This window comes from Schistocerca gregaria, chromosome 3 (genome assembly GCF_023897955.1).
Source record: "Schistocerca gregaria isolate iqSchGreg1 chromosome 3, iqSchGreg1.2, whole genome shotgun sequence".
Classification (NCBI taxonomy): domain Eukaryota; kingdom Metazoa; phylum Arthropoda; class Insecta; order Orthoptera; family Acrididae; genus Schistocerca; species Schistocerca gregaria.
This window is the reverse complement of record NC_064922.1, coordinates 611,583,614-611,714,795: the sequence shown is the minus strand read 5'-3', so window position 1 is coordinate 611,714,795 and position 131,182 is coordinate 611,583,614. Positions and strand designations below refer to the sequence as shown.

Below are 131,182 nucleotides of genomic sequence, written 5' to 3'. Positions count from 1 at the left end.
TTGAGTAAGACTTTTGACTGTATCCCCTATGACATCTTACTAACCAAACTACAGTAATATGGAATAAAAACATAGCATTAGAAATAATTAAATCTTTTCTAAATAACAGGAGGCTATTTGTGTCAATTCAAAATAGGCTTTCTTCCCTGAAGAAAGTCACATCTGGCACCTCAGGGCTCTATCCTTGGATCGTTCTTCTTCATTGTTGCAGTTAACCATTTGCCAAATTGTCGTGCACTCTTCAATCAGTTACATGCTATGTGGACGACGCTAATTTAATCACCACGTATTGAGATATGTCAAGGTTATGCCAGAAATCACAGGGCACACTCACCTTAACAAAAAACTTGTTCTCATCTAATAAACTACTGTGCAGACCAGAGAAAACACCTGCTGCTGGTGCTAGCTAAAGACATAGAAGTAAAATCTGTAAATCTGCTTGGAATACATATTGATTCCAAACTAAACTGGCAGCCCTATATTAATCACATCTGCTGAAAGATATTAATCTCATACAGAAATTATCTGTCCTAGTGAGAAATGAGTATCTTAGGATAGCTTACTTTATACTGTATCAGTCTCACAAATCTTGTGGGCTGCTGTCATGGGGTCACTCATGTCATGTCAGTGATGTATTACTGATTCAGAAAAAGGTGCTACAGGTATGTGTAACATATGTCCAAGGAAACACTGCTGCCATTATTTCACTAATACCAAAATAATTGCTGTATAAATATTTATATTTATGCATCATTGATATATGTGAAAAACAACATTGCAGAATTTGACACAAGAAAGAACATACACTGTCACCAGAAACAAGAAGAGCATTGACGTTCCTGGTCATAGGGTACAGAAACAGAAACTTCTCACAAAGTGAACTATTTGAAATTTTTTGATAAATTGCCACATTCTACAAGCAATACACCCTTCAATAATTTTAAAAGTAAGTTGTACAAATTTTTAATAAACAATCCATTCTACAGTTTAAGAGAATTCTTGGATACTAGTAGTGTAGTAAATGAGTTTAAGGATTACTATTACAATTCTGTACAACAGGTTTATATAGGATCAACTATTTGTACATTAAATGTGAACAGTAATGAATATAGTGATTGCTATTGTACATCGATGAAAAGCCCATCCACAGCATGTGATCAATGGCTAATAAAGAATCTGAAACTGAATCGCTCCTCAAATATTGCTCCATTTCTGACACGCAAGTGCATACGTGATGCTGATACTACATTTACACATCCTGTTGGAATGTAGGCTATGGAATAAAATGCAGATGTCCAATTAATAAAATTAATTGTAAGTAGAGATGTCTCTATTCAAAAATGTTTTCTTTCTGTAGATATTAAAGAAATCAATTGGTCCCATTCCTTATCCAGTTGAAATCTGCCTTCAATACTAATAATATCTTCCACAAAATGTATTTCCACTGGTTCCTTAATAAATTAATTCCAGAAAGATATCATCAAGTTCAAGATAACTGTGGCATAATAATCCATAGAATGTTCTGAAATATAGTGCTAGGCTATGGCTGCCTGACTGGCTGGGAAAGGTGAGTGTGGCAGTCATGTTTAACGCACCTTTCACATACTGTGCATGGTGTCTGACCAATGTAGGCTTTGCCACAGAGGCAAGGTATGTTTTCTTAGGATTCTGGCTAATTCTGATGAAATGTTGCCAACATATGTGGGGAACACACTGGACTTGAACTGCTCCTTCTCCTATGCCACTTAGGGGTGGTCACATTTTTTTCTCCTTAATGCAGTGCTTATGTGATGTGGAGAATTTTCACAAAGATCTTCCACTACAGCCTATTGTGGGCAATATCTGTACTGCGACATATGACTTAGCTAAATATCTTGCTTCTTTACTGAGACCTTCTACGGGGAAGTGCTCACAGCATATTCACAACTCTCATGATTCGTAATAGATTGAAGTCACTTCGACTCAATGAATCACACTTATTTGTAAGCTTTGATGCCATCTCACTCTTCACTAGGGTTCCTCTCACGAGTTCATTGTCATTCGTAAGTTGTGAGTTAAAAGCTTATATAACAGTGCTGTTTCATCATGCCCTTTCCTCAGCCTACTTCTTATTCAATGGTGAGTATTTTGAGAAAATTGACAGTGTTGCCATGGATAGTCCTCTCTCTCCTCTGGTAGAAAACATTTTTATGGAAAACTTTGAGGAGAGGGCACTTGATTTGGCAGAACTTACATCTAAAGATTTCTTGCAATATGTTGATGATACTTATGTAGTGTGGTCCTACAGTGAACAAGAGTTGTCACACTTTTTGTAGCATCTGATTTCAATCCATGAAAACATCCAATTTGTGATGGAAGTAGAGAAAGGTTGCTGTTTTGCTTTTTTTTGCATGTCTTGGCCATCCAGAAGTGGATGGAACATTGGGGTATTCTGTCTACCACAAACCTACACATACATACCTGTATTTGCAGGCATCTAGCTGCCACCACCTATCACAAACTTTGGTTGTCCTGCAAATGTTGATGCATTGGGCACATGTTGTGTCTGATAGAGACAGTCTTCCAAAGAAGCTGGAACACTTACAATCTGTGTTCAAAGATAATGGATATTGTAATCTTTCAGCCACCTGCAAAGACTTGTGCTCTTCTCAGTTCGATAGTGGACAGTTTGGGATTCGGTAGGGCTGGAATCTAAAGAATACTTGGCCAGTGTGGCAAAACCTACATGGTCAGACAACACACACAATACATAAAGGAAATATTGAACATGTTCGCCTTTCACAGCCCGGTAAGTCAGCCATAGCCAATCTGTGTCTCTCCACAGGACATTCTATGAACTAGTTGTGCCACAGAAATCTTGACCTTGATGAGATCCTTCTGGAATTCAATTATTAAGGAATTGATGGAAATACATTTGGAGGAAGACCTTATTAATCGTAAAGGAGCTTTCAACTGTATAAGGTATGGGATCCAGTGATTTCTTTTATATAATTTTAATTCCATAGCTCCCATTCCAACCGAGAGTATGCATGTATTATCAGCATTACGCAATGTGCCTGTGGACTATAGGTGGAGCAGTATTCAGAGAGAGTGCTAAATTCAACAGAGGTTGCTCATGTTAGTGGCTGCCATTGTGCATGCATCTCCGTGCCAATTTTTTTCTATACAACTAGTGAACTACGATTTCCAGTGCAAAACACTCACCAGAAGGTGGCTGAATCCAGTGCAAAACACTCACCAGAAGATGGCTGAATAAAGTGCAAAACACTCACATGACGATCACCTAAAATATCATGACAATAAGTTGATATCATCCAGCTAAAATCTTGAAACTTCATGGACCCCTGAGAAAATTTCAAGAATCAGTCTCAGTTTTATTGAAAAGCCCACAGTCTATCACTGACAAGGATGACCACCTCTATTTTTCTAAGGTTAATGGAAAGTACGAGATGTCAAGAGAGAACTGCAGTTTTGTTTTAACCAATAAATTTATTATAAATATCATTACAAACATTTAGTATTCTTCAAAGCAGTTTTCTTGGGCATCAGTAGCATTGCGATGCATGGTACACATCCTGGAAGGCATCGACAGAGACCTCTGGAAGGGCCCTCGTCATGGTGCCTTACATGGCTTCAGTCAGCCTAAGGCTGCCTTAATCCTCGGGAAGAGAAAGAAGTCGGCCAGAGCCATGTCCATACAGTGAATGGGTGGGGGGGGGGGGGGGGTTGTGATACCCTTTTCAAGTTGTGTTTCACCAGATACTCGAGGATATGCAGAGCGGTGTGGCTTGTAGAGTTGTCGTGGTTCAGCTCCCATGTTGTGGCCATCTTTTTCTCACTCTGATGACTCTTTCTCACAATTGTTCCATAAGTGTCATTCATGGTTTGGCCGCAAGTTATGAACGCAGCGGACCACTCCTATGGCATTGAAAAAAACAATCAACATCACAACATCGTTTTCACTTTGATCTTGCTCGTGCTTGCTTCTTTCAGTTTTGAGGATTCTGAAGTATGCTACTTGCAGCTTTGATGTTTTGTTTCTGGGTCATACTCGAAACAACGTGTTTCATCGCCGGTAATGACACAGCCCAAAAAAGGATGTTCAGTTTCCACATATTTGAGAAGTTCAGTCGTGACAGTCACCTGATGATTCTTCTGGTCATCTGTCTAAATCTTGAGAACCAGCCGGCACACACCTTCCGCATGTGCAATTTATCAGTCACCAGTTGGTGTGCAATTGTTTCGGGAAGGCTGAGAGATTCTGCAGTCATCTGGACACTCAACTGATAGTTAAAATTTAACAGACTGTTCATACGAACCAAGCTGATGTCGGTTGTGCTGTATATGCTTTCTCTTGCACCCATCAGTGATAGTTATCATACGTGTATATCACCAACCATAACAAACCATACTGCGCCAGTTTACTTTTCAGATCACACTGAGGTGCATACAGTTGCTTCATGCTCCTTCTGTCTCCCTCACTCTTAAGACTTAACCTGTATCTACACTCCTGGAAATGGAAAAAAAACACATTGACACCGGTGTATCACACCCACCATACTTGCTCCGGACACTGCGAGAGGGCTGTACAAGCAATGATCACACGCACGGCACAGCGGACACAACAGGAACCGCGGTGTTGGCCTTCAAATGGCGCTAGCTGCGCAGCATTTGTGCACCGCCGCCGTCAGTGTCAGGCAGTTTGCCATGGCATACGGAGCTCCATCGCAGTCTTTAACACTGGTAGCATGCCGCGACAGTGTGGACGTGAACCGTATGTGCAGTTGTCAGACTTTGAGCGAGGGCGTATAGTGGGCATGCGGGAGGCCGGGTGGACGTACCGCCGAATTGCTCAACACGTGGGGCATGAGGTCTCCACAGTACATCAATGTTGTCGCCAGTGGTCGGCGGAAGGTGCATGTGCCCGTCGACCTGGGACTGGACCGCAGCGACGCACGGATGCACGCCAAGACCGTAGGATCCTACGCAGTGCTGTAGGGGACCGCACCACCACTTCCCAGCAAATTAGGGACACTGTTGCTCCTGGGGTATCGGCGAGGACCATTCGCAACCGTCTCCATGAAGCTGGGCTACGGTCCCGCACACCGTTAGGCCGTCTTCCGCTCACACCCCAACATCGTGCAGCCCGCCTCCAGTGGTGTCGTGACAGGCGTGAATGGAGGGATGAATGGAGTCGTGTCGTCTTCAGCGGTGAGAGTCGCTTCTGCCTTGGTGCCAATGATGGTCGTATGCGTTTTTGGCGCCGTGCAGGTGAGCACCACAATCAGGACTGCATACGACCGAGGCACACAGGGCCAACACCCGGCATAATGGTGTGGGGAGCGATCTCCTACACTGGCCATACACCTCTATTGATTGTCGAGGGGACAGTGAATAGTGCACGGTACATCCAAACCGTCATCGAACCCATCGTTCTACCATTCCTAGACCGGCAAGGGAACTTGCTGTTCCAACAGGACAATGCACGTCCGCATGTATCCTGTGCCACCCAACGTGCTCTAGAAGGTGTAAGTCAACTACCCTGGCCAGCAAGACCTCCGGATCTGTCCCCCATTGAGCATGTTTGGGACTGGATGAAGCGTCGTCTCACGCGGTCTGCACGTCCAGCACGAACGCTGGTCCAACTGAGGCGCCAGGTGGAAATGGCATGGCAAGCCGTTCCACAGGACTACATCCAGCAGCTCTACGATCGTCTCCATGGGAGAATAGCAGCCTGCATTGCTGCGAAAGGTGGATATACACTGTACTAGTGCCGACATTGTGCATGCTCTGTTGCCTGTGTCTATGTGCCTGTGGTTCTGTCAGTGTGATCATGTGATGTATCTGACCCCAGGAATGTGTCAATAAAGTTTCCCCTTCGTGGGACAATGAATTCACGGTGTTCTTATTTCAATTTCCAGGAGTGTATGTTTACAAGAGCTAACACAGTATATTGTCTTATAGACTCTGACTGAATGAATCAATGGATAGTATTGAGTGATTTTGAACAGGGCAAGACAGTAGAGGCCCACAGTGTTGGGTATTGCATCACAAAGGTTTTAAGTTAGTTGCGTATGGTAATAGTGATGCTGTTGGTTGTAAGCATCAGGAAAGCTCTAAATCAAACCTTGGCTGTGTTAGGTCTAAGAAATTAACTTATAAGTGAAGGTCTGTGTGCACTGATACATCCAAGCATATCTATCTGTGTGTCTATCTGCAGATATTGACAATATAACTAGTATGTCATTAAAAGTTAAAGAATAGTGGGGGCATAATAATTTTTATATATTTGCATGACACAGGATCAATAATTATGATTGTTACTCTTGTAGGTCAGTATTATTTACCATCTGGAATGGAGTGAAACTATACATCTACATACTGAAGTGGTCTGGGGGCATGAGAGTCCAGGGGGCACCAGACAAACAGCCAGACATTACCCAAATGTCTTTACTACAACTCTCTGATGTGGTTCTTTACAGGAAGCAGTGGCATTAGCTCAGGCATCCAGCGACCTCTCGTGTGTTCTCATACAGTAAAGCCGACAGAGTGCAGGCTCGGCTGAGCGATTGTACATGGTGCAACTGCCTGTGTCAGCGATGACTCTGTCGTGATGGCCTCCTAGCTACGGCTGCAATTGCTGTGGCACAGCTCGCACCCCCAGTGCTATCCAGCAGGTGGCTGCAGGTGATTTTTTAACTGTGACCCAATGCCCTGCAATGATGGCCGGTAAACTGCATCGCGGGGCCGGAGCTGGTCCAACGTGGCAGCAGCTCCAGCTCCTGTGGATTCAGGGCAGACTTCTCTGTCACATAGTCGAACTGCAGTTATAAATGGCATTCCGGATGGTGCTGAGTGTCATAGTCCCATGGCAGTAGGGCTACAATACTAACACAAGTAACTTTAGTACAAAATGTCTAGATGTTTATACACTTTCAGGCTATGCTTTCTTGGACTTTGCTGTAGCACACAGATTAAACAGCTACCCAGCTGCTGGTGTGGAAAGGCTTCCACCTTTTTCCACTTTGATGCTGCTGTGTCAACTGTTTCCACACCTCACTAGGCAGGCTTGCCTCGCAATAACATTCGTCCTTGCCTGTGGCTGCCACTGCTGCAATCTACTTCCTACTCTGTGCGTTTCTGACCACATATGTTCAGTGTGCTACAATACATCTATGTACATATTCTGCAAAACACTGCGAAGCCCGTGGCAGAGGGTACTCAGCATTGTATTGTTGCAATCTGCAAGGCTCTTCTTCCTGTTTCCATACAATTACCCAAAACATCCTATTTCCATCATATCAACAGCTCTCTCATGTGACTCATTCATTTCCTTTTTACAGTGATGAAGCTACCTGAGAAGTCTTGTAGAATGCTCCATCCACTGGAATCTTCACTTTTTGGTCTGACTCATGTTTGTGTATCAAGTAATGTTTTGAATAAAATCAGTATGTGTCAACATTCCTCTTACATATATTTACAAGTACACATTGCAGTGCTCATATTGAGAAGTGTAGCAGTTAATGATATTTAACATTATGCTGAAGTAACATAATTTGAAAAAATGGAGTATATGACTTACTTTAAACAGTGCCTGTATGCAAAGTATGCAATATGTGGTGTCAGCTTGTAGCGCGAAACTTTACTATCTGATCAAAAGCATCTGGGCACACCCGTGTTATGCAGAATTGAGCACTAGATGTCATGTGAGGTGGACGTGCCCATATGAAAGAAAGTGGGGACTATTCTGTTATCTGTAGAGAAACAATAACAGCAGAATGGGTCATTCAGGAGAGCTCAGTTACTCTGAACACGGGATAGTCAATGGATGTCACCTGAGTAACAGATCAATCAGGAATATTTCAACTCTTTTTAAAAAAGCTGCTCAAGCCACCCATACTGTTGGTGATGTGATTTTGAAGTGGAAACACAGAGAAACAACCACAGCTAACGCTAGACCAGGTGGATCACATGTACTGCCGGACGGGACGTTCGAGCATTGCCGGCGGTGATTGAAAAAAATCACATGAAATCAGCAGAAGGAATCACTTGTGCAGTACTAGAGATGGGCAAACTCGTTCATCCTCGGGAACTCGTGCACTGGTGATCTCTCTATTTTGGGAACCGTTAATATTTATTCGTTAACTGTTCATTTGTGCTTGGTATACGATTCTTATTTAAAACTGAAAATTAGTATCATAGGTGATTTAAACTGGAAAGCGCCAAGAGAGGGGCACTTACCTCCGCCCTAGTGTACAGAGTTTTTATTCATAACAGAATTCTCACAAAGTTGTAATTTTCGTGATTCTGCAAAACCTCTCGTTTAGCCGACTGTAGCGTTATGTGGATGATCGCAGTGAAAGGTGGCGCACGAAAAACCAGCCCCGGGTACAGACAGCTCGCCAATTACCCAAAATTTGTTGACCGCTACGAGCAGAATAGATAAACATGTAATAATTAGACAGTGAAGACATAACAAATAAGCTAATGCAAACAATAACTTCTAAACAATAGATGACGATTGGCTGGCGACAGTGAGTAGTCTAGCACTCGGGACCGATTTTTCGTGCGCCACCCTGTACCACTGAAATACACTACTGGCCATTAAAATTTCTACACCACGAAGGTGACGTGCTACAGACGCGAATTTTAACCGACAGGAAGAAGATGCTGTCATCTGGAAATGATTAGCTTTTCAGAGCTTTCTACATCTACATCTACATCCATACTCCGCAAGCCACCTGACGGTGTGTGGCTGAGGGTACCCTGAGTACCTCTATCGGTTCCCCCTTGTATTCCAGTCTCGTATTGTTCGTGGAAAGAAGGATTGCCGGTATGCTCTAATCTCTCTGATTTTATCCTCATGGTCTCTTCACGAAATATACGTAGGAGGGAGCAATATACTGCTTGACCCTTCGGTGAAGGTATGTTCTCGAAACGTTAACAAAAGCCCGTACCAAGCTACTGAGCGTCTCTCCTGCAGAGTCTTCCACTGGAGTTTATCTATCATCTCCGTAACGCTTTCACGATTACTAAATGATCCTGTAACGAAGCGCGGTGCTCTCCGTTGGATCTTCTCTATCTCTTCTATCAACCCTACACGTCTCGGTCACCTCTTGTTCGCACTGACGGCACTTTGAACAGTGGACGTTACATTTAAGATGGGTTTCGACTCGTGGCTCTACCCTTCATTCGACCCCTGCGAAACCCTACATTTCAGCAGGATAATGCACGACCGCATGTTTCAGGTCCTGTACGGGCCTTTCTGGATACAGAAAATGTTCGACTGCTGCCCTGGCTAGCACATTCTCCAGATCTCTCACCAACTGAAAACGTCTGGTCAATGGCGGCCGAGCAACTGGCTCGTCACAATATGCCAGTCACTACTCTTGATGAACTGTGGTATCGTGTTGAAGCTGCATGGGCAGCTGTACCTGTACACGCCATCCAAGCTCTGTTTGACTCAATGCCCAGGCGTATCAAGGCCGTTATTACGGCCAGAGGTGGTTGTTCTGGGTACTGATTTCTGAGGATCTATGCACCAAAACTGCGCGAAAATGTAATCACATGTCAGTTCTAATATAATATATATGTCCAATGAATACCCGTTTATCATCTGCATTTCTTCTTGGTGTAGCATTTTAATGGGCAGTAGTGTAATATTGTAGAAGTTACCATATTCTCTTTACAAAATGTGACACCAGGCACTCGATTATGTAGCACGGACTTCATTCGGTTGTAAATCGTTCTGCCTTCCATAACAATGAATGTGCTCTTTTACCTTGGATAAAAAAAGACGGAAAATGGCCACTTGTGTGTGTCGTGCAGACTACCTTTGCATGCGTAATAACAAAAAATCTTGCCTTTTTACAAATATTTTTTTCTACTGTTTATCGAAATTGTGAAGTAAATTGATACGCCGTTTTGTTACCTGAAAAGTTATATGTTATACCACGTAATTTTGTGTAATTTACGTAATTTTAAAATACATTTTAATTACTGGTCGTGGACGCTGAATAGAATACCACGAAAAGAACCAGGAGCCCAGAGTTCAAAAAAAGGTTTGAAAGAGATCTAGAATGGGCGTGCGCAGCGAACGAAACGAACAACTCGATACTGAGCTAACTACGAGCAGTCGGCAGTGGAACTGCGACGAGCGGCCACGTGAAGAAGGACGAGTCCGAGACCGAGACCGAGATGGGAACGGGATCGAGGCTAGAGCGAGACCGGCCGACGTGCCGTTGAGGGAACGAGGCCAACTGTTTTCCGTTCCCGGGAACTACAAGTAGAAAGCTGCGGTCGAAGTGAACCATGAAAGAGCGTTCCTTAGAATTCGTTCCTCGCTCGTTCCGTTCATCTTGATGAACCGTTCGGTTGGATCCGTTGGTTCGCAAACGACCCATCTCTATTCAGTACCAAGGTCAAACGAGGAGTTCAGCTAGGACATGTACTGTCTATGGAGTTAAAAAGAATGGGGTACAATGGTTAAGCATCTCCATATAAGTCACACATTTCTGTAGTCAATATTAAATGACACGTGATGTGCCGTAAAGAGACAAACAACTGGAGAGTGGATGATTGTAAACGACTGTTTTGGAGTGATGAATCGTTCTACATCCTGTATCAGTCCAGTGGAAGGGTTTGTCTAGAAAACATTACCTGCCATAATGTGTAGTGTAACAGTGAAGTATGGAGAAGGTGCAATTATGGTACGAAGGTGTTTTTGGCGGTTAGGTTGTGTGCCCCTGTGTCCCCTTAAGAGAACGTTAGACACAGGAAGATGTTAGCATATTTTATGTAATTGCTGACTGTGTAAAGGAGAGAAACATTTCGAAGACGACGATTCTTTCTATCAGTATTACAGTGTACTTTCTCATAAAGCAGAATATGCGAGGCAATGGTTTGTGGTCAGTAACACTGCTGAAGTAAAATCGTCTCCCCAGGGTCCCGACCTGAACCCAATGGACCACTGTAAGTATGAGTTAAAACATTGAATTGCTCCAGGCCCCAGTGTCCCAACATCACTACCTTTTCTGGTTTCGAATCTTGAGGAAGAATTGCCTGCCATTCCTCCCCAGACATTCCTTTACAAGTGTCCCCAGCAGAATTCAAGCCATCATACAGGTGAAGGTTGGACACAAACCGTATTAATATCCACTAATAGATACCTGCATATTTTGGTCAGATAGTGAAGTTGACTTCTGTATATTGCAGAAGTGTTCTGCAGAAAATGTCACAAACTGTGTAATTACGACAGAAAGTTGTAACTTGCAAAACATGTCCATAATGTGAAAAGCTGCTGTGTTGAAGTATTGTCATCGCGAATGAGCTAGAGAACACTGTAAATATCGCACTAAAATTACACCTTTTCTAGTCGACTGCAAACCGGAAATCGTACTAAAATTACATCGTTTCTCTTCGAATGCGAGCAGGAAATCTCTCAAAAATTACTCAATTTCTCTTCGAACGATCGCTTGCTGGTATGCTAATAAAACGGACGTAAACATGTTTCGTAGCCCACTCTCTGCGATTACTAAAACCGAGAGTCGAGTGCTGAAATACTGGTCAGCTGCGCTATGATCAGCTCAGGGAAAGGACACAACGGTCTCTTTTCTACTGCGCATGGTCTGATGTGATGTCACTGCCGGCACTGAGTGTGCTATGTTGCTCACAACACCAGGTCAGTATTTTTATTTGAAAATTTTTGTCAAGCATTGTCAATTAACATGGTGAATTCTGTAGATTATCGGATAAAGAGGCTCTTTTCTCGTAGATCTTTGGAGGAGAAAGTGAGTTTCATGTTCTTAGACTGATTTCACCCGAGTAGGCTTTAGGAAAAGGTAAATGCCGTCTAAAGATAAGACTTTTTTTTAGTAAACTGTTAATTACAAAATTGGAATAAATTTAAACAGTCCAATTTATATGCATAAAATAAATATATTCAATTTATGATAGGTACGATTACTACCCTTATGAGTCAAAATATCATAGGTGATGTAAAAAAGAAAAAAAGGCGAGTATTAGAAGAAATTTAGTATGAAAGTGTACGAAAAGAGTTGGATCTGCTGATATGGGGCTCGTAGTGCACTGTTTTGCATTTTATGTTTGTTGTTAGAGAACTGTGTTGCGAGGGATGCAGGTGGAGTGAAAGATGTAAGAAATATTTATGCATTAATAAAAAAAAATAACGAAACCAACAATATACTTGATAATACTGCGTTAGGTAAAGCTAATATCGCCATAATATCAAGTCACGCATGTCATGACCACACTGTGAAATAGAAACTATTTACTTTTATAATATTGTACCCATCGGCAAAATTTTGCACAAGCCGCCACAGAGTATGATCATGATCGGCTTCGACAGTAATGTCGGCCATGGGCAATCCCGTCATTTGAGCTCCGGCTTTACCGAATGGATTAACTTCGTGGACAGAATTTTAATATAACTGATGCGATTTAAAGACTTACTGACGTGAGCGTGGATCTCATTTCTCTTATCCACGCGGATCTCTGCTTGTAAGAATCTGGACGGTACCGCACATAATAACTGCTGGGTCAGAAATGTTTCGAAAACCGATGACGTGGCGCTGTTCGTGATGTCCCTCTATGGGATTTAGCTCACGTATTGTGATACCGATAGGTGTTTACGCAGATGAGTATTGCCAATAATGAAATTCAACAGTGGATTGATCTGAGACTGTTTTCTCTTGTTGGGCCCGAATTGTCAGTTTTAGACAGTTGCCAAATGAATGCAGGTGTGAATGAGTGTGTGTGTGTGTGTGTGTGTGTGTGTGTAAACATCTGCGGCTAAACGAGAACCATATTCCTAATATCTCAGCTGCAACTGTTTACCAAACTGTGGGAGGATGGTAACGAATTCTACCTTCAGTTAACCAAATTGAATATCTGTGCGTCTTTGACTGAAACATTATTGTGAAACTGAATCAAGGTATCTTCAGCAAGCGACATGAAATTCGTAATTACTATTGGAGGGATAAAGAAGATACATGCGGGTTAATATGTTGATTAACGAAAATACAAGATATTTTCCTGATGATGGCTCTGAAAATAAGGAATACATATATTTAAATAAGTCGAATTTGTATCAGTATATTGTGAAGTACCCCAATTTTGATTGTCCACTGTTCTTTGTTGATGATTCATACCCAGTCACAGGAAACGGGAAGGCAATTCTGTCATGTAACAAGAGCAGCGTAGGAGTTGGAAGTGTTGTTATAGTATCCTTTTGTATTGTTACATCCCTGTTCATAATTAAAATTGTGATCTTAACTCAACAGTGCTGGAATAGCTGCTGATTGAAGTAGCTTTGATAAAAAAAGACAAGTACGCATTAAGAGTTCACTCCACAGTGCCCATATGATACAGATCTGCTCTATATTAGCAATGCAGACAAAAGGTGACAGTAAATATTGTTCATATGTTTTATCTGTACTGTACTGAAAGAATTGTTGACTAAGTTAGATTTAAACTTAATATTATCGAGTAACAGATGTTACTTATCATCTAGTTACTCAGTTCTGAATAGGCCACTGAACATTTTAATGTTAATCCACCAAGTGTAAATCGATACAATATAACGGACAGTTCATGATGGATACCGCTCCATATGTAGGCCTACTAAGAACATACATGCGTTAATATAAAAAGAAGATCAAAATTATAGGTATTTTACCCCATGGCTACAGCTCATTCTGCGAATATAACAAGATACAGATAAATTAAGTGCAGTCGTGTATTGTGTTATCTGTAGACAACCACTGAAGCTAACGGCAACTGTTCAGCATTATTTTTCGTGTTTAAGTGACTTGTTTATTTGTACGGAATTGAAAGATTAATAGTAGCCGAGTGATTTGTTTACGTTACCGGTACGATCTATTTCTTTTTTTGCTGTTACCAAGTAATAGCTGTTTCTTATTTAAGTTCCACCGATAGAAATGGAAGACGAATGGAAAATTGACGACTTTTTAACGGTGTACAGACATGACTTCACGCCCAAGACTGGGAAAAGGTGAGTTACAATTTTTCGGTGGTAAATGTCGTTTATATAAGTAGCAAATGCCTGTCAAAACAATATGTATGAAGAGTAATGCTGAAAGAGATACAAAATTCAAACGAGTTATAGGAACACCATACAAATTAAACACACAAATGAACAGGTACACGATGCAAATGTCTTATGAAATGATTGGAAGATGATGTTTTCGCTGAGAACCGGTTATTTCCATTCACAGTCATTTGCAGACTAGGTTATCAGAACTTTCACCAGGGCTGTTTTAAGGCCCAAGCGGCAGAATCCCCACTTGGGAAGCCAAGCTGACTGAGGCGCGCTGAGACGCCACAACTGTACGATTTCTGTGCACGACATATCACAGTCAATAGCATTACCTTATGGGACAATGCTATTGGGCGTCAAAGTGCAAGATTTGTACACAGTGCGTGTTACAATTAACAGCGAAAAGTGGAAAAATGATCTCGAAAGGGGCACTGTATATCATCAGCATATGCGATGAAGGAGACTGAAGAGAATAATGAACTGAGACGCGTCGTCTCATCTGTAAGATCTTCTGATATTTTCATTTAGATGAACTTTAATTAATATGTTGCTTTGCGTGTTGTTAAGCAATGATTATTTTTCAGAAGTGTTAGGATCATTAATTTCCATCCAAATTATAAGATTCGCATTATTTTCGCGCCCGTTCGTACTAGTTTAATTGCAGTTACGGAGTAGACGGTTTTTGCTTGATGTGTAGATGACAGCGCTATGAGACGACCAGTCGTGATTCAGAAGCGGGTAGTCAATGAGAATGTCGTTTATCATTTATTTTGTTTCGTAAATAGAATTTGCTGATATTTTTTGAATTTGTATTATGTACAATTAGCGATGTGGTATTAGGTTTCGTACTAGCAATTTTTTTTGGGATGGATACATATTTGTGGTTTAATCTGATGTGATACTCTACGGGAGGTAATGATAATCGGTTATCACCTTTTTGCGGAAGATCGTAGTTTATTAAAGTTTTCTTTCGTTTCTTTCGAGATGTAAGATTTGAACATTACGTACGCTCATTTGGTTGCTATGGATTTTAAGGTTGTTTAGTTATTTATGTATTTGTTCATGTGTTTTTATTTGTGGGGATATTTTTGGAATTGTCGTGACTGATTGTACTAATCCATTTAATCTGCCCGCTGAAGTCGCACAACGGCTTTTTAAAGAGGAACACTTTCGTTTGTTATGAGTAGATACTCTACAGATGACATTTTGAAGAAGACATTTCTGTGGATCAGCAAATGTTCAAATACTTTTATCTCATCGGAATTACATTTGGTGAGGAACTGCCGTCGGCTGTGGGAGCTTATGCAGAGAAGTTTTTGTTTTGGATTGCGTTCGCAGTTTATATCTTCACGATGGCATATGAAAAGTAATAGAGACAGTTGAATCGAAAACTGGGAAGTGATAATTTCATAGGGGCAACGGGCAGATGACAGGTGGGTTTTTGATGGAGTGAAAAGAGCTGGTCTTTGAAGTGTAACCCAGAACGACAATGCGTATCCTTCTGGCAAAGTACTGTTATTTCAGACTGCTTCTCTTCGTACGTCTACCTCAGCGAAGGTTTTGTTCAGATCCCTGTTAATCGTAGTCTACATTTCAAACAAGCAGAAACCTGTGCCCTTACCAAAGGCACTTGGTCTGCCATAAAACGGTCATTTCGGAGGCCTAATAAATGAAAAGACACTTTCGGTTCATACTAGTTTGAATATATGTGGAGAAGTCGGTGGAGTTGCGAGAAATATTTGTTTTTGAGTTTCTTCAAAGAGTCAAAAGGATGTGTAAACCACTGTGAATTTATGTGATTTTTTTATTTTTTTATTTTACATATAGTTCACTTAGGAGACAGGCGCGTTCTTCAGTTCCTTTCAAAGAGTAGCAAAGAATTACCAGTATTTAATAAATTTCTGTTCCTTATTCCATTTTCCTTTTCCTCATTTTTTTACTGAATTTAATGAAGTGTTATTGTTTTACATTTTGTAGGATGTTATTAAGCACGGAAATAATAGTATTTTTACGAATATGTCACGATTTGCGAGTATGTGGCTAGGAGCCTAACAGGACAGCTTCAATTGCGGCGACTTAAACGAGCAGCAGTTCCTATTTAAGTCTTAAGTGCGATTAATAGTGTCTCATATTACTATATCGCGGAAAGCAGATGCACAACTCAATTTTTTCAAAGAGAAACAAATGAAGTAGCACAATGACACTGTCTATCTCCATCTGACTGATGATTGGTCGTCTCCATTTCCCGTGATTCTTTAGGCAAAAACCGGCGAGACCGTAACTGCTCTTTTACCGTTTGTATTTTCCATAAGTGATGCACGTTTATGTATCACATTCTGATGCCATATCCACAAACGTAGCAAACGCTTTTCTTTATTCTTGAAAGCACTTTTCATATGATAGGTTAGTATCGCTAACTAACCGCAGCATCTTCTGTTGAATCTGTTCGACTAGAAGGTACTGGAGATGCGTTTCACCTCTAGACGTTTATAGCAAGATACTCAATAGGACGATAGATTACTTGTATGCATCATTATAGTCGGTTTTCACATACTTTACTGTGGCAGCAAATTAAATATTTCTGAGGAGATGCAGGAGTACACCTTTTCTTAAGAGGTTTAAAAAAATTTAACAAAGGCTTTCCAGGTTTTCTGACCAAAATGTCTCAGAATTTTAGGGTAAGCACTAATTTCCTTGATGTTGTTTCTTTGAAGGCGGTGGTATCAACTACAGGGGTACCAAGGAAATCCATTCTTTTTATTCTCAGTGGACTATAATAGCCAGCTACCACACTGACACAAGAGGTCTAAAACAGGAAAAGTGTGAAACTGAATTACCCTCTGATATTTATTTTGTGTATCTAAGAGGTAATGAGGAAAGTAAAGGAATGTTATTGTCATAGTGGTGATTCGGTGCACTGACGGAGGGGTAGCATTAATAGTCGACAGTGAACAGGCCTAGGGGTGTGGCTCAAACCAATGACGCATGATCAGAGGGTACGCGAAAACTGACTGAAAATGATCTGTGTGCGAGGTTCGGGTCTGCGCCGTAGATTTTTCGTGAAAATATTGGGATTAAATCATAACAAACGTTTTATGAACTAATATATAATTTAACTATCACTTTCTCTTGGTTGTGAATAAATACATCAAGATATCGGGATAAACTCATAACAGGTGTTTCGTATTGATATGTAATTCAACTATCAATTCCTCTTGGTTGTGGAATAGATAAATCAGGTTTGATTGTCGCTGGCTGTTGTGTACCCGATGGGCCACCTATGTGATCGCTTTGCGCCGTTTTTTCATTCCTTTTCGACGCTACCTTAGCAGTTGCATTCGCTCGACACTAGAATTTTTAGACGTTTCTAATGCCTTCCGACGCGAGCTATCCTCCTACTTTCGTTTTCTATAATTCCGAGCGTATGTATGTATGAGTCATACGAGACGTCTTTCATTAGTAGTGCTCCGCAAGCTTTTCACAATGACATCTCAATCAGTGTCCTAGTTAAACGCGTTTCCACGCTCTGCCAATTTATAGCTTAACATCAGGTATGTACAGGCGGCGGCCAGTGGGCCGAATGCGGCCAGCCATTGATCTGATGGTGGCTCGCCCCTCACGTCCGTTCTTACAATTTTTTCGCTTTTTACTCATCTTTCATTTCCTCCCGAAATGGAGAGATCGGACCTTGTAGAACTTACAAGGGGAGGCCACGACGCACGCATCACAGATTTATTTCAAACTTCGTACACTTTCAATAATCCATTATGGATGCATAATGAGCAAATAGTAAGGTGTACTACTTTGGATATTTCGAGAAAACCGCAAGAGAAGTTTTCCGCATCTGTGACGTACCGACTCTTTGCGACACTTCAGAGCGAGATTGCGGCGGTCACGTGGTTAGCATTCAAGCTCCCTAATTCGTGGTTCGAGTCCCACTGTTTTTTACATTTTTTTAATTCAACTTTAGTTGTGTTATTTAGTACACATTACATTTCAAAGGTAATATGATGAAAAGACGCCTTTTTTGCATGAACTTTTATAGTTTACAATTTTTTTCGTTAATTACTAATGTTTATTATTACAGCAAATATTATGCGACTTTTATTTCTATAGGCAAGTTAAAAACTTTGTCAGGTGCCTACCAACTTGTTCTTATTTGATTGACAACGAACGAGAAATTGCTCCTCGCGAAGATGCTATTAAAATACTTTCAGTCATACATCGCCAATTTTTGGCTCCGATTTTTACGAACATCCGTTACGCACGGTTTGCATCCAGATTGTCCGAAGAAGAGAAATTTTTCAAAATACCGGCGAGTTTTGTTTTTAACTTAGAAACTCTAAGGATACCTTGTACACTCGAGAAAATTGCATTTAGTTGGTGTAGTAGATGCCGTTTTTATTTATGTTTTTCTCGCCTGTATGAAAAATATGATCCTGCAAATTGTAATTTCGAAAGAACTTTCGACGATTAATCATACGTTACCCTCATATTCTGGCATATTGTAACTCACTGTTTTATTGAAACCTTTATTTATTTATGTTGGGCTTGGGCTTTCCAAGCCAGTCCCTCGTTCTTGAACGTGTGTCTGCAGATCGAAGCATACAGGGGCAAAGCATTTGTTGCCACCTTATCCGATTGCAAGTAAATGCAATTTTGGAAATCATAGAATAACTTTTTGTTTTGTTTTTGTCATCAGACTACCGGTTTCGGTCTATAACGACCATCTTCAGATGTATTTTTATAAGAACATGTATTGGAGACATAGTGGCATCGTCGAATGTTAAACGCAAAATCAGCACCAGCATCGTCAGATATATGTAAATAACAGCATGTGCCAGAGTCATCTTGAAACTTCCTGGCAGATTAAAACTGTGTGCCGGACCGATACTCGAACTCGGGACTTTTGCCTTTCGCGGGCAAGTGCTCTACCAATTTTTTTAAATTTTTTTCGTTATAGTTCGTAGCTTTTGGTCTGGGCGGACATCACAAGACATCCGTTCAAGTTGATTGTTGATTCCTTGACTCAGTTTTTTTCTTTTATTACAGAGAGCACGCTGCCCTCTGACCGAACACGCTGAGCTACCGTGTCGGCTTCAACTGAGCTACCCAAGCACGACTCACGAACCCGTCCTCACAGCTTCAATTCTCCCAGTGCCTCGTCTCCTTCTGGAAGAGTCATCTTGTCAGCAGCACTGATAAAACAGATCTGAAGATAGTCACTATAGATCGAAACGGTAGTCTGAGGACAAAAATTTTGTGACCGTAGACATGAAGTAAAGCGAAGTTATGATATTTATTAATGTAATACAACCAAATAACATAGGAAATTCAATAAAATTTGACCCAAATACACGGGTCTTTCCGTCATGTTCACTTTCACATATAATATGTATGAAATAATATGAGTAGTGTGAGAAATAAACAAAAAAAAAAAAAAAAGAACATGAGCGGGTCCCTAGCGAGCGATCCACCAACTTTCGGAGGTTTAACGCTAACCACATGAGTGCCGCCATCTAGTGCTCACGCCTGCCGGGCACCGGTACATCATTGACGCGTAAAATTTCACTTGCGATATTCTCGAAATCGCCTAAGTATTACGCCTTATTGGTTGCTCGTTGCGGTGCTCTAATGGACTACTAAAGTCTACAAAATTTGAAGGAAATCATTGATCCGAACGTCGCGGCCTCTCCTTTTGAGCCAGTCTACTTGGGAATTGGGATAGGGAAATTCCAGTTCGGAATAGTAACTTGACTTACGGCACGATATTTTTGAACTTGAGGCCGTTACGTAATTATAGTAAGGGCTTGCGGTACTAGCAAGTCTGTACAAATCCTTGCTTTAAATAAAGCTAAGTCGTAGCGTGCCCCTACATTGATGCGATAATGTTCCAGAACAAATACTGCACGATAAACAAGTGCACCCCCTCCCCCCCCCCCCCCCCCCCCGTGACCATGGACCTTGCCGTTGGTGGGGAGGCTTGCGTGCCTCAGCGTTACAGATAGTCGTACCGTAGGTGCAACAACAACGGAGGGGTATCTGTTGAAAGGCCAGACAAACGTGCGGTTCCTGAAGGGGGCAGCAGCCTTTTCAGTAGTTTCAGGGGCAACAGTCTGGATGATTGACTGATCTGGCCTTGTAACATTAACCAAAACGGCCTTGCTGTGCTGGTACTTCGAACGGCTGAAAGCAAGGGGAAACTACGGCCGTAATTTTTCCCGAGGGCATGCAACTTTACTGTATGGATAAATGATGATGGCGTCCTCTTGGGTAAAATATTCCGGAGGTAAAAAAGTCCCCCATTCGGATCTCCGGGCAGGAACTATTCAAGAGGACGTCGTTATCAAGAGAAAGAAAACTGGCGTTCTACGGATCGGAGCGTGGAATGTCAGATCCCTTAATCGGGCTGATAGGTTAGAAAATTTAAAAAGGGAAATGGATAGGTTAAAGTTAGATATATTGGGAATTAGCGAAGTTCGGTGGCAGGAGGAACAAGACTTTTGGTCAGCTGAATACAGGTTATAAATACAAAATCAAATAGGGGTAATGCAGGAGTAGGTTTAATAATGAATAAAAAAAATAGGAGTTCGGGTAAGCTACTACAAACAACATAGTGAACGCATTATTGTGGCCAAGATAGACACGAAGCCCACGCCTGCAACAGTAGTACAAGTTTATAAGCCAACTAGCTCTGCAGATGACGAAGAAATTGAAGAAATGTGTGATGAGTTAAAAGAAATTATTCAGATAGTGAAGGGAGATGAAAATTTAATAGTCATCGGTGACTGGAATTCAATAGTAGGAAAAGGAAGAGAAGGAAACGTAGTATTTGAATATGGATTGGGGCTAAGAAATGAAATAGGAAGCCGCCTGGTAGAATTTTGCAGAGAGCACAACTTAATCATAGCTAACACTTGGTTCAAGAATCATAAAAGAAGGTTGTCTACATGGAAGAACCCTGGAGATACTAACATGTTTCAGATATATTATATAATGGTAAGACAGACACTTAGGAACCAGGTTTTAAACTGTAAGACATTTCCAGGGGCAGATGTGGACTCTGACAACAATCTACTGGTTATGAACTGTAGATTAAAACTGAAGAAACTGCAAAAAGGTGGGAATTTGAGGAGATGGGACCTGGATAAACTGAAAGAACCAGAGGTTGTAGAGAGTTTCAGGAAGAGCATAAAGGAACGATTGACAAGAATGGGGGAAAGAAATACAGCAGAAGAAGAATGGTTAGCTTTGAGGGATGAAGTGGTGAAGGCAGCAGAAGATCTAGTAGGTAAAAAGACGAGGGCTAGTAGAAATCCTTGGGTGACAGAAGAAATACTGAATCTAATTGATGAAAGGAGAAAATATAAAAATGCAGTAAATGAAGCAGGCACAAAGGAATACAAACATCTCAAAAATGAGATCGTCAGGAAGTGCAAAATGGCTAAGCAGGGATGGCTGGAGGACAAATGTAAGGATGTAGAAGCTTATCTCACTGGGGGTAAGATAGATACTGAAAACAGGAAAATTAAAGAGACCTTTGGAGGGACTATACAAGGGCGATGTCCTTGAGGACAATATTATGGAAATGGAAGAGGATGTAGATGAAGATGAAGTGAGAGATACGATACTGCGTGAAGAATTTGATAGAGCACTGAAAGACCTAAGTCGAAACAAGGCCCCGGGAGTAGACAACATTCCATTAGAACTACTGACAGCCTTGGGAGAGCCAGTCCTGACAAAACTCTACCATGTGGTGAGCAAAATGTATGAGACAGGCGAAATTCCCTCATACTTCAAGAAGAATATAATAATTCCAATCCCAAAGAATCAAGTGTTGACAGATGTGAAAATTACCGAACTATCAGTTTAATAAGTCACAGCTGCAAAATACTAACGAGAATTCTTTACAGACGAATGGAAAAACTGGTAGAAGCCGACCTTGGGGAAGATCAGTTTAGATTCCGTAAAAATATGGGAACACTTGAGGCAATACTGACCCTACGACTTATCTTAGAAGAAAGATTAAGAAAAGGCAAACCTACATTTCTAGAATTTGTAGACTTGAAGAAAGCTTTTGGCAATGTTGACTGGAATACTCTCTTTCAAATTCTGAAGGTGGCAGGGGTCAAATACAGGGAGTGAAAGGCTATTTACAATTTGTACAGAAACCGGATGGCAGTTATAAGAGTCGACGGACACGAAAGGGACGCAGTGGTTGGGAAGGGAGTGAGACAGGGTTGTAACCTCTCCCTAATGCTATTCAATCTGTATATTGAGCAAGCAATAAAGGAAACAAAAGAAAAATTCGGAGTAGGTATTAAAATCCATGGAGAAGAAATATAAACTTTAAGGTTCGCCGATGATATTGTAATTCTGTCAGAGACAGCAAAGGATTTGGAAGAGCAGTTGAACGGACTGGACAGTGTCTTGAAGGGAGGATATAAGATGAACATCAACAAAAGAAAAACGAGGATAATGGAATGTACTCGAATTAAGTCGGGCGATGCTGAGGGAATTAGATTAGGAAATGAAATACTTAAAGTAGTAAACGAGTTTTGTTATTTGCGGAGCAAAGTAACTGATGGTGGTCGAAGTAGAGAGGATATTAAATGTAGACTGGCAATGGCAAGAAAAGCGTTTCTGAAGAAGAAAATTTGGTAACAACGATTATAGATTTAAGTGTCAGGAAGTCGTTTCTGGAAGTATTTGTATGGAGTGTAGCCATATATGGAAGTGAAACATGGACGGTAAATATTTTAGACAAGAATAGAATAGAAGCTTTTGAAATGTGGTGCTACAGAAGAATGCTGAAGATTAGGTGGGCAGATCACGTAACTAATGAGGAAGTATTGAATAGGATTGGGGAGAAGAGGAGTTTGTGGCACAACTTGACAAGAAGAAGGGATCTGTTGGTAGGACATGTTCTGAGGCATCAAGGGATCACCATTGGACGGCAGCGTGGAGGGCAAAAATCGTAGAGGGAGACCAGGAGATGAATACACTAAACAGATTCAGAAGGATGTAGGCTGCAGTACGTATTGGGAGATGAAGAAGCTTGCACAGGATATAGTAGCATGGAGAGCTGCATCAAACCAGTCTCAGGACTGAAGACCACAACAAACAAGTGCAAACATGATCTATCCGTTTATGGGCTCAACGATTGTTCACACAGTATTAGTACAAGAAAAATAATAGTAAGACTGAGGAATAACTGGGCGAGGTACGAATGTTCTCTTAGCTTTCGTGTTCCTATTTTTTGCCTACGAGAAGAAGCTGTTCTCTCTTCCCAAGACTGTAAACGTACACTGTTGTCACACTCGCACTTCTGTAGTGTAATTTCGTCCAAGTAGCATAATTAAGAAAGGACAAAGAGTGATCAGAAGTCTATCGCTGAAGTGTTTTATGTGGCAACAGCGCGTTTGGTTCAGAAAGATACTGCCTAGATAGTTGGCTCAATATCCAACAGTGTAGCTCTCGCTGCTACTTCGTTACAGTATTTTAAGATGCGAAAAATTCATTATAATATATCTACATAAAAGAAAAATTATAATAACTTAAAAAAACCAAAAAAGTCTGCACGCTACCATTTGGTCATCTGTTCTCCCGGCACCCAGAAGGCACATGCTACTGGTCTATTACCAAAAATGGTTCAAATGACTCTAAGCACTATGGGAGTTAACATCTGCGGTCAACAGTCCCCTATACTTAGAACTACTTAAACGTAACTAACCTAAGGACATGACACACATCCATGCCCGAGGCAGGATTCGAACCTGTGACCGTAGCAGAAGCGGCCTATGACCCTATCCTGGACTACGCTACTATGCAACACTACACTACATAGCATTATACTACAAACGCTATACTACGCTACTGTACTTGGTATCAGAACCAAGCTGTATTTCTCATTTGTCTGGATGGTTATCCCCGGCGCACTGAGATGCAACTCAGGATTCACAGGCGCTGCGCTACTGTTCCACTCTAGGTGCGAGGATTGGGAGATGGCTTTCATGGTCTCAGGAAATCCTTCTTGGTCCTCCATGAGCTCATCTCCTCGCTGTTCCCAGAAGCTGTTGCAGGTGAATGTTCTGCTGTGGTGTGTCTCGTTATCACGATGTATGGTATCTCCTTGGTTGTCTCCCAGCCATGTAGGCTCGCAGTTCATTGGCTGATATTGTAGCTATCAGCGAGTTCAGCTTATATGACAGTTCCTCATTTCTTTTTATACCATAGACAGTTTCATTTCCAAATCCGTTCCTGTCCTGGTCTGTAACATCTTGCTTAATGGTACTTTCCCAGACGGGGGTGCCGATTGCTCCACATTCACAAGTGTCTGTGATGCACTGTTGTATTTTTACCAAGTAGCTGTGATAAGGACCACGTCTCGACAGGTAGTTTGTAGCTCCCTTGGTCCAAAGAAAGTATGTCATTCTCGTTCTTGGAAGGAAGGTTGCTATTGTTGTTCTTTTTCATGTTTGGGAGGAACTGGTAGGTTCTCCTTTCTGTTTCTGTCCTGTCCCAGATTTATTTCCAATCTCTATCAGTGCATGCCTTTGTTTCCTTATTCAATATGACTCTTGTGCCTAGTATCTTCTGTACCTTGTCATATTCGCGCTTTTTGTGTCAGTATTGTGCCACTCTCTTTCTTACTGCTGGGCCTAGAGGTAACAAGCCTAACATCACCAGCAGCTCCTCAGTCGGTGTTGTTCTATAAGCACCTGTCTGGCGCAGGAGTGCATTTCTCTATGCTCACTGCAGGCCTATGCTGTCTTTAACTTTCTGACTCTGTGAGCCCAAACTCTCGACCCATAGCCTACAATAGCAAGTAAGATTACGTTGTGGTATGTTCTTATTGCGCTTAGTGGCAGCTGAAGCTTCGTTGGCCAATTGTTGCTATTTTATTTAGGATTTTAACGCCTCTTTGAGAGACAATTTCTATATGTGCATGAAAGTTTTGCTTTTCTTCGATATTAATTCCAAGGTATCTATATATTGATTTTCTTTTGTAGGTCGGTCAGTTATTCTGATTGTGGAATTTCTCATTCTTGATAATGTTCCTTTTTGTAACTCATAAACTGTTTTCTGTGCTGCTATCGTTAGTTTGCTTTCTATCCGCTAGTTACGTAATCTTTCAAGAACTACCCTACTACTTTTTTTAAAATTTAGTCCTAGTCTTACCAGATACTATGATTAGCAGATCGTCTGCATAAGCGATGCAGCTCCTAGTGTTTGCTTTACTCTGCAGATGGTTCAGTAATGAGTCTATGCGAACATCCCAGAACTCTGGACCACATACACAAACCTGTGGGTAGCCTTTTGTGATGTTTTTCACCATTTTCTTTCCAGGACATTCTATTTGTGCAATAATTTCGTAGATTGTTATAGAGGCACCTGGTACAGTACATCTGTTTCAGTCTTTTGAACAGGGCAGGCCACCAAAAATCATCAAACGACCTATCTATATCAGTCTTTATGCCTATAATATACTTGTCATCTGATGTGTTCAAAATATTCATTGCATGATTTATCGCATCGTCGGTGGATTTGTCTTTCCTGAAATCGTACTGCAGGGGGCTCAAGCCTGCTATCTGTCTGTGGTCCTCATGTGGGAACACAGAAGCTTTTCCTGTGCTCTGGCTAGAACGTTTAACAGACAAATTGGTCTGTAAGATTTCGGATTTCTTGGGTCTTTGTCTTCCGCCTTTTTTAGAATAATATTATTCACGATTTTCCAAACTCTGGGCTCCTGAATCTGCAAAAGACATTTTTTTAATAACACTTTCATACAAAGAGATTGTTTTCGCCGTGTACATACTCTAGGGATTAATCGATGAGAGGCTGTGGAACAAAAAAGGTCTAATGAACTTATGTCCGGAAATGCATGGTTTCCAGGCTAGACACCATTTATTCAATCACATCTTGTTACACAGATTGAGGTCTAATATGCGTTGTGTCATGCAGTGACAGTTACAGTATTCATGGTTTCCTCCTAGAGAGTGGTGCTGTTCCTTATTCGTCATGCCCTAGCGCCCTCTCCCGCCATGCTAATTGGTAATATTGTGTCCGATTTATTTCTCTTGCTGACTCACCTTGTAGCGGATGTGGTACAGCCTGTACACAATGTTTCCATATTCGAACAGGGAGCTCGCTGACATGGTATTTACTTACAGAAAGGCAAGTAGCAACGGGTGGCGAGGAGCGATATTATATCAGGAGACTTGTCTACGCTGACAACAACCACGGCATTCACAGTTTTCAACGGAATATCGCCGTTTGTCTGAGGCAGGGTTGTTTCAGAAAACAGGAAACCACGAAGAACTTAACAGAGAAGTTCGGACATAAGACTTAGAGGCAAATGTGATTAACGCTAATGGAGTACCAGGCAGTTAGCCAGCCAGTACAGTGTAAGCCAGACGACCGCGTTGAACTTTCTCCATGACAATTGTTACTACCTGTATCACTTACAGCGTGTGCAGGGCTTACTAGCGACAGAATTTCCACATTGGAAGCATTTTTGCCACAGCTTTATTCACCATTCAACAACGATTCCAGGATTTGTGTCATCCATCCTATTCACACATGAGGGCATCTTTAAGCAGAGTGGTATCTTCAACTTTCATAATAGTCACCTGTGGGAAAATATGCAGAACCGCTGTGGTATGCTGACAGTCATCAGCATCGGTGCAGCCAGAATGTGTGACACGGGATAATTGGCGACCGTATTTTGGGATTAGTCTTCCTGCCACGTCACTTAACAGGCTGGAACTATCGGCGTTTCTTGCGAGTGGCTATTCCTCCCCTGCTGGAAGAAGTGCTGTTGATGATTCAAAGGGGTATGTGGTTGCTACATGATGGTGCTCCAGCCCAATTCGCTGTTAAAGTCCAGACTCAATCGTGTCTTCCCTGGTCGATATATCGGACGAGGGCGTTCAGGTGCATGGCCTGCTCAATCACCGGATCTCAACCCGTGCGATTTCTTGTTTTGGAGCCATCTCCAAAGTATCGTGTACGCAGAGCCCATTCCAGATGTGGAGACACTGGAACAGCGTTTCCTGCCACCTTTGACACTGTTCAGATACAGCCTGGTCGATGGGAAAGTGTGAGACATAACATGCTACGGCGCATACATGAACGCGTTGAGGCACGAAGAAGTCATTTGCAACACATACTGTAACTGTAGCTGCTTGGTACAGCACATGTTATACCGCAGTCTCTGTAACAATGTGTGATTGAATAAATGGACTCTAGCATGGAAACCATGCGTTTCCGGACATAAGTTCGGTAGACCTTTTCTGTTCCGTGTCCTCTCATCGATCAATCCCTAGAGTTTGTACACAGTGGAAAAGATCACTCTGTATATGGCACAATTTTGTCGACTAGCTGATGCAACGCACATTCAGTCAGGTCTTGGTGCTTTCTTCTTCTTTAATTTCGTTATTGCCAGTCTCACTTCCTCCTGAGCAAATTAAAACACAACACTTACTCGCATGCTGCTCTAATAATTGAGAGCGAAAATGCTAACGGTAGTCTGTTTCTTCGATCGTTGTATCGTCTGGAAACGAAGTTCTGAGTAGGCAGTGCACTGATGTCTCCCAGTCTGTCGTCGTCGTGCCGTCTGGTCCTTTCAGGGCTGATAATAAAGTGGGTGATCCAACCTTGTTTGTTGCAAGTATGCATGGAAATCGTTAAACATCTGTTACCAATTGTTCCTTAAGGTGCGCGTCTCATTTTTCTACTCCAGTTTGCTGTAGTAGTTCACTCTATTGTTGTTTGACTTCGATAGGAACTCAGCCTTGGCGGCCGCTGTGGCCGAGCGGTTCTAGGCGCTTCTGTCCGGAACCGCGCTGCTGCTACGGTCGCTCCGCAACCTGAACTCGCCATGTTTGCGACTAGCGCTGACTATTGGCAAATTACCAAACTACGCTGTGGTGGTATACATGAAAAAAACTTTCAGGGTTTCTCTTCAAAATGGCGTATGTATGATATCTGCAAATGTTTGGTTCTTGCGCAATAAATAATTGAAAGTGTTCCCAGACTTTATGTACACCCTGTAGTTTAAAAGTACAAAGATTTTTCAAGCATTTTCTTGTTTAATAAATATTTTAAAGTAACAAAAGTTCAGTGTACAAAGAATTGGTGTGTTTCACCATCACAGAATTGTTGGCATCTAGAAATTATAAATGAATTATAACAAGAGGAACCGTAGCATTGAAATAATGTAACTGATGAACTACTCGAACCAGGAAGCAAAAAAAGCCACATTTAGTTTTATATGCCTCCTGCAACCACTTTTTGCAGGGTCATCGCATAATGGCATGCTTCAATTAAACCAGGAAACTTTAGTTTTGTAGTCTTTTGATATAGCTGCCTCTATCACCTCTTCTTTTTCCACGACTTTTTAATTTCTCCTTCCTCATCTAATTCTAAATCACTGTCGTGTTTGCTTCTATAATCTGGATCAAGATCAAAGTCATCGTTGCAGCTGAACTCACTCTCTGTTTCATCAAGTTCAAAAATGTGTGTGGGACTTAACTGCCAAGGTCAGCAGTTCCTAAGCTTACACAATACTTAACCTAAATTATCCTAAGGACAAACACACACACCCATGCCCGAGGGAGGACTCGAACCTCCGCCGGGACCAGCCGCACAGTCCGTGACTGCAGCGCCCTAGACTGCTCGGCTAATCCCGCGCGGCTGCAGCTTCATCAAGTATCGACTGTAGTCATTCATCGAGTTTAGTGTCATTTCATTATGAAGAGGTAACGTCATCCAATCTAGAAAAGCAGAAAATACTTTGTTAGAAAAACCTATTACTCGTGAAGTTGACCCGGCGTGTAGGGCCACTTCTGCCCAAAGTTGGGTAGCAGCATTGAATCGTGTTAGGGATGCTGGCCTGTGGCAACTCAGAGAAACATCAGAGGTAAAATGTTTTACTAGAACTTGTGCTACTACACTTGTAGCAGTTCCGCGAGGCAGCGACGCCCACTCTACGCACGTGCCAAAGACGGTGCGTGATATGTCGAGGCAGCTGTTTGGTGGCTGGTGGCTGACTGACGTCGACCCCAGAAATGCTGATGCACGGAAACCCCTCGGCAGTGTGTGGACCGGTTAGCAGAGCGTCACTGTTCACAGTAGGTGCCAGCAGCAAGGCAGACCGGCAGAGCACTTGTACCTGTACAACAGTCTCCAGTAGTGGATCTTGCCCCTGCAAGTGTTGCTGGATGGCGCCAGAGTGCCTGCGCCAGCATATGAGGGTGAGTGGCTGTACCACACAGGTCTCAATCTGCTGTCCCTCAAGGCAGGAGAGAGGCTGTTCCTGGAGTCCACCTGGAGCAGTCCACCAGTGGAGAGACAATGTGAGCTTGGTGCTAAAGAATGTTGTGGTGGAGGGAGTGATGGAAGGGCACACCTGCAGTAGCTGTCTGCTGTACGATACTGCTCTGGAGCCAGGCATAACCCTCTCATTTAGGTAGGTGCTGCTGGACTGCTGATTCTCTGCTAAAGTTAGTTGTTCATACGGGTTGGCAGATGGTATGTTGTGCTGATGCACAGTTCCCACACATGTTTGAAATAACAATTCTGTGGCATGCTCTGCAGAAACCCTTCTTTCTGGTGCATCTTCAGGATTTTATTTCTTGCCCTGGCCCATGTTGCAGTGTATAGGCAGCTATACTGCTGCATATTTCATGCCAGCACCCCCAGTGTCTATCAGCAGTGTATGGTTTCTGTAACTGCTGTGGCTGAGCTGCTGGTTTTCGCAGTGACGCCCAAAAAAATAGTGAAGTGCTACAGTGGCTTCCTTCTTTGAAAGACCTTCTCCCCCCATCTCTATGCTGGACTGGTCTGCAACAGAACTCAGTATACATGGACTTTGATGTACAATATTTACAATTTTCCTTCTTAAAGTAGCAGGCAGATTGGACCACAAGTACCACAGGCTGCAAATTTACTCTACAGGTTATAGCCCTCTGGATCTGCAATTCTCCCAAGACTTCCTCCACAACTAGTATGTCATATATTTCTCTCTCTCTTTCAACTGGCAGTCAGTTCCTCATAAAATCTTACAACACAACTTAAACTACTACCATCATCTTATGCTAGACATGCCTCCATGGAATCTCTCCATGTGTCACTTAATACCTCTGCATTTCTCAAGATCTCCTTGCACCACTCTTCAGTGTTTTACATCAACTTATATACTAGGAAAAATCAAACAATGGAAAAGCCAGGATGGAATAATGACAATATAATGAAAAGGATAGATTGCTACTCACCATATAGTGGAAATGCTGAGTCGTAGACAGACACAACAAAAAGACTGCTTACAAGTTAAGCTTTCAGCCAAAAGGCCTTCTTCTACACTCACACTCACATGACCACTGTTTCTGGCGGCTGAGGCTTAAATTGTGAGCAATCTGTCTGCGACTCAGCATTTCCACTGTATGGTGAGTACCAGTCTACCCTTTTCATAATATTGTCATTATACACCAGGAAAAGTATTTCTTATCAGTGCTCATATTACTACAGTATGTACATGCCCACAACAATTTCTCACTTTCCTCTTCGTTCTAAGTGTCTTATACTCGACTGGTAAACCATTTCATTGGGATCCGCACTACTATGAGAGGTCACACAGGCAAGCAGGTGCCCACCTAGGGTTGATGAAGGCTGCACAGAACAGTCAGAGATATTGTGGTGTCAGGTATGGCGACACACGAGATCACAACTGTACTAACACGTTTTTCCTGATTCTGCTGCACATGCTGGAGCATTTGTTCCGCTGAAATACGCCCTTCTTGGGTCGCCAGGAGCTGGTTTAGCGAGCGAGATGATTAGGTCCAGTTTTTTTGCGTATTGTTGAGTTAGGTCAAATTTTAGACTGGGAGCACTCTGAGTGGCTTGTCTGGCCAGAACAATTGTGGCTATGTTATGTTTAACCTGGTAATGCCTACAACAGTGGATGTTATGTTGCATGCCGTCCCATTAATTAATAGCACACTGCCCTGCACTTTGAATCGCTTCACCCCTGTGAGTCTCCCGTGCTTGCAGCAATTTGCTACCACCACTATGGTGTTGTACAGAGTAGATGGCTGAGACACCAGTATGTCATGTGGACAACACAGGCCGTCTGTTTTGCCTAGGAACAACTGAACATTGATGTGTCTGTGTCAGTCTCAATTACTTGGATGTGGCATAATGTTAGCCTTCTCTGACAATGACCGAGTTCCTCCACTGTCGTTACCACACGTCTATCCCCATCCTCTGATATCAGCAATATTTCTGTTGTTCTTAGCAGTATGAATTTGGCTAAGGTTCCCCACATTAACGGATAAGGGTGGATGGTGTAACACCTAAACCATGTGTGCCCATTCGCATTTGGAAACAGAACCAGCGTATGTAGTCGTGCTTGGTTTGTCCTGTCCACTACTATTACTATATGACAGTACAGGAGTAGTTTCTGCCTGCTCGACTCTGTGGATAAGTGCCAACTCTGGTGGTAACTCCTCTTGCACCTTTCACAAACCAGTCAAGATACTGCTCTGGCACTAGCAGTGCTGGACTTAGATATCCTTGTACTGCATTGCGAATGGCTTCCCACAAACTTGTCGTTTCAGTCGTGCATCCTAAATGCTGTAAGCTAATGATTGTTATAGCCTTAGCACGTCCAATACATCCACTTGAATCTGTGTAATTTCTTGATCTCATTTCACAGTATCAGTCAATGACATCCCTTTCTCCATGATCTCAGTCATCAACTTTGATAATACTCACATATTATTCAACACCTCCTGTTCCAAATGGGTCAGCTGCATGGGTTGGCACTCAGCAACTGCCATGTTACCTTTTGCCACCTCTCTCAGTCTTCCCAAGGTACTATTTGGCTCCATGATGTTCAAACCCCAAATGTAGCCTGGAATTCCATTGCCAACTCTAACCTCAGGTCTTTTCAGTAGTTGTGTGAATAGCTATGCAATGTCTATGAATTCCCCTATGAATTTCCTGTGATAATTTGCCAACCTTGAAACGATTGTAGATCTTTACTAGTGGTAGGAACTGTAAAATCTTGTACTAGTTGCAAAACGTCAGGTCTATCTTCACCCCATCTTGCTAATTATCTACCCCAAGTATCTCACATCCTCCAAGAAAAAATAACACTTCCTCATTTTCAAGGTAAGGTGTGCCGCTTGTAACCTTTTAAAGATCTCTCAAGCTTTGTATTCGCTTGTCCATATCCCTCATGCAGACAGTTATGTCATAGAGGTATGCCAAAGTTTCCAAGGTTTTTACCCTTTCGGTACCGCACCGAGCAACCACTGAAATGTTTTGTGGTATGTTCTTCAATTCGATCAGCATCACCCAGTATGGATAATGACACCAGGTAACCAAAATGCTGCCTTCGACCAGTCCTTAGAAACCATTTCGCCTTGATGGTACCCTTTCCTTAGATCCATGGTAGAAAAGTACTTGCACTGCCCCAAGTTATCAGTTGTCTTCATGACGTGGGGTATTGCGTGTGTATCTGTTACTGTTTTACTATTAAGTTGTTGGTAGTGATAGCAGAATCTGTATTCCTTGGGAAACATCTGCCGATTTTTTGGGCACAATCACAATGGCAGAGCCCCTTGTACTAGTGCTCTTCTTTGATATTGCATTGGCTAGCTGTTGGTCAGTGAGATATTCCATAATTGGCTGTAAATTCCGGGATATATGATATGGTTTCTGATGTACTGGTGCTTCATTCCCTGTTGGGATTTGATGATGCATTACGGGCATTGCTGGCAATACACCCAGAGGACAGTACAAATTCTCAAATTCTTATAGCAATTTCTCCATCTCCACTCTCTCTGTTCTTTCAAATTCTCTACATTATGTAGTGAAGTCTTATTGATGGCCTGTGTCTCACCATGTTTCACACTCAATTTGTCTCTGTCATCTTTCTCCATCCGCTACTAACAGTCCCTTTGTTAACTTTGCTTCATCGGTGCCAAAATTATCCAAATTCATGGGCACCACTCTCCTGCCATTTCTCTCTTGTATGCGTACAGTGCTTCTTGCTGAAAAAAAAAAAACGTGTTGCGTCCAATACGTCATTCTCCTGTAATGGCTCTATTACATACAACACATCAACAGGTAACTCAGGTTCGACAGTCATCCAAAACAACTTCCTGGTGCTCTCATGCCAATACCTTGTGAATCAAGCATTAGCGTTTTTGTATGCAGTTTAATCGATTTATCCCTTAAGTTAGACGAACCTTGTGACAGTATTTCAGTGACGACAGTTTCCCCTAGCTGGAATGTCTCCCACCATACGTCACCAGAGCTCAGTTTTGACATGATGTTCTGTCATTAAGTCCAACTCCAGTGTCGTACATAGCTTTTGCTGACATGTGGCACAACCTCCACACATTGTTCAGACTGAACAGCCCCAACCTGAAAATTTAATAACGCTAACCCTAGTGACTTCACCCCACACAGCTTATAGAATAGCAGGTTTAATCATTTGCGACCTAAGAGGTCCCGAGTTGCCACTGACACATGCACCCAGGTCCAACAAAAACTTATGTTTCCTCCCTTTCACGACTGCTGTTGTACCATGTTCCTCCTCTGCACACGTATGTGTAGCATATTAACAGGAGCGCCAGTCGGCATACCTGAGGTTCCCTTTTGAATTTAACCTATGTCTGTTGGCCCCTTGCCTATCCCCCCTATAATCCTACCATCCACATCATTCTTATCCCTTTGGGGCTGCCTACACTGGCTCTGGATATGTCCCAATTGTCCACACCTATAACATTTCACATTAATGGAAAGCACTCACCTTCTCCCACACCCTTTGGCTATATCAATTTCTTCAAAGTCTAGTTAGCCAAACTGACAGCGGTGTATAGGTCTTTTGGGGAATCTGCCCATTCCAATATTGGCATATTGGTAAAAAGCCCCTATGCCTGGCTTTCTGGCATATGGTCTTATTTGCCTCATCATTTGCATTCAGTTAGCGCATTTGCACATTAATTTTGTGTATTTTGTTTGTGAAACTGTCCAGTGTTTCATTATGCTTATTCGTCACACTACTTAAATGCTCGCGGAAAAATCTCGCATTATTTTGCTTTTTATACTGCTGTAGGAGGCATCCCATCAACTGCTAAAATGTCTCTGCATTTATCAACCCTCTTTATAACTGACAAATGTTTTTGCCTCCAGAACCAACTGTAATTTCGTTATTTGCAACAACTGATCATCTGGCCCACCTCTCATCTTTGCCATTGGTGCCAGGCCACCCAAGAAAGACAATTACGTCCTCAGCTGATTGACCAGAAAAAGGAATAACTAAGGTGGAAGCAATTGTACCTATATGAGTATCAGCCTGTCCGACTAACACTAACTGCGTATCTTTAACCACAAGTCACCCCAACAACTCTGTCTTGTCTGCTCAACTGAACTATCTCATTAAGTAAATACTGCATCACATCCTGCTGAACGTAACCCTGCACTTTGGACTCTGTCACTGTACAGCCTTTATCCCTAATACACAAGGGAAAAGGGCACAGGTCATCCCCGTTTTCAAGAAGGGACGTCGAACAGATGTGCAGAACTATAGACCTATATCTCTAACGTCGATCAGTTGTAGAATTTTGGAACACGTATTATGTTCGAGTATAATGACTTTTCTGGAGACTAGAAAACTACTCTGTAGGAATCAGTATCGGTTTCGAAAAAGACGGTCGTGTGAAATCCAGCTCGCTCTATTCGTCCACGAGACTCAGAGGGTCATAGACATGGGTTCACAGGTAGATGCTGTGTTTCTTGACTTCTGCAAAGCGTTCGATACAGTTCCCCACAGTCGTTTAATGAACAAAGTAAGAGCATATGGACTATCAGACCAGTTGTGTGATTGGATTGAAGAGTTCCTGGACAACAGAACGCAGCATGTCATTCTGAATGGAAAGAAGTCTTCCGAAGTAAGAGTAATTTCGGGTGTGCCGCAGGGGAGTGTTGTAGGACCATTGCTATTCACAATATTTCATTCTCAATGGAGAGAAGTCTTCCGAAGTAAGAGTGATTTCGGGTGTGCCGCAGGGGAGTGTCGTAGGACCGTTGCTATTCACAATATACATAAATGACCTTGTTGATGACATCGGAAGTTCACTGAGGCTTTTTGCGGATGATGCTGTGGTATGTCGAGAGGTTGTAACAATGGAAAATTGTACTGAAATGCAGGAGGATCTGCAGCGAATTGACGCATGGTGCAGGGAATGGCAATTGAATCTCAATGTAGGCAAGTGTAATGTGCTGCGAATACATAGGAAGATAGATCCCTTATCATTTAGCTACAAAATAGCAGGTCAGCAACTGGAAGCAGTTAATTCCATAAATTATCTGGGTGATTTAATATGGAATGATCATATAAAGTTGATCGTTGGTAAAGCAGATGCCAGACTGAGACTAATTGGAAGAATCCTAAGGAAATGCAATCTGAAAACAAAGGAAGTAGGTTACAGTACGCTTGTTCGCCCACTGCTTGAATACTGCTCATCAGTGTGGGATCCATACCAGATAGGGTTGATAGAAGAGATAGAGAAGATCCAACAGAGAGCAGAGCGCTTTGTTACAGGATCATTTAGTAATCGCGAAAGCGTTGCGGAGATGATAGATAAACTCCAGTAGAAGACTGTGCAGGAGAGACGCTCAGTAGCTCGGTACGGGCTTTTGTTGAAGCTTCGAGAACATATCTTCACCGAAGAGTCAAGCAGTATATTGCTTCCTCTTACGTATATCTCGCGAAGAGACCATGAGGATAAAATCAGAGAGATTAGAGCACACACAGAAGCATACCGACAATCCTTCTTTCCACGAACAATACAAGACTGGAATAGAAGGGAGAACCGATAGAGGTACTCAAGGTACTCTCCGCCACACACCGTCAGGTGGCTTGCGGAGTATGGATGTAGGTGTAAGTACAACATAATGCTAATCAGCAACAGCTCACAAATTTACGGTTGTAATACGACAATTTAAATTCTACATCTCATTATGAGCTATCTTGATCCTAAACATTGTCTAGCCATACAAGTAAAACACACTACTGCCATTGACTCGGCACACAGTGCTGTGTGCCCAAGGAAATTAAACTGAGAGCATCTTATGGTTTGCAAATACTGTACTCTCGTATTACCCCTAAACCGAGACATCTCAGCCAGTTCCAAAGGCTTTATTAATGTGATACCATCTCCTCTGTACATGTAAGTAGGAACAGTCGGTATAGTCACTCACACCAATGTGATGAAACTTCGAGCTGTGGTTGTGACCTGCTGCATGAAGGTCGACTTTTCAGACACTAACTGAAGTATCCAAAGACTTATGACATCAATTGCAGTGAACCTGGGAAAAGGGCCACTTCTGTGTAGGGTTGGATGTCAGTGGTGGGTCGTGTCAGGGGAGCAGGCCGATGGCAGCTTAAAGAAACAACATCAACAGTCAAATATTTTATTAGAACTTTCGCTCGCTACTGCATTTATTGTAGTTCTGCGAGTCAGCCAGCCACCAACCCAGCACATGACGAGATCAGTGCATGGTACGCTGAGCTGGCCAGCTGGCAGCCAGTAGGCCGGCTGTGACATTGGCACCCAGGAGTGCTGACACACAGAAGCCCACTCAGCAATGTGTGCCCTAATTAATGCGGCGTCGCTATTCCCAGTGTTGGAGGGCAAGCTGCTGTACTATTTGGATCTTGATCTGCTGCCTCACAAAGCAGGAGACAGGCTGCTGCTGGAGTGTGTCAGAGCGGCCTACCAGTGGAGAGGCACCGAGTTCAGAGAGGCGGATTGGTGTTAGAGGGTGGTGTGGTGAAGGTGGATGCCAACCCCCACCGTGGCTACTTGCTGTCCCACATTGCCTGGTATAGCCGTCTTGGCGTGGTATCGCTACCAAAATACTGATCCTCTGCTGAGATTGGCAGTTTTTTTTACAGGTTTGCAGCTTGTTTGTTGTGGCTATTCACGTTTTCCAGTCATGTTCAGAATAATAAATTCGTGGCCTAGTGATGTACTAACAGCCTAGCCCACTTTGCAAGAGCCCTGCTGTATCATCAGACCTGCAGTTCTCAGTGTAGCCCTCGTCAGTGTGAAAGAGTTCCTAATTACGAACATAATGAAACAAAGAGATAGAATGACAGCTATAGCTGATGGGATGGTGAAGAACAGAATCGAATGGCAGGCCTAGATATGACTTTATAAACCAGATTGTTGGCCATCTGGGGTGTTGGGGTTATGCTAAAATTCGTAGCCGGCATACGACAGGAACTGAGAACTGCGTCAAATCAACATTATGTTCGATGAACTTGAGCCTGTTTGAAGCGAGCTCTCAGTGTCAGAATCTGTTTGAATACATACGCAGTGACACTGCAGCGGTGATCACGCGGCAGTAGGAGACTGGAATGCAACCAGTATGGACGAAGGCAGAAAAAAGCAGACAGTGTGGCTGCTATGTATTGAAGCTGTGATTACACTGAACTGGTGGAGTAACAGAATGTTTTAAACTGTTATTGTTGACTGAAATCTCTGTGTTCTATTGAAAGAGCTGTCGCCAGGCAGCAAAATTTTGCTGGTTAGAGATATTTAAGGTTTGAATGGTCACATTCAATGAAAAACGCCACTTCTAGGACACAAACAAAAAATAGTTTGCCGGTCGGGGTGGCCGGGCTGTTCTAGGCCCTTCAGTCTGGAACCGCGCGACCGCTACGGTCGCAGGTTCGAATCCTGCCTCGGGTATGGTGTGTGTGATATCCTTGGGTTAGTTAGGTTTAAGTAGTTCTAAGTTCTAGGGGCTTATGATCTCAGATGTTAAGTCCCATAGTGCTCAGAGCCATTTGAACCATTTGAATAAATAGTTTAACAATGATTCTTGCCTGTATAATTTCTCTGCTGATCCGGTTTCGCAGCACAAGCCTCGTGTCACTTTCCACGCATTTGAAATCATGCAGATCTCTTCTTAATATTTTCATGATACTTCTTGTGAGACGCATCTCATATTTCAGAGTATTTTTTCACCACTTCAACAAATAATTCCGCATTCAGACCGGCTACATCCATGGCAAGCTTGACAGCAACTGTTGCTAAGGTTATGAACACGTGTACACTGCCCATTTCTCCCACGACTGCTGCTTCGCAGGATTTGGTGACACGGCTGACGAGTACAACTCTCCAGCTTCACTGGCGAAGTGTGCCTCCTAAATCGAGCAAGGAAATGACTCTGTGAATTCGCGAGAATAAATCGCTCATGTACCTCGTGCTTTAGCATTGGTGACGGTAAAACAACGAAAGTGACTGTGATCTCTGTGACAGAACAGTATTCTGCGACCCAAAATTATGCAGCTATTACATTAATGAGGAGTTTCAGTCCCAAGTATATGAATGATGACCCACTGTACAAGGGATGCAAATTTATAAACGTTGTAAATTCCTTGGCCAAGCTGACATTGTTTGTTGTTGTTGTGGTATTCAGTTCTCAAACTGGTTTGATGCAGCTCTCCATGCTACTCTATCCTGTGCAAGCCTCTTCATCTCCCAGTACCTACTGCAGCCTACATCCTTCTGAATATGCTTAGTGTATTCATCTCTTGGTCTCCCTCGACGATTTTTACCCTCCATGCTGCCCTCCAGTACTAAATTGGTGATCCCTCGATGTCGCAGAACATGTCCTACCAACCGATCCCTTCTTCTCGTCAAGTTCTGCCACAAACTCCTCTTCTCTCCAATTCTATTCAATACCTCCTCCTCATTAGTTATGTGATCTATCCATCTAATCTTTAGCATTCTTCTGTAGCACCACATTAGGAAAGCTTCTATTCTCTTCTTGTCCACCGAGCGAGGTGGCGCAGTGGTTAGACACTGGACTCGCATTCGGGAGGACGACGGTTCAATCCCACATCCGGTCATCCTGATTTAGGTTTTCCGTGATTTCCCTAAATCGCTCCAGGCAAATGCCGGGATGGTTCCTTTCAAAGGGCACGGCCGACTTCGTTCCCCGTCCTTCCCTAATCCGATGAGACCGATGACCTCGCTGTCTGGTCTCCTTCCCCAAACCAACCAACCAACCTCTTCTTGTCTAAACTATTTGTCGTCCATGTTTCACTTCCATACTGACACTTAAATCTATACTCAATGTTAACAAATTTCTCTTCTTCAGAAACGCTTCCCTTCCCATGCCAGTCTACATTTTATATCCTCTCTATTTCGACCATCATCAGTTATTTTGCTCCCCAAATAACAAAACTCCTTTACCAGTTTAAGTGTCTCATTTCCTAATCTAATCCCCTCAGCATCACCCGACTTAATTCGAGTACATTCCATTATCCTCGTTTTGCTTTTGTTGATGTTCATCTTTTATCCTCCTTTCAAGACACTATCCATTCCGTTCAACTGCTCTTCCAAGTCCTTTGCTGTCTCTGACAGAATTACAATGTCATCGGCGAACCTTAAAGTTTTTCTTTTGATTCCTTTATTGCTTCCTGAATATACAGATTGAATAGCATCGGGGAGAGGCTACAACCCTGTCTCACTCCCTTCCCAACCACTGCTTCCCTTTCATGTCCCTCGACTCTTATAACTGCCATCTGGTTTCTGTACAAATAGTAAATAGCCTTTCGCTCCCTGTATTTTACCCCTGCCACCTTCAGAATTTGAAAGAGAGTATTCCAGTCAACATTGTCAAAAGCTTTCTCTAAGTCTACAATTGGTAGAAACGTAGATTTGCCTTTCGTTAATCTCTCTTCTAAGATTAGTCGTAGGGTCAGTATTGCCTCACGTGTTCCATCATTTCTACGGAACCCAAACTGATCTTCCCCGAGGTTGGCTTCTACCAGTTTTTCCCATTCGTCTGTAAAGAATTCGCGTTAGTAGTTTGCAGCTGTGACTTATTAAACTGATAGTTCGGTAATTTTCACATCTGTCAACACTTGCTTCTTTGGGATTGGAATTATTATATTCTTCTTGAAGTATGAGGGAATTTCGCCTGTCTCATACATCTTGCTCACCAGATGGTAGAGTTTTGTCAGGACTGGCTCTCCCAAGGCTGCCAGTAGCTCTAATGGAATGTTGTCTACTCCCGGGGCCTTGTTTCGACTTAGGTCTTTCAGTGCTCTGTCAGACTCTTCAAGCAGTATCATATCTGCCATTTCATCTTCATCTACCTCCTCTTCCATTTGTATTTTTTTTTTCGATGCTTCACTTGCTGCGTTTTTGTATTTTCTCCTTTCATCATTTAAATTCAGTATGTTTTCCGTTACCCAAGGATTTTTACTAGCCCTCGTCTTTTTACCTACTTGATCCTCTGCTGCTATCACTACTTCATCCCTCAGGGCTACCCATTCTTCTTCTACTGTACTTCTTTCCCTCATTCCTGTCAGTTGTTCCGTTATGATCTCCATAAAACTCTGTACAACCCCAATTTTAGTCAGTTTATCGAGATCCCATCTCCTTAAATTCCCAGTCAGGTCACTGACGTTTAATCATTACTGGTTCCGAGTTATTACAATGTCATCTCAGGTAATCTGAATACGCTACACAGAAAACCGCCAACTGAAGATTTACTAAGATGCACAGCATACTCGTCATGGTAATGTACAAGAAAGAGCAACATTTGGTCATTGAGTATGTTGCAGTCAAGATTCAAGTTAATGCTCACGGTAACTGGTGCCACGCCATCGTATAAAAAACACTCGTGGAACATTAGAGAAACACCATGTGATCAACAGTATCCGGACACTTGGCTGAAAATGAACAAGTTCGTGGCGCCATCTATCAGTAATGCTGGAATTTAGGATTGTGTTGGCCCACCCTTAGCCTTGATGACAGCTTCCACTCTCGCAGGCATACGTTCAATCAGGTGCTGGAAGATTTCTTGTGGAATGGGAGCCTATTCTTCACAGAGTGCTGCACTGAGGAGAGGTATCGATGTCGGTCGGAGAGGCCTGGAGCGAAGTCGGCGTTCCAAAAAATTCCCAAAGGTGTTCTAAAGGACTCAGGACAGGACTGTGTGCAGGCCAGTCCATTACAGGGATGTTATTATCGTGTAACCACTCCGCCACAGGCCGTGCAGTATGAACAGGTGCTCAATCATGTTGAAAGATGCAATCGTCATCCCCGAATTGCTCTGCAACAGTGGGAAGCAAGAAGGTGCTTAAAACATCAATGTAGGCCTGTGCTGTGATAGCGCCACGCAAAACAACAAGGGGTGAAAGCTCCCTCCATGAAAAACACGACCACACCATACCGCCTCCGAATTGTACTGTTGGCACTACCCACGCTGTCAGATGACATTCACTGGACATTCACCATACCTACAAAAATGGTTCAAATGGCTATAAGCTCTATGGGACTTAACATCTGAGGTCATCAGTCCCCTGGACTTAAACCTACTTAAACCTAAGTAACCCAAGGACATCACACACATTCATGCCTGAGGCAGGATTCGAACCTGCGACCATAGCAGTCGCGTGATTCCGGACTGAAGCGCCTAGAACCGCTCTACCACAGCGGCCGCCGCCATACCCACACCCTGCCATCGGATCGCCACACTGTGTACCGTGATTCGTCACTCCACACAACGCTTTTCCATTGTTCAGTCGTCCAATGTTTACGCTCCTTACATCAAATGATGCGTCGTTTGGCATTTACCGGCGTGATATGTGGTTTATGAGCAGCCGCTCGACCATTTAATCCACGTTTTCTCACCTACTGCATAACTGTCATAGTACTTGCAGTGGACCCTGATGCAGTTTGGAATTCCTGTGTGATGGTGTGGATAGGTGTCTGCCTAATACACATTACAACCCTCTTCAACTGTGGGCGGTCTCTGTCAGTCAACCGACGAGGTCGGCCTGTTCGCTTTTGTGCTGTACTTGTCCCTTCACATTTCCACTTCACTATCACATCGGAAACAGTGGACATGGGGATGTGTAGGAGTGGGGAAATCTCGCGTACAGACGTATGACACAAGTGACACCCAATCACCTGACCACGTTCGAAGTCCGTGAGTTCGGTGGAGCGCCCCATTCTGCTCTCTCGATGTCTGATGTCTACTGAGGTCGCTTATATGTTGTACCTGGCAGTAGGGTGCAGCACAATGCACCTTATATGAAAAACGTATGGTTTTGGGGGTGTCCGTACACTTTTGATCACATAGTGCCCCCCACAAATACACAAATGCGTGCACAGTGGAGTAAAAGCCTCAATGGGCCCTTGGTTAACACGACGCCTTGCATTACTTGAAAAGAGGCAAAATAGAGACTTGTCGGGACACAGTACATGTATCCAGTCAGCTTCTGTCCTGCTTCTGTGTTGTTTGTATAAAACATTGTCTTCATCAGTTGCTTCTGCCGAAGAGTTTAGTTTCAGACAATTTAAACATAATTTAAAAGAATTTTTGTTGGCCAACTCCTTCTATTCGATCCATGAGTTTCTCAACAAGTGCAGTAGATCATTTTAACGAAAATTTATTATACTTTAATTTTTGACAATACTTGGTTGTAACAGCCAAGTAACTACCTACTGTGTGAATGATGGATGTATGGATAGCAGATGTTAGTCTTAAGTCTGTAAGTAGTGGAAACTTAATTTTACATCTTGTACATAATCTGACTGTTCTTAACTGAGGATCACTGAAATGAATAATTTACTTTAATTTTTGACAATACTTGGTTGTAATAGCCAAGAAATTAGCAAATGTCTGAATGATGGATTTAATGAAAGCAGAATTAAGTATTAAACCTGTAAATATTGGAAGTTTAAATTTAATTCATGTATGTAATTTTACTATTTATTGATTGAGGATCATTAAAATTAATGAAACTCAAGTTTACCTAATTACATTTTTGTAATGTGTTTATCTGACATGTCCCACACCCAAGAGGATTCCCTCTTTTGTCGGTCTATGGAATGAATAATTAATCTAATCTAATCCAGTCTAAACGATGGAGGTATTCGTCAAAAGATGGAGGTTTTACCCTGAACTGACGCATCAAGAAGACAGACAGAGAATGTTTTTCACAACAGTGTCGTCCTGTAAGACTTCATCCTCATTTTCTGTATTGTTTGACCCAACGAAGGCATGCAACTCTATATGCTGCTATGAACAATGTCCTTTTGCGAGGTACCGAGCTCCAAATTTTCATTGCAAGCAGGTTAATTCTCATTGCTCTCTTGGAAACTCGTAGAGATGTACCTGGATTCACTGACAACAGCAATTATTGTTGGGTTTGAAACCTGTTGTCACTGACTTGGAGTGAGACTCGTCTCTAGCAGCTGTCTGCTAGGGTCTTTCTATGACCACTGTTCTTAAACTGTGTTACGAGCTTGCGAGCAACATCGTAACCTGTAGACACACTGGACGGCTTGTAATGATAGATCAACAAATCGGGCATCTAAATTCACTGTGTGGCCGTAAACAGGGCTAAACGCGAGACAGCTGTCATGTCTGTACGTCTACGCATCGTAAGGAGTTGATTTCGTACAACGTACTGGCGCATAAACACGATATAGCGCATCTTTTATCAAAATTCTCGCCGTCCCCCTCCTCCCGCTCCCACGAGATGTTGTTCCCTTAAGAAACAATACTTCCTGAAGGTTAAATGTTACGGATGTAAATTCATTGCAGTGTACGATTTGTATAGTGATGTCATGTTTCATTCAAAGCTGTCTCATTTCAACAACTCCATTAATCTATTATTCCCTATGTTTTAAAAGCCATCAGCACTCTAAAATTACTATTTTATTTCTGAAAGTCGACCCTGCAATTTTGATATGAGGTCTGACAATTTTCTTACAAAACATTTTCCTATGAGAGCGTATTAATTTACCAACGTGGTCATACTTCACCAAACATGCCGACAACCACCATTCACTTTTGGCCTGTAACTTCAGTCTTTTAAACGAAAGGAAATTTATAGTTAATTTACGAGAAAATTAAATTTTAGTTACTATTCAGATGTAGAAAGTAAATAATTTTTATTCCACCGCTGTTGGAATGGATCCGTTCGATGTATACTTTTAAAAATACGATTTCTTGGAAGTTAAATGAGTGGCACAAAAGAAACCTCTTCAAGTGATGACACTGACAGGACCTTTTTTGTAACGTTATTGAATTTTATGTATGTATACATTTTCGTTTTGCACGACTAAAAATTGTGTTTTCTCTTTTTCAAGTTCTTCGATCAACCACTGAGACATACTGCATTGGAAAGATGAGAATCATCAAATTAAACAATGATTACTAAGATTCAGGAGAAAATCAGCAATACGGAAGATAAGAATATCATTGTCTGAATCTCTGTCTTTATGTGCTGAAGTTTTAAGTCAGTTGGGTAGATGGTTCATGGATCCATAACATATTTCAAATTTAGTGTTCAAATTATGTTAAATAATTGCATTGTACATGAGGTCACTGACGGTAGGAGGGCAAGTCTTTGTGTGCCATGCGCGCAATGTGGGATAGTGCTGTTTGTTTGTTTATCCATATTGTGCATCCCTTTTGATAAAGTCACTCCTTAAGCTGAAAATATAAAAAACAAAATTTCCGAACTGAAGAATACTTGCAAAAGCATACCAACAGCGATCACTAAATTATCAAATGTTGTTGGCACTATTCAGTCAGCACAGTCCAAACTAGGAACAAATGTGCAGAACTAGATTCTAAGTTAAGAGTTGCAGTCCAACAAACAAGTACTGGAATATCACAAGAAAGCAGAGCTTCAGGTGAGTTTGTCAAAGCTGAACCACACTGAGTAAGGACCTCTCTCAGAAGCGAGAAAATGTTACCATGCAGATGAATGATATAATAAGGAGTCTGTCTGTTATGAAAGAAATTGTACATGGCACACAGCCTCTTGATGTTAGGGCAGGTGAAACATGTGATGTACTAGATCAATTTGAAAGGATACAGAGAGACAATGTAGGTCATAACAATGCATCACCCAACAATTCATTCTGTAAAGTGAGGGCAGTGATCATTCTGTTGTCAGTACTTTTAGAAGAGAGTTTAGTGAAACATATGTAATTCCCTGGGTGCAGGAGAGACCCCAAAAAGAAAAGTTTAATCCCAAGCCAGACAGTTCTACAAAATGCAATCTACATAAATATTTTTAATGGTATCCAAGCGAAACCAACACTGGGATAAACCAGTCTCATACCACCATGTATTAAGTATTCTTAGCCTAGTTACCTCTCACAATTAGGGAAAATCTAGTGCATCTCCCAGAAACTAATTTGGAACATTTTATGCACATTTTAGATTCATTTACTTAATTCATGAAGATTTGAAGGTGAGCAATGGCAATAGTGTCGGGCAGTCCACTCTATCTGGCAACCATTACAATACTCAGAATAGCAAAAACGACTGTCATGTGAACTGCATGCCGCCGCTTGTAGAACCTTTGATAACTATGGGCAAGACAGCAACAGTTGATAACACTTTGATAAAAGAAGACGACATGCTAACCAATACAATCCTGGGTATCTTGTGAATAATACAAACCCATGGGACAATTGCCACCGAAACTAATGGAGCCCTAATCTAGGAAATTTCGCACAAGCGTATGTGAATGTTTATTAACCAGCATAATGAACAAACGCAACACAGTACTGCCGAATCGAATTGGTACATGCAAAACGCAACACTTAGAGCAGTTGAGATAGCGAAGGAGTGAAGCCTGGTCATGTAAAATCCGAGAAACTAGAAGTGACCTCATGTCACCCTCAAATGTTGGATGCACGATGGAGAGAGAGTGCAACGAAAACGATCTAATCACCTTGATGTCATATAATGATGCTGTGGATATCAGAGATGAATTATGTACTAATCCTACTGTGTATGAGGAAGAGTGTGGAAATTTAGTTCAAGCTACAATTAACACAGTGGTAGAAACATTCCAACTATCAATGTATTAGACACAGGATCTACTGTAAATGTTACACCCATATATTTTTAAAATGGAAACCTTGCCAGTTCAAAACTGTAGAATTTTTGGTGCTATTGATACCAAGTATCAGGATGCAAGCACAATTTAAAAGTAAATGTGGGAAATGGGGCTTTTTGATGCACCTTCCTAATAGTAGAAGGTTTAACACTGAATTGCATCCTGGCCATAAAATATTTATGGGGGAAGGCTAAAATCGATTGTTCTTCTGGCAAATGCTACTTGCATATTAATGGGAAAGATGTTATATTACATTTAATAAAAACAAAATCCAAACAAAGTAAGTTCTATCAAATTATAAAGGTAAAACTTATTGGAACAGAAGTGCTGCACATTAGCAGTCACTCATTTCATTCTGTGAATATGAATCAGGAACTTCATGTATCAGAACATACAACAACCTGAAATAATTGATTTATTATCAAAATACATAAACGTATCTTCTGAAAACCCATGAATTGTCAAAGAATATGATTTGAGTATTATTGGAGGTACTGTCTCACGAAACTTATTGCCATATCATGTACAGATTTCAGAGATTCATATTGATAGGTCTTTCCCACAGAATATTGTTGCAAGTACACTGTATTTATGTTTGCAGGGACATGTCACCAATTTTGTGTTTTGTTCTTTGGGTTAAATGTGTGTTTTCATTATGACCCTAGACATTCTCCTAGGACCTGAGCAGGGTGACTTTATATGATGACGATCTGGCCATAGCAGCATCTACTTTGGAGGGGCTTCTTAATTCAATACAGAGAATATTGCAAAAATTTGCAGAAGCAGAATAATTGCAAATCGCCAGAAATCAAAATTTGCTGTGACTATGTCATGTTTCTGGCTTATATAATCTCACTGACAGAAATATTGTCACCACCCAGTACAAAATAGACAATTCAGACCATTTGTAGGCTTAGTTTTGTTTTTTACATAATTTGTGCCCAATCAGTTACTAAACAGTTTGGCACTTTTAAATTTATTGAACAAGAATAGAGCTTGGTTTTGGTCAAAAGCTTGCCAGATAGCGTTGGATGCTGTTAAACATGCTTTAGTAACTTCCAATATCTTACACCATCCAGATATATCTGAAGGATTCTGTATAGCAACAGACGCCTCCATTACTGGTTTAGGCACTTGTCTGTTCCAAGCTGATAAAATCTCAGGCAAATCTAGTGTTCATATAATAGGGTTTGCTAGTCACACTCTATCATAATGTGAAAGAACATATTCTACCACTGAGCTAGAGGCTTTGAGAGCAGTATGGGCCCTAAGGAATTGCATTACCATGTCTACAGTAATAATTTTATAGTCTTTTATGACCACCAAGCACTGAGTTTTCTCTTAAGTTGTAAATTACTGTTTGCATCCCTTCCATGTTGATCTCTCTCATTACAAGAATATGACTTTGAAATAGGTCACATTAATAGTTACAGCTGCCTTTTCTTGGCTTCCTCGCTGGCTGCCAGAATTTATAGAATCAGTCACGCAAACATCAGATTTCAAAATTCTGTTTATAAAGGACCCCACCTATAGGCAATATTAACTGAACATGCGCAGAAATGTGGAAACTCTACAGTATACTGACTGCAAGAGGCACAAATTTGAATAACTGTTGTTACTGATCCCGGTTTATAAACTATCGTAACATTACAGAATACATAATAATTTCTTGTTCCATAAGCATAACATGCAGTCTGATTCCTGGTGTGTATTTATCCTCTCCACTTGTCAAGCTTCTTTTATTTGGTACATTATTTTTAAATAATCTTCCACATGCATCTACATTACACACACTAAAATAATGTTTATTGAAAATGAAACGAACTAATAGATAGATACACTTCCCTGGCACATTCTAACTATCTTGGATGAATCAAGATAGAGTATCTGTCACTCTTGGGAGATGAAGGCTCCTTGGAGGAGAAGATTCGATAACCAATGTTTTCACTAACAGAAAATGCTCACCTAAGAAATAGATAGAAAGTTAACCAAACTGCAAGAGTTGCAGGTAGGTGACATAATATGATTAAAAAAGCATCTGCCCTGTTAAAAAGCAAGAATCAGAAGTGGCAGATCCTGTATTCAGTACATTTAAGATAGAATACCACATGAAGCAAGTTACTTATTGACCTGCTCTGAATCAAATAAGATTAAGGCATTGTATACTCATCAAGATTTAAAGAAGTACATACAATGATGAAAAGCTGTGTCTCTATATTTTTCATTTATTACTCAGATTTGTAAGTTTTATGTTATACTTAAGTTAGTTATTTAAAACACGTGGATAAAAACTAACTACACAATTTTTGAGATCTTGACTTATTACGTTTATGTACATTATACAAAATGTCATCTATGCAGTAATAGTTTGCAGACCAAATGACATAATCACGCAACAAGTGTCTTCTGCCATTCAGACGATTTTTACCTGTAATTTAAGATAAAGAAAAGTATAAACAGAAATGACTAATCGATTTCCTGCTTGACATATTTATGTATGTGCACACAATGGTAAGTAATTGCAAGAAACAAATGGTACTTTAAACCTTTAATGTATAACATGTATACATGAATCATCCTATGGAGGACTACCTACACTACTATTTATGATTATATGCGTGTAAGTCATCACTAACTCAATGAGCTATAGACACTAAGATACTGTATTACATGATGTGAACTAGAATCACTGTGTGTATATAAAACATGATATGTTGCATTTCTTGATTTACAATCAGAATATTAAGGAAATATTTATGTCACAAGAAGTAGAAGCCCAGAATAAAGTGTAAAAAAGGTAGTGTCAAGATAGTACACACTCACTGTTGTGTGCAATTCTGTGTGTGTATATATATCTATAAAAATATTTCTGAGTTATGGTAGTGAAGTAGTATGTGTGGTACTAATACTAAATTCATAAAGGCTATGAACCGACTGCTGTGTAACTGGTGTTAGTAGGTAATGAAGTTAGAGCTAGTCGAGGTATTTCTTATGCCTATGTGAATTTCTTCTGTGGATGATGTGTGTTTTCCTTAGCATTATGATACATGTAGAACACGAAAGATTAATATTTGTGAAGCTAAACCAATAATATCCTAAAATTTAAACAAATATAAATAATGTTCACTATTTTGTATGTGTCTGTAAAGTTCAGGCCGATAGGTCACAGACACGCCATCACACACATTTATTTAATATGAATAATTAGTGAAGCATTTTCTAATGTACATTATGAACTTATGTATGTGCTGACAATATTTTATTTCAGAACGAAATACTGTAAGTTTTATGTTATGTATTACTGACGTAATTGTACAACTGTTCTTTGTACCACCCTAGCTGATGACCTGCCTTATGCCTCTGCAAAAAGCAGGCAACTCGTCCTGAGGTCTGAAACCATGTTCTAATACAGCAACCTATTCCTCCAGCTCTCTACCTGTCTACGTAGCGTCCTGGCATCGATTACTGATACCACATTCTTCTCATGAGTTCAGCTGACCTCACCACAGCCTAAAAATCGCATATGGGCAGCTACCAACTGATAATTCAATTGTCGAAACCACTTATGCTAACCTCAGAAGTAAAAATGTTTTTCGTTCTATTCACATGTTAATGATTATCATAAAAAACGTTAAACTATGTTGTCCTAAAAACAAACAGAAAAATAAATATTTTAAATGTATGTACTCTATTTACAAGGATAATTATTATTGAATGAAGCTGATAAAATCTAGTTCAATATCAAGTGACAATTTACTACTGCTGGATGATATTCACAATTTATTAATTTCAACGTTTGAGTGAATCTCTGAACTTTTGTCATCTGATTACAAGTTACAAACTGTATAAAAAACTATGCAATCACTGTTACTTTTGGAGAACTTAAATATCAATTAATCATTAAAATTCTGAACTACACATGTTATGCATTTATTGTACAGTATAATGTATAAAGCTTACTTTTATGAATAATATTACAGTCTGAGGACCATGTCCTGGCCTTAACTCAGATTTCCATAGGCTTCATCTGGATATGAGGGCAATATGTCAGTTATGATTCTGAGCATAAAGTAATAATACAGACTTTAACAATGCAGTATAGTCCTTAATTATATAACATAAATCGGATCATGTCTGTCACAAACTTATAAAGCAAGTAACATACACCTGAAAAATCTGATGACGATACATTTTAATAAAACTGCATTTGAATAACCTTGGGTAAAATACGACGATATGGTTAAGTTGTCACGAATGTTATGTAATAAAGCGCAACAACTGAATGACTGTTATTTGCTACACAATTTGAAAAAGTTGTTGGCTACAAGTTAAGTTAAGAATATGGGTAGCTAAATGTTGAAAGTGAGGTACCGTAATGCACGCTACTTCAACCACGCTAGGGTGAAGTATACTATATTTTTCAGCAAAATATCCGGTCCCTCTCCCCTGCCAGAAGCTCATACCCAACGATACAGTACTATTAAACAAATTCCCCTTCGTGAGCTACTTTGTAGCAATTATTATTGAAAGTGTTTGTAATGTGATGTCAGTTTATTGAATGTATCGTATAGCTATTTCTTTCAATCAGCAGTAGGAAAGCCAAGCACGCAAAATACAGTGATGTTATCTCAAACTTCCTTCCAAGTAATAATTATTGCTTAATAACAAATGTTGTTAGATTGTTTTTAATTGTTCCTTCTTCACCTTCTGGACGCTGCACGATGCAGATGTAAGTTCACTGCACTGTACGATTGTTATGAATAATAATGTCACATGTGAACGAAGTCTTTCACGATGGCACTGATATGTAAAACATTCTCGGTTTTCTTGCCGCGTCAATTCTGGATAAAATTTCGAACTTTCGACGATAGCCTCTGTCGTCATCGTCAGGAGCAACTGACTGTCTTTCTATACTCAGCCAGTGTGAATATCTTATCAAGCACTCCCAGATCTTTACTGAGAAAATCAAATAGATTAGAGTTGGTCCAAACGATATTTTAGTCATTCTGGATGTGGTATCGCTGTTCACAAAAGTTCCTGTGGAAGACACTTTGCAAATGCTGGCGGATCGTATGCCTGCTGAAACTGCAAAGTTGTTCTGGCTTGTGATGACGACCACTTACTTCTTGTATGGTAATAAATTTTATGAAATGACAGACGGTATGATGATGGAATCTCCATTGTCTACATCATTGGCTAACTTTTTTATGGAGAATTTTGAGGAACATTCATTAAATTCATCTCCCCTTCGTCCATCCTTATTTTATTGTTATTTTGACGATACATTTAAGGTCTGGCCACACGGCGCAGAAGCTCTCGAACAATTCATGGAACACATAAACTGCATACATTCGAACATCCGGTTCACTGTCGAGATGGAGAAGGAAAGAAGGTTGTCATTCTTAGACGTTCTAGTGCAACAACAGGCGGATGGGCATCTCGGCCAGTCTGTGTACCGCAAGCCGGCACATATCGATTTATATCTTAATGCACGGAGTTTCTATCATCCTGTTCTGAAGAGAGCCGTTTTGAACACGTTGGTATATATAGCAAAAACTGTTTGTTATAAAGACCACTTGAAGTCAGAAATTAATCGTCTGAAGTACGTGCACGCCGTATAAAGGCAGCGTTCTCCAAGAAAATGAAACGTGAAAATGCTGCACTCACAGGATAAAACACGGATTGCGGTTCTTCCTTTAGTGGTGCTATATCCAGCAAAATAGGAAGAATTCTGGGTAGACGGGGTATAAGACCGATTTTTCATCCTCCTAAGAAAATTAAGGAGATGATTCGCCCTGTTAAGGACAGTCTCGGCCTCAGGGTCCCTGGAATTTATAATATCCCCTGTGACTGTAGAAGCAATTAGGTAGGTAAGACTATTCGTATCGTTTCCGACTGCTGTGCGGAACATCAAAGGCATATTAACTAGAGAAGGCATATTAACTAGAGAAATCGGTAATTGCGGAGCACAGCCTCACTAGCAAAAATTTTGTCCCATACCTCCACGTACTGGGATTCTGTTATGAAGGAGGCTGTTGGATCAAGAATGAGCGAGAAGACCTTTAACTGTGATAGTGGATATTATCTGAGCGGTGCATGGAAACGAACGCTCGATGCAGAGAAGCAGCGGAAAGCAGTGGAATCATTACTTGCAGTGTTTACTTTCCCACGGAAGCGGTGGTTCCACCAGCGCAGACAATGACACCGTCTCCGACAGCACTACGTAATCGCCGGCCAATCACAAGCCAACCAATCACAAGCCATCCACGGGCTGTATAAGGCCACCACAGCAGAAGTGGAGACAGCCAGTTGCTCCTGAAGATGACGTTGGGGGCTATCGACGAAAGCCCCATATTTTATCCCGAATTGACGTGGGAAGAAAACCGGGAATGTTTTACAAATAATGTCATGTTTTATTCAAAATTGTCTTATTTCAACAAACTAGTTAATCTATTATTGCCTTTGTTTTAATTGAGTCATGAAAACAATTTTTGCCCGTTTTAACTTAGCCAGAGATTTTTCATACCGTAATGCAATGAAGCGCCGTCAGCATTGTTTCGTTAGCTATGTCACTCCTGAAAGTCAAGTCGTTAATTTTAATATGAGGCCCAACAATCTTTTTTCACAACTTTTTCCTGTGTGAGTATATTAATTTACTTATACTGTGATAGATTACCAAACATACTGACTACCAGCAGTGACTGTTGGCCTTTAATTTCAATCTTTTAAATGAAAGGAAATATATAAACAATTTACAATGATGGTAAGTTCCTATGGGACCAAACTGCTGAGGTCATCGGTCCCTAGGCTTACACACTACTTAATGCAACTTAAACTAACTTACGGTAAGGACAACACACACATCCATGACCGAGGGAGGACTCGAATCTCCAATGGGAGGAGCTACATGAACTCTCACAAGGCACCTGTGACCGTACAGCTACCCAGGGTGGCTAGTGTACTAGGGAATTTTAAAAGAAAATAAGAATTCTAATTAGTATTCAGATGTGAAAAGTAAAGAACTTTTGTTCCACTGCTGCTGGAGAGGATCCTTTCGATTTACGCACTGAAAAATACGATTGTCTTGGAAATAGTCAAACAAATGAATGACCTCATCACCATTAGAAAACTACAGTATTTGGAAACTGAAGAAAAAGCAGGAAAGGGAAAGAAGAAATGAAAAGCTCAAAAGTAAAGCTTTTTATGTGGAATAATCAAAAGGACCAAGTTGCAAAGAAAGTAAAGAAACAGAAAACGACATATGGAAAGGCCATACTGGCTAAAAAAATTGAAGTAACGAAATTCGCTGAGTTCAACACTGAAGAAGACCGAGACCAAGCATACATATTTTGTAATAACTCATTCTTGAAGGAGGTAAGAATCTGATATCTATCTTGTGGCTGGGCTCATGAAATATGTTCTAGTGCTGAGGAAGAAACCAATTACTTCACCTGTGATTTCTTTTCTTGAAAACTTGTGTTTTTATTCTTTAGTGGTGCCAAGTGTTGAATACTATACTTATATTGGTGTAATTTTTTGAAAATTCGAAGTTCTTTGTCAAAAATGTTTTCATGTATTTTACATAGTAAAATATGACTTATTCCTGGTTTTTGCCATTCATTTAGATAGTAACCTCTTTATACCATGTCTGGGATAAATTGGGGTATTTTGCACTTAATGAGATGATTTTTTATGCTGAGATGGTTTATTTTAAATTGAAAACAACCTAGAATCATGTTGTTGAATATATAAAAGATCTGAATTGCCTTAATGTTCAAAGTTATTGATCACTGCAAATAATTTATATCAATTAAATGTTAAGGTACCTGGCCTTACCCGACTGTCCCCTACACAGTTAAAAAACTGATTAGAATGTGTGACAGACAGCTGAAGTGTTTTCAAATGTAGGTTAAAACTATTTTTTCTTAACTATTCCTTTTATATTAAATAGAAATCTTTAGAAGAAATACTTAAAATTGTCACTTAAAGACTCATATATGTCTAGTATGTAGCCACATATATACTTTTAATTGTGTGCAATCAAATTTTCAATAGAAAATTCCAAACCATAACGTTTATTGTGAATATGAGCTATAGAACATACAGCTAAATGATTAACTAACTGAGGATGTGATAGATAACATCACAGATGCACCGTTAAGCAGCACACACAATATTGCTGTTAAGGTATGGTTCTTTATTTCTGACAACAACCTGATTCGACCATGTTCTGTGCCACCCCATTTGACTTACTGTCTCTGTTGGCAAATGGTTAGCACACTGGACACTCATTTGGTAGGGCGACAGTCCAGATACACATCTGGCCATCCAAATTTAGGTCTTCTTGCGGTTTCCCTATCATGCTTAAAGTAAATAGGGCGATGGTTCCTTTGGAAAAACATGACCAGTTTCCTTCCTCATTCTTTTCCATCTGAACTTGTGCTCTGGACATCATTGTCGACAGGGTGTTAAGTATTGATCTACCTTCCTACTAACAGCAGTTTCTAGACCATCTGCTCCCCTTTTTTCTGGAAGACATGGATTTGGAAAGGCCAATGTATTTGATAGCGGCATGACAGAGCACCTACACACTTCAGTTTGACTGCTACTAGCACTTTAAAGATATATGTTATGACCTTTTGCTTGGCAGGAGTCAGCCAATGGGCTGGCCCCAGGCTCGATAACACAAAGAACCGCATTTAACTCTTTTGTGACATCATCTCTAGATATTGGCATACGAAACCCCAACTGACACTGACGCTGTACTACATTAACCAAACAGTTTGCTGATGTCTGTTAATATCACTTGCAGCATTCCATATCCCTTTCACCATGTCAAATATTCGATTATGCACCGCTCTAATTCCTACATCGAATCTGTTGGTCGCCATGCAGCCCATTTAATGAAAACCACATACATGGATGCATCCTTTATAGACAGCACCGTGAAACGTATTTGATTGAGCTTAATGCCGTCTTTAAAGGTAATAATGTGTGGGACGAACGTTATTCTAAGTGTTGTTTGTTGAACTCAAGCAAACTGTAAGGTTCAACCATGTGAGATGTTGAATTATCAAGGACAGTAACTATATTGATTATTTACTGGACGACATAGTATTTTTTATAGCATTTTGCACACGGCTTCTCCTCGCAGCGTTTGTAGCGTTTGTTACTGCAATTGAGGACCGTTCTGTACTAGACAGGATGAGATACTTAAATAGCAATAACGCAAATATAGGAGGTCGCAGACACTCACGGGATAGAAAACAAACATTCTCACTGAGTAATGGCTTTTAAACTAAAAAATTTTACAGAACCTCTTTTTAACTGATGATGCAAAATAACGAAAGGTTTTCTTTTTTGTAATTACAACAGAGCATCAGTCCAGTTTTGAAAACAAAAAGTGAAACGTTTATAACATAAATGTACATCACGATTTAAATTGCAGAACAGGTGGTGGTGACACAAACCTATCACACTGTTATACTGAGAACCATACAGGTCGTAAACAAACGTCATTTGTATCTTTACTTGCGAATGAAGTTCTTAAGTTGTTTCATACTAATGTGCACTGAGTGGCCAAAAGTCACTGGCAGACATGTGCGTTATCTGTTGCTGAAACATAGGAGCTACATTTTTCTCTCTACAGTCCTGGTTATGCAGTATGAAATCGGGAGCGACTGACGACTGACACAACAGTAGCCCATTGATCGCCCCCCCCCCCCCCATGTTTCTGCAGAGGCGAGGCGAAGTGATTTCCGTTCATTGTTGTCCTTTGCGGTCGTTTCTGTAAGTTAAAATACTGACTTTGCGATAGTGGATATCCACCCTATACACTGTTAACCTCGAAAAAGCAAATTCTTGTCTAATCTGTGATACACTATGACCACGCGACTTCCCTGTCGTGCTAAGTTCAAAGTAATTTTCTTCGCGACGAGCAGCCATGTTCACCAAACACCACTTGCTGGAACGATGTTTCCGTTCCCTTAATTAGTACATAAACACTAGTCACAAGTTCTGTACAGGTTAAGAGTTCGGCGCAAACCAGAAGCTTCTGGTTAACTGCAGTTACACTAAGAATGTATGCTGTGAAATGTGACAAGCCCTTGTGTAACACCATTGTAATGCTGTAGGAAAGACAGCCATAGACAAACATCAAACATCGTCTGTGCTTGCAATGTAGACGATCAAGACAATGGAAGCTGGCCCAAACATGCAAGAATGAGTAGGAGACTGAGTTGCAGTCGATCTGGATGCAACTTTATGCCTCTCTCGACACCACAGTGACATGATGACAAAGGAGGGCGTGTCTGAGACCAGAGGCTATGTATTTGCTGCTTGCTATAAGTACGTAACGCCACCAGCTGTGGGAGTGAGAATATAGTCTCTCTCTCTGAGTCGCTGGCTATAGCACTTCTCTGTAACAGACTTCACCTACCACGTCTAAGCATGCGCCATCGCCGCCTCTGCCTTCTAGCAGCAACATTTGGACGCCATACAGAGTATATCTTCAAATGGGGCAACCTGACCAGTGATTTTCGGCCACTCAGTTCAGTAATCTGTGGAGTGAAAAATTTGTTCAGTTGTCTCTGAAACAGGTAGTAATTTGAGAAGCTGAAATTTGGATATAGGTGTAAAGCGCAAAAACTAAAATGCTTCTTGCTGTGTAGGGGGCCAGCGGCAGTGATTCCTGACTCAGACGTTACAGCAGGGCCGTTCAAGCTATACCTGCTGCCTCCTTCTCGAATATCTTCAGATGTGGAGCACCCAGACACCTTCTTAGAAAAGGTTAGTACATGCTTGAGCATACAAAAGAATCAGTGTTAATCATTGACCACTATTTATATTTCTTCCATTTTGATCAAAAAGTAAACAGGAATAAGTCTATACAGTACATAGTAATTAACAAATTTTCGTCAAATATCTCAAGAGTAAACGTGAATGAATGAATGTAGAAACTTTGGGTTTTAACTTAGGCATAGAAAGTAAAAGTCTGTTTTGACACCATTTGTAATTTGCTGGTAGCTATCACTGGGAGGGCAGCTAGCTTGCTGGTTGGCTCATTAATTTCATAATGAGCGTACAGTTGAAACACCTACAACACAACAGACATTTTGCGTTCTCCATCTCTACATGTGCAATTCAGTCACAACTGTGCAGCACGATTTTCGTGGAGAGTACAGCACTACACCTCCTACACTGAAAGAGCCGTAAGTGGGTCTCTCATTGCACCATCGGTCCCCAAACCAGTAGTGAAAACAGTAACTCCACATGACATGACAAAAGTATGGGACAATATGACTAACATCCGAATGTTTTTCATTACATCTGGTGCATGACATGTTAAACATTGGTGAAAAATAAATGAAAACTTTGATTGCAAATATAGTTGTAAAAGATGTTCCAAGACTGTATGTACATGTATGTGAAAGATATGCCCTTATAAAATTCTTCCTGGTATGGATCCCCAAACACTTGAGCAATACTCAAGAATAACATCCTGTATGAGGTCTCTTTTGCAGACCAGTAGGATGTTTTGGTAGGTTCTAGTTGAGTTCTAGATCATTAGCTCACTAGAACTTACCTAGAAACTACCAAAACATCCTACTATAATCCATTTTCAGGTCTAACTCACTTAGTTTCATTTACATTACTTAGAAAAATTAATAAAAATGGACTATTTTTATATCGCTTTTACCAATTTTCAGGATAATTATTTTTTCATACAAAATGTGAATACAAGAAAATAAAATTTAATATTTTTTTTATAAAAGGTGGTTGTAACAAAAAAAATTTAATATTTCCTTATAAAAGGAGACTCTAAGGAAATAAATGAAATGAATTATGGTGCATATAAGAAATCAGTTCCTTGCCCAAAATTTCCCTAATTCTTTCTACTTGAGTAGCTATAAGATTTTTATGAACTTTTGATTGTACATGATTTTAGTGCTTTTTTACCAACTATTCTAGCACATTCAAGTGTAACTTCAATTTTCTGGTGTCTCGATACACATTCTTTACAAAACAAAGAAAATAATCTTTTCGATACTTTACAAAATTCATTAATATTCTTTTTCTCTTGACAGTCACCACACTGCTTTAGCTGTTTGGTGTTGTCCACTTGAAGATTATAAAATTTAATATGGACAGATAAAATTCATTTTCAAAAAGTGCAAAACATTTGCTAACAAGCACCTTCCACTCAGTCAATCCTGTACACTGAACTTCCAGAAGGTCATTCTGTATGTCACCGCATCATGGATACTTGCCTATGATTTAACTGAGTGCTTCATTATTTCGGGCTGAAAGCTGAAACACACCACCCACTCTTTAGTACAGGTTTTAAACCCGCCCTGGGGATGGTGATAAATCGTACAGAAGTGAGGATGGAAATCGTTTTGTCAAATGGTTAGCTCTTCTCCAACCACTGACGATTTTTATGACTTCGTGAAATAATGGCTAAAATCCTTCAGTCTATGTGATTGGTTTAGAAGTTTGACAGAGTAAAGAAACTCTAAGATTGTATATAGGGTGTATCATAACTAATGGCGTAAATGCATACAGTTGAAATTACATGATACTAGAAGCAAGAAAGTCTCGGTAAAAATAGAGTCGAAAACACATACCATAAGAGCTACAAACAATTTTTCATCTTCGATACTGTGAAGCAATTCTCTTCTACTGCAAGCTGTTTGCTTTCCACATTTTGAGAAGTAGTAGTATGGATGAAAACAAGAAAAAATGTCCAGTAAACATTTGCTCTAAATTGCATACCTTAAAGGTTATGAGAAATTGTTCTTCAGAAGAGTTATGTTTCTAAATAGTGAAGATGAGCATGTGCTCATAGCTCTTAAGGTATGCATTTTAGAGTACATGTTTACTGGAATTTTTTTTCTTGTTTTGGTCCACATTACAGTTTCGCAAAACATGGAAAGCAAAGAGCTTGCAGTAGAAGAGATTTGCTTTACAGTATTGAAGATGAAAAATTGCTCGAAGCTCTTAACGTATGCCTATTCGACCCTATGTTTACTGAGACGTTTTTGCTTCTAGTATTGTGTACTTTCAACTGTATGCATTTACACCATTAATTATGATAACCCTGTATACATTTTGTATTTGAGCGACAAAGTACAACTAAAACCACTGCTTTCATGTCAGATGTAAATAAATTATTTTCTTCACATTTTCCTATTTTATTTGAAATGATGAAATGTAAATGACAGTATGAATAGTGAAACGAACTTCAAAAAATGACTAATTTCTTATTTAAAGTGAAACATTTTTGCCTATTATTTTCAATGGATCGTACATCAGCAACATCTCTGAACGAAGTTATGAACTGCTCAGTTTGGCATCAGAGACAAGTGTAATGTGCTGTGAATACATAGAAAGAAAGACCCCATATCATTTAGCTACAATATAGCAGGTCAGCAACTGGAAGCAGCTAATTCCATAAATTATCTGGGAGTATGCATTAGGAGTGATTTAAAATGGAATGATCATATATAGTTGATCGTCGGTAAAGCAGATACCAGACTGACATTCATTGGAAGAATCCTAAGGAAATGCAATCCAAAAACAAAGGAAGTAGGTTACAGTATGCTTGTTCGTCCACTGCTTGAATACTGCTCAGCAGTGTGGGATCCGTACCAGATATGGTTGATAGAAGAGATAGAGAAGATCCAACAGAGAGCAGTGCCCTTGATTACAGAAGCATTTAGTAATGGCGAAAGCGTTACGGAGATGATAGATAAACTCCAGTGGAAGACTCTTCACGAGAGACGCTCAGTAGCTTGGTACGGATTTTTGTTGAAGTTTCGAGAACATACCTTCACCGAGGAGTCAAGCAGTGTATTGCACCCTCCTATGTATATCTCACGAAGAGACCATGAGGATAAAATCAGAGAGTTCACACAGAGGCATACCGACAAACCTTCTTTCCACGAACAATCCGAGACTGGAATAGAATGGAGAAACGATAGAGGTACTCAAGGTGCCGGAGTATGGATGTAGATGTAGAATGTTTTACATAAGTCATGTTGCGAACAGCTTGAGAGAATGTTTATGGATGTTCACTCAGTGGGCGACCTTGCACTGCCAGAAACTATTGCACTAGATCAGTATTATCTTTATCTAGAGATCACACACTGTGAGATAAATAAGATTAGTAATTTCTCAATGCTGTCCATCAATCTCACGCAAATATTAACCGACTTCAAAAATTCAAAATAGTAATATAATCTACATAAAAAGAGCTTTTCAGAAAAATCAGAATTGTATATCATTTTCTAATTAACATACTCTTTTCTCAGTTTTTATTTTTCTGAAAATGAAATACAAATGTGCTGTTAAGATTTCTGTAACTTTTTAAAATTTTGTATTCTTTATGATGTTAAAATTTTTCAGTGCATATTCTCTGCTCTGAATTATGAGTAAGATTTTTCTTACCAAATATTGTTAAATACACTAACATATATGTAGGAATATTATCATTAAAAGTTGCACAAAGTTTGATAGTTTTTCTGTGAACTTACAATATTCTTTCTATGAGTCATGTTAATCACATAGGTACGATGGTTAGTTATGAATTTATATGGAGTTGTGACAGTGTCTGGTTTGAGTAACGTATCTTATTTAAAATCTGGAAATTCATTGTTGATTTGAGGAAACTGTTTTTTGGATTATATTCTACATTTTCTACAGGAAAATTTTGTTTCTGCCGTTTTTCAAGTATATATTCTGTAGATTAATGTGATCAAATAATGAAGATTCAAGTAACTGATTATTTTTACGATTTATGTGAAATGTAACAAATGCGACATATGGCATATCAAATTCTGCAGATCCAGAACTTGAAGATGTAGTAAAAATTACTGTTAAATTTTCTTCCCTCCTAATTTCTTTATAATATTTAAAAACCCAGCAAGTGTTGATAATGAATAAAGTACCTCATTTTTGTTACTTTTTGTTTTTCTGTTACTAAGAATATTTCCTTCCAAGCATATTTAATCAGTAAAAGATGAAGTTAAATATAACATAGCTGTCGATGAAATAAAAGGATGTTCGATTCTAAATAAAATGTTATTTCCTTTTTTATGTTGACAAAATTAAACAGTTGTACCACATAATAATCGATTAATTTTCTGTTCGATTTTCCATCATATCTTGGATAATCTGATTATGATCCATCTGGATTAGCTATAACACTTATAACAGTTGTTACTTAAAATCTGTCTTGATTGAAATTTTTTTTATTCATATGACCGGTTTCGGTTCATTCAGAACCATCTTCAGATCTGATATTTCAGTTACAGGAGTAACCCGTCCAAATCCAGCAATTTTCACATGTTACGTCACATGTTCAGATCTGATATTTCAGTTACAGGAGTAACCCGTCCAAATCCAGCAATTTTCACATGTTACGTCACATGTTTTATGTGATGTAGCATGTGAAAATTGCTGGATTTGGACGGGTTACTCCTGTAACTGAAATATCAGATCTGAAGATGGTTCTGAATGAACCGAAACCGGTTATATGAATAAAAAAAGAAACACTATAAAATCACTGATTGCTATTATCCCGTAAGACATTATGTCTGTTTTTTGTAAACTTATAACAGTGCTAAACTTTATGTATAAATGTACATGATTTGGATGAAGCCATCCATCACCAATATTACTTCAGTCTTTGTTTCCTTATTGGATGCATTTAGATTATTTTTTGTTTTCTCATTCACGGGGAATGATAACTCTCAATTTTGTTCATGATTTATTAACGATAAAATTTATTTAGACTTTTTAAAACAACTGTTACATAAGCACATTAAAGTCAATCAGATTGTCGTTTTCATTGGTCACAGTAATTTTTAAATCTTGAGTTGGTTCGAAAATAGGTGTATCTACATGATAATGTCGGTCATAAATTATTGGTCTTCCAAATTCAGCATTTGGTTTAAATGAAGCAATAATGGTAGTTTCTCTATGAAAATGATGAGCATGTTTTGAGTGGCACCCACATGCCTTGCTCATACTGTGGCATCAAGCAGTCAGGCCTGCAAGATGAGTGGTCTGCCAAGTGAGTGGATTCATTCTTATTTATCTAGTAACATGAGCTCTAGTACTCACAATTAAGTTACAAATTATTCTCTGTATGAATATTACGCAGTGGAAACGGATAATGCACATCTGACTATTAGTAATTTATACAACTCTGACTGTTCACCACTCACTGGCAATACCACATTTTCTTTCTTACACTGACTTTGATCAACACGTGGCCATTGCACTGAATATGAATGGTGCACACATTATAAATTCTGGATATCATGACAACATACAGTTCGAAGGAAAAGGCCACCAATCTTTTTCTTTTCACTATCTTTTTTATTCTGATAAATTCTATAACCTAAACACACCATTACATTTTCTACTACAATTGCACATGAGAAATTGCGCCCAGTGGGCATCGCCTTACATTGGTGATTACATTGGTGATTCTCTATCTTATAGTCTTGTAATTATCTAAGACTACAGTGCACTTTCTGGATAGGATGGTGGATCTTTTGCTATATCTCACACTTCGATTCTCAGACTCTCAAACCGATCATCACGAAAATTTCCTCCAGACCGAGCGGTACAAAAGAAACAAGCATAACCCACTACCTCTGAACCTGTCTTGCTACTCTCCCATGCAAACCACACATACTTAAATTACCTGAAATACACCACACTGGCAACATGGAATACAACACAAGGAATGGTCACAATGTTATAATCGCATCACTTTCAGCTTTCCCACTTCAATTAGAATTCATCCCAGTTACACATGACACTGCCCCACTTTGTAGCTTTTCTTTCCTACTATGAACTATGGAGGATATATGCACATCTTCCTGTGCAATGCAAGCCAAGTGGCATTGCTGGATAGATGGCTGACTCACCTTGCTTCACTCTGAGAGTGATGACTTCATTCTTGAAAATCTGTATGTAGTTAGAAAAGAGTTTACTAGAGGGAGATATAAAGAAATATATTGCTTTATTTAGTCCTAGCCTATTCAATAATATCAAAACAATTAGTCAGAGATAATCTTACTTCTTTAAATCTTTTCTAATATGATGACAGATATTTAAATCATATTTATCATTTGGTGGTGATTTAGAGTTTGATGATTTTAATGAACTGTTGGATTCATCAACATGGATATTTTACAATAGACATGACTAGAAAACCGAATGAAGGTAAGTTCAAAGATAAAATACAGAATTTCACAAAGTATTAAAATTTTCATTCTTTATTAAATGACTACTTAAAAAGATAATATCGCATATTTATTAGACCACAGTGATAGCATTTTACCAGAACATTTAAATGAATTTAAAGAAGCTCTTCGTAATTTAAAACAATCTGAAAAATTAGGAAAAAATAAATCAAGGTTTGGTGTACATTTTAGTAATTTTCATGGTCTTTTAATGAATTTAATTCTGGACCAGATTTATGTGGTTGTGATTTTTTGGAAGATTTATATTTAAAATACATCATCTAATTAAATTTTTTAAATGTAATCATTAAACAAGAATGTTGAACATAAACATTAGACATTAAAGGTGTTTAATTAATGTTTTTTCGCCTCTAATGTTTGGAAAATACTGCCTAGAAGTTGTTGAAAAGAAAAACAAAATAGAAAGAAAGCTGAAGAATTGAAAGAGCAATTCATGCTTTATGAAAAACAACCATAAACTGAAAATGAAAAATATAGAAAAAGAAGCTCAACCACTTATTAATACTATTGGACAAAGTAAAACAAGGAATCGTAGGATTAGGCGATAATATTTGAAAGGTATTTAAGAAAATAGAGAAGTTGAAAAACAGATGATTCCATATCGTTGTCTAAAAGAAGATTTAGGAGATATACCAGAAATTAAGTCTTATGAAAGTAGTCCACAACGTGATTATACACTAAGTGAATCATTAAGAAAGGACCAAAAATAAAAATAAGAGAGCTACTGTTAAAAAATGGATAGTCATGCTAAAAATATATGTTAGCGAATGAATATTAAAAAGTATATTGATCATAGTGAAGATGAATTTTTGGATTGAGAGCAATTGGGATATTGAAATACATTGGTAAATTACTGGTTGAATTCAATAGAGATAAATCAGTTATTGGTGGAAAGATATATGAAGGAACAAATGGATTAATGAATCTTTTAACTGAAAAACAAATTACTGTAGATGATTTGAGTGAAAAATTTGATGGCGTTGATTTATTTAATTATGTTGATATATTATATCAATCAGGAGCATTATATTCTGAGAAAGAATTGTTTATGACTATTTCCTAAACCTAATAAAATCAACCATTGATTATTCAGATCATTCAGAAATAAGTTCACTATAGAAAATGGGCAAAGGTTTCAAAAAACCTATTGAATATGTTTGGATGGATGATGTTAGAGATTTAAACTATAGATTAACCATAAGTCATGATAAAGAATTAGCTGGAAATGAAAATTATCATAATGAAAAAGTATGTATAGCACAGATGTTAACAAATAAATGTAGTGATTTCGATAATCCAAAAGGAACTTCATATCTAATTAGATTTTTGAGTAGATTTCCACTCATATTCTGGAAAAGTGAAAAAATGGTAAAGGATTAGTAAACACTTTGATTAATAAATTATCATTTGAAATGCATCTTCCAGTCTATCGATTTTGGGACATCGGACTCAAATGAGAAGAAAGATTAACTAGAGGAGATCAAGGATTTAATCCATTAGATGATGGATAATATGATATTTCTGATAGAGATAATAAAGTATCAGAAAAAAGACATGAAACCGATAAAAAATTTCAGTTACCTGTGAAAGAAAGAATGCATACAATTGATGCCTAAATGTAAGGAAAAATAGCTGCAACTGCAGTTAGAAGAATAATGTATGGAAAACGAAAATTAGGTATGGGAACTGATATTGATGTTGCGCCAGCTGAACCTGGCTTAAGCCTACAACTTAATGAAAATAGTCAGTAATTTTAAAATTTTTAATCCTTATATATTTTTTATATGAGGGTTGGAACTTAAATAGCGGCAACTATTTATTCACAACCAGTATAAAGGCATTACATGTTTGCACCTGTTACTATCCTTCAAAGTAGTCATCATTGTTGTGCAGAACCCGTTGCCAGCAATGTGAAAGTGTGGTATATTGTTGGCAGAGTATATTCTGTTGAAAGAAGGAGTAATCATATTTTTTTGTAAAGAGTGTATTGATGAAAGGTTAAAAGAACAAATTAAATACCCAGTGTGTAGAAGTGATACTAAAAGATATAATATTAAGTTTATTATAAATCGAAATGATGATGATTTATTAAGTACTGAAGATAATGATTATGGTTTCCTTTGCGTTAGATTAGTCTTATTATATTTTACTATTTCACAAATCTCATAGCAGGTTCAACAACAAACAATAAAATCCCAATTTTTTATATATTGTAATACTGAGAAGTCAGTTGATAAGTTTGCTTCACAGAAATGTACAAAAGATGGATATAGAACGATATGTAGGCAATATGTAAATGAATAGCACATGAAAAATTACAACAACAATCGACTTCCTTGTGTATGTGGAAAAATATTTCTAAATATTGTTATAAAAGTTGTTACAACGAATTCCAAGTGAAGAACATTCGAAAATATTACTGTCAATGGAAAATTAAGAAAAACAAGAAACCATTACAGCCACTAAGAAATGTAAAGCTTCTCACGAGATGAAAAATTTAGATTGTTTCTATGTTAATCTATCATATAAATATAGTACTTAAATATCTATGAAATAAAGGATCTCAGAAGTCTTAAAAATTTGAAATCTTTTTTTTTGCAAGTCTAATACATTCTGTTGTGTATAAATAAGCCAAATGGAGTGACTTGCAGTTGTTCAAATTAGTGATTATTGTAAAAGAAATAATTTAAAAGGATATGGTAAATTAAATAAAGTCAGTCTAATTAGATTTATTAAAACACATCTAGTCACAAGTTTTAATCTGCAAAGAGAAAGTCTTTGGAAACGATTATTTTACCACAAAATTAAAAATGATAGTGATGTTTTCAACAGTAAAGAAGATAAAGCATTAAAAACAATATTTACACTTTCTAACATCATTTTTGAGAAACAAAACTAGAGCAAATGAAGATAAACCATTGGAGAAAGTTTCCTTTTCCAACTGATGTGTTTATGAAATTAAATATTAGAACCAATAAAGAAATATTATTTCCTTTTTATACTAATTTATTTGAGAAGTCAAGAGACAGAAGAACAGTTAGAGATTATCCAGTTGACATTGCATTTGAAAACAGATTACAAACTATAAATTTTGAAAATAATGTAAACTCAATATCACCTAATTATTTTTTAACTGTGCTAAAACTGTAAATTATGAAAATTGTAAAAGATAATCTAACAATATGACATGGACTGAAAACAGCTTTAAAACAGTTTTGTGTGTACCAAATGGAGACAAGCAGAAATATTATGGAATTTCCATTCCACACATAAAACTATAGGATCACAAATGAAACAGAAATAATTAAAAAAATTAAGATTGATAGCCTAAGCCAAATGTTTTATGAAAAAGGGATGATTTTAAAACACGTAGATCAGGATGGATATTAACTAGAATTATAAGTTTACCAGCAGAAGTTTAAAGAGATGTTCCACTGAGAGGATAATCTTACATCGAATTATTAGATAAAATAAAAAATAAAAAAGCATGAATTAAATTGATAACTGAAGACCTAAAATGTTTTCTGTGAGCTCTGAAATCTGCATTAATCCTGTAAATAAAAATTTATAAAAAGTTGGTCTTGTTCTTGATCAGAAATTCGAAAATTTTTAGTTTCTTGTAGTGGTTCATCATATTCCAAAAATGGAAAGTGAAATTAATGTATCTATTAATGTTCATTCGCTTGATGAAAGATACCATGTGTATCCATTAAAAATTATGAAAAGTAAGAAAGAAAATCATGTAAATCTCGTTTATTTCAAAGAAGAAAATAATTCACACTATTTTTGAATAAAAAAATTATCTAGGCTTGTTTGGAGTCCAATTAATAAACATAAAGAAGTATAATTTATTTGTGATATATGTTTAATCAGTTTCACCAATAAAGAAAAATTAGATAATCACACATAATGCTGTTTAGTTAACAAATCATTAAAAGTAGAAATGCGAGAGAAAGGCTCCTGTATAAGTTTTAAAAGTTATCAACATATACACGAAGCTCCATTCGTTATTTATGCTGATTTTGAAAGTTTACTATTGAAGATGGACAACTGTCTACTAAACTCAGAAAATTCATATACAATGAAATACAAAAAACATGAATGAAGTCGATTCTGTTATTATAGTAAATATGTAAATGGACACTAGATGCTGGAAAGGTCCTGTTGCTTATGGAGGACCAAATTGTAATTAAAAATTTAATGAATTAATAAAAACAGATTTTGATGATATTACAAGAATTTATTCTGAAGTTGAAATAATGAAACCTTTAACTACTAAAGAGCAATCAAGATATGTAAGATCGAAAAAAATGTACATTGTATAACTGTCATTATCAACAGAAAAGTAATAAGATTGATCATCATTTGACTGGAAAATATATAAATCCATCCTGTAACAAATGTAATTTACACTTAAAACGTCAAAGTTTTGTGCCCATTTATTTACATAATTTATCAGGACATGATTCACATCTGTTTGTGAAAGTACTCAATTACGATAGGAAAGAAATATAGTAAATACCTAACAATGAAGACAGATACATTAGTTTTGGTAATAAGACAGACAATTTGAAAATGAGTTTCACAGACTCATTTAAATTGATGGCCTCTTCACTTGTTGAACTTTCATCAAATTGGAAGACTGATGAAATGAAAAACGTTAGAAAAATTCTTCCAGGAGATCTTTTTGATGTAGTTATCAGAAATGGTGTATATTCATAAGATTACATGGATTCTTGGAAAAAAAACTGAAGAGAAATTGAAAAATTATCAGCAAACGAAGAATTTTACAGAATACTAGATGACTGAAATAATTGATGAAGATTATAAACATGCAAAAATAGTTTCGAAAAAATTTAATATTAAAAATCTAGATGAATATCATAATCTATGTCTTATAACAGGTAGTGTTATTACCTGATGTATTTGAAAATTTTAGAAAAGCTTGTATAAAAACACATGATTTAGATTTATCTTGGTATTTTACTGCACCAGAATTATCTTGGGATGCAATGTCGAAAATGACTAAGCAACCACTTGATTTATTAGATGATTATGATGTGATTTTAATGGTTGAACAGAGTATAAGATGAGGAACAGCACAGTGTTGTAAAAGGCATGCTGAAGCAAACTATAAAATATATGATTTTGATAATAAAAATATATCAGATTATGTAGCATATTAAGATATGAATAATTTATGTGGTTATGCTATGAGTCAGTATTTACAATATGGAGAATTTGAATGGGGTAATTCAGATTGTTTTGATAGTACAAAAATAAGGGAAATTTCAGATATTGATAAAATTAGGTATATTTTTAAGGAGATTTAGAATATCCAAAAGAACTGCATGATTTACATAAAGATTTACCTGTCACATCTGAAAATAATATTGTGCCTGGAACTAAAGAAACTAAGTTGTTGACTACTCTGAATGATAAAATAAATGTTTGTTGTTGTTGTCTTCAGTCCTGAGACTGGTTTGATGCAGCTCTCCATGCTACTATATCCTGTGTAAGCTTCTTCATCTCCCAGTACCTACTGCAACCTACATCCTTCTGAATCTGCTTAGTGTATTCATTTCTTGGTCTCCCCCTCCAAGCTGGCCTCCAATGCTAAATTTGTGATGCCTTGATGCCTCAAAACATGTCCTACCAACCACTCCCTTCTTCTAGTCAAGTTGTGCCACAAACTTCTCTTCTCCCCAATCCTATTCAATACCTCCTCATTAGTTACATGATCTATCCACCTTATCTTCAGCATTCTTCTATAGCACCACATTTCGAAAGCTTCTATTCTCTTCTTGTCCGAACTAGTTATTGTCCATGTTTCACTTCCATACATGGCTACACTCCAAACAAATACTTTCAGAAACGACTTCCTAATACATAAATCTATATTCGATGTTAACAAATTTCTCTTCTTCAGAAACGCTTTCCTTGCCATTGCCAGTCTACATTTTATATCCTCTCTACTTCGACCATCATCAGTTATTTTACTTCCTAAATAGCAAAACTCCTTTACTACTTCAAGTGTCTCATTTCCTAATCTAATTCCCGATTTAATTTGACTACATTCCATTATCCTCGTTTTGCTTTTGTTGATGTTCATCTTATATCCTCCTTTCAAGACACTGTCCATTCCGTTCAACTGCTCTTCCAAGTCCTTTGCTGTCTCTGACAGAATTACAATGTCATCGGCGAACCTCAAAGTTTTTACTTCTTCTCCATGAATTTTAATACCTACTCCGAATTTTTCTTTTGTTTCCTTTACTGCTTGCTCAATATACAGATTGAATAACATCAGGGAGAGGCTACAACCCTGTCTCACTCCTTTCCCAACCACTGCTTCCCTTTCATGCCCCTCGACTCTTATGACTGCCATCTGGTTTCTGTACAAATTGTAAATAGCCTTTCGCTCCCTGTATTTTACCCCTGCCACCTTTATAATTTGAAAGAGAGCATTCCAGTCAACATTGTCAAAAGCTTTCTCTAAGTCTACAAATGCTAGAAAAGTAGGTTTGCCTTTTCTTAATCTTTCTTCTAAGGTAAGTCGTAAGGTCAGTATTGCCTCACGTGTTCCAACATTTTTACGGAATCCAAACTGATCTTCCCCGAGGTCCGCATCTATCAGTTTTTCCATTCGTCTGTAAAGAATTCGTATTAATATTTTGCAGCTGTGACTTATTAAACTGATAGTTCGGTAATTTTCACATCTGTCAGCACCTGCTTTCTTTGGGATTGGAATTATTATATCCTTCTTGAAGTCTGAGGTTATTTCGCCTGTCTCGTACATCTTGCTCACCAGCTGGTAGAGTTTTGTCATGACTGGCTCTCCCAAGGCCCTCAGTAGTTCTAATGGAATGTTGTCTACTCCGGGGGCCTTGTTTTGACTCAGGTCTTTCAATGCTCTGTCAAACTCTTCACGCACTATCTTATCTCCTATTTCGTCTTCATCTAAATCCTCTTCCATTTCCATAATATTGTCCTCAAGTACATCGCCCTTATTAACCTTCTATATACCCCTTCCACCTTTCTGCCTTCCCTTCTTTGCTTAGAACTAGGTTGCCATCTGAGCTCTGGATATTCATACAAGTGGTTCTCTTCTCTCCAAAGGTCTCTCTAATTTTCCTGTAGGCAGTATCTATCTTACCCCTAGTGCGATAAGCTTCTACATCCTTACATTTGTCCTCTAGCCATCCCTGCTAAGCCATTTTGCACTTCCTGACGATCTCATTTTTGAGATGTTTGTATTCCTTTTTACCTGCTTCATTTACTGCATTTTTACATTTTCTCCTTTCATCAATTGAACTCAATATTTCTTCTGTCACACAAGGATTTCTAGCAGCCCTCGTCTTTTTAACTACTTTATCCTCTGGTGCCTTCACTACTTCATCCCTCAGAGCTACCCATTCTTCTTCTACTGTGTTTCTTTCCCTCATTCCTGTCAATTGTTCCCTTATGCTCTCCTTGAAACTTTGTACAACCTCTGGTTCTTTCAGCTTATCCATGTCCCATGTCCTTAAATTCCCACCTTTTTGTAGTTTCTTCAGTTTTAACCTACAGGTCATAACCAATAGACTGTGGTCAGAGTCCACATCTGCCCCTGGAAATGTCCTACCACTTAAAACCTGATTCCTAAATCTCTTTCTTACCATTATATAATCTATCTGATACCTTTTAGTATCTCCATGATTCTTCCATGTATACAACCTTCTTTTATGATTCTCGAACCAGGTGTTAGCTATGATTAAGTTATGCTCTCTGCAAAATTCTACCAGATGGCTTCCTCTTTCATTTCTTAGCCCCAACCCATAATCACCTACTATGTTTCCTTCTCTTCCTTTTCCTACTGAAGAAATCCAGTCATCCATGACTATTAAATTTTCGTCTCCCTTCACTACCTGAATAATTTCTTTTATCTCATCATACATTTCATCAATTTCTTCATCATCTGCAGAGCTAGTTGGCATACAAACTTGTACTACTGTAGTAGGCATGGGCTTTGTGTCTATCTTAGCCACAATAATGCGTTCACTATGCTGTCTGTAGTAGCTTACCTGCACTCCTATTTTTTATTCATTATGAAACCTACTTCTGCATTACCCCTATTTGATTTTGTATTTATAACCCTGTATTCAGAAGTCTTGTTCCTCCTGCCACCGAACTTCACTAATTCCCACTATATCTAATTTTAACTTATCCATTTCCCTTTTTAAATTTTCTAACCTACCTGCCCAATTAAGGGATCTGACATTCCACACTCCGATCCGTAGAACGCCAGTTTTCTTTCTCCTGATAACGACGTCCTCCTGAGTAGTCCCCGCCCAGAGATCCGAATGGGGGATTATGTTACCTCCGGAATATTTTACCCAAGAGGACGCCATCGTCATTTAATCATACAGTAAAGCTGCATGTCCTCGGGAAAATTTTCGACTGTAGTTTCCCCTTGCTTTCAGCCGTTCGCAGTACCAGCACAGCAAGACCGTTTTGGTTAATGTTACAAGGCCAGATCAGTCAATCATCCAGACTGTTGCCCTTGCAACTACTGAAAAGGCTGCTGCCCCTCTTCAGGAACCACACGTTTGTCTGGCCTCTCAACAGATACCCCTCCGTTGTGGTTTCACCTACGGTACGGCCATCTGTATCATTGAGGCACGCAAGCCTCCCCACCAACGGCAAGGTCCATGGTTAATGGGGGGATAAAATAAATATGTAGTACATTATAGGAATCTGAAGCAGTTTTTATCATTAGGATTGAATTTAAAATTTAACCAGTCCAATTGGTTGAGGAAATATATGGATTTGTATACAGAATTGAGAACTATATTGAAATAGATTTTGAAAAAGATTTCTATAAACTGATGAATATTTCGGTCTTTGGCAAGACAATTGAAAATATTAGAAATAGAGTTGATATAAAATTAGTTTCAGAGGGCGAAAAATGTAATAAATTACTAGCAAAGCCAAACTTTAAAGCAAGAACGATACTTAATGAAAATTGTGCTGGTATTCATATGAATAACACAAAAATTACGTTTAATAAACCGATCTATGTTGTTATGAGCATAAATGAGTTCTTTAAATAACTGATATACGATTTTCACTATAGAATAACGAAACTGAAATATGGAGAAAATATTGAGTAGTGTTATCAAGATATGGACAGTTATATCTATAATGTACAAACTGAAGATTTTTATAAAGATATGACAACAATGATTGATAAATTTGATACTTGTGATTATCTTGAAAGTATTATTTCTTGTATTCCATGAGTTAACAAGAAAATTGTAGGAGAAATATAAGACAACTGTATTGTAAAAATGATAGAAGGATTTTGTGTTTGACATTAAAAATGTATGTTTAGAAAATTAATAGAGAAAAATCTGAAGGAGTTAATAAATGAATGGCCAAAAATAGAATAAGCTTAGAAAATTATAAAGATTGTTTGTTCTACAATAGAGGACAGTACAGAAGAATTAATATGAATTGAAGTGAAAACCACTATATATACACAGTTGAAATGAAGAAGAAAGTGTTGAGCCCTCATGATGTTAAAAGATATGTTTTGGAAAATAAAATACATCCCTTCCAATACAGACATGACATACTTGAGACTTAAGTCACTTTAAAAATTATAAAAAAATCTAAATAAAAATTTTTCTGTATAAATGGAGAGTTTAATGAAGAAGCTCAACAAAATAAGTGTCACAAAAGAGATTAAAAAACTAAGTATGTTAGAGATTTATGTTTTATATAATGTTACTGGATGTGAATATTTATGTACTAGATATTGAGAAAAAAGTTATATTGAGGTTAACAATGAGTTTAAGATTATTTTACCAGACATATTCTACATTAATTACTGATTGGAAATTTAAATTAATTGAAAATGAAAAGAGGAAAATGAAAATAAAGGAATGAATGAACTTAAAAATAGAAATAATGAATTTCATGATACTGAAATTTGATTGCAAGTACAAACTTTAACATAGTTTTTTGGATCCATTTAGATCCATTGGGGAGTTATTCAAGAAATCTAAAATAATAATAGATACTCTATCTGATTGCATGTTCAAAATTGTATTTTCTTACATTCACATTTTGTATGAAACAAATAATTATTTTGATAATTGGTTAAAGTGATACAAATAATATCCATTTTTATTGATTTTTCTACGTAATTTAAATGAAATTAAATGAGCTAGACCAGAAAAGTGCATTATAGTACGATGTTTTGGTAGGTTCTAGGTAAGTTCTAGTGAGCTAGTGAGCTAGAACTGAGCTACAACCTACCAAAACAACCTACCCAGATGAATCACACATTCCGAAAATTGTCGCAATAAACTGAAGTCGACCATTCACACTCACCTCTACAATCCTCACATGATCATTCCATTCTGTGATATTTCTTGTAATCAACTCTAGAATGTCATTCTGGCAATACGTACATATAATATTTATAGCTAATTTGATGTTGCAGAAAATGTAATATTGTGCACTATGACTCGAAACTGAATGGCTGGTGCATAAAAGGATAGAGAAAGTGTGCGTGTCCTAATCGGTCTGGAAAGCACCCCCTTAAAAGGAAGCACTGCGTCTCCTGGCTCTAGTTAGCTAGAAGTAGAAAACAGAGATTCCAGAATATCTTGACATCAAGTTTGTGGCGTTTGCTCAGTCTTGGAAGTTCAGTATGAAAGTTATAGCTAGGAAGGGAGGTTAGAATGATGAAGTATGTAGTACTATGGTGTGCTTTTAATTCACATGTCATATTGGCACTGTGACTGTGGCAAAATGTAGTGGCTCTCAGTGCTCCATGGAAATTAAACTTTTGTGGCATCTCCGAAAAACACGAGATCATAAAGTAGAATGAGAGAATCATCTATCATCATTACAGTCACGATGGGTGTAATCAGTCTATGACTGTACGAGATCTTGCCTGAGAGGGAGACACTTATTAAAACATGCAAGGTGAGTGGGCAGAACTGTTGTGACATGTGCTTGATGTATACATGTCCAAGCGCAGCTCCCATATGAGCTCTTAGGCTGTAGCACTCAGTCCACATCATAAACTTTGGAATGAAATGTCAGGTGGAGATATTGCCCATGGCACTTCTTGAAGGGAAGACTTCAAGTGTTGATGTGTCTAGAACAGAAGGCAGTGACTAAACCACCAGTGACTTTAGGAAGAACAGAGTACTGATTTCTAGAACAGCGAATCTGCTGAAATGTTTATCTGAAAAAGTGAAAATGGTAGTGATGATTTACACAGGACAGATTATATGTAGACTAACGAGCAGTGACACAGTGCATGTTTTGACACTGAACGCTATGCACATTGACTTTGTGATTTATAACACAGAGGTCAGACACCAAGAAAGAAGATATCACCACTTCAGCAGTTTTTGTGTGTGGCCAGCTATTTGCGATTCAACTTTCGAGAGAGTGGAACGCAGGAATGTAGTGGAGAAGGCAACAGCATGACAAGTTTTTGTGGAGCACACATCCACATGGAAAGGAAAGCACTACCTGTGGGTGGACACCTTCGCTGCTCAGCTGGGACCTCCCATGACACTTCAGCACAATGCTACCTGAGCTCACTATAAATTTTCTGGTAAGCAGATTGTTACTTCGGTTGCAGTAGAGCAGAAGGCACCATATTGGTGAAGAACCAATTGTTAATGTACTCCGTCTTCAGGCCACGAGTGGCCTACCGGGATCGTCCGACCGCCCTGTCATCCTCAGGAGAGGATGCGGACAGGAGGGGTGTGGGATCAGCACACCGCTCTCCCGATCGTTATGATGATATTCTTGACCGAAGCCGCTACTATTCGATCGAGTAGCTCCTCAATTGGCATCACTAGGCTGAGTGCACCCCGAAAAATGGCGACAGTGCAATGCGGCCTGGATGGTCACCCATTCAAGTGCCGACCACGCCCGACAACGCTTAACTATTGTGATCTCACGGGAACCTATGTATCCACTGCGGCAAGGTCGTTGCCGAATTGTTAATGTAGCATAGGAAATAGTGTGTAATATACAGTGGCTCATATAATTATTCAGACAGACATGACGTATTATATTGCCCTTTGCATTAGTGATTTCAGTAATAATAAAGCACTTTTGTAAAGTAAATACAAGTTCATGTAAGGAATGTAAAAAGTAAATGTTTATTGTACTTCTAAAGAACACTGCAAATACAAACATAAGAATTAACAAACACAATCAGAAAAGAAACCAATAATGCACAGAATTATTTGGACGCCTTTCTTACTACTTATGTTTCAAAAGTTCAGTATTTGGTAGGCATTCCTTTCAACTTAATTATTTCTCTGAGACTTGAAGAATGCTCTCCACTAATTTCTGGTTGTACTTGGCAGATATTTTTTGCCATCTTCGTGCAGTCTGTTTTCAACTGTCCTCTAAATGTGATTGGTGGTTTCCTTATTTCGTTATCAAGTTTGTCCCAAAAATTCTCAGTCACATTCAAGTCTGGTGCTCAAAGGGGTGGATGAAGCACCATTTGACAGTTAAGCAATAACCACATCTGTGCATTCCAAGCCGTAGGTTTCAGGTCTTTATCGTCATAAAACTTAAAATGTTCCCCAATCCCCTTGTTTTCGGCTTTCTTTTGCAAACTGTCCCACAGTATTCTGAACTACTGAAAGTGGTCCATTTTACCACCAATAAAAACCAGTTCACCATCTACATTCGCCACATGCACCCCACGTCATTACGTGCCTGCCGACATACTTCGCAGTCGCTTTGAGACATTTCTCTTGATCAGTATTAGATCGCCACCACACCGTTATCCACTCATCAGATAGAAACACGTTAAATTTATTATTATCAGGACATACAACGTCATTCCATCACATATTATCGTCTTTAACATCCTCTTTGGCAAACAGCATTCTGTTTCTTTGATTTATTTTACTTATGAAGGGCATCCATCGGCAGAGTTGTTTCGAATTGCACTGCCTTTTCAATGGCTTTGACAAACTCAATAGTGAGTTTTGGGGCACTTCACTTGAGGTCCCTTTTCGTTTTACTGATGATATAACACTGCTCTCGCACTTCCTATCCTCCTCCTGGAATCTGCTGGTTATATTGGAAATTGTACTTCTTCATTTGTAACATTTCAACTGTACATCAACTTCTGCTTTTAGCATAGTGAAAAATTACCAGTGTCACTATTCGAATGTGCTCTCTCTCCCTCTGCAGGCCATCGTTATTTCAGCAGCACATGGCACACTACCTCGCTGATCGTTTACGTTCACACTGTCCGTGGCTCCTCTATACGTACATAACTGTGTGTGTCGGAATAACGTTAATGGCGTTCGGAGTTTTCAGGGTCACTGGTCCTCCTCTGTTTCGTAAATGTAAACATTTTACCGTGATGCTGATTCTGTCGATCAGGGATATTGACAACTAATTTTTGTGTACGCTGTTTTCTTTGAACCAGAGGGCCAGTGTGTCACAAAGATTAGTTATTAAAGAGTGTCCGAAGAATTATGTAAGTCAAAAATGGTTCGAACGGCTCTGAGCACTATGCGACTTAACGTCTGAGGTCATCAGTCGCCTAGAACTTAGAGCTAATTAAACATAACTAACCTAAGGACATCACACACATCCATGCCCGAGGCAGGATTCAAACCTGCGACCGAAGCGGTCTCTCGGCTCCAGACTGTAGCGCCTAGAACCGCACGGCCACTCTGGCCGGCTTATGTAAGTCACTGCATATTATTATCTGCTGTTAGTAACGTTTACCGAGACGAATGACGACTAAGAAAAGGTGTTGCTCTTAGAAATAGAGCGGTGCAGTACTGTTACGACTAGAGATGATAATGATTGGTCATCAGAAATACTTGATGAAAGATAAACATCTGTGCCAGATGCTTTCGCTGTTACGGAAGTCACAGCAGATGTATAACCACCTGGTAATGGTGTATCAGGTGAATCTGCATCAAATGTAGGTGGTAGAGTAGAATCAGCAGACACTGTAGCTGTTGGCAGAGAAAGTGAATGTTCAAGTAAAAGCACTGTGGTAAATGTTACTGATCATGAAGGTATGTTGATGAGGTTTCTCGTGGATTTTCAAGCAGAATTACAGAAATTTCGTGCTGGGTCTTAGAAAGAAGCGGAAGGTCTTGAAAAATCGACTGGATAAACGAAAATTTCCATTTGTAAACAAAACAAAAATATTGATAATCTGAAAAAATATTCACTTAGAAATCTCAATTTTTTTTAAGGAATACGAGAAAAGGCACAAATTACTTACTGATGCTTAGTCAGACAAATTATTTAGCAACAATGATGCAATAAAAGCACATGAGCTTAAAATTACTTGCTTGGTATCTGACGTCTTTCAGTTACTTAAAGATTAAAAGCAAGCTAGTGAAAATTGTATATTAAATCACATGGAGCAGAAATCAAAACTAAACCAGGTTTCCGAAGCTCAGATTGTCTTAAATAATACTGTAGAGATGGCCAAAAGTACAACTACTTAGAAAGCAGACGGATTGCATCTAGGACTCAAGGAGATTCATGATAAAATTGAAAGAATGTCAGATGGAGAATTGGAATCAATGGCCAATTATTGCCAATCAAGGTGACGCAGAAATAAAGCAACGACTTGAAGCATGGTACTAGTAGAAAAAGCAGGCAAAACGATGCTAAGAGATATATGATCTCTGATGATAACTAATTAGAAGTGTGTAAAGTTCAGATTTTATCTTCCAGGGGAAGCTTACTGCCTGTCGTGTTTATAAAACGATTTGAGGAATGTTACCTATTTAGCTGGACAAAAAAACTGATTTCAGTGTGTTACTAGTAGACTACAAAGGCGTAGCGACTGATAGTTTTTATTACTTGGTCATAAGGGAGTGAATAAAACGTGCAACATGGTGTGTCTTATATCATCGCAAAATATACCTGCTTGCGAAAGTAAATAAAAACTAAACTAAACTTTCACTTTGCCGAAGGTATTTCTACTAAAGGTTGTTTGATGAGCAATGGATAGAGATGCATGTTGGAAATTACTGAGACACGAAATGAACAAATGGCTCGGGGGACAGACAGGAGTGGAAGCTGTCGTTTTGACTGTAACGAAAATGAAATCCAGGTGGGCAGATTAGATAGATAGGTAGAGGGAGAGAGCTGGGTTCCAGGCTGTAGAAAAAGAGCGAGACGATTATGTAGTAGTGGGTGGTGAGCGGTTTGATATTAGACAATATGCAGGAGTAGAATGGATGCGATTAGCCGAAGACCGTAATGTATGGGGATATCTGAAAGTGGTAACCGATGTCAAATGGCTTATTAATTGATAATACAGGCTACAAAAATAGTTTCTAACGGACCTTCTCTCTGTTGTACATTGACATGTTTTACATCTTTGAAAATTATTGTTTCTGATAGGACTTACAGAATAAAGATGTAATTTTGACTGAATGAAAGAACTTCCACGATTACAATTTCTTCTCTCACTGGAACTTGAGCTGACTACTTGTAACGGTTATGTAATCGCTTCATTAAAGTTTAACCACAGAGGCTTTCCTTCTCATAGTTAAAAACTGATTGTAGATTAGAAGTTAATGTTGATCTTCTGGAAGAGTTCACATATGCAAATGTCTTTGTTACAGTGCAGAAATGAGCGACCCGATCTGGAGACTCTGAAGTCTGATATCGACTACAATGTCGTAGAAAATGATTATGAAGATATAATGCGTACGATGTACATGCACTTCTTCTGTGATCGTGGTAAGAATGTAGATTACATAATGTCCAAAATTAATCATTAAAGTAGCACTTCTGTTTGGAGACTGCAATTTTTATCAGTTCACAGTTTATTCTTTCGTGACACACAATTTCCTAATAACGCCAGGGGACTAGTTTCTTGATCACTGTGTAAACCAGAGTAAGTTTCCAGTATTTGGAGGAAGATGGATGATAACAACTCGTAGCTCGCAGGTAAGGTCGTGTGTAGGTTGAGCTGGGGAACGTCTGGCTCGCACACGTACCATGGGATCTGCGGCTTGCGGCTGGGATTTCCTGATTTATGAGCGAGTGATTTGTCTTTGATAGAAAGTGTTTTCCAACTCCTGTTGCTAACAGACTTTGAAACGCGTAGGCAGAAAGCTGATTTTTGCTTAAGCATCGTGTTTTGCGACCTACAGACGATCTGATCTGGACAGGCGGTTGGGTAGATGTGATCAGATCAGTTGGGCTGTGTGTGTAGCTGTGCCGATTAACATATCCATGTCAGATGTCCGCGCCATCCGACCGCCCGACCGCCTGACTGCGTCAAACCATTTGTAAGACGTGTGATAACGCTTGGCAGTTGTGTTTTGAACTTCTTCGCGAGAAGGTCGTGCGTACTTGCATCACATTAGCCCCTGCTGGTATTACGCGGCAAGTCATTATGGAATTCTTAGAGCTCTGTAAGGACTTCAGATATTTGTAGAATACATCGCTGCGGCAGTGATACCAGAATTCAGGTACTACAATACCTACAGTCAAATTAAAAACTGTTATAGATATCTGAGATTCAGATGGAGGAAGCACGCGACGTTATATGCAGGAGAAGACGTGTTACAGATATCATAAGAAAACAGGAACGTTTAATCGAGACGGCACAGTCATTATGGGCTGCTGGAAACAAAAGAACTGAGATATATGGAAGGGCTGTTGGTCTACAGGTACGAGAATTAAATGATGTTCATTGATATATTGCAGAAGACGTTAACATATGATGTTATTTTTTATGGAAAATTAGGAAACCTCAGTGTACAATAATCGATAACGAATTCAAGTGATCCACACCGTGCCCTCACGGTCACCTTCATCGGCATCATCAAGCAATTACAGATTTACTTGTTCCAAGGGTACAGTTCAACACTTCCTTCAGTTCTGCTACACAACATGAAGCGTAAGAATAAGAATACGAAAACAGTGCTTATACTGTGAATGAGCTCCTTGTATTTAAACATACAGGTACGCAATAAAACGTCTTTTCACTTGTATTAATTAAAAAATAAGTGACTTCTATTTTCAGAAACAGTTTTCTTTGCATGTATGTAGTTCCTCAGAACATCGCATATTGATTGCACGTTTCAGGGATTATTTCTGAACGTAACTGTTGAGAGATTGGAGTACTGTATTTAAAATCTGCGTAGTCTCTTCCAGTAGCTATATACAGGGTGTTTCAAAAATGACCGGTATATTTGAAACGGCAATAAAAACTAAACGAGCAGTGATAGAAATACACCGTTTGTTGCAATATGCTTGGGACAACAGTACATTTTCAGGCAGACAAACTTCGAAATTACAGTAGTTACAATTGTCAACAACAGATGGCGCTGCGGTCTGGGAAACTCTGTAGTACGATATTTTCCACATATCTACCATGCGTAGCAATAATATGGCGTAGTCTCTGAATGACATTACCCGAAACCTTTGACAACGTGTCTGGCGGAATGGCTTCACATGCAGATGAGATGTACTGCTTCAGCTGTTCAATTGTTTCTGGATTCTGGCGGTACACCTGGTCTTTCAAGTGTTCCCACAGAAAGAAGTCACAGGGGTTCATGTCTGGCGAATAGGGAGGCCAATCCACGCCGCCTCCTGTATGTTTCGGATAGCCCAAAGCAATCACACGATCATCGAAATATTCATTCAGAAAATTAAAGACGTCGGCCGTGCGATGTGGCCGGGAACCATCTTGCATAAACCACGAGGTGTTCGCAGTGTCATCTAAGGCAGTTTGTACCGCCACAAATTCACGAAGAATGTCCAGATAGCTTGATGCAGTAATCATTTCAGATCTGAAAAATGGACCAATGATTCCTTTGGAAGAAATGGCGGCTCAGGCCAGTACTTTTTGAGGATGCAGGGACGATGGGATTGAAACATGGGGCTTTTCGGTTCCCTATATGCGCCAGTTCTGTTTATTGACGAAGCCATCCAGGTTAAAATAAGCTTCATCAGTAAACCAAATGCTGCCCACATGCATATCGCCGTCATCAATCCTATGCACTATATGGTTAGCGAATGTCTCTCGTGCAGTTATGGTAGCGACGCTGAGGGGTTGCCGCATTTGAATTTTGTATGGATGGAGGTGTAAACTCTGGCGCTTGAGACGATACGTGGACGTTGGCGTCATTTGGACCGCAGCTGCAACACGGCGAACGGAAATCCGAGGCCACTGTTGGATCACCGGCTGCACTAGCTGCGCGTTGCCCTCTGTGGTTGCTGTACGCGGTCGCTCTACCTTTCCAGTACGCTCATCCGTCACGTTCCCAGTCCGTTGAAATTTTTCAAACAGATCCTTTATTGTATCGCTTGTCGGTCCTTTGGTTACATTAAACCTCCTTTGAAACCTTCGTCTTGTTGCAACAACACTGTGTTCTAGGTGGTGGAATTCCAACACCAGAAAAATCCTCTGTTCTAAGGAATAAACCATGTTGTCCACAGCACACTTGCACATTGTGAACAGCACACACTTACAGCAGAAATACGATGTACAGAATGGCGCACCCAAACACTGTGTTGTCTTCTACACTCCTGGAAATGGAAAAAAGAACACATTGACACCGGTGTGTTAGACCCACCATACTTGCTCCGGACACTGCGAGAGGGCTGTACAAGCAATGATCACACACACAGCACAGCGGACACACCAGGAACCGCGGTGTTGGCCGTCGAATGGCGCTAGCTGCGCAGCATTTGTGTACCGCCGCCGTCAGTGTCAGCCAGTTTGCCGTGGCATATGGAGCTCCATCGCAGTCTTTAACACTGGTAGCATGCCGCGACAGCGTGGACGTGAACCGTATGTGCAGTTGACGGACTTTGAGCGAGGGCGTATAGTGGGCATGTGGGAGGCCGGGTGGACGTACCGCCGAATTGCTCAACACGTGGGGCGTGATGTCTCCACAGTACATCGATGTTGTCGCCAGTGGTCGGCGGAAGGTGCACGTGCCCGTCGACGTTGGACCGGACCGCAGCGACGCACGGATGCACGCCAACACCGTAGGATCCTACGCAGTGCCGTAGGGGACCGCACCGCCACTTCCCAGCAAAATAGGGACGCTGTTGCTCCTGGGGTATCGGCGAGAACCATTCGCAACCGTCTCCATGAAGCTGGGCTACGGTCCCGCACACCGTTAGACCGTCTTCCGCTCACGCCCCAACATCGTGCAGCCCGCCTCCAGTGGTGTCGCGACAGGCGTGAATGGAGGGACGAATGGAGACGTGTCGTCTTCAGCGATGAGAGTCGCTTCTGCCTTGGTGCCAATGATGGTCGTATGCGTGTTTGGCGCCGTGCAGGTGAGCGCCACAATCAGGACTGCATACGACCGAGGCACACAGGGCCAACACCCGGAATCGTGGTGCGGGGAGCGATCTCCTACACTGGCCGTACACCTCTGGTGATCGTCGAGGGGACACTGAATAGTGCACGATACATCCAAACCGTCATCGAACCCATCGTTCTACCATTCCTAGACCGGCAAGGGAACTTGCTGTTCCAACAGGACAATGCACGTCCGCATGTATCCCGTGCCACCCAACGTGCCCTAGAAGATGTAAGTCAACTACCCTGGCCAGCAAGATCTCCGGATCTGTCCCCCATTGAGCATGTTTGGGACTGGATGAAGCGTCGTCTCACGCGGTCTGCACGTCCAGCACGAACGCTGGTCCAACTGAGGCGCCAGGTGGAAATGGCATGGCAAGCCGTTCCACAGGACTACATCCAGCATCTCTACGATCATCTCCATGGGAGAATAGCAGCCTACATTGCTGCGAAAGGTGGATATACACTGTACTAGTGCCGACATTGTGCATGCTCTGTTGCCTGTGTCTATGTGCCTGTGGTTCTGTCAGTGTGATCATGTGATGTATATGACCCCAGGAATGTGTCAATAAAGTTTCCCTTTCCTGGGACAATGAATTCACGGTGTTCTTATTTCAATTTCCAGGAGTGTATATGTTTCACATCACTTTCAGCGCCATCTGTTGTTGAAAATTGTAACTACTGTAATTTGGAAAATTTGTCCGCCTGAGAATGTAGTGTTGCCCCAAGCTTATTGCAACAAACGGTGTATTTCTATCGCTGCTCGTTTAGTTTTTATTGCCGTTTCAAATATACCGGTCATTTCTGAAACACCCTGTATGTTAAAGAGGCAAGCATCTTTCTTCTATCTGACAGTCTTGTGCTTCGAAACCAATAGAGTCACGAAGCGTAACAATGTAATGAAACTCTCGTACTCCGTTCTCAGATAACTACGAAACTCCTACCCTGTTCTCTCAATACTTCTTACGATGTTTCAGTAACCGCTTTCTGGCCCAGATCGTTTTCTCTGTTGCGCGAGGAGTTTCTAGGAATGCTACGAAAGCAATGCTAACTTTCTTTTGTTTCGATATAGAGAGAGGCATGGCGTGCGCGCATGTATTCTCGACAGAAGCCGAGAGCCGACTGACAAAATCGGGCGCTATGTCAGGCTGTGTGGATGTTACCTGACTAACTCGGCTCCGCTGTCGGGCCGACTGGTGGTGTCGTCTGCAGCGCCTTTAGTGGGAACAACAAATCACCAATGGATACACGTCAGTTCCGTTCCTGAGACGGATTGGCTGAAAGGGCTACATGTTGAAACAGATTTCGTTGAGCTGCTTGAAGGTCTGCCAAAACGTTTCCGTCTAAATCTGCGCCGCACGTCACAAAGACTCTATTAATTCTGGCCAGGGCCATGAGTGGGGCTATCCTTGGCGCCATGAAAACTTCGAGGGCTGACGAAAGGTACTTCCACTCATATATAACTTCGAATGGCAAAGGAAAAGACAGCAATGCACTTCCGTTACTAATTTAGATGTAACTGTTATGCTGGAGAGAGAGCCATCCTGTAGCCGTGGCGAATGGAACAGTTGGGATGTCGTCCAACTCCGTACCGACCGTCATTACGAAAGTTGCATGCAGGATGGGCAAAGCATGTGATGTCCGTGCAGTTGAAAATGGCGGGATAGAAGGAGCCCGGCGTTTGGGCTCGTCATCTCCGAAGTCGTGTAAGAACTGGACTTTTCCCGTGTCACAGCATCAAGAATGTAGCGAGGGTACCTCGATTTGGAGAAAATTACAGCTGCTAGAGTCAACTGGTATTACCAATAGCGTGTTGATGATAGGGATCGTTGTCGACTGTCGTAGAGATATAGAAACTATCTTCACGTGTATAACTCTGCTCACCCCCAATTGTGGGTTACAAGGATTCGCTTGGCTGCAGGAATACAGCCACAAGAAGCTCAAAGCATGTAAGGCTCGATTGGAGTGGTGGAAGTATCCTCATGTGACCTGTAATTCAATCGGGTCACTGACATGTCTGTCGTTTCGCACGCTGTTGAACGACACAGAAACCAACTGCCCAATCCTGTGCATTCGTTTGGTAGCTTGCAGCACCCCACAGGCGGCCTGCATCTTCAACAGGACAGTATTCCACTACACTACTTGCGAGTTGCGTCAGAATGGTTTGAGTAACTTCGTGTGGTTATAGGATAGATACATGCTCCCCAGGTCTCATAGCCTGAACAATGCGTGTGTGGAACACCATAAAGCGAATTTTGCTGGATCTTGGACAGTGCTCTGACCGTCTCCCATGAGCTGTCGAAATGCGTTCTGGCCCTGTGAGATAGTGCGCTGGACTGGAATTTTTCAGTGTAGTCATCAGATTTACTGCAGGAAAAGAATACCATTAGTTGGTTACTGTCAATGCGCACATGTTTACATGAAACTTGAATTAATCTGCTACGAATTATTATTGAAATTGTCGATTCACAGCTAACAGGTCAGCGGTTCTCACTGCTATGCAGAGGCGCCAGGTTTAGCTTCAGGTACTGCCAGGTATTTTTTCTTGGTGAGAGAACTGGAACGGGGAGCATCCAGCCTTGTGATGCCAAATGAGAAGCAGTGGCTCTAAGGTTTGGAAAGATGGCCACAGTCGGAAGAGCGGTGTGCTAACTGCATGCACCTCTATACAGAATCCGAATGACACCATTGACAGCGGATGATAGGGCAGCCAGTCAGTACTGAATGCTCCGCCAGGGCCATTACCTGGAGCTAGTGTAATCCTTGTAGGTAGTGTGTTGGTCCACCAGGGCCTGCCGGCCGCGGTGGTCTCGCGGTTCTAGGCGCGCAGTCCGGAACCGCGCGACTGCTACGGTCGCAGGTTCGAATCCTGCCTCAGGCATGGATGTGTGTGATGTTCTTAGGTTAGTTAGGTTTAAGTAGTTCTAAGTTCTAGGGGACTGATGACCACAGCTGTTAAGTCCCATAGTGCTCAGAGCCATTTGAACCATTTTTTGAATCAGGGCCTGTTTACGGAGCTAGTGTAATTCTTGTAGGCTTTGAGTAAACTGAATTCAGACTGGATCTTACCCACTAGTTGGCATGTTCTTCACTACGGACACCTGTATTTGAAGACGTGTTTTGTGCATAGTTATATGAATCCAGTGGATTTAATCTTGTAATGAAAATTAATACTCTGTGATTGAAATCGATGTGCAATAATAGAAATCGGTTTCAAATTTATACAACCAATGCTGGAATTTTCCTTGTTTGCAATACTTGTTTTGTGGCCGTGGTGCAAAAATGCCCTAATGGCATGCAGTCCAAAACATAAAAATCTTGCGCGTGGTTTTTGAAGGTGTTGTGGGTTGCATAAAATCCATAGGTAAGGGCCACTGAATCTCCCCATATAGACGATAGAACACTTCCATGCAGATATTGACGAATTTCGTGACATCATATATGATGACTAAGCCCTCCCTTTGAAGCTGACTGTAGTTGACTTGGGCTTTGTTCAACTTTTATATACGAATGCTATGGGGCATTCAGTTTTCCAACCTTCAAGAGATTAAACTGCCTCAATTCCACCTGATTGTGCATCGACTGCGAGCACTACGGAGGTATACGGATCATATTGAACAGGACACGTGCATATAAGCAATTCATTTTTCAAACTTCGAAATGACCGTACACATTCCCAAGTCTATTCAAAAGGAACATTTTTACTCCAGAGGCGATGAAAAGGAGCAGCAGTTTGTGCTGTGTTTAGAATGTATACAACGCAACAGGAAAGTTTTCCAAGAGCTGCCTGTGGTTTCTGTTCATTTTTAGGATAAGGTAATTCCTGGATAGCCACTAAATACATTGTCAAGGGACTTGCATTGCGAGTGACAAGGAAATGTCCCAAACATTCGATTACTGTATTGAAGAATGAATACTTCTGGAGATCGCACTTGTGTCCTGCGCCAGTTACAAATTGAAAAAGATATTTCAAATTTTTGAGGTGCTGTTCCGATGTTTGTCCTGACACACAATGACTTCATCCAAATAATTTTAACAGGATGGGACTTGAGACATCACTTGTTCGAGAAAAGATTGGAACTACGCAGGGACAAATGCCCCTCCGCAGGGAAGGCACTGTATTGACAGAAGCCGACGTGTGTATGCCATCATGCAGGCTTAGTTGAAGGAAATCATCTGCTACATAAATTTTGAAAAAGAATCGTCCTCATGACTGTTGATAGATAAACTGTTCAGTACGCGACTCTGGGAAGGAATCAATATCTTTGTGTTAACTGTTGCTTTAAAATCTGCTCAAAGTCAGATTTTACTGTTCGATTTCCTAATGATAACCAGAGGACATACCCATTTGTTGCAAAGATAACAGTTCAAAAATGGTTCAAATGGCTCTGAGCACGATGGGACTCAACTGCTGTGGTCATTAGTCCCCTAGAACTTAGAACTATTTAAAACCAACTAACCTAAGGACATCACACACATCCATGCCCGAGGCAGGATTCGAACCTGCGACCGTAGCAGTCGCACGGCTCCGGACTGATAACAGTTCCAATCAGTTAAATTCAGAAGTGACTTCACTGCGAAGAGCATGAGGAAAAGGACGTGAGCGGTAATACTGTGGTTGAGTACTGTCTTTGAGCGTAATGTGCGCTTGAAAATACTTTACGCGTCCCAGTGCGCCATCGAACAAACGTTCATATTTTCACACAAATGTCGAATACTGGCATGTGAAAATTGAATATCGATAGCCATCACGTTATCTCAAACATCCAAATCAAACAAGTCAAATGCATTGACAAAAAAAAAAAGTACTTGAGCCTGATTGGACTGTCATAATGTCACTTTTTTTTTCTTTATTGTAATTTTAATCACCTCATACAAGGCGGGCTGGCAGCAGCATATTACCCTGCTCTTCAGCCTTGAGTGGTACAATAATATGACATAGAGGTGGCACAGACAATACAATAAAAACGGCGGGCAAAAAATGTAGATACAAAAAACAGTAAACATGAAGCCCTTCACACTGGATGAGAAAAAACACTAACACTTGTTGACACAGTGCACATAACGCGGATGACTGCGACGGCACACGTGAACAGTGGTGGCGTGACGGCGAAAGGACACTGAACACAAAACGAAGGCACACACACGAGAGACTCATGTCGATGATCTCCGGCGCGCGAATGTTCACTGAGCATGTGCGAGTCCGGGGACCTGCCAAGGGAGGGGGAGGAGGAAGGGGAGTGGGACAGGGAGAGGGGAGGGCAGATGCCATGGGCAAGGGAGACAGGGGGAGGGGAGGAAAAAAGGGGGGAGCCTGGGGGAAGAGGGGGTGAAGGAAGGGGACGGGGGAAAAGGAAAGAGAAGGGAAAAAGGGTGCCAAGAGGAAAGGCTACAGGAAGTGGGGGCGGGTAAGATCAAAGTTGATAGGAGGGGTAGATGGAGGGAGGAGGACATCATCAGGGAGGGGGAGCTGCCGGAAGCCACCTTGGGAGAGGGTAAGGAGGGTGGAGAGATGGAGACCGGGTGGGACGTGGGAATACAGGCGTGGCAGCGGGCGGGGTTGGGAGAGGATGGGCAACACAAGCGGGTGAGGAGGGTCGAGTTTGCGGGAGGTGTACAGGATCCCATTATGTCACTAATGTAGTCGTGTCTTTATACTTTGCATGTAAGGTGCACTTCTGAGAACAGAGATATTTTGGTCGTTCATAGGCTGTGGGAAGCAGATGTGGTGTTTTAGTTTATTTGTACCTTGATTAATTAATGTGATTGAAGCACCAACATGTAACTGAAACGGTATGGCTTCATTAAAATATGTGAACACTAGGCTGTAGAAAGAGAACCACTTCTCATAATGACGTCAGACTTGAACATCATATTATTGACGCAGGGGGAACGTCATGGAACAAAAACTAACGAAAATTTTACCAATAGATGACGTTGTAAGCGTGTAACACAAATGGGGTCAGCTACAAGTGAAACATGAATCACAATACCACGCCTATGGTTTGGGATGCACGTTACACAATCTGTGCTGTTCACTGTGCATGACTGCACGAATTCGGCAGTCAACAATTGCAACATTGTTAGTGTAGTAAGGCCTTCAACCACAGCAAGGTCGTACCACATCGGATGGGAAAAATTTGTTTTTAATTGTCCAGAGGCCGAAAAACCCATAACAAACAAAGCGATATCGGTTTTTAATCGTGCTGATGTCACAATCCGAATAAAAAGCACGTGATATATGTTTTTTATTGTCCTGGGTGCAGAAAATGCATAGAAAGTAAAATGACATCGTTTTCTAATTGTCGCGAGACTATCGAAGACATGTTCAATATGCTGTCCTCCGTTTTCTGCCGCAAGTTGAAATCGAAGGTGTCTCACAGGGTTACGTTCAGAATGCATTTCCAATGCGTGCCTTCAGTTCAGAGCACTGAGCGCATCATCTTTCAGATAGTCCGACAGACAAACGTCACGCGGATTAAGATCAAGTGATCAGGATCTGGATAGCCAGGCTGTAGGGAAATGACGGCTGATAATTCTAGAATTTCCGAAAAGCCTCTATGGCAGCCGCTTCACTGGATGTGCAATGTTCGTAGGAGCGCCATCTTGCATAGAAATGATCCTACCCACACATGCATGTTGTTCATAGCGCTTACAGTTATCGGTATAAGTAACAGGACTCATCACCTCGAAAAAATACAGCCCTACGATAAACGTGCCGCTTCAGACAGTGATTTTTGAAGAATAAAATGGTACTGGTTGACATCCGTGCGAATTTTCCGTTGCTCATAGTCTGCAATTCTTCGTATTTACTTGTTCTTGGAGATAGGGATGGGCTTCGTCTGTCCACATAATGTTTCATGGCCATTTATTGTCCACTTCCATGCCAGCAAGAAATCCCAGAGCGAACGTTTGGCTTGGAAGGCAACTCCTGAACATGGTTGACTTGGATAGCAATGCAGGATGTTCCTTACGTTTTCATGCAGCATGCTCGCAGGTACTGCCAACGTTCAGGTCATCCCCGTGCACTGCGTGTTAGTACATCACTACTCGACCCTCTTGCAATGCTGTGGCCACATCTTCGACAGACGTCGCATCAACTACTTTCTTCCCTCTGCCTTAGTACACTACAAAAGAACCTGTCTTTTCGACAGACCCTTAGCAGATATCGGAGCAATGTCGTTTTTCACCCCTTTAGTTTCCGGAACTTCTTCAGTGCCACTGGAGCATAGTAATCGTTCTTGTAAAAGAGCTTTAGCAGCAGCGCGAGATTCTTCATGGAGACACTCATGTTGCGCGTCTCGGACGCAAACCGAGGAACATCCAAGCGCTGCGCATCTGTTGGTGCGCATATTCTGACGCTTACAGCGCCATCTGTTGGTCAATTTTTTTTTTTTGTTCCATGACATTTCCCCCCTTCGTCAGTAATGTGCTTTTCAAATCTGACGTTCTTCTGAGGAGTTATTCTCTTTCTACAGCGTTTTGAAACTAGAAGTTTAATTATGTACATCCTGTAAATGAAAAGGCAAGAAAAATGAATATAACTTCTCTACATTTCCAGAGCCTGTGCATTGCCTATGTTGTTAAGAAGTACGATGGATGAATGTTCGAAGGACATGTATGCATGCCCAAAGGAACGTCGTATCGTACTTACCAACACAGGCACTGCAGTATCGGAACTGTTGTTTGCTCTAATACAGTGTGGAGGAACAACTAAAGGGTTTGCAGAGCATTGTTAAGTTTCAAGCAACGTTTCACAAAGATTCTAAAAATTCTGAACCCACCCATAGACAGTAGCCACAGCCTGATGACAGATTAGTAGGTACTGCTTGTCCTCGATGAGCTGACGACACTCGTAGTGGCCGTCAGGAACAACAGGAGGAGTCCCTTGCCCCCACGTTAGGACTGCCGAGAGGAGAGGAACGATGAGGGGAAGGCAGCTTCGGCTGCTTGAAACAGTGCTGGCACCGTTACCCTTAACAATGTGCTTGGTAACACTGCGCGTTTAGGGACAAGTTAACGCCGGCAGTGCACGGAGATAAATTAATATCTTTCAACTAATGGCGATTTTTTCCGTCTGTGGCAGCACTGGTAAAATCGTCAAGTCATCGTGGACAAACAGTATGTATGTTTATATTTTGCACATGTATGGGGCTTCAAACTCCACACTGCCTCTTATTTATTAAACATATTTTGGGATTTGATTAAAACTGATCTGATCCTCATTGACCTCAACTGGCGACACACTACAAATTTTTCTGCTTCCAAAGACAAAATTCTAGTATGTATGTGTGTGTGTGTGTGTGTGTGTGTGTGTGTGTGTATGTGTGTGTGTGTGTGTGTGTGTGTGTGTGGTTTGAGGTTTTCGGGCGCTAAACAGCGTGGTCATCAGCGCCCAAAATTCTAGTGAAGTTAGATCGAGCGAGTGAGGGGTCATAAGTTTTTTGAAATGACACGTTCACTAAAAACCTTATTCAGAAGACGCAAAGGGTTGTTAGCCGTGTGCTCAGTAGCGCCATCTTGTTGAAACCATGAGTAGTTGGTTCTGTCTTCCTTTGGCTTGCCAATGAATTCGTGGATCATTACACAATAACGTTCACTGTTTACGGTGTCTTCAAAAGATGGAAATCCAATAACGCACCATCGCTATATTGCTACCCACATTTCAGTTTTCTGATCAGGCAGTGGCGTTTCAAACACAGGACAAGGATTCTTCATTGACCATGACTGTGACTTTAGCATCGTAATATAATCAGATGGGTGGAAGCAGGCCTCTCCTCCAGAACGTCCACCTGTTCCCACACCCTCCATCAGGTATCCCTCGCTGCCCGATCCGTCTTCCATCTTAACACTTATGCCACCTATTCCCACAACCAGGCCCACTTCACCTTCTCCCGTCTCGACATCAGTGCAACAGCACTGTATCTTGTTTAACAACGTCCGCTCCCTACCCACCAACAAAACCTCCTCATGCACACCCTCACGATCCACCACATGTTTGCTTTCCTCTTAAACGAAACCTTTCTACAGCCCCAGCATGCTTCTCCCTACCTCCTCCACCGCTCCGATAATCCCCTCCCGATAGCATGTGGTGGAGTGGCCATCGGTCACCACCGCCAGATCCCTATTCGGCTTCAACCCCTTCTTCCTGACCCCACAGAACACCTGATCCTTAGTCTCTTCTTCTCCGGCTTCACCGTTACCTGCGTCACCATCTTTGTCCTCCCTAACGCCCCTATTCCTTTTGACTTCCTTACCCACATAGACTGCACCTTCTCCTCCTATGTGAACACCACCGACCTGAACATCCATAGTCGTTCCACCGCCCAGTTATGGCGGTGGCATTGGTTCCTCTCCTCCCTCCAAGGCAACCTTGTTCCCATTCCCCAGCACACCTGCCCTGAATCCAATACCACTCCGGATGTCGTCCTCTCCTCACCCAACCTCCTTGGCCGCATAGTGGTGGACGTCCATGAACCTACTGGTAGTGACCATCTCCCTGTCCTCCTCAACATTTCAGATGGTCATCACCCCCATCCCAATCCTTGCATCGACCCTCCCCTGAAAAACGTCCATGCTTATTACCGTGTCGACTGGGATGCCTACCGGGATATTCTCTCTACCCATGTCGATAGCCACCCCCTCACCTAACACCACCCTAATGATGTTACCCATGCCACCTCCTTTCTCCAGCAGACCTTGTGTGAGGCCATAGAGGCCCATGTCCCTACCATCACCATCCACCCACACCATCCCACTTTACCCCCACAGGCCGTCCCCCTCCTCCATGAATCGCGCCATCTCTATCATGCCTTCCTTCACACGCATGACCTGGACACACTACGATGTCACTGGCAACTACAAAGACATGTCCAGAACTTGCTCGCGGCTAAGAAATGCTGGGACTGGCGACAGACATGCACCTGTCTTAATGTTACACTTCCTATCAACTCGTCCAAGTAGTGGTCAGCCTTCTGCCGCCTTACTGTATCTAACCCCCCCCCCCCCCTACTATCCTCTCCTTCGTGATGACCAACCATTCCCTGACAACCTTAGTAAGGCCAATCACTTTGCCTCCTACTTGTCCAATATCTTTACCCTCCCTGACGATCCCCAGTTCGATTACTCCCTCTTCCCAGATGTCCGTGATCGAACTGACACCTCTGTCCCTTCCCTCGCCCCTGGCTTCCAGTACTTGGACAACATTACACCCAACAAACTCAATGCCCCCATCACTACTCAGGATAGATCACTACACTCCACACAACATGCAACTACACTCCCGGTCACGATCGTGTTACCAATTGCCACCTCCGTGAAGCTTCTGCCTCCTTCCTCTCTACCCTGGCCAGACTATACAATGTGGTCTTGTCCACCGGCTGCTACCCCAGCCTGTGGAAAACCTCCCATACCTTGATGTTCCTCAAACCCAACAAACTGCCATCCGTTGTCTCCTCCTATCATCCCATCAACCTTATCTTGGTCTTCAGCAAGGTCCAGGAATCCATCCTTACCTGACGCATCCACCAGCACTGCCTCCTTCCCATTACCCAGTGTGGCTTTCGAGCTTTCTTCTCTATCGATGACCTTCTCCTTCACCTCACTCATCTCCTCTCTGAACAGCTCAACTCCCATCGCTCTGCCATCTTCCTCTCCTTCGACCTTGATCGCGCCTATCGCTGTGTGTGGCATTCCGGTCTCCTGTTCAAGCTCCAAACCTTCGCCCTTCCTATCAACTACGCCCGTCTCATCGGGTCCTTTCTTTCCCAACGTCTTTCCTATGTCACCAGCCATAACATGGATTCCTACACCTTCTGCCCCTCCGCCGGTGTACCCCAAGGTTCCGTCCTCTCGCCTCTTCTATACCTTTTGTAAATGGTGGACATACCGCTGCCTTCATCCCCCATCCACCTTTTCCATTACGCCATGACACCACTTTCCTTGCCCTTGCCCCCACCCTGCAATGCTCCCAACACCTTCTCCAATCCCATCTTGACTGGTTCACCGCTTGGTGTAACCAGTGGTTGCTCAAGGTCAATCCTTCCAAAACCCAGGCGATCATTGTAGGCAATACCAACCTCTCCTTCCGTCTGCTCGACTTCTATCTCACCATTTATGGCCATTTATTCCGTTCCCGCACCTCCGCGTTTTCCTTGAACGGGTACGGATCCTCTACACCTCCGCCAACTTGATGCCCCTCACCCGCTTGTCTCTCCCATCCTCTCCCACCCCTGTCTGCTGCCGTGCCTGCATCCCCAAATCCCACCTGCTCTCCATCTGTCCACTCTCCATACCCTCGCCCAAGGTGGCTTCCACCAACTCCCCATCCCTGATGGTGCCCTCATCCCCTCCATCTACCCCTCCTACCAACTTCGATCCTCCTCTACCGCACCCTGTGTTTTCTCCCGAGTGCACCCTCTCTCCCTTCTCTCCCTCCTCCCTTCTTCCCTCCCTCCTCCTCTGGGCTTCACCAACCCCCTACCTTCTTTCCTCCCCCTCCCATCTCCTCTGCCACTGGCATCTACACAGTACCCTTTCCCTCCTGCCCCCCTTTTTTCCCCTTCCGGCAGATTCCCAGACTCGCACACGTATCGTGAACTTTCGCGCGCCGGAGATCGTCGCCTAGTGTTTGTGTGTGTCGTCGTGTTCGTGTTCAAGTGTTCCAATCTTACTCGTTTGTGCTCCAATGTTTCCGTGTGCCATCTGTCATCTCTGTGCGTGTCCCCATGTCTGAACATTTTTATTTTGGACACTGCACCCGTGAGCGGCTACATGTGTTTTAATTTTGCATGTCTATGTTTGTATATCCACCCTGTCTGTTATGAGATTGTCTTCTTTTGTATCATTAGCTTTATCTGTGGTCAAAGAGCGGCGTAATGTGCCGCTGCTGGCACACTGTATCAGATGTGAAATTAATAATAAAGAAAAAAAAAAGCACGCCTCGTCTGTATAGAGGGTGACATCGGGAATATCAATAGTATTCCGCTCAATGAAACATGTAAAAACCATTCGTAGTGCTAACGGATTCGCTTTCCATGAACTACATCTTTCAGTACTTGGACCGCTGTCACTTTAGGCATGAACGACATTTCACTGTTTGCCTGATTGTGTTATGCGTAGTTGCAAGCCCAAAATCTTTTTCTTGTGCCATCTTGCGAAATGATTTTGCTGGGCTTTGCTGCATAGAGCCAGACATATCTAACAACTTCTGTTCGTTTACTTAAAGTCGTCTTCCAGCTCGTTCAGCGTCTATCACTGATCGTGCTTCTCGAAATATCTCAACTAGTGACGAACAGCATTATGACGAGGTACAGTTCTTTCAAAAAATTTTTCAGTAAATGTCTCGTGCACTAAATCCGTGTATTTAAAGCCTTGTCGAAAACATGTTCAACAAAGAAAGGAAATACGTTCCTCAGTTGAAAGTAGCATAACTAAAAAAAATCAAACATCTGAACCCTACATTCACGTCCAGTAGTTTTCATTAACTAAACCTAACACTGAAGCAGTTAAACTTTACGCAACAAAAGCAGGAATTAAAAAAACATAACGTATGTATGAAGAAACAATTTTGCCAACTTCTGTTGTGCCAACTTTCTAACACCATCTGGAAAAGCAAGGGAAAAAGTATGTAGTTTGAAACCAACTAGCATCAAAAATGCCTGGGCAGAAGGGGGCACCAACCCATTCTGAATCATCCCGTTCCGTCCCAACAGTATGTTACAGGTTAACAACTCTTATGGAGCTTAATAACTACTACGTAAGTAACGTATAGCGAATGTCATGTACATTAAGATTTTATATGTCATTTATGGCCTACAATTAACGGCTTATCTTGCTTTGAAATTCGGCAGAGGTTATAAAAACACAACTAGAAACGTGAAGGACGACCGTTCACAATGGAGTTGCGCACCAAACTAAGTCAAAATGGTCGTCACACCTTCCCTTTCGTTCAGAGACATACACTACTGGCCATTAAAATTGCTACACCGAGAAGAAATGCAGATGATAAATGAGTATTCATTAGACAAATATATTATACTAGAACTGACATGTGATTACATTTTCACGCAATTTGCGTGCATATATCCTAACGGCTTTGATACGCCTGGACATTGAGTCAAATAGAGCTCGGATGGCGTGTACAGGTACAGCTGCCCATGCAGCTTCAACACTATAACACTATACCACAGTTCATCAAGAGGTGTGACTGGCGTATTGTGACGAACCAGTTGCTCGGCCACCAGTGACCAGACGTTTTCAGTTGGTGAGAGATCTGGAGAGTGTTCTGGCCAGGGCAGCAGTCGAACATTTTCTGTATCCAGAAAAGCCCGTACAGGACCTGCATCATGCGGTCGTGCATTATCCTGCTGAAATGTAGGGTTTCGCAGGGGTCGAATGAAGGGTAGAGCTAAGGGTCGTAACAAATCTGAAATGTAACGTCCACTGTTCAAAGTGCCGTCAATGCGAACAAGAGGTGACCGAGACGTGTAACCATTGGCACCCCATACCATCACGCCAGGTGATACGCCAGTACGGCGATCACGAATACACGCTTCCTATGTGCGTTCACCGCGAGGTCGCCAAACACAGATGCGACCATCATGATGCTCTAAACCAAACTGGATTCATCCGAAAAAAATGACGTTTTGCCATTCGTGCACCCAGGTTCGTCGTTGAGTACACCATCGCAGGCGCTCCTGTCTGTGATGCAGCGTCAAGGGTTACCGCAGCCACGGTCTCCGCGCTGATAGTCCATGCTGCTGCAAACGTCGTCGAACTGTTCGCGCAGATGGTTGTTGTCATGCAAACGTCCCCATCTGTTGCCTCAGGGATCGAGACGTGGCTGCACGATCCGTTACAGCCATGCGGATAAGATGCCTGTCATCTCGACTGCTAGTGGTACGAGGCCGTTGGGATTCAGCACGGCGTTCCGTATTAACCTCCTGAACCCACCGATTCCATATTCTACTAAGAGTCATTGGATCGCGATGTCGCGATACGATAAACCGCAATCGCGATAGGCTACAATCCGACCTTTATCAAAGTCGGAAACGTGATGGTACGCATCTCTTCTCCTTACACGAGGCATCACAACAACGTCTCACCAGGCAACGCCGGTCAACTGCTGTCTGTGTATGAGAAATCGGTTGGAAACTTTCCTCATGTCAGCACGTTGTAGGTGTCGCCACCGGCGCCGACCTTGTGTGAATGCTCTGTAAAGCTTATCATTTGCATATCACAGCATCTTCTTTCTGTCGGTTAAATTTCGCGTCTATAGCACGTCATCTTCGTGCTGTAGCAGTTTTAATGGCCAGTAGTGTAGTTACATGTCACTACAATAGGTCGCAGCGCTCCCCAATTTAGGTAAGGTACAATCTCGTTGTGCCCCGCTGATCTGTTGTGCCACGAGGCTGAAGCAGTGACTCGGTTGTGGGTGCAGAGGAGGAGAAGGCGTACCGCGCCAAGGACCGGGAGGAGTCTGAGGCGATGCGGCGGCGCGTCGCCAGCTCGCCGGCGCTGCCGCTGACGACGCAGCGCGCCTCCTACCGCAAGCCCACCGCCTTCTTCTCCGAGCGCGTCCTCCGGCCCACCACCTGCAGCTTCACGCCCAACTGTACGCATTCTCTCTCTCTTACTTTGTCTCACACACAAACTTTTTTTTCATTCATTGCTTCAGTCTGCGATTATACAGCACAGATGCTTGAGACTTGAAAAGGTTTCTGGAACCAGATACCTTCATTTGATTAAATACAAGGTACGGCCAAGCTTTCACGAAACATTCCTCACACACAAAGAAAGAAAATACACTCCTGGAAATTGAAATAAGAACACCTTGAATTCATTGTCCCAGGAAGGGGAAACTTTATTGACACGTTCCTGGGGTCAGATACATCACATGATCACACTGACAGAACCACAGGCACATAGACACAGGCAACAGAGCATGCACAATGTCGGCACTAGTACAGTGTATATCCACCTTTCGCAGCAATGCAGGTTGCTATTCTCCCATGGAGGCGATCGTAGAGATGCTGGATGTAGTCCTGTGGAACGGCTTGCCATGCCATTTCCACCTGGCGCCTCAGTTGGACCAGCGTTCGTGCTGGACGTGCAGACCGCGTGAGACGACGCTTCAACCAGTCCCAAACATGCTCAATGGGGGACAGATCCGGAGATCTTGCTGGCCAGGGTAGTTGACTTACACCTTCTAGAGCACGTTGGGTGGCACGGGATACATGCGGACGTGCATTGTCCTGTTGGAACAGCAAGTTCCCTTGCCGGTCTAGGAATGGTAGAACGATGGGTTCGATGACGGTTTGGATGTACCGTGCACTATTCAGTGTCCCCTCGACGATCACCAGAGGTGTACGGCCAGTGTAGGAGATCGCTCCCCACACCATGATGCCGGGTGTTGGCCCTGTGTGCCTCGGTCGTATGCAGTCCTGATTGTGGCGCTCACCTGCACGGCGCCAAACACGCATACGACCATCATTGGCACCAAGGCAGAAGCGACTCTCATCGCTGAAGACGACACGTCTCCATTCGTCCCTCCATTCACGCCTGTCGCGACACCACTGGAGGCGGGCTGCACGATGTTGGGGCGTGAGCGGAAGACGGCCTAACGGTGTGCGGGACCGTAGCCCAGCTTCATGGAGACGGTTGCGAATGGTCCTCGCCGATACCCCAGGAGCAACAGTGTCCCTAATTTGCTGGGAAGTGGCGGTGCGGTCCCCTACGGCACTGCGTAGGATCCTACGGTCTTGGCGTGCATCCGTGCGTCGCTGCGGTCCGGTCCCAGGTCGACGGGCACGTGCACCTTCCGCCGACCACTGGCGACAACATCGATGTACTGTGGAGACCTCACGCCCCACGTGTTGAGCAATTCGGCGGTACGTCCACCCAGCCTCCCGCATGCCCACTATACGCCCTCGCTCAAAGTCCGTCAACTGCACATATGGTTCACGTCCACGCTGTCGCGGCATGCTACCAGTGTTAAAGACTGCGATGGAGCTCCGTATGCCACAGGAAACTGGCTGACACTGAGGGCGGCGGTGCACAAATGCTGCGCAGCTAGCGCCATTTGACGGCCAACACCGCGGTTCCTGGTGTGTCCGCTGTGCCGTGCGTGTGATCATTGCTTGTACAGCCCTCTCGCAGTGTCCGGAGCAAGTATGGTGGGTCTGACACACCGGTGTCAATGTGTTCTTTTTTCCATTTCCAGGAGTGTATGTTATGTGGACATGTGTCCAAAAAGGCTTACTTTCCATGTTACAGCTCATTTTATTACTTCTCTTCAAATCACATTAATCATGGAATGGAAACACACAGCAACAGAATGTACGAGCGTGACTTCAAACACTTTGTTACAGGAAATGTTCAAAATGTCCTCCGTTAGCGAGGATACATGCATCCACCCTCCGGCACATGGAATCCTTGATGCGCTGATGCAGCTCTGGAGAATGGCGTATTGTATCACAGCCGTCCACAATACGAGCATGAATAGTCTCTTCATTTAGTACCGGGGTTGTGTAGACAAGAGCTTTCAAATGCCCCCATAAATGAAAGTCAAAAGGGTTGAGGTCAGGAGAGCGTGGAGGCCATGGAATTGGTCCGCCTCTACCAATCCATTGGGCACCGAATCTGTTGCTGTGAAGCGTACGTACACTTCGACTGAAATGTGCAGGAGCTCCATCGTGCATGAACCACATGTTGTGTCGTACTTGTAAAGGCACATGTTCTAGCAGCACAGGTAGAGTATCCCGTATGAAATCATGATAACGTGCTCCATTGAGCGTAGGTGGAAGAACTTGGCGCCCAATCGAGACATCACCAACAACGCCTGCCCAAACGTTCACAGAAAATCTGTGTTCATGACGTGATTGCACAATTGCGTGCGGATTCTCGTTAGCCCACACATGCTGATTGTGAAAATTTACAATTTGATCTCGTTGGAATGAAGCCTCATCCGTAAAGAGAACATTTGCGCTGAAATGAGGATTAACACATTGTTGGATGAACCATTCGCAGAAGTGAACCCGTGGAGGCCAATCAGCTTCTGATAGTGCCTGCACACGCTGTACATGGTACGGAAACAATTGGTTCTCCCGTAGCAATCTCCATACAGTGACGTGGTCAACGTTACCTTGTACAGCAGCAACTTCTCTGACGCTGACATTAGGGTTATCGTCAACTGCACGAAGAATTGCCTCGTCCATTGCAGGTGTCCTCGTCGTTCTAGGTCTTCCCCAGTCGCGAGTCATAGGCTGGAATGTTCCGTGGTCCCTAAGACGCCGATCAATTGCTTCGAACGTATTCCTGTCGGGACACCTTCGTTCTGGAAATCTGTCTCGATACAAACGTACCGCGCCACGGCTATTGCCCGATTCTAATCCATACATCAAATGGGCATCTGCCAACTCTGCATTTGTAAACATTGCACTGACTGCAAAACCACGTTCGTGATGAACACAAACTTGTTGATGCTACGTAATGATGTGCTTGATGGTAGTACTGTAGAGCAATGAGTCGCATGCCAACACAAGCACCGAAGTCAACATTACCTTCCTTCAATTGGGCCAACTCGCGGTGAATCGAGGAAGTACAGTACATAGTGACGAAACTAAAATGAGCTCTAACATGGAAATTAAGCGTTTCCGGACACATGTCCACATAACATCTTTTCTTTATTTGTATGTGAGGAATGTTTCCTGAAAGTTTGGCCGTACCTTTTTGTAACACCCTGTATATCGCCTTATAAATTCGTAGGAAACAAAATAATACTTTGTTCACGAAGTTAGAACAAATTTCAAACTAACTATTAATTTTTTTTAAAATTATTAATATGTAACACTCGATCATGTCGTTTTTGTATCAGGGTTAAATGGGCACAAACGAAAGGCATAGATGGCCAGCTGGCAAAACACTTTAAAAACAGAGAGGAAATCGTATGTAAAAGGTGTCCAATAATCTTTACATGTTTTTGGTGAACTAATTGCTACAGGTAACTTTTGTAGACAACAGTGTAGGAAATCACAAAAGTCGTTCCTCATTGCCTAAACCCAAACAGGAACTTGAGCCCATTGCAGTTTTTGAATCACAAAAGGTTTTTGTTTTCGCTCTAGAATTTTACTTGGAATCTGTAGAACCACTTCCGACCTTATTAATAGCAATTTGAAGTCTTCTCCTCACCTTCCTTTAGTAAAACCGATATTAGGAACGTTAGACGGCCGAAACTGGTACATAAACAAAGTTTTGCAGGTTGGTGAACTATCCTGAAGATGGTACACTATGCGATCAAAAGTATCCGGACACCCCCAAAAATATATGTTTTTCATATTAAGTTCATTGTGCGGCCACATAGTGCCAGGTACTCCATATGAGCGACCACACTAGTCATTAAACATCGTGAGACAGCTGAATGGGGCGCTCCGCGGAACTCACGGACTTCGAACGTGGTCAGGTGATTGGGTGTCACTTGTGTCATAAATCCGTACGCGAGATTTCCACACTCCTACACATCCCTAGGTCCACTGTTTCCGATGTGTTAGTGAAGTGGAAACGTGAAGGGACATGTACAGCACAGAAGCGAACAGGCCGACCTCGTCGGTTGACTGACAGAGACCACCGACAGTTGACGAGGGTTGTAATGTGTAAGAGGCAGACATCTATCCACACCATCACACAGGAATTTCAAACTGCATCGGGATCCACTGCAAGTACTATGACAGTTATGCAGGAGGTGGGAAAACGTGGCCCGGTCGCTATGGCCGAGCGGTTCTAGGCGCTTTAGTCTGGAACCGTGCGATCGCTACGGTCGCAGGTTCGATTCCTGCCTCGGGCGTGGGTGTGTCTGATGTCCATAGGTTAGTTAGGTTTAAGTAGCTCTAAGTTCTAGTGGACTGTTGACCTCAGATGTTATGTCCCATAGTGCTCAGAGCCATTTGAACCATTTTGTTGTTGTTGAGAAAACGTGGATTTCATGGTCTAGTGGCTGCTCATAAGCCACACATCACGCCGGTATATGCCAAACGACGCCTCGCTTGATGTAAGGAGCGTTAGCGTTGGACGATTGAACAATGGAAAAACGTTGTGTGGAGTGACGAATCACGGTAGATAATGTGGCGATCCGATGGCAGGGTGTGGGTATGGAGAATGCCCAGTGAACGTCATCTGCCAGCATGTGTAGTGCCAACAGTAAGATTCGGAGGCGGTGTGGTGTAGCCGTGTTTTTCATGGAGGGGGCTTGCACCCTTTGTTGTTTTGCGTGGCACTATCACAGCACAGGTCTACAGTGATGTTTTAAGCTCCTTCTTGCTTCCCACTGTTGCACAGCAATTCGGGGATGGCGACTGAATCTTTCAACGCGTCATCAAAGCTAAGGGTGGGCCAACACCATACTGAACTCCAGCATTACCGATGGAGGGTGCCACGAACTTGTAAGTCATTTTCAGCCAGGTGTCTGCATGCTTTTGATCACATGGTGTATATGGCCATCTCTCCCAATTGGCAGATAGAGATGACCAGAGCTCGTCATCAGACATAGCGGACGAGAACGCATGTTGTTACATGCCAGTATGAAGCACTGAAATGTAAGATTTCGCAACTTCTCACAATATAACTTCCAGAAAAATGAAGAAATATTGAAAAGCTATGTAATATTAAGGTGCATGAAAAACTAAAATAATAAAAAGTACTTTTCATTGAAATAAAGAGTCAAGGAAGCATAAACGTATCACTCGTGACAAAGACTCATTATCAGCTCACCGGCAGCGCTGTTAAGCGGGTAATTGGAGAACCACAGTCATTGGCCATCTCCCCTGTATGGCTATCCATTCCTGTTTTGGTGGTGGTAAGTTCCTATGGGACTAAACTTCTGAGGTCACCGGTCCCTAGGCTTACGCACTACTTAATCTAACTTTAACTAACTAACTTACGCTAAGGACAGCACACACTCGTGCCCGAGAGAGGCCTTGAAGGTCCGAGGGGGGTGGGGGGTGGGGGGTTGGAGCCCCGCGAACCCTGGGAAAGCGCCCCAAACTACGCGGCATTCTCTGTCTTACTGTGCTTCATATGCAGCCGAAGCTATTAACCGATGATTAAATCCCGTAGAACTCCCAGACTTTGAGAATGCCAATTACTGCGTTTCACTACCAGTTCCAAGTAATCCCAGACATTTTTTGTGCAATGAAGACCGGGTGATTTAGCAGGGCATTTCACCTTCAATAAGGCGCCAGAGTCTTCATCAAACCAGGTATGTATGTCATCATTTTCGAAGGTAGCAGTGCTCAGAATATGTTTGTCATGAAGATGTTGAAGAATGGGCATCAGCTGGTCACTGATAATATCGAAATAAACATCCTCGTTCATATTCACAATGACCTGAATGAGTGGGCCCGAACGGTGCAACGAAAACTGCCCCAGAACATCACGTACAGATCCTCAGCCTGATATAGATTGAAGTGACAAATATTATAGTATATCTCCCAATGTCGTGTTGGACCTCCTTTTGCCCAGAGTACTGCAGCATATAGACGTGGAATGGACTCAACAAGTCGTTGGAAGTCCGTTGCAGAAATATTCAGTCCTGCTGCCTCTGTAGCCGTCCATAATTACGAAACTGTCGACGATGCAGGATTTTGTGCACGAACTCACCTCTCGATTATGTCCCACAAACGTTCCACGGGATTCGTGTCAGTCGATGTGGATGGCCAAATCATTCGTTCGAATTGTCCAGAATGTTCTTAAGACTAATCGCGAACAATTGTGGTCCACTGACGTGGTGCATTGTCATCCATAAAAATTGCAACGTTGTTTATCTGCAAATGGTCTCCAAGAAGCCGAACATAACCATTTCCAGTCAATGATATGTTCAGTTGGACGAAAGGATCCAGTCCATTCCATGTAAACACAATCCACACCTTTATGGAGGCACCATCAGGTTGCACAGTGCTAGGTGACAACTTGGATCCATGGCTTCCTGTGTCCTGCGCCGCGCTGGAACCCTACCATCAGCTCTTACTAATAGAGATCGAGACTCATCTGATGAAGTCACGATTTTGCAGTCGTCTAGGGTCCAACCGACTTGGTCATGAGTAAAGGAGAAGCGCTGCTGCAATATTGTGTTGTCAGGAAAAGCACCCGCGTCGGTTGTCTGCTGCCACAGCCGCACTGTCTTAACGAATACGCTCGTTGTACGTCCCACATCGATTTCTGCAGTTATTTCGCGCAGAGGTGCTTGTCTGTTAGCACCGACAACTGCGTGCAGTGCTCACGGTCGTTAAGTGAAGGCCGTCGGCCACTACGTTGTCCGTGATGAGAGATAATGCCTGAAATTGGGTATCTTCGGCAACATCCTTGACACTGTGGATCTCAGAATACTGAATTCCTTAACGATTCCAGAAATGGAATGCCACATGTGTGTAGCTCCAAATACCATTCCGTATTCAGTGTCTAATTGCCGTCGTGAGGCCATAATCATGTTGGAAAACTTTTCACACGAATCACCCGAGTGCAAATGACAGTTTTGCCAAAGCACTGCCCTTTTATGTCTTGTGTATGTGGTACTAACGTCATATGTATTTGGGCATATCGTCATCACATGACTTTGTCACATCAGTGTACACCCTCCACACGATGTGGATTGAGTACCTTATTGGACCGTCGGTGCCCTTGACGTCATGAATGATTTGAAAAGAGTCAAAATTGTGACTCCTCAGAGGGTACTACGCGTCTCCAGTCAGCTACCGTCCAGTTTCTTTGTTGTTTAGCACATCGTGGACGTGAAACTGTAGTGCTGTTGGCAATGACGTTTTGAGGTAGACCCATCTTCCGATGTCGATTGAATGCCGTTTACTTCGCAATGTTCGCTCGAAAACCAGACCAGATGGACCTGCATTCCATAGCACCAGCAATTGCTACCGAATTGGAACCGACTGTCATTTCCAGTGCGTGACTCTTGTCTCTGGGGAATGTGGGATAGGAGTAGGATCTTTTTACGACCACTGTTCTAATCTCGATTTACATGGCTGCGAGTGGTACAGCATTCCTTGTTGAGATTTAAGACTGTCTATGTTGATCCGCCAACAAATCGGGCAACTTAATTCTCAGATTGTTTCACGGGCACGTCGAAATACGATAGCTTCTTTCTACCATTCTGTCACATCACGTCTGGCACTTTGACATCACTTCACTGCCAAGACAGATGTCAGCTGACGTGACAGTGACCACAGTGACCTGGTGTCGTTCAAACAAGATTGCCCTCAATGCCGCCAAAACTACGACAGTCTACTTTACCAAACAGCACTTAATCCTCCGCTACAACATCAATATTGCAGACGTCTGGGTCCCATGGTCCCCTGAGACCAAATATTTAGGTGTCCAGATGAATAAAAAAACTGCTCTTCCATCGACATGCAGAATATGTCACCCAAAAAGGTCAGAAGCTGATAAATGCGTTGTGCCCAGTATTCAACAGCAGGGAACTGAACCTAAAATCCTAGGTCAGAAGCTGATAAATGCGTTGTGCCCAGTATTCAACAGCAGGGAACTGAACCTAAAATCCTAGCTCTGACTGTGTCAGGCAGGTGCTTGGCAAAGTCTTTCTGGTAAACTGCCAGCAGTCTGCCTGCAATAAGGCGCTGCAGTTCACTGTTCAGTTTAATATAATTCGTGGAATTGTAAACATGACAAGAGGTTCAAATGGATCTGAGCACTATGGGACTTAACATCTGTGGTCATCAGTCCTCTAGAACTTAGAACTACTTAAACCTAACTAACCTAAGGACATCACACACATCCATGTCCGAGGCAGGATTCAAACCTGCGACCGTAACAGTCGCGCGGTTCCGGACTGAGCGCCTAGAACCGCTAGACCACCGCGGCCGGCAAACATGACAAGAGGGATCTATTCCTTCTTTGGTGGTGGTGGCGGCGGATTTTGAGAAGTGGGGTCGGGAGGGGCACCCATTTCCTGGTCCATGGCACCAACAGGTGCGGATACTCCAGGTGTGGAGGCATCTGAATCCGATTCACAGCCGCTGCGGTGGGCGCGAGCGGAAAGCCGTTTCAATTTTCGACCATGAGGGGGGGGGGGGAGGGGGGATGGGGCGGGGGCCGACAGGCTCGGAGTCTCCAGAAGGCCCGTTGGGCCAACAAGATGGTGTAGTGGTGTAGACGAAACAGCACCCGACGGGGCGTCCATGTGATGGTCGGTCGTATCAATGCTGGGGGTGGACATACCTTGACCGTCACTGGGTGAGAGGTCTATCACCAGGCGGCCATGGGAGTCATCAGACGACGAAGAGAAAATCGGCCACTCATGCGAGGCTGTGGACATAGTTCACATGAATCGGTATCACTGTTAGTGGTTATCACTGGCTTGTGGCGGGAAGCACGATGCGCTCGTTCCTTAACCAATTGGGTGATATCAGCCGCGGATTGCTGTCCTTGGCACTATTCCTGCTTTGCCTCGTTCCGACTGACGTAGTCAGGGCCCTGGCAGACAAAATACACTAACGCCTGTCGCCTATACGAGTGCCCGGTACAACGGACGCGTACGAAAAAACAACGTTGCCTTAGAAGGTGAACGACAAATCATTGTGGACTCAGACACTACGACTAAACAACTCTGAGCAACACTCGTGACCTAACGAACGACGCGCACGCACTCGCAAGTAAGTACGGTCAGGGCTCCAACCTGAATGATGACCTGTGCAGCTCTGGTGACGAATTCATAGCGGCCGACGGCGGAATACACGTGCCACTATTTTCTGGTCACGCGTGTGGCGGAGCGAGTAGGTCCCTTGGAAGTGGCGGCCTCTGCTAGCGCTGGTACCGCCGCCTAGTGCCCGTCCGTTACTGCAACGAGGCGAGTCCGTGACGCTGAGGCGTGCAATGGCCATCTAGGCTGCACGCTTGCCCGAGGTGCCTGAAGGGTTGCCGATCGCTTTTACGAAGATCTCCGGTATAGCAAATCTGTCACACGACAATGGGATCCATTAAGCGGCATGCGTGTGTCTGCTAACAGTTCAGTGCACAACAATAGCTGGCCTCTCAAGTTCACAGAGGGCGGTACACAAACGATGAGTATGTGAATGAGCTTCTGGCGCATCCGATAATCAAGCTGCTGCTGCACGTGAGTAATTATACAATTCGCTCCTGGTTAGGAAATCGTAAAAGTCACAAAATCGGATACTTCCCTGTTGCTGCGCCCGTCTCTGCCGGATGCTGCTGCTTTACTGGTTGACTAACGCCAACAACCGGCCACTAGGTACCAAAACAAACAAACAAATAAACGATTATCGATTCGCGCTACGGGAATGAAATGTAGACCTGAAGAAAACGCAGGAACTGTGCCTAATAAATTAAATTAATATGCAGAGTTTCAAAAACCTAACTACCGAAGCACTCAGGTGAAACTAAATAAGTCACCCGCGATTGGGAACTTGTAAAACGTCACAAAATCGGTTTACTTTCAGACGCAAAGGATAACGCGAGAACTGTGTCTATTAGGTATTAAATTAACTCGCAGAAACTCAAGAAACTAAACTGTCAAAGCACACAGATGAAATTATACAATTCACTCCTGGTTAGGAACTCGTAAAAGTCAGAAATCGCTTATATCCCTGTAGGTGCGTCTGTCTGTCTCTGTGTGCTAGTTTCTTGAGATTCTGCATGTTAATTTAATATCAACAGCCACAGTTCTCGTGATTTTCTTTGCGTCTCAAAGTAAACCGATTTTGTGACGTATTACAAGTTCCTAATCAAGGGCCAATTATTTAGTTTCACCTGAGTGCTTCGGCTGTTAGGTTTTTGAATCTCTGCGTAGTAATGTAATTTATTAGACACAGTTCCTGCGTTTCCATCGCGGTCTATGGTAGAGTTTCGCAGCACATGCCGATGGTCCGGTACTTCGGTAGTTAAGTGCACCACGGTCTTTAGTATGGATAGGGACTGTCATTGTTGTGTGCAAATGCGAGCCGTGTTGGTGACACTTCACTCTCAGCTCCAGTCTGTGATGGCTTTGGTCACACAGCTTGAAGCTGCAGTGGATAGGCACCATTGTTGTGGGCCGGCCGTGGGGATCCAATGGACGTCGAGTACGTTCGAGTCCTCTGATCAGTCCTCACTGGTGGCCAGCCCAGTTACTGCTCGCATTGAGGTTGACCCTTCACCTGTGGTCGAGTGGGTCACCCCAGGGCATAGCAGGGAAAGACTTCCCAGCTAGACGCGAGTAAGGCCTCCCCAGTAGGTCTGACAAACAGGTTCCATGTGCTGTCTGTGGCTCACACTATTGATCAGCCGGACGCTATTACCTGCCTGTTTCAGCGGAAATCTCTCAGCCTCCAAGATCTGGGCAATCGCAGAAGAGGGTGGGATTATTGATAGTTCGGAGCCCCAACATCAGGCGTGTTATGGGGCCCCACAGAGACATGGCTGCCAAGAAGGGGCCGGCCGCGGTGGTCTCGCGGTTCTAGGCGCTCGGTCCGGAACCGCGCGACTACTACGGCCGCAGGTTCGAATCCTGCCTCGGGCATGGATATGTGTGGTGTCCTTGGGTTAGTTAGATTTAATTAGTTCTAAGTTCAAGGCGACTGATGACCACAGATGTTAAGTGGCATAGTGCTCAGAGCCAGAGGGAGCCAAGAAGGGGAAGAAAGCCAATGTGCACTCCATGTATATATCGGGTGGAGTCATTCCAGACGTGGAACCGGTCCTTCTGGATGCCATGAAGAGCACAGGATGCAGCCAGCTGCAGGTGGTGGCTGACGTCGGTACCAGTGATGTGTCTCACTTTGGATCGGAAGAGATTCTCACTGGTTTCGAGTGGCTAACAAAAGTGATAAAGGCTGCCAGTCTTGCTTGCAAGATGAAAGTAGAACTGACCATTTGCAGCATAGTCGACAGGACCGATTGCGGACCTCTTTACATAGCCGAGTGGAGGGTATGAATCAGAGGCTCAGACGGTTCTGCGACCATGTAGGCTGCAGATTCCTCGACTTTCGCCATAGGGGGGTTGGGTTCTGGTTCCACTGCATAGGTCTGTGTTGTGGTTGGCAGGAGAGCCAACACCGTGTTACTAGAGGAGGCCGAAAGGCACGCGTTTTAGCTCACGCAGGCTGGCGTGAGGTCTGGAACTGGACAAGGAAATTAGCATTTAGAAAAACGGACGTAGCTGGTGGAATACTTAACTTTAATCCATTAATGACGAACGTCGCTCTTATCGGACATGATTCACCATATCAATAGTAACTGAATATGGCGCCTTGCTAGGTCGTAGCAAATGACGTAGCTGAAGGCTATGCTAAACTATCGTCTTGGCAAATGAGAGCGTATTTTGTCAGTGAACCATCGCTAGGAAAGTCGGTTGTACAACTGGAGCGAGTGCTAGGAAGTCTCTCTAGACCTGCCGTACGTCGGCGCTCGGTCTGCAATCACTGATAGTGGCGACACGCGGGTCCGTCGTACACTAACGAACCGCGGCCGATTTAAAGGCTACCACCTAGCAAGTGTGGTGTCTGGCGGTGACACCACAGTCAGGAGTCCACTACACGTAGGAGGTGGCTACACGGGTAGCAAGGACTGGTGGAGTGGACTGGGCGGTTTTCTTTTTTTAGGCTAGAGGGCCTCGAGAAAATACAAAAAGAGCTTCAGTCACAATGGGTGCAGGACGAACACACAGGAGGAACGTAGACATAGGAACCATTGGCAGAACAGTTGTAAACTGTCGTAGCTGTGTTGGGAAAGTACCAGGGTTCCAAGCTCTAATACAAAGCACTGATCCTCAAATCGTTATGGGCACTGAAAGCTGGCTAAAGCCGGAGATAAGTTCAGCCGAAATTTTTGCGCTTTAGCAATGGAGATACCATCGGACTCAGTTGTCTCGAAATTTGGTAGAAAATCCGAAGAAATTCTGGTCGTATGTAAAGTACACAAGCGGCAAGACGCAGTCAATACCTTCGCTGCGCAGTGCCGATGGTACTGTTACCGACGACTGTGCCGCTAAAGCGGAGTTATTGAACGCAGTTTTCCGAAATTCCTTCACCACGAAAGACGAATGGAATATTCCAGAATTTGAAACACGAACATCTCCTAGCATGAGTTTCTTAGGGGTTGCGAAGCAACTCAAATCGCTTCATACGGGCAAGTCTTCAGGTCCAGATGGTATACCGATTAGGTTCCTTTCAAATTACGCTGATACTATAGCTCCCTACTTAGCACTCATATACAACCGCTCGCTCAACGATAGATCTGTACTTACAGATTGGAAAATTGCGCAGGTCGCACCAGTGTTTAAGAAGGGTAGTAGGAGTAATCCATTTAACTACAGACCTATATCATTGACGTCGGTTTGCAGTAGGGTTTTGGAGCATATACTGTATTCAAACATTATGAATCATCTCGAAGGGGACGATCTATTGACACGTAATCAGCATGGCTTCAGAAAACGTCGCTCTTGTGCAACGCAGCTAGCCCTTTATTCGCACGAAGTAATGGCCGCTATCAACAGGGGATCTCAAGTTGATTCTGTATTTCTAGATTGCCGGAAAGCTTTTGACACCGTTCCTCAAAAGCGACTTCTAATCAAGCTGCGGACCTATGGGGTATCGTCTCAGTTGTGCGACTGGATTCGTGATTTCCTGTCAGGAAGGTCGCAGTTCGTAGTAATAGACGGAAAATCATCGAGCAAAACTGAAGTGATATCAGGTGTTCCCCAGGGAAGCGTCCTGGGACCTCTGCTGTTCCTGATCTATATAAATGACCTGGGTGACAATCTGAGAAGTTCTCTTAGATTTTTCGCAGATGATGCTGTAATTTACCATTTAGTAAGGTCATCCGAAGACCAGTATCAATTGCAAAGCGATTTAGAAAAGATTGCTGTATGGTGTGGCAGGTGGCAATTGACGCTAAATAACGAAAAGTGTGAGATGATCCACATGAGTTCCAAAAGAAATCCGTTGGAATTCGATTACTCGATAAATAGTACAATTCTCAAGGCTGTCAATTCAACTATGTACCTGGGTGTTAAAATTACGAACAACTTCAGTTGGAAGGACCACATAGATAATATTGTGGGGAAGGCGAGCCAAAGGTTGCGTTTCATAGGCAGGACACTTAGAAGGTGCAACAAGTCCACTAAAGAGACAGCTTACACTACACTCGTTCGTCCTCTGTTAGAATATTGCTGCGCGGTGTGGGATCCTTACCAGGTGGGATTGACGGAGGACATCGAAAGGGTGCAAAAAAGGGCAGCTCGTTTTGTATTATCACGTAATAGGGGAGAGAGTGTGGCAGATATGATACACGAGTTGGGATGGAAGTCATTACAGCAAAGACGTTTTTCGTCGCGGCGAGACCTTTTTACGAAATTTCAGTCACCAACTTTCTCTTCCGAATGCGAAAATATTTTGTTGAGCCCAACCTACATAGGTAGGAATGATCATCAAAATAAAATAAGCGAAATCAGAGCTCGAACAGAAAGGTTTAGGTGTTCGTTTTTCCCGCGCGCTGTTCGGGAGTGGAATAGTAGAGAGATAGTATGATTGTGGTTCGATGAATCCTCTGCCAAGCACTTAAATGTGAATTGCAAAGTAGTCATGTAGATGTAGATGTAGATGTAGATGCCAAAGCAGAGTTACTAAACACAGACTTTCGAAATGCATTCACAAAAGTATTCGAAATAAATATTCCAGAATTAGAATCAAGCCAACATGAGTAACGTAGAAGCAGGTATCCTCGGAGTAGTGAAGCAACTTAAATCACATAATAAAAGCAAGTTTTCTGGTCCAGACTGTATACCAATTAGGTTCCTTTCAGAGTACACAGATGCAGTAGCTTCATACTTAACATTAATATACAACCGTTCTCTCGACGATAGATCCGTACCCAAATATTCAAAAAAGGTAGTAGGAGTAATCCACTAAATTACAGGCCCATATCATTAACGTCGATATGCAGCAGGATTTATGAATATACACTCCTGGAAATGGAAAAAAGAACACACTGACACCGGTGTGTCAGACCCACCATACTTGCTCCGGACACTGCGAGAGGGCTGTACAAGCAATGATCACACTCACGGCACAGCGGACACAGCAGGAACCGCGGTGTTGGCCGTCGAATGGCGCTAGCTGCGCAGCATTTGTGCACCGCCGCCCTCAGTGTCAGCCAGTTTGCTGTGGCATACGGAGCTCCATCGCAGTCTTTAACACTGGTAGCATGCCGCGACAGCGTGGACGTGAACCGTATGTGCAGTTGACGGACTTTGAGCGAGGGCGTATAGTGGGCATGCGGGAGGCCGGGTGGACGTACCGCCGAATTGCTCAACACGTGGGGCGTAAGGTCTCCACAGTGCATCGATGTTGTCGCCAGTGGTCGGCGGAAGGTGCACGTGCCCGTCGACCTGGGACCGGACCGCAGCGACGCACGGATGCACGCCAAGACCGTAGGATCCTACGCAGTGCCGTAGGGGACCACACCGCCACTTCCCAGCAAATTGGGGACACTGTTGCTCCTGGGGTGTCGGCGAGGAGCATTCGCAACCGTCTCCATGAAGCTGGGCTACGGTCCCGTACACCGTTAGGCCGTCTTCCGCCCACGCCCCAACATCGTGCAGCCCGCCTCCAGTGGTGTCGCGACAGGCGTGAATGGAGGGACGAATGGAGACGTGTCGTCTTCAGCGATGAGAGTCGCTTCTGCCTTGGTGCCAATGATGGTCGTATGCGGGTTTGGCGCCGTGCAGGTGAGCGCCACAATCAGGACTGCATACGACCGAGGCACACAGGGCCAACACCCGGTATCATGGTGTGGGGAGCGATCTCCTACACTGGCCGTACACCTCTGGTGATTGTTGAGGGGACACTGAATAGTGCACGGTACATCCAAACCGTCATCGAACCCATCGTTCTACCATTCCTAGACCGGCAAGGGAACTTGCTGTTCCAACAGGACAATGCACGTCCGCATGTATCCCGTGCCACCCAACGTGCTCTAGAAGGTGTAAGTCAACTACCCTGGCCAGCAAGATCTCCGGATCTGTCCCCCATTGAGCATGTTTGGGACTGGATGAAGCGTCGTCTCACGCGGTCTGCACGTCCAGCATGAACGCTGGTCCAACTGAGGCGCCAGGTGGAAATGGCATGGCAAGCCGTTCCACAGGACTACATCCAGCATCTCTACGATCGTCTCCATGGGAGAATAGCAGCCTGCATTGCTGCGAAAGGTGGATATACACTGTACTAGTGCCGAAATTGTGCATTCTCTGTTGCCTGTGTCTATGTGCCTGTGGTTCTGTCAGTGTGATCATGTGATGTATCTGACCCCAGGAATGTGTCAATAAAGTTTCCCCTTCCTGGGACAATGAATTCACGGTGTTCTTATTTCAATTTCCAGGAGTGTATATTGTGTTCGAACATTGTCAGTTATCTCTAAGAAAACGGTTTATTGACACTCTTGACACTCAGTCAACTCGGATTTAGAAAACATCGTTCTTGTGAAACAGAACTAGCTCTTTACTCGCTCGAAGTTTTGAGTGCTGTCGACAAGGGATTTCAAATTGATTCCGTATTTCTGGATTTCCGGAAGGCTTTTGACACTGTACCACACAAGCGGGTTGTACTGAAATTGCATGCCTATGGAATATCGTCTCAGTTATGTGGCTGGGTTCGTGATTCCCTGTCAGAGAGGTCACAGTTCATAGTAATTAACGGAAAGCCATCGAGTGAAACAGAAGTGATTTCCAGCGTTCACCAAGGTAGTGTTATAGGCCCTTTGCTGTTCCGTATCTATATAAAAAAACTGGATGACAATCTGAGCAGCCGTCTTAGGTTGTTTGCAGATGACGCTGTCGTTTATCGACTAATGAAGTCATCAGAAGACTAAAATAAATTGTAAAACGATTTAGAAAAGATATCTGAATGCCATGAAAATTGGCAATTGACTGTAAATAACGAAAAGTGTGAGGTCATCCACATGAGTGCTAAAAGGAATCTGTTAAACTTCGGTTACACGATAAATCAGTCAAATCTAAAGGCCGTAAATTCAACTAAATACCTAGGAATTACAATTACGAACAACTTAAATTGGAAGGAACGCACAGAAAATGTTGCGAGAAGGCTATCCAAGACTGCATTTTATTGGCAGGACACTTACAAAATTTAACAGATCTGCTGAGGAGACTTCCTACACTGCGCTTGTCCATCCTCTTTTAGAATACTGCTGCGCGGTGTAGGATCCTCACCAGATAGGACTGACGGAGTACTTCGAAAAAGTTCAAAGAAGAGCAGCACGTTATCGCGAAATATGGGAGAAACTGTCACTGAAATGATACAGGATTTGGGACCGACATCATTACAAAGAAAGGCCTATTTTGTTGCGAAGGAATCTTCTCACGAAATTCCAATCACCAACTTTCTCCTCAGAATTCGAAAATATTTTGTTGACGCCGACCTACTTAGGGAGAAACGATCATCATGATAAAATAAGGGAAATAAGAGCTCACGTGGAAAGATATAGGTGTTCGCTCATTCCGCGCGCTATACGATATTGGAATAACAAAGAATTGTGAAGGTGGTTTGATGAACCCTCTGCCAGGCACTTAAATGTGATTTGCAGAGTATCCATGTAGATGTAGATGCAGACGTAGATGTAGATGCTGCACGGTTTCCTCAACGGCGCCATCTCGATAAGAATGTTGTTCGTCGCTTGGAGCAATGCCTTCGGGAAACCGGTAATGTTAGTCTACAAGTAATGGGCAGAGGTCGTCCAAGGATTAAATGTATCCCACAAACAGAGGACACGACTCTTGAAACCACTGACTAGTCACCTTGGCGAAGTACCCGTGATATTACAAGGCAGTTCAAGATATCTGAAAAGCTGGTTTTTCAAGCGTTGCACGATGATGAACTCCATCGATACCATTGCATGTTAACTCAAAACCGGCGACCAGAAGACCACATTCGACGGTTAAATTTTGTGAACGGCTTTTGCACCAAATGGAAGATAATGATACGGACTGACGACTCAAGCTCCACTCGTGAGCGTATTTTCAACCTCCACAATAGCCATTATTAGTCGGGACACGACCCACAATCCACCCGTGAACGTGGCTTTCAGGCACGCTTTGGGATAAATATGTGGGTCGTAGTTGTGGGACGAGTGCTTTTGGGGCCTTACCTATTGCCGAGCAAGTTGAATGCGACCCTGTATCGTTCGTTCCTTTGCAATAGTTTTTTCTGTCACATCAGAAAACGTTCTACCTGGCGTTCGGCGACAGCTATGGTTTCAGCATGATGGTGCACCACCACACTTTGGAATGAATGTGCGTAATTACTTAGATGAAACCTTTCCAGGGAAATGGACTGGTCGTGGACGTCCGAGGTTCTGGCCTCCTCGTTCCCCGGACATTAATCTACTAGATCTTTATGTGTAGGGACACTTAAAGGATCAAGTTTATAGCACCCCATCCATGAATGTACAAGACCTAATAACTCGCGTAGATACCGCTTCGGCAACGGTAAATGCAGATGTGTTGCGTAGGGTCCAGCAAAGTACGATACAGCGAGTGGCGAAGTGTTTGCAAATGCATGGTGTTTGTTTTGAACATCGTATCTAAACCGAACGTTGCTAGTACGTGCACGTACCGGCTCTGTGAAGATAACACTGCACTTCAAAGGTACCGAATGGAATTGTTGTGCTTAGCATAGTATAAATATAGTGTAGGCCACCTATTGTATTTTTTGTACCTCAATTGATACAGACGATGTTACTGTATCAAATATTATATACTATTGACTTTGTTTGTGTCATGGAAGTTTCATATCAGCGCACACTCCGCTGTAGAGTGAACATTTCATTCTAGAAACAACCCCCAGGCTGTGGCTAAGCCATGTCTCCGCAATATCCTGTCTTTCAGGAGTGCTAGTTCTGCAAGTTTCGCAGGAGAGCTTCTGTAAAGTTTGGAAGGTATGAGACGAAGTACTGGCGGAATTAATGCTGTGAAGACGGGGCGTGAGTCGTGCTTGGGTAGCTCAGTCGGTAGAGCACTTGCCCGCGGAAGGCAAAGGTCCCGAGCTGGAGTCTCGGTCCGGCACACAGTTTTAACCTGCCAGGAAGTTTCATATCAGCGCACACACCGCTGTAGAGTGAAAATTCCATTCTAGGAACAAAGTGGTCGTTTACATCTGTAACAAGTTCATGTTATGTCTTAATGTTAAAATAAATGTAACAGAAACAGAAAGAAATACACAATATACCGCAATGCGGAGAATTAGATTAGTATATTTTGACGTTTTACTGAAAACAAAATGTTTAGCGCGAACGCGACTCGAACATCGGCGAGTTTCCGTGTCGACCCCCCGCGCCTTTGCGTCGTCTCACTGAGCTAATGGGACAGCTCCTTTACGGTTTTACCAGAGCATCGTTTTTTTAATGGTATTTCTATTAAGCGTATTGGTGGGACTACATTTTGCTATATACAATTTTGTCTTGAACTGAGATGAGGAATCGCATGCCGACCGCCAAGTGCAGCGTTTCTTCTTCACCCTGCATATTATAAACATAAGCAGCTCCAAAATCACAGTCCAACATGGAAGATGGTGAAAAAAAGAAGGCAGGGGCAATTGCTCGCGAAAATAAGGAAATATCTATTCAGATTCCAATCTGGCACACTTTTTAACTGTCACGACATGTTCATAGTCTTCTTATTCTTGCCACGTGTTATTCAGAATGTTTGACCCTCCACTGAATATGAGATGAGCGGATGTTAAGCCTACTTGGACGACACTTGCTGCAGAGCTGATGAGTGCCCTACGGTGTGTTGCAGACGCGGTACGGCGTATCATGGGAGTGCGCACAGGAGACTCCGAGTACCAGGGGAACATCGGTCTGCTGGCCGCCGCCGCGCTCTCGCTGCCCAGAGACCAGCCGGCCTCCAGCTAAACTACTGCTTCCTACCTTTCACTATCTCATCAAATTAAACAGAGCAACGCTCCTCATTTACACCTGCAGTGTGTTTTCTATCACCTCAATCTGTGCATTTTTGGAACATACAGAACAGCCTAAAAAATGGTGCATAACATATACCCAACGATTAAAAAAAAAAATTTAAAGGAGATAAAATCTTAGTTGCTGCTGAAAAATTGAAGGTCCATTCCCATTCCTTGCCGTTGCTGTCGTCGTAGGGCTAGAGATAGTTTGGCACAACTTGCCATGCTAACTTATACTGTTCAAGACAATTTTTTCTCTGTATGATTACTATAGCCAAGATATTCTCGAATTTGCTTACTGTAGCCATGGTGTGGCCTCCCTCAACAATTTTTACTCCCCCTACTTCCCGCCAAAATGACTATTCCTTGATGCCTGAGTGTATGGTCTATCAACTAATTATTTTAGTCAAATAGTGCCACGAGTTCTTTTCTCCCCAATTCGATTTAGTAATTCTTCATTAGGTATCGCATCTGAAATTCGAAATACTTCTGTAGTACCATATTTCAAAAGCTTCTATTCTCATCTTGTCAGAACGTTTCGCTTCGTTACACTCCATTCAGATATTGTTAAAAAAAGAATTTCTATCTCTTAAATTTAGTGTTCACACATTTCTCGTTTTGTTTTTTATTGTTCGTCTGCATTTTATATCTTTTCCAATTCGGCCATCATCAGTTTTGCCAATAGCAAACTTCATTCACTCCTTTTAATGTCTCATTTTCAAATCTAGTTCCCTCAGCATCGCCTATTTTGATTCACTACACTCCATTACCCTCGTTTTCTTCCAAGTCATATGCTGTTTAATAGAATTACATTGTCATCAAAAATCCTCAGAGTTTTTAATTTTTATCTCTGATCTTATTTCTCCTCCCGAATTTCTCTTTTATTCCCTTTACTACCTGTTCATTATGCAGAATGATGGGGGACAGGCTACAAAACTTTCTAACTTCCTTCTTAAATACTGGATTACTTTCAGGTCTTTCTTCTCTTCTAAATGCATGATTATTTCTATACAAGTTCTCGTTAACCTTCTGCTCCCTGCATTTTACTCCTGCTACTTCCAGGATGTTAAATAGTGTTTTCCACTTAATGCTGTCAAAAGCTTGCTCTAAATCTACAAATACTGTAAATGCAGGAATGTCTGTCTTCAGTCTATCTTGTACCAGCCAGTACTGGCTCTCATATTCCTTCATTTCTCTAGTACCCAAACTGATATTCTCCGAGGTTGACTTCTAATAATCTTTCCATTCTTCTGTAAATGTTCGTATTAGTATTTTGCAACCATGACATCTTGAGACGATGGTTAGGTAATATTCACAAATGTTAATACCTGTTTTCTTTGTAACTAATATTGTATATACGAGAAATACCATCCACTTGACTTTTATCAAATAGAGATGGCAATTTATGCATAGGAGACAAGTATTGTAATTAATCCTGTTAGAGAAGAAGTAGCAGAAGAAATTGTTAATTTTTTTTGTTCCTGAAAACTGATTCTTCTTTAATTGGAAAAAGTCAGTATGTTCAGTTCAATCCAACAAATTGACTAACGCCAACAATCGATGCAGCAATGCAGCACATAAATAGGAATCTGTATATAATGTAGGATGTTCCAGATTTTTCGATTGTACTTATTGACAAAACTTCAGCAACGTACATATTACTCAGTTAATCAAACAACTGTTTCTCTTTTTTCCTGGTTTCGGAAACAAATAACTTTTTGGCATTTTTGCATTATTACACTCATTAATGTGATATGATGTAATTTTCTGAGGTCTTTAGAAACGACTGCTACGGTCGCAGGTTCGAATCCTGCCTCGGGTATGGATGTGTGTGATGTCCTTAGGTTAGTTAGGTTTAAGTAGTTCTAAGTTCTAGGGGACTGATGACCACAGCAGTTGAGTCCCATAGTGCTCAGAGCCATTTGGACCATTTATTACTTAGAAAGAGAAATATTGATTACACAAGCAGTGAGAATAATATGTGATGTTCACACTTAGTCATCCTGCAGACGGCTTTTCAAAGAGTACGCATTTTGAACATTCAATCAAAATATGTGCATTTGTTGATGAAATTCTTCATAAACAATTCATTGCAAAAATGTTCAAATGTGCGTGAAATCTTATGGAACTTAACTGCTAAGATCATCAGTCCCTAAGCTTACACACTACTTAACCTAAATTGTCCTAAGGACAAACACACACACCCATGCTCGAGGCAGGACTCGAACCTCCGCCGGTACCAGCCGCACAGTCCATGACTGCAGCGCACTAGACCGCACGGCTAATCCAGCTCGGCAATTCATTGCAGTTAGAGGAAAACAGTGATTTCAGGAGAAAACGTTTTATTGAAATCTGGTTGTATGGTTAGATAAAAAAGCTAAGTGGTATCATCTCCATGAGCAATACTGAGGATTGATATATTCTTTTTTTATTAACTTTTAGCCAGCGTAGTATTTAATACACATTAAATGGCCAGTAAGTACCTTGTTGCACCAAGGCTTCATCAGGGGCAATGAACTGTTACTGCTTCGATCAGCCGAACGACTTGACAGAGTGGCAGAGGTGCCATCTTTGCAGAGCAGGCACCTTTGCGCAATAAAGTGTTTCACGTAGAAAGAAGACTCATTCACTTACGTGACACCGCGAAATACTCTAGCCAGCGACCCCGAAAGCCACTGTTGTGACATCTTATAGCTTTGGCAGCGTTCCAGAACTAGCTAACTGGAAGGAAAACGGGGCAAGTGAAGTCATCTCTGCCAAACATTAGTACCCAGGTGCTCCTCCAGACTGTTACTGTTTCTGGGGTCGAATTGGTGTTGTTGGAGAAACACTAACCAGGTGGCACACAAATATACCCTCCAAATAAGAGTCTCACTCTCAAATGTTCATTGTATCCTGAAGTAACCAGGTGCGTACAAGATGCCGTACTACACAATCACTCTCTGTGCTAGTGATGACAATAAGATGGAAACCACTTGCAGTACGAGATGAAGCAGCCTTCCACAATCCACAGATTTTGTCCCCAATAACTGCCGGCTTCTGCCTGAGGTGAAGTTTGTATGCAGTCACCTTGGTGCCCCCATTCAGCTGGGCCACCTAATGGGTGACTATCTTCTGTTGTAACCACATCTGTGGTGGGATGTGAGTTCAAGCCTGGGCCACCTTACCACCCAGCTATACAGTCCGTCGCTGTCATCCAGCCTGAGCAGGCGTAAATTGTTGCTGACCATTGTCCAGGGTGGGTGCAAACCTTTATCTCTAGTCATGTTGGGCAACACGGTTTAAACAGTCTATCTGAGAGTGTTGTTAATGCAGAGACAGGGAATCTGAGATAAAAAGGAACGCCTCAGCCATCCATCGCCGATGGCACGCCACTTGCGTCAGATCACTGCAGCTGCTCCTTGCCGCAATGGTAACACCAATGCCAAAGTGAAGCACTGTTGGGCTTGGCTAGCACTTGGATAGGTGACTGTCTGCGTCTGCCGAGCGCTGTTGGCAAGTGAAGTACACTCAGCGCTTGTGAGGCTAATTGCGGAGCTACTTGACTGAGGATTAGCGCCTCCGGTCACGAAAACTGACAACAGCCAGGAGGGCAGTGCGCTGACCACATGCCCCTCCATGTCTGCATCCAGTGATTCCTGTCGGCTGAGGATGACGTGGCGGTCGGTCGCCACCGTTGGGCCCTCCGATGCATGTTCAGACAGGGTTTATTAGTTTTTACTGCAGCCATACTAAATCCAGCAGCTTCTATTTCCCTCATGCATTGCATGCCTGCCTGGCAGACCATTGATTCTTGCATGCTATATGCATGTGGCCACCTGTATCACACACTCCAACGACCTTCTTTTCAGCTACGTTTCCTTTCTTGTAGCTGTCTTTGATAAAGGATTATTATGACAGGTACGTTTCAGTGATGGTTTGCAGTACCATTCCAATCACCACTGCCTCCATAGCGCATGTCCTAGTGTGAAAACCATGCCAGCAGCCAATTCACCCACCACTATAGGTGTCACGTTCCGACCCTTATAGTCTAGTGAGAGAAGTTTTTCGACGTTAACAGTTGCCATCTGTCGGGAGGAACCGCTAACTGCGACGTCATTGCTATCTCTGGTTTGTAGCTTTGTTAGTACAAGTGTCGTTTATTTATTTATTTATCACTAGATGAAAAGAAATGCATATATACAATATTTATGGACAAATGTGTACAAGCTCGTACAGTATTACATATCCAGATCTAGTGCTCTTAGCCATTCAGTCGCTTCATCTGATGCTTGGTGAATGTGCATTATCGTTCCTTTGTACACTTGAAGAGGACAGTCAGCAACGATATGGTAGACTGACTGTAAGAAGGCATCATAGCCAATATTTGCAGGTCCAACCCATCCCCACTTGTTCATTAGACAACCACACCAGCCTTTATGGTTCGAATCCGGTTCCTAACACTCTATTGTCGTCACGGGAGATCGAATCCTTGTATTTACATGAAAGTATTCTCAACTAGAAGTTAGTTGGCTACGGATGACTGCTCCCACTGGGTTTTCTATGAATGGTTGACATCGAAAGACACCCAGTAATTAGATGAATAAGACTATTAGATGAATAAAGCTATTTGCTATGTGCCGCGTTTTCCTTGATTTCAAGCGTTGGTATTCTGCTTGTGCAATATCTCGATGAATGGGTAGCAGATGAATGTTTTGAATGTTATCTACACCTTCAGGAGAGTTTGTGATCTTCTTTGAGTTGGAGGTGCGGTATTGCTAAGAACAGGAAGCCACGTTGTGTTTGTAATCCGAATTCATCCACTCTCTCTATCCACCTCCTCCTCCCCTTCTCTCTGGCCATCCCCTCTCCCTTTATCCACCTCTCCTTCCTCCTCTCCATATCCATCCCCTCCTGTCCCTGCCCATCACCTCCACCATTTCCTCTCTGTCCATCCCCACCAACCCCTCTCTGTGTCTACCTCCTCCATCTCTTCCTACCTCTCTCTCTGTCCATCTCCACCTCCTGCCTCTCTCTTTCAATCTGCCCCACCACCTCTGCCCATCTGCTCCTTCCCCTTGTATCCATCTCCTCGTCCCCTCTCAGTTTCATCTCATATTCCACCTCTCTTTGTCAATCTCTCCCCCCTCTCTCGGTCCATACCTTCTTACCCCCTCTCTCTTTTCATCTCCCCCTTCCACTCTCCTTGCTCATTTCCTCCCCTTTCCTTTCTGTGTCCATCTCTTCCTCTCCCCTTGCTCTGTCTGTTCCTCTTCTCCCCTTACTCTGTCCTTTTCCTCCTCCCCCTTTGCCACTTCATCTCCTCCTACCCCATCTCTCTATCAGCTTCTTCCTCTGCTGGTCTCTGTCCATCTCCTCCTCTACCGTCTCTCATTTCATTTCCCTGTGCCTTATCTTTGTCCCTCTCCTCCTCCTCCTATCTGTGCCTATCTCCTCCTTACTTCTCGCTGTATTTCCATCTCCTCATCCTCCCTTCTCTCTCTACATTATCGCACTTACCCTAATAGGAGGCTGGTGGTTCTTACCCCTGCAGTTTTGTTTCCAGATTGTAACTAATATGTACCAAATACGACTGAAACCGTTCCAATAGTTTAGGATGAGCTTTCTACCCAAGACTTTGCTCATATGTGCATAGTTAAAATATATTTCACACATATTTAATATATTTCACGCACATTTGTACACATATTTCACGTGTATGTCTAGCGAATAGCGTTCTGCTGTTTAATTTTCACGAAACTTTATCTTTACAACATCGTATCGCCTGAACTATGTGCCGAAAAATGATATAATTTTGCAGATACATACAGTGTCGTATTTGGCTACTGTCTGCAAAATGTGTTGTGAATAGAGGTAGTAGTACAGAAGTAATAAGCCAAAACGTCATGCATGATGCAGCAGTTCTCACGCATCTCAGTGTTTATGAGGTCGTATCTAGATACATTCAGCGGCATATGTGGATATCGTGTGTTAAATATGTTGTAAATGGAGTTGGTAGCAATAAGTAAGAAATTAAAACGTCATGCATGATGCAATAATTTTCTCGCATATAAGTATTTGAGTCACATCTCCTGAATTAAGTGTCGTACAATGATATATTTTTGTAGATACATTCAGCGACAATTGTGGATACTGTCTGCGACAAATGTTTTCAACAGAGTTAGTAGCAACGAAGTAATAAATTTAATCGTCTTGAGTGATGCCGTTGGTTTTCACGCTTTTAGTGTTTATGACGTCGTACCTCCTGAACTAAGTGTCGTACAATGACGTAATTTGTCAGGTAAGTTGAGTGGTATGTCTGAATACTGTCTGAAAAATGTTTCACGAATACAGTTACTAGCAGAGAAGTAATAAATTAAAACGGCAATTTTACTGCTTGAACAACGGTAATGTAGTAAGTGACAAACGCTCTTCCTTGCGTCATATTTTGGTGGTTGTCAGAGATAAAAAGGTCTGTAAACGTTTGAAATTATGTTTAATGTTTGTTGCAAGTCTCTAAGTGCACTCATTCTCAAGTACTGCACCTCTAAAGTATGGGTAGTCTTGCATCATGGGCTACACTGCTTTTTCATCTCTACACCTACCACTTCGATAGGTGGATCGTTCTTACCCCACAGCGATTGTTTCCAGGCAGTAAATGATATTTTTACAAAGTTTGGTTGAAATCAATATAGTGATTTAGGAGGAGCTGTCGTACATACATACGTAAATCCATTTTTATAATTTGTATGGATAACGCACCATACATGTAATGCAGAACACTATTGAGAACAAAACGTACATTGATATGAAAAGGATACACATGTGTGCAATGACAGAAACAAATTTAAAAACAGAACACTCAACACACAGTCCAATTTTACATTTCCAGCATTGGACAAGTGCTGATGTCTTAAAGTTTATTTTTATTGCAACACATCGTCTTCTTTTGGGTTCCAGTATTTTCACCGTCAGATGGTTCATTACGTCAAACTGGAGCTCGTTGATTACAATACTGGAGTGTGGTGTTAGTGCATGTCCTTTCAGTGGCATCGCGTATGTCCTGAAGCATACATCTTTGAAAATTTCTTTGACATTCAGTAACTAACTGAAAATAGCCCAGTACCATATCCTGTTATGGATGTTAATCCTGTACTGATAACACATTTTGATGCATTCGATCAGTTCCATCCATGTCCTTGTATCGTGTCAGAGTGGACGGTCGAGGAAATTCAGTGAGTTTCCTTGACTGCTAAGAATATCTTTTAACGTTTGGTACTGGGTTCACAGCAGTTTTATTTACGCTGCAAAAACAAGGCAGTTGTCATGCCATTTTCACATAAACAAACCATTTTCCTTTTGCACTGCCTGGTTCATATTCCACTGTTTCCTTCTTCTTTGGCCGGCCGCTGGGGCCGAGTGGTTCTAGGCGCTCCAGTCCGGGACCATGCGGCTGCTACGATCGCAGGTACGAATCCTGCCTCTGGCATGGATTTGTCTGATGTCCTTAGGTTAGTTAGATTTAAGTAGTTCTAAGTCTACGGGACTGATGACCTCAAATGTTAAGTCCCATAGTGTTTAGAGCCATTTGAACCTTCTTCTTCGAAAGGGGGCAGTTTTGAGGGATACAATTTTGTCTCACAGTCCCAGGGCCCCAAATACCTTGTTCTGTAAGAAAAATTACAACACCAATAGGCATACAATAATGGACAGCCAGAGAACGAGACAGATGGAAAAAGTAAGTGAACTGTTTATTATTTCAGATGTAATCGCCATAACAGTTAATACATTTACCCCGCTTGAGACAAGACGGTTAGTGCCTTCATGGAAAATGTTTGCGGGTGCCTGCGGAAGTATGATTGCATCCAGGTGTGTCCCTTATCGTCTGAAGCAAATCAACGGCCTCGAATGTCTTTCTTCGGAGCTCCACAACCATGGTAACTGTGTAGAGGATATGTAAGGACTTCCCAACCGAACTTCTGCAGTATAGTCGAAACAGCCTTGGCAACATGTGGACTCGCCCACTTACAAGTAGGTATTAAACAAAAAAGAAAAAAGTAGATAATCTTTTCAATGTGCAGTCTGTATTTCTATGTTGACGTTATTTATCTATCTACGTAGTCGTCACCCAAATACAAACATTTGTCGTACCGTGGCATCGCCTTCTTTACCTCTCCATTACAGAATTGTGCCTCCAGTTGCTTGAGGCAGTTGTTAAAAACATCCTTGGGCTCATCTTCCTCCTTAGGGGAAAAAATGTAACTTGCAGGTGCCAAATCCGGGCTATAGGAAGGATGTTGAGAAGTCTCCTAGCAAAAAAGTATGAGTTTTATTCATTCCATTCGCATAATGGAGTCTTGCATTGTCGTGAAGGAGCGTGGTTCCTTCTGTAATCATATCGCGGCGTTTGTTTTGGATTGACTTTTGGATATTGGTAACAGTCTAACAATAAACCTGGGAATTTATTATGTTCTCACGCGTTACTTCCATGAAATCTGTTATCAAAATCCCAAATCAATGTAACTACGATTTTGTGATTTGACAGTGTTAGCTCGAATTTTTTGAAACTGTGGGGAGGATGAGCGTGCATCCACTGTTTGGACTGGTCCTTAGTTTCGGTGTTGACATATTGCACCCATGTCTCCACATTCACGATTCGATCCAGAAATATCATAGTAGCGTTGAAGGATTGTCAAGCCTGAATCCAATAATTCAGTACTGCCAACATCAGTTAGACATTTTGGTACCCATCGAACACAAAACCTCTGGTAATCTCACCTCTCTATGACTGTGTTAAAGAGGGTTGCCCTTGACTTCTGAAGCACATCTTTAGAATATTCGGAAAATGTGAACCAACGTCTCGTGTGTACACGTGAGTGTCTTCCTCAGCCGCTACCATCATCTATAACTACGCGACAAGCCTTGAATTTCTGATCATCTCCTCACAACATTATCATTAATAATCCCATCCTCATACACACGACACAATCGACGATGAATCTCAGCGGCATTCACTCCTTCTGCCTGCAGAAAGCTCATGACAGAGCGCACCTCACAACTGGTGGGAGACGCAAGGACACCGTCCATTTCAGTCCCTTGCTGCTTATACACTGATGAACGAAATAGAGAAAGACTGACGCAACGTGACCTTCAGAGCCTCCTTTTCCAACCAAGCAAGCACCATAAAGCTACATTCATTTGTTTATTTTTAATGCCCAGTCGGAGGTTAATTTATGAATAGCTTTCATACATACCGATATCGGGGATGCAACCAGTATTTTGAGTCGGCTATTTACCGTGGAGTATAATGCACTAAAAAAAAGTGCCTCACGACGAAGGAATTATCCAAATTGGGCAGAAATCGATAGATGAGATGTACATGTACGGACAAACGAAGGATTACTTTTTCAGAAAAAATGAATCAGTAGTGTCAGGGTCGTCGTAACTGCCGTCTGCTTCCCATCTGCTCTGCAGTGAACTACGTTAATTTAAGTATTAACTGTATTTTTTTGCCGCTTCTTCTTCCATGTGTTTTTGCTTTTAGGAAGCTTTTATTGTCGAGTGCTAGTAATAGTGTTCCATAGATTTGGTATTAGTCCCTTTAGTCAACCATAGTGCCAGTAGTGCTAGTGTTTGTTCTGAATACAGTCCAGAGACAGGTGGTGATTATTTTCGTTGTTTTCAACAAAAAGTGTCTAGTAACCACAGTTTAGTCAGCTATCAGCCGCCTTTAGTGAATTAGCAGTCTAGTTAAAAGTTGGTTAACTGTCTACAGTAAATTGATTTCTTAGGATGGATAGGATGTGTGACTGCTGTGTACGGACGCAGGAGGAGCTGGCCCCTGTTCGCGAACAGATGAACGTGTTGATGGCCGCGGTCAGCCGTCTTCAGGCTGCTGCCTCGGAGTGTAGCGGCAGTGGGGAGTCTGATGGGTCGCATGGTATACCCCAGGTGTTACATGCTTCACCCACTGCCCCTGCTGTTGACACCTTCGCGGGTACCGGGCGCGGTAGGGCCACCCTCTCCCCAAGGGGAGTGGCGGGTTCAGCGGCGTTCGCGGCGCACGAGGCGGAGGGTCAATGTGGAGGCTGGCCGTGTGGCATCGTCCGCTCTGCCTGTGAGTGGACAGGTAGCCGCTCCTTCAGCGAGGTCCGAGCAGGCACACGGGGGGAGGGGTTTATTAGTGATTGGGAGCTCCAACGTTAGGCGGATGATGAAGCCCCCTAGGGAAATAGCGGAAAGGTTGGGGAAGAAGGCCAGTGTTCACTCTGCCTGCTTCCTGGGGGGTCTCATCCGAGATGTGGAGGAGGCCCTGCCGGTGGCCATAGAGAGCACTGGATGCACCCAACTGCAAATTGTTGCTCATGTCGGCACCAGTGACTCCTGCCACCTGGGTTCAGAGGTCATCCTCAGTTCGTACAGGCGGTTGGCGGAATTGCTGAAGGCGGAAAGGCTCGCTTGCGGGATGGAATCTGAGCTAACTATTTGTAGTATCGTTCCCAGAACCGATCGCGGTCCTCTGGTTTGGAGCCGAGTAGAAGGCTCAAACTAGAGGCTCAGACGATTCTGCGGAGATCTGGGGTGCAAATTTCTCGACCTCCCTATCGGGTGAAGAAATGTAGGGTCCCACTGAATAGGTCAGGCGTGCACTACACGCAGGAAGCGGCTACAATGGTAGCGGAGTACGTGTGGAGTGCGCATGTGGGATTTTTAGGTTAGAGAATTCCCTAGGCCCGACAGACGCCTCCTGAGACGTGACAACGTGGTAGTACTAGGCAAAACGCAAAGGGGAGAAACTACACTCCTGGAAATGAAAAAAAGAACACATTGACACCGGTGTGTCAGACCCACCATACTTGCTCCGGACACTGCGAGAGGGCTGTACAAGCAATGATCACACGCACGGCACAGCGGACACACCAGGAACCGCGGTGTTGGCCGTCGAATGGCGCTAGCTGCGCAGCATTTGTGCACCGCCGCCGTCAGTGTCAGCCAGTTTGCAGTGGCATACGGAGCTCCATCGCAGTCTTTAACACTGGTAGCATGCCGCGACAGCGTGGACGTGAACCGTATGTGCAGTTGACGGACTTTGAGCGAGGGCGTATAGTGGGCATGCGGGAGGCCGGGTGGACGTACCGCCGAATTGCTCAACACGTGGGGCGTGAGGTCTCCACAGTACATCGATGTTGTCGCCAGTGGTCGGCGGAAGGTGCACGTGCCCGTCGACCTGGGACCGGACCGCAGCGACTCACGGATGCACGCCAAGACCGTAGGATCCTACGCAGTGCCATAGGGGACCGCACCGTCACTTCCCAGCAAATTAGGGACACTGTTGCTCCTGGGGTATCGGCGAGGACCATTCGCAACCGTCTCCATGAAGCTGGGCTACGGTCCCGCACACCGTTAGGCCGTCTTCCGCTCACGCCCCAACATCGTGCAGCCCGCCTCCAGTGGTGTCGCGACAGGCGTGAATGGAGGGACGAATGGAGACGTGTCGTCTTCAGCGATGAGAGTCGCTTCTGCCTTGGTGCCAATGATGGTCGTATGCGTGTTTGGCGCCGTGCAGGTGAGCGCCACAATCAGGACTGCATACGACCGAGGCACACAGGGCCAACACCCGGCATCATGGTGTGGGGAGCGATCTCCTACACTGGCCGTACACCTCTGGTGATCGTCGAGGGGATACTGAATAGTGCACGGTACATCCAAACCGTCATCTAACCCATCGTTCTACCATTCCTAGACCGGCAAGGGAACTTGCTGTTCCAACAGGACAATGCACGTCCTCATGTATCCTGTGCCACCCAACGTGCTCTAGAAGGTGTAAGTCAACTACCCTGGCCAGCAAGATCTCCGGATCTGTCCCCCATTGAGCATGTTTGGGACTGGTTGAAGCGTCGTCTCACGCGGTCTGCACGTCCAGCACGAACGCTGGTCCAACTGAGGCGCCAGGTGGAAATGGCATGGCAAGCCGTTCCACAGGACTACATCCAGGATCTCTACGATCGTCTCCTTGGGAGAATGGCAGCTTGCATTGCTGCGAAAGGTGGATATACACTGTACTAGTGCCGACATTGTGCATGCTCTGTTGGCTGTGTCTATGTGCCTGTGGTTCTGTCGGTGTGATCATGTGATGTATCTGACCCCAGGAATGTGTCAATAAACTTTCCCCTTCCTGGGACAATGAATTCACGGTGTTCTTATTTCAATTTCCAGGAGTGTATATTAATGTGGTAATAGTAAACTGCAGGAGCGTCTATAGAAAGGTCCCAGAACTGCTGTAATTAATAAACGGTCACAATGCCCACATAGTACTAGCGACAGAAAGTTGGCTGAAACCAGATGTAAACAGTAATGAAACTCTGAACTCAGACTGGAATGTATACCGTAGAGACAGGCTGGACAGTGAAGGGGGTGGCGTGTTTATAGCCATAAAAAGTGCAATAGTATCGAAGGAAATTGACGGAGTTCCGAAATATGAAATAATTTGGGTGAAGGTCACTGTTAAAGCAGGCTCAAACATGGTAATTCGATGTCTCTATAGGCCCCCTGGCTCAGCAGCTGTTGTGGCAGAGCACCTGAAGGAAAATCTGGAAAATATTTCGAGTAGATTTCCCGACCATGTTATAGTTCTGGGCGGAGAGTTTAATTTTCCGGACATAGACTGGGAGACTCAAACGTTTAGAACGGGTGGCAGGGACAAAGAATCCAGTGAAATTTTTTTTTTAAGTGCGTTATCTGAAAACTACCCTGATCATTTAAACAGAGAACCGACTCGTGGCGATAACATATTAGACTTTCTGGTGACAAACAGATTCGAACTATTTGAAACAGTTAACGCAGAACAGGGAATGAGCGATAATAAAGCGCATACTGCATCAATGATTTCAGCCGTAAATAGAAATATTAAAAAGGTAGGAAGATTTTTCTGTTTAGCAAAAGTGACAAAATGCAGATTTCAGAGTGCTTGATGGCTCAACACAAAGTTTTGTCTCGAGTACAGATAGTGTTGAGGATCAGTGGACAACGTTAAAAACCATCGCACAATATGCATTAGATGAGTATGTGCCAATCAAGATCATAAGAGATGGAAAAGAGACACAGTGGTACAACAACTGCTGCGGAAGCAAAGGGAACGTCACAGCAAACATAAACATAGCCAAAGCCTTGCAGACAAACGAAAATTACGCGAAGCGATATGTAGTGTGAGGAGGGCTATGCGAGAGGCGTTCAATGAATTCGAAAGTAAAGTTCTGTGTATTGACTTGGCAGAAAATCCAAAGAAATTTTGGTCTTATGTCAAAGCGGTAGGTGCATCAAAACAAAATGTCCAGACACTGCGACCAAAATGGTACTGAAACAGAGGATGACAGACTAAAGGCCGAAATACTAAATGTCTTTTTCCAAAGCTGTTTCACAGAGGAAGACTGCACTGTAGTTCCTTCTCTAGATTGTCGCACAGATGACAAAATTGTAGATATCGAAATAGACGACAGAGGGACAGAGAAACAATTAAAATCGCTCAAAAGAGGAAAGGCCGCTGGACCTGATGGTATACCAGTTCGGTTTTACACAGAGATCGTGAAGGAACTTCCCCCTTCTTGCAGCGGTGTACCGTAGATCTCTAGAAGAGCGTAGCGTTCCAAATGATTGGAAAAGGACACAGGTCATCCCCGTTTTCAAAATGGACGTCGAACAGATGTGCAGAACTATAGACCTATATCTCTAACGACAATCAGTTATAGAAGTTTGGAACACGTATTATGTTCGAGTATAATGACTTTCATGGACACTAGAAATCTACTCTATAGGAACCAGCATGGGTTTCGAAAAAGACGATCGTGTGAAACCCAGCTCCCGCTGTTCGTCCACGAGACTCAGAGGGCCATAGACACGGGTTCACAGGTAGATGCCGTGTTTCTTGACTTCCGCAAGGCGTTTGACACAGTTCCCCACAGTCGTTTAATGAACAAAGTAAGAGCATACGGACTATCAGATCAATTGTGTGATTGGATTGAGGAGTTCCTAGATAACAGAACGCAGCATGTCATTCTCAATGGAGAGAAGTCTTCCGAAGTAAGAGTGATTTCAGGTGTGTCGCAGGGGAGTGTCGTAGGACCGTTGCTATTCACAATGTACATAAATGACCTTGTAGATAACATCGGAAGTTCACTGAGGCTTTTTGCAGATGAGGCTGTGGTATATCGAGAGGTTGTAACAATGGAGGATTGTACTGAAATGCAGGAGGAGCTGCAACGAATTGACGCATGGTGCAGGGAATGACAATTGAATCTCAATGTAGACAAGTGTAATGTGCTGCGAATACATAGAAAGAAAGATCCTTTATCATTTAGCTACAATATGGCAGGTCAGCAAATGGAAGCAGTTATCTGGGAGTAGGCATTAGGAGTGATTTAAAATGGAATGATCATATAAGGTGATCGTCGGTCAAACAGATTCCAGACTCAGATTCATTGGAAGAATCCTAAGAAAATGCAATTCGAAAACGAAGGAAGTAGGTTACAGTACACTTGTTCGCTC

The 131,182-nt window shown here is 42.2% G+C and overlaps 1 protein-coding gene across 1 annotated transcript; it reads left to right on the top strand.

The window, feature by feature from the left end:
- Positions 1–13,795: 13,795 nt before the first annotated feature.
- On the top strand, positions 13,796–116,683 carry LOC126356188 (uncharacterized). The gene is made up of 5 exons (XM_050006969.1): positions 13,796–14,032; positions 56,720–56,837; positions 78,973–79,090; positions 97,120–97,293; positions 116,500–116,683. The coding sequence occupies exons 1-5, from the start codon at positions 13,959–13,961 to the stop codon at positions 116,613–116,615; spliced, it is 600 nt and encodes a 199-aa protein (XP_049862926.1). The 5' UTR covers positions 13,796–13,958; the 3' UTR covers positions 116,616–116,683.
- Positions 116,684–131,182: the final 14,499 nt, after the last annotated feature.

What these genes read in the sequence shown, in the direction of transcription:
- LOC126356188 (XM_050006969.1), top strand. Translation starts at nt 13,959, where the DNA reads ATGGAAGACGAATGGAAAATTGACGACTTTTTAACGGTGTACAGACAT. An exon ending in ACGCCCAAGACTGGGAAAAG is followed by an intron (nt 14,033 to 56,719) that starts GTGAGTTACAAT and finishes CTTGCTGTGTAG; the next exon opens with GGGGCCAGCGGCAGTGATTC. An exon ending in GCACTTCTTCTGTGATCGTG is followed by an intron (nt 79,091 to 97,119) that starts GTAAGAATGTAG and finishes TTGTGGGTGCAG; the next exon opens with AGGAGGAGAAGGCGTACCGC.